Below are 127,723 nucleotides of genomic sequence, written 5' to 3'. Positions count from 1 at the left end.
GTGCCTGAGCGTGCCTGAGCGTGCGCAAGCATGAATTCGTGGCTTAGTTTCTGTGGCTTATTGCCGGCTGTGCAGGTGAAAGCTCTGTGCCGCCTAATTGGCTGATTAGCCGCTGTGTCAGATTCTCGCAGAAAAGCTCAGCCGGGGCGTTCGGGCGACTCCCCGCCGCAGGCCGGGGGGCAGGGGGGCGGGGTGGGTGGGGGAGGAGGAGCAGTGCCGTTCCGTTTGCCACCAAAATAACAAACGGGCGGAATTCTGAGCGTTCAATTTAAATGTTTAATGACTCGCCGCGATAAGGGGCGCTCTCTCACACCCCCCCCCCCGGCCCCCGCCCCCCTCCCCAGCCGGGCCGGGGCAGATAAGCCCCCCTCCCAGCCAGGCGGGGGCGATGGAGCGAGCGCTCTGCGCTCCGCTCAGACGGACGGGGGCTCTGGAGCGGAAATGTGTCTCTCATTAGCAGGAGCTCCTCCACCTGCACGCCACATTGAGCACCCAGCAACTCCACCATAAATCAGCCCCCCCCTACTGCTGCCTCTAACCCCCCCCCCCCCCCCCCCCCCCCTACTGCTGCCTCTAACCACCGCCATCCCCACCGCTACCACCCCCCCCCCCCACTGCTGCCTCTCCCACCGCCACCCCCGCCACCGCCATCCCCGCCGCTGCCATCCCCGCCGCTGCCACCTCCCCTTAACCCACTGCCGCCACACCCCCCAAACTACTGCCACCCCCCCCTACCGCTGCCACCCCCCCTCCCTCCCCCCTACTGCTGCCTCTCCCACCGCCACCCCCGCCACCGCCACCCCCGCCACCGCCACCCCCGCCGCTGCCACCCCCCCTCCCTCCCTCCCCCAGTCCACCCGCCCTTACTGGGCGTGCTAGTGGGCCAGCACTTTGCCATCTCCTGCCACTCCGCAGCTTTGAATCAACATCCCGCTGTGGGTGTGTGTGGGTGTGTGTGTGTGTGTGTGTGTGTGTGTGTGTGTGTGTGTGTGAGCGTGCGTGCGGGGTGCGCGTGTGTGTGTGTGTGTGTGTGTGTGTGTGTGTGTGTATGTGTGTATGTGTGCGTGCGTGCGTGCGTTTGTATGCGTGTGTGTGTGTGTGTGTGCATGTGTGTGCGTGTGTGTGTGTGTGTGTGGGAGGGTGTTGGCAAAGAAAGGAGAGCTGCTCACTTCCCTCAAATGGGATTGCTCACTTCCTTTAAATTGGATCCTGGGAATTCAGTGTGGGCCCTGGGTACCCAGTTTTACCCTGCACTAATAACCCCTTCCCAGAATCCCTTTGTCCAGTCTGGGGGGTGTGGGTTTTGCGGGGGGGGGGGGGGGGGTTCCTGAGAACACTTTCAGTTCGTATTTCAGCTTAAGAGTCTGTGTCAGACGTGAAGGGCACTCACCGTCCCCCAGGGAGAATTATTCCAAAATGGCGAGTGTCGCAAAATAAGCTCTCAATACTTGCTGATAGTCGGTATCTTAAAAAAATATACATTCTGCATATTGCAATACATCATAACACGGCCATAATTCACGTATCAGCTCCCCTGTGCTCTGAAGTGCTGATGGTATATTTCTGCTGATAATATATGTCTGATGTTGAGGTATATTGTATCCCAGCAGTGGGTAACGTCTGATATGGTAGAGGAACGGAGAGGGTGGTGTGGAGGTGTCATTCTGCATTATCGTGGAAAAACAGGGCAGGTTGGGGGGGGGGTTGCAGGCACGGACCTCAGAGTCTTTTCGGGAAGCGAAGCCGTGTTCCTGGGGGAACGTGGTTATTTGTTTCACTTTGACACGCCCCCCCCCCCAACACCCTCCCACCACCCACCCACCCGCCCCTCGCCCTCTGCCAGGTCATCACCGCCGCGCCCCCCCCCCCCCAGCCCCGCTCTCTCTCTCTCTCTCTGTGCTGTCACGGTAAATCGATGGGCCTCCGTGAGCCGCAGGAAATGCTCACTACCGGGAGAAGATGACACAAACTAATTAAGCTAACTGAAGGAGGCAGGAAGGCATCGGGGAGGACAGGACAGGGCTGGGGTGGGGGGGCGGGGGGGGGCAGGGGGGGGCGGGCGGGCGGGCTGGCGTGGGGAAGGCTTCCAAATTGTTGTCTCTCTCTCTCTGTGTCTGAATGCAATCGCACAGGTCATGAATATAACTCAGCGTCTGGCTGGGTGAAGACGAATGAACTGGGGTACAGTGATTTTTAAAAGGGTCGCCATGTCCTGGGGTGCAGGCAGAATTTATACATTTCCCCCCCCCCCCCCCCCCCCCCCCCCCCCCCCCCCCCCCCCCCTCCATGTTTCATTCAAGTTGGGCAGGAGCGTGTGTGTGTGTGTGTTTGTGTGTGTGTATGTGTATATGGGTGTGTGTGTTTGTGAGTTTTTCTGCGTAAGCGTGTGTGTGAGAGAGAGAGAGAGAGAGAGAGAGAGAGAGAGAGAGAGAGAGAGAGAGAGAGAGAGAGAGGGAGAGAGAGGGAGAGAGAGGGAGAGAGAGAGAGAGAGAGAGAGAGAGAGAGAGAGAGAGAGAGAGAGAGAGAGAGAGAGAGAGAGAGAGAGGGCTAACTGATAGGCTCCAGGCCTCTCTTCCTGCTTTCTAAGGCCTCCCAGTGCTGTTTACACTCAGGCCGGCTCATCAGAAAATGTGGCGCCTCTGCGCAGTATCTCAGCGGCGAGCGTGAAGACGGCTCGACTCAAAGGCGGTAAACATTTGCTCCGGCGGAGGACTGTGTTTGTTGAAGAGCGGCGGACGGACGGAGGGGATGGAGGGATGGAGGGATGGAGGGAGGGGAGAGAAAAAAAGAAAGCAAAGGAACTGAAAGCCGAACAACGCCCGGTCGCGGCCGTCTCCGCCGGTGACTGGAAGGGGCCGGCGGTTTGACGTCTGATGTCCCCCCCCCCACCCCACCCCCCCCCCCCACGTCCCCCCCCCCCCTTACCCCCCACACACTCTAAAATCCCCTCCTCTGGACTTCGCGTGTCGCCAGACTACGCCGCGCTGCGATCCCCTCGCCAGCGAGAGCGAGGGAGGTGCGTCGCTCTTCCCGGAACGGCTGAGTGCTCCTCTTTTAATCCTTACGCCCCCGGGTTCCTTTCAACACTCAAAGGATCTGTTGTGTGTACCCCCCCCCCCCACCATCATCTCATTACCCCCCCCCCCCCTCTCTGGCTCATTCTCCTGATGTAAAGCGAAGTGGAATATGAGACTAAATAAATGTCCCCGATATCTCTCTGCTCCCAGAGGGCTGTTCTCACCCAGGTGCACCCTGGGTATTACGCAGAGGGCGCCAGGTGAACAGGTGACTGTACGGTCACTAAGAGATCCTCGGTGTGGTCGTGACTGCGTGCACATCCCCAGGATTTAATGCACTTGCTCGGGGGGGGGGGTGTGGCCTAAAAAACAGGGCCCCCCCCACCGCACCCTTAAGACTGTTTTATATGAGGCCGGGACACCTCCGGGGGGGGGGGGGGTCTCACCCGCCCGCCAGAGTCTCTGCTCCGGTCTTTGCTGTAACCAGTGACATCATAACACAACGTCATCGGTAGTACTCCCCCTCCCGCTGACCTGCAGCCATTCTTACCGAATTTACCCATCGCGAAACTTCATTGGCTACGAACAAATATTGTCTCAGAAGAAATCAAGAACCCAGCGAGCAACATGAACCCGCTGTCGGCGCTTCCATCTCGATCAGACTTCGCGGAGTCTCGAAAAAAACACACAAACCCAGGCTCCGAGGGGCCTTCGGAACGTTCGCGGTGTTTGAAAAGAAACCGCTGATGCCGCAGCTCCAAGATGAGTTTTATTATTTTTTCCGTTTCTCGACGCTCGCATGCGGCAGATCAGGGGGCCCGCAGCGTTCAGCAGCGACGCCGCCGCACGCCCGGCGCGCGAGCAGGTGTGAGAATTTCTTTATCTCCGCGTCGAAAAACTCATCTGTAGCACAGTGTGAGGGAGCGCTGCGGTTACGTGTGGTTTTGTGGGGGGGGTGGGGGGGTGGGGGGGTGGGGTGGTTTGTTGTGGGGGGGAATGGAAAAATGAAAAGAAAGACAAAAACAAACTAAAACCACAGGAACAATAACAAGAAACCCGACGAGCAGCAAGGATCATTGGCCGCTCACAAACGGACCAATGGCAGCGCAGGGAGCTGGTATACGGCGGGACCCGCGGTTACGGTTGCCGGGGCCCAGCTCCATCGCCACGGCGCCCGGGGGGGGGCTGACTGACTGAGTCACAGATGCGTAGCGGCGAAGGCGCCCCAGAAAAGTGTTTTCGGTTTTTTTTTAAATTATTTCTCTTATAGCCGCTTACGTTTCCTGCGGAAGGCCGCGTGCGGTTCGGAGACTTGCTGACTGCGCCGCCCGCGGCTCCGGGTCCCGGGCCCTGCCCTACTTAGCGGCCCAGGAGGGCAGGGGGGACGCTGTCAGCGGCGGCGGCTAGGTGCGGGCGCTAGCTGCTCGCTGCCAGATAAACCTTGAAGGATTACTGGCCTAGTTTAAGTTGGGCAAAGAGGATTAGCCTCCCCCCCCCATGAGGTGAGATTCCCTGTGTCCTTCAGCAGTGAGATCCCAGAGGCGGGGTGAGGGGGGGGGGGGGTAATTTAGAGGTGCAGCTGGGGGCGGGGGGCAACTGCTAAACGCACCACAGCAAGGGGTCCTTAAGCCCCGCAGCAATTATGCAACCCCCCCCCCCCCCCCCGTTAAGTCACCTCTCCATCACCACCAATCAGTGATTGGGGCGAGGGGGGCGGGGGGAGAGGGTGGGAAATGTAGTGATCAGCAGAACAAGGGAAATGGCGGAGGTGTTGCCGTGCCGATTACATTTGAATTTCTGTGTGGTAACTGCCCTGATGCCACGAGGCCACAGGAGGGCGACAAACCTCTGAAGCTCGCACAGGGCTTCACACTGCTCCATTATACCCTGACAAATACAGCACTTAGAACAGCACCTTTCATGACACGTACCACTATTTACAATTCATTAATAAAACAAGCGTGTTACTTATTAGAGGACATTTTAGGACAGATTTAGGCAATGGGTCATTTAATAAATATATATTTTTGCAATTTTTCATTCTGCTTTAACGCCACAGAGAGGATAGAGTACAGAGGATAACCAGCAGGTCCGTAGATCTCTGTATTCACCTGGTGGTCAAAATTGGCATTGCAATACAAAACCAATGTAATTACAGATTTTGATCAAGCATGAGGTACATGAATTGAACATGCACAACTATTACTAAAACTACTTTTGGTACAAGGCTGAAACAAATAATAATAATTAAAAATTAACATAAATCATAAATTGACAGAACTCAAGAAAAGAAACATGATGGACACTGTATTCATAAAAACTTTTTTCATTTCCAGTAGAAACTGTACAAAACAATATTGTATAAAATACAGCATTTAATTTACATAAACCGAACACAATTCACTATCCAATAGGAAAACAGAAGAACCAACAACAAGCTCATGTTTGAAGATGGTTTTTGGATAGTGATCAAATCAACCTTTTCCAACTCCGGTCCTGTACATAATAAATACCCAACTTTAAAAATGACAGTTTAGGGACCATGACTATTTTTGAGCCATTTTTAAAAAATAAAAAGTAATAGTTTGGCCTAATTTAAAAAATCAATAGTTGCAGCAAATGCGGCTTAAGATAGTTTAGGATCCCGTGGCTCGAATCTCGTTGCTGTGATCAGTGACGTTGACTATCTTTGCTGTGATCAGTGACATCACAAAACAACGTCATCGATAGGACCTCACCTCCCACCAACCTTACCCATTGCGAAACTTTGTTGGCTACAAACAAATGCTGTATCAAAAGAAATCAGGAACCTAGCGAACAATATGAACCCGTTGTTGGCGCTTCCACGTCGATTAGACTTCACGTGGTCTCGAAAAAACAGTTTTACGTCGATATCAACAAACAACTTACGAAGTAAGTAATATTTCTCTTTTTAGTTTCTCTAATCGAGCTAATCGGTTGCCACAACCCGGAGAACTGCTCTTAATCCTGCCCCGGATGTGGTTAGCCTTGATGATCTGATTTAAAAATTTTTAAAAAAAGACTCTTTAGTGTTGCCAAATGTGCAGGAAGAGCAACGCTGTGCGTTTGTAACTCAGCACCCTGTGTAGCCATAACCTTAGCTTCCCAGTGGAAATACATAAATAATTACACAAGCATAGGGCAGGTGTAATACGCACAGTTGATTCGGCAGGGAACAACGCGCGGGAGTGCGGTGTATTGGTCTGCCATTTTCTTATTGTACATCCCGTCTGTTTATGCCTGAGTGTTCTCCCAAGTGTTTTACATCTACTAGTACAATGGTTTTCCTTATGCACAAATTATAATACATGTTACGATGTTTATTTCTGGCATGTCCAGATGGGCAGCAATAAGCACTTCTGCCATAAAGCAAGGGGTTAAAATGTTTCATCATTTTCCCCCTTTGGGAAAATATATTCATAAATGCCTTTTAGAAGTTTGATTTATGAAAGTTAAATTGCCTTTTCTCTTTAATCCTATTGTGCTGTTTTTAAAGTTATAAAGCCTGTTTGATCTAACCTACTTTACAATGGCATAAAGACAATCATACTGACAGTTGTAATGCGGTACAAGACGTAACGGAAACGTAACGGCTTCGTCGAAGGAACTGCTTTTCTAACGGCAGGTCTCAGCTCAGAACCGTTCTGTGCTCAGTGCTATTACCAGAACAGAACCTCAACACATCCGGACAGGAGCCTGAACGTAACCAATACCGTCACTTTTCTTATTAGGCAGTAATTCATCTCCATTGGCTCTCAATATGAAAATGAATGGAATTTTCAATATTTTAAGTATCCAGTACTACCCAAACAATAACAATAATAATAATAATAAACTTTACTATATATAAAAAAATGTGTTATCTGCTAATATACAGTAGCTCATCAAATCTAATTAACAAGATTAATTCATTGCTATGTGAAAATCTTATGTTATGCAAGCGGCTAATTCTCAGCTGTAATTATTCAATTAAATATGCAATATATAATGCTATGTCTGCTATGCCTATTGTTTAAATTTAATTTTGCGCAAGAACAGACCTGGGTCAAATACGTATTTGTTTTGGATTCAAAGACTTTTCTGTGCTTTATTGATCTTGCCTGGTGTAATTGACCCTGCCAATATGACCAGAAGGCGGGGTTGGCACTTTTTGAGAGTATTTCATTGGTTCCAATACACCAGACAAGATCAGTAAAGCGTAGAAAAGTATTTGAATCCAAAACAAATACATATTTGACCTAGGTCTGCGCAAGAACATAGACAGTTAAAAACATGGAAAATACATAAACAAAATAGGTGCTTCCTCTGGCAAGATTGTTGGTCCTTATTGATTACTTGATTACAACCCTAGAGCAGGCACTGTCTCGTAAACAAAAGGCAGATCATCCGCTCTCCAGTGGCACAAACTCTACTGTCCTCACCTAATTTACTTGCTAATCTTGGAGATACATGAACTAATCACTGCACTTTTTATAAAAAGCAAAAGCAAAAAGGTCACTGACCTCTACAGTGCTTGACTACAATTCATATTTATTATGGCGATGGCAGTGTGGACTGGTTCGTATATTTCTTAGTATATTTCTTTTTAAAAGATCTATAATCTAGATTTTACCAATTAGTCGCCCATATTGGAACTAAAACGGCAGGGAATGAATGTGTCACCATGGCATATTCATAGAATAAGCCAGTAAAGCTATGACAGATCGGACCAAGCTGAAGAAAATGTGACTTAAATGTTGGCTAAGATTGGCATTAAATTTACTGACCAAAAGACAGATGAGGCGCTGCCGTCAGGAAGCAGTTTTCCTCCTACAGTCGTTAGTCCGCTAGCAGCTTAATCTCAGACACGGTGTATCTGGTCCTGAAATATCTCCAGTTTTTTTTTTCATGCTGACGTTTTAAAAAACTAAATAAATAAAATCAGCCCTATGTTAACATACAGGGTAAAAAAGTCTCATTTTCTCAAATGGTCTACGTCAGTGGTCTCCAACCCTGGTCCTGGAGAGCTACAGGGTCTGCTGGTTTTCATAGTGACTCTGCACTTCATGAATCAATTAGAGCAGTTGATTACACAGTTAACTCAACTCGCCTGGTGTCTTGGGTCTCAATTGCTGATTTTAAGGTGAAAACAAAAACCAGCAGACCCTGTAGCTCTCCAGGACCAGGGTTGGAGACCACTGGTCTACGTGTCTCAGCCATCCCAGGATCTAGTTGGTGTCTAACTGCTGTACGGTCAGAACATTTGACGGGTTTTCCGAAACGTCGGCCATGTTACGTGCCAGTCTACCGAGGCCTGAGCTCTCTTTGTCTTCTCTGAAAGTCCCTGAGCAAACCTTACAAAAACACAGACACGCATGACACACACACACACATAAACAGATCTCTGGTTAAGTGACGTTTCCTCTCAAAACGTCTTCATAAACGTTCTGCCTCTCCATTCCCGAAAAAAGCAGCGGGCCGTTTGGATGTGCAGCACGTCGGGCGGGGCGGCGGACTCCCCCAGGCCGCCCCCCCCCTGGGTGTCTCTGGCGTCCAAAAGATCAGGTTGAGGGGCGAGCTTCACCTCAGGCCGTCCTGGTGGGGTACCCAGAGGCCCCAGAGGCCCTCAGCGTTTGCACCAGTGTCCTTCAGCAGAGTCCATGATAACCGTGGCACCAGAGCAGTGCCCCGGCCATCAGCCAACACATTCATCGTACATATTATATTCCTTAATGGAGAAACTAAAAGCTTAGGCTTAATGACAAAAATATATCCTATATATGTAGTATATGCACCAACTAGTTTGATTCAAGTTCACTTTGGCATGAAGTTGTATTTGGCTATTTTTTAATTTGGGGGGGGGGGGGGGAAAGTTTTGTCCCTTGTCCCTTTTCTTTGGAAACATACAGCATCTTCGCGTATCCTAAAAACTCAAAATGTACAAAAAGTAAGTCTGTGTGGGCGGAGTCGGTGTCCTGTCCAATCGCGTGTCAGTCCCTGGTGGATCGCGGCCCCTCATTGGCTCGGCTGCCTCAGTGCTGGCCCAAGCTGTTGGGCCGTTCCCTGTGTCCCGGGTGCAGGGGCTCCATCTCCACCACCATGTCCCCCGGGGGGGGGCTCTTATTCAGCTCCACCACCCGCGGGACCACCGTGGACCAGCGGTCTGCAGGAGAGAGAGAGAGAGAGAGAGCCAGGCTCTGTAAGTACAGCTCTGTCAGAGGTACGCGCGAGCAGCGGGGCAACGTCGGAAGCGTCCCCCACCTCTCCTCAGCCCCCGCGCGGTCTGCTGGATGCCCTGCTGGTACGTCTCGTTCTTGCCCGGGTCCTCGTTTATGATGCCCAGGTTCTGGTTCCAGTGGGACCAGTTGACCTCATCCACCCTGTGAGGGGAACACATAAAGGGGTTTCAACACGGACCGAACCGCCAAATCACAGACCCGCCAAATCACCGACCCGCCAAACCGCCCACGGCTTGTTCCCGCCGCTCAACCCCTTTAGCGCGTGAGGTCGCCAGTGTGCGGTTAGAATGTTCTTAACCGAACATTCTAATGCTGATGTCACAATCGCTACTGGTAATGGAATGCAACGGAAAGTTCTAGAACGCTAACTCAGGACTTACTATTAAACCTGCTATTCAAAGGATTCATGGAAGTTGTTACATCGTTACATTAAATAGCCCGAACCTGAAGCACCACCTGCGATCAGGTGTCCCATCCCAGTTCTTGCCCACCGTGACCATCTCTCCCGCTCGGAAAGACTTGCGCAGACACACGGGGAAGGAGCGCTCGATGTCCAAGATGGTTGTAGCCCACTGATGGAGATAGATGGGACATGTAACGTTAACTTGGGGGGGGGGGGGGGGGTGAGAGGGTAAATACTGTCGCCACAGTTCAAAGGTCCACACACGTAGAAGCTGACAGCACATACAGGAAGCACAGGCATAGGCCGCCGCGGTCAAAGGGCATGAAGACTTTTTAGTTTCCTCCTGTTGTTTCTGGAAAAACAACAGCGGGGCCAGCCCTACAAACACGAATGTCTGTGACTGACTGAGTGAGTTATGAAGTTACACCATTGGTCGGCCGAGCTATGAAGTCACACCGTTGGTCGGCCGGTCCAGCCATATACTAGGCTTTGACCTGGTCTTGTTTTATTTATTTTTTCATATTATAAATTCCAAAGCCCCCCCCCCCCCCTCACCTGCAGCTTCCAGATCTTCTTGCTCTCCTTGGAGACCTGGTCCACCGTCTCCCCCATCAGGGCGATCAGCATGTTGAGCAGCAGCACGAAGGTGAGGATGATGTAGGTGACCTGCAGGATGAGGAAGACCACGGGGTACCGGGTGTTCTCCACCATGTCCAGGTCGCCCATGCCGATGGTCAGCTTGAACAGGTTCAGCAGGAAGCGGCTGAAGGTCTGCGTGTCGCGGCACTCCGGGTAGGTGGGGCAGCCCGCGGGGGGGCACGGTTCACCTGGCCCGGGACAGGCGGGCAGGAGGGACGCCAGAGCTGGGGAGGAAGGGGGGGGGGGGTGGTTTACTAAACATCCCAAATCAGAGCACCTGAGGACAAGCTGTGACGGACGGGCGGTACGCACCTGAGGCGTACCCGATCATGAAGAGCACGTAGACCAGCAGGAACCGGAACAGGTCCTTGAACAGAATCTGAAACCCAAACGTTTTTTTGTTTTGTTTTTTTTTTAAAAACAGCGTGAGCGCGGACTCGCGGATGAGAGGCAGAGGCGGGCTCCGCGAGCTCTTCAGGGCCACGCCGTGTCACTCGATGAATGGGGCCCTAAATGACATAAACACCGCTCCCTGTCAGGCAATCAGCGCAATACAGGGCCTAAATGCACCCGGCAGCTGGGATTCCTTTACATTTAAGAGAGGGAGGAAGGGGGGAAAAAAAAAAGGTCAAAACATTGGCAGAGTACGCAATTTAGTTCCCATTCAAGCTCTGGATAAAGAATCCATACTAACCATTGAGCCACAGATCCTGTTCGGAACCTAATTACACGATTGTCTAGTACAGGATGTTCTTTATTTATTTTTATTTAAAGGATGTTGTTCTTTATTTTTTTACCCGCACCGAGTGGCACTCAAACCATCTACTGAGGGATGGAGAGTTTGGGGTCCTGCTCGCCCCCGCCCCCACCCCGCCCCACCCCACCCCCCCCATCTCAGCTCACCTTCTGAATCATGATGCTGTAGGTTCCCGTCAGCTTCAGGCCCCTGGTGAAGTAGAGGGTGTTCATCCAGCCCAGCACCAGGGCGAACACCATCACGCACAGGTAGGCCTCGATCCCGGACAGGTACAGCGCCGCGGTGACCAGCACCAGCACCGAGTACACGAAGCTGTGGCGGGAAACGGTTAAGCGGGTTAGCAGGTTAGCGTCAGGCCTTCAAGCGGTTGTCACGGCAACCCGCACCCGCGCGGCGTGCAGGCGCAGCGCAATTAGCAGCTTACGTTTTTCCGAAACGCGCGATAAAATAAAAAATAAAAAAACGCTAATATAATGACGCTCGTCTGTATCGACTGGCCTCGACACCTCTGCTTCTCTCCGAATGATCGGTTTAATTAAAGGTGATGTTAATTAGAAAATACAGCATTGGGGGGGGTTGGAGTTGGGGTGGGGGTGGGTGGGTGGGGGGTTGTGGCTCAGCTAAAACAATGAGGAGGGGCTGAAAAAGGGGGGGTTGGGGGGGGTTGGGGGTGGTTGGGGGGTGGGGGGGGGGTTGGATAAGGAAGGTCCTGAGTCTTACTAGAGCAGTTGAAAGGAGCCGTCGATGAATAAAGAGTTCACTCCCGGACATTTCTTCAGGAAAAGATCCTTAATCTAAAGAGGAGGAGAGAGAGAGACAAAGAGGGAGAGATAGGCAGACAGAGAGAGAGAGAGATAGGCAGACAGACAGAGAGAGAGAGAGAGAGACTCTTGGTTATGACAACAGAGACATTAAGGAAGTAAAACAGCGAGCAGACACACAAATGAAGAGAGATGGAGAGAGATTTCTTTTATTTTTAAAAAGATACTTTCAATCAATTCACACAATTATCAATAAATGATTTTAAGTGCCTTGGAGTATTCCAGAGAAGAGTCCATGAATAGAAATATTAAAAACAACTTTACTACAACAAAGTAAACATGTTTAAACAATTAGAAAATTTTTAAATCTTATCTAAAAAAAAGATCAAATTTTTTACATTAATCATTTACTATGCTTTGGCAAAACAAGATTATTTGTCACGCCAATAAAGCTCAATTTGAATTGAATCAAATTGAGAGAGAGAGAGAGAGAGAGCTGAGGTGGGAAGGTAAGAGAGAGAGATGGAGTGGGAGAGTGTGTGTGAGAGAGAGAGAGATGGAGTGGGAGAGTGAGTGAGAGAGAGATGGAGTGGGAGAGTGTGTGTGTGAGAGAGAGAGAGATGGAGTGGGAGAGTGAGTGAGAGAGAGATGGAGTGGGAGAGTGCGTGAGAGAGAGAGAGAGAGAGAGATGGAGTGGGAGAGAGTGTGAGTGAGAGAGAGAGAGATGGAGTGGGAGAGAGAGAGAGAAATAAAAGCCCTTGTAAATCAACAGTGACTGAATCTGAAGCTCCTAACATGTAGCACCCCAGCCTGAGGCCGGCACTGCTGACCACACATCAACCAGACAAGGCCGCGGAGCAATAAAATGAAATAATAAAACGCGAGAGTATCAGAGAGAGAACAAAACACAGATTAATCACAGAAAGAAAAAAGAAAAGAAAAAAAAACAGCACAGTGCTGCTTCCTGTTTCTAAGCGGAGCGTCAGTGCTCACTTCCTGTCGCACGGTATTCTAAACACGGACAGGTCGAGCGACCACCCGCCTGACCGCTGAACATTAAAATATCCAGTTCCCACGTCCCACACGCGAATACCGTGCAGCAATCAATCTCGGGGTGGGGGAGGGACACGCGGTCCTGTGCTGGAGCTGTGACTTAGCCTAGGGGACGCTGGAAAGAGCAGGCGACCAATGGAAGCCAGGCAGCCTCCGTCCAACAAGGCCCGTGCATTGGGGATGAGGGAAAACGCAATATGAAACTGAATTATTAATAAATTAGTCCTGAAATTGATAAATATTTAATTGGCTAATTACCTCTGCCCGAGCTTACTGCATTCGGCTTCCACTTGATTGTCTGAATTTGCAACGATGTTTTATTACACACAAAACAAAAAAAAAAAAAAAAGAGTCCGTGATCTCTTATCCAAAGAAAATTACAGGGTTTTACATGGGGAGATACGGGGAGATACATTAATTGCACAGGAGCAAGAAAAACTACATTATAATTATAATATAATCTGACATATGTACAGAATAGCATGTAATTCAGAAAATAAGCATAAAAACGGTTTTAGGCTCGTCAAAAACACCCGAAGATTTTTCCTCACGAGCAGCACACCTACGCTATACCGCTAACATGTACGTGTCGCCTGAGCGATGATCTATATCACGAGCGATTTCATTTTTCAAATCTCGGTGATTGATGGGAGGGACGGGGGTCCGGGTGCGAGGCACGAGACATAAATTTTAGGGGGAGGGTTGGAGACCGGCGGCACGCCAGCGCCCCCGCCGGAGCGCGTGCATCGCGGTAATTACGGGTTATCGTTTGTCATTTCGCTCCGGCAATACGGCAACCTAACAAGGTTCTGCCCCCCGGGGTATCTCTTAAATTGAATACGAGACTCGGGCCTTTCCAATAATGGAGCTTCAGAAGGTGGAACCCAGGGCAGGGTTGAGAGAGAGAGAGAGGCGGAATGAGAGAGAGGCAGAGAGGGAGATGGAGAGAGGGAGAGAGAGAGGGGGAGAGGGAGTGGGGAGAGGAGAGAGAGTGGGAGAGAGTGGCGTGAGGGGGGGAGAGTGGGAGGGAGAGAGAGAGATAGAGAGAGAGAAGATCTTTGGCAAAGGCAGGAAAATGAACAGGGAGGAGGGGATACTGAGTTGTGAAGAGAACCTGAAGAAAAATATCAAAGGACAAAACACAAATCGTTATCTCCTCTCTGGTAACGCTGGCAACAGTAGCAGTGAAACATTCAAAGGAATTTTTCTTAAGCTATAAAGAGCTTTGGGAATTCTACCGGGGGGGGGGGAATACCCACATTGGTGATGAAGAAGAAAATTCCTGAGAACAGCGTCACAACTTCTCCAGTCAAGCGCAGGTAGTCCGTGGAGGTGATGTAGGTGTAGGGCAGCTAAGGGGGGGGGGGGGAGGGGGGGGGGTAGAGCACACAGGGAACAAAGGGTTAGTCCCCAGAACAGATAGATACGATCCCGCCCCCACCCCTCCCCCTCCACCCCACCTCCCCGCAAGTTAAGTTTATTTGACATGGACATCAGCAATTACATTGGAGAAACCAGATGCATTGCTTACATGCTAATTCTCAACACTTGTCCACAGGAGGCTTTGGAAAAAAACAAAACAAAAGAAAAAAACAATAGAGTAAAATGTACAATTAAAATACAGGGGGAAAGAAAAAGCATTATAGTGAGAATTAACAACAATCCCCCTCAGCCAATCAGCACGTCGCACCTTTCCCCCGGAGGGCCGGTAGTAGGCCACCAGGGTGAAGATGATCATGGTGGCCAGGTAAGACACCACGCTGATGTAGAAGGTGGCCGCCGCAAACTTCTGCCACTTGGCCCGCAGGAGCTCGTTGATTGGCTCCACCGCCAGCATCTCGTGTCGATTCTGTCGAGAGACGGACGGACGGACGGACAGACGGGGGGTCAGTACGAATATCGTTTTCGAGGTCACGTAGAACACTCGCAGTCACGCGGAGGCGAGATCGGAAAAGCCGAACGCTCTTCTTCTCCACGTTTGAAATTCAAAGTGCATTTTTTTTTTTTTTGCGCAAAACAAGGGAATGCAGCACCAGACAGGAAAACAAGTGCTGATGGGGCTCTTACGTGCAGTAAACCATCAGAGAAACACACACGCCTTTAAGCTAGCACCGATACCACCGCAAGGTGTCTGTACGCTAACGGATGAATCGAACCCGCGATGTTTAAGTTACAGGACCAACACCTTAGCCGTTATGCTACACTGCCGCCCCCACACACACCTCGATGCGGCTGTTGTACACCAGGATCTCCAGCACGGACACCTCCTCCCCACAGGTGTCCACGGAGGAGAGGTCATACAGAGAGGAGTAGACCGGTCCGTACGCCCAGTCCTTAAACTTGCGGGACAGGTGACGGGTGTCCTCGTCCTTGATCTCCCGGCGAATGATGTGCTGGAACACCTGCAGGGAACAGGATGTGCTCGACAGGGTCAAAGGTCACGAAGCCAGGGATGTAATCTGAACTGACGGTTCCGCACAGCAAAATGCTCAGTGTCAAAACAATTCTGACGGAGTAGATTTTATCTGCATAAGTATAAAGGACTGAGTTCATCTTACTGTGAACGCATATGACTGTATGTCCACACGTAACTTCATAGAGTCACAAGTTATATGATTTATCCAGGTCTGACACACAGATACACACACATGCGCACGCACATACACTTGAACACATACACACGCACGTACACTCAAACACACATGCACATGTGCACACGCACATATACTCACACACACACAAGCACACACACTCACATGCACGCACTCGCACATACACACACACACTCCCCCCCACACACACAAGCACTCACACTTACACCCACTCACACACACCCGTGCATTCTGGGACACATACACATACACACTCACATACACACCCGTGCATTCTGGGACACATACACACACCCCCCCCCCCCACGCACACACACACACACGCACTCATACACGCCCCCCCCCCCACACACACACACACACCCTCCACAGACGCCGAACCTCCCCCTTCGCGCCCGGGCGGCACGCTCACCCCGATCTTGCCCAGCTTGGCGGCCATCATGAGCGGGGACATGCCGTCGCTGTCGAGCACGTCCTCCAGGCTGCAGTCGGGGTGCAGCCGGGCGCACTTGACCAGCAGCAGGTCGTACATCTTGGTGAGGAAGCGCGTGTTCTCGCGCGTGTTGTCAGCGATGTGCACCAGCGCGTGCAGCGCCGTGTTGCCCCGCGAGTCCTGCCGCCGCAGGTCCGCCGCCTTGTGCCCGTTCTCCGTCAGGTAGTGCACCATGTCTGGCTGGTTGGTGCAGGCCGCCAGCGACAGCGGCAGCTCGCCTGGTTCGGAGACGAGCGGACAGGGGTCACTCGGGCCTACTTATCCTCCAGGACACTTTATTATTATTATTATTATTATTATTATTAATAATAATAATAATAATAATAATAATCACTTTATTTATACAGCACTTTTCATGCAATGATTTGCAGCCCAAAGTGCTTCACAGAAGAGCATTCGCAATTAAAAGAATTGGAAAACAGAAAAAATTGGGCAATGGAAAATATACACAATAAAAATAAAACGATTATACAGGAGAATAATAAGATGCATTATTATCCTTTACTTCAGAGGTAACCAACCCTATTCCTGTAGATCTACAGTCTCCTTTAGATTTTCATTCCAAACCTAACAAAGCAAACCTCAATCAACAGCTAGAACAGGGCTGCCCAACCCTGTTCCTGGTACAGTACAGTAGCTCTCCAGGAACAGGGTTGGTTACCTCTGAAGTAAAGGATAATAATGCATCTTATTATTCTCCCATTTTATGTACAAGGCTTTGTATAATTGTATTATTTTTATTGTATATATTTTCCATTGCCCTATTTTTTCTGTTTTCCACTGGTTACCACTGGTTTACTCTGAGGATGCTGTTAACTGATCCGAACATCACCACACTTCCAACCCCACCATTTTTCTACCTGTAGTGCTATATGCAGAAAATCAGCTCTTGCTCATGCAACTGTTACCGCTAATTAATTAGATGACCCAATAATGTAGTTCATTTGCTTTGCTGTAAAATCGGAATTATTCCTGTGTAGCTGAAACCCAGCTGGGAACGCTGAACCTCTATTTTATAAAGAGGTGAAGCTAATTATAATACACAAGCGGGGGTAGCTATAATGAGCGATCGCGCGCGCTCTGACGCTACGGTGCGGTAAACCGGAGGTGGTCTGGCACGGAGCCAGCCAGGCTAGTCCGAATCGAGAGCTCGCGCGAATGCGCTTCAACTGTCACTCTGGGGGCCGTTGGGACAAAAGAAGCCGTTGATCTAGTTTCTTTAGCCCCCCCCCCCCGTTCTCCCCTCCGTGAAAGCCGCTTTAGACGGATATTTGAGAAAACGGTTCGTCCAAACCGCGGTGCTCCCGGCTATCCCTGTGACAGAGCGCGGAGGGAAGGCTGAGACTGAGCTGTTGCCACGGGTGACAGATTACTTCGCGCTGTCACCTCGCATAGAAACGCTCCTCTTCATCAATTTGCACGGGTCCTCGGTGTGTTTTTGCGTGATTACTAAATCATATTAGCTGTCAGCGCCGCCAGCTTCTCAATTCAGTTGCACCACGAAGCCTCCACAACAAATTACTCATACCCATAGTCATGTTGTGCAGCACAGGGATTTCGAGATCGACAGCAGCTGTAGCTTAACCCTAATATAAAATCATTACCGGCAAGTTAAGGATGTAAACATTAGGCCACAATGAAATCATCAGGCCAAAAAAAATGGGGAATTTTTGGGGAAAATGATAACGACTATCCGGATTGTGCGTCCAGCGAAATGAGTTGTTGAAGAAGTGGGTGATTACACCTGAGGGCTGATGGCTTTAACGTCAGCAGCCCTGTCCGCTGTGACAGACGCAGGGCATCCTCTCTCTCTGTGGTGGGGAGGAGATGAACTTTAACTCCGAACCACGTGCATTATGGCCTCTTGCCAGCAGAGGGCAGTGCATAGCCAGGAGCCAACGGCCTTTCAGCCACAGACCTCTATGTGTTCTGTGGCAGGAACTATGAGGTTTTTTTTTTGTTTTTTTTTCCACATTAAAGACAGAGGCACCTTTCAGAAAATGGGCGTATGCACTTTCTTGTCCTATTTATAGAAATTAATTTCTTATTCATTAATAAGCACTGAATTCAATTTATTTCTACCTCAGTCTTCAGGTCTTCCTACTCATTACCTCCTGCTGCCGATGTAGGGTTTGTTTTCCGGTTTTTTGGGTAGGAAATGACGCACATGTGGCACTGCAGGCGTCAGTACTCTCTCCTAACTACGCACAACAATGTTCAGAACTCTTACAGAGTACATAGGGTCTGTACTGGACTCACAGAGTCCAAATACATCTGTTAGAATTGAATTAACACTGGACATCTTACAGTGGTAGGATCTTGGCGTTCTGTACCCCTGTACAGAACAAACTGACATAGCAAGTCTTATACAGCTGTTCTACACTTTATTTTGAAGCACACATCTTTTAAAGAGTAGCACTTAATTCCAAATGATTGGAGCCATATGGCTGTTTTAAAAAAAAACGAGCCAACATCGAGTGACACTCACGAAGTTGCAAAATCGTAAAATAGTATTTTTTGTAAAAAAATTACCTCATTACATCTGGAAAAAAAGCAGCACAACAAAAATATGGGAAATTATGAAAGACTAGGGAGTGGAAACCGTTCATTTTGAACATCAGAGACCCGTGCGGTGAGACAACACTAGCCAACAGAACGGCGAAGGGCCTATAAATAGCCATGTGAACGTGTCTGTTGATCCAGATGCAGCGGACCTCAATGGCGGCGTCACTGTGAAATCCACTTTATTTGGCGGTTTATGCAAATTTCCGCGTCGTGGGGGCTGGCCAAACCGTCCGGGGGCCTCCGACCAAAACCCTACGTCTACACGGTTTATTTGGGTGCTTGAGTGCCAGGTGGGTGGGGACGTATTCTCCAGGGGGGGCAGGCCCACACCCCCTAACCCACATGCAGAGGTTGGCCAAGCAGAGCGGTGAATTGTGGGTGACCTGGGGAGAGCGAGAGGGAGAGGGAGAGAGGGCGGATCCGCTCACCGAAGTAGAAGTAGCCGCCCTCGTCTTTGGGCTGGAAGAAGCGCCCTCGAGCCTGAGCGTGAACGTCGGCCCCCTTCTCCACCAGGAGCTCCACGTAGTGCTTACAGCGCCTCTCTATGGCTATGTGCAGCGCTGTCTGACCTGGGGGGTGGTGGGGGGGGGGAGGGGGGGTAGAGAGAGGGGAAGAGGAGGAGGGAGAGAGGGAGAGGAGGAGGACAGCAACAAGGGGGTAGAAAGAAAGATGGAGATAGCGAGCCAGAGAGGAGAGTGAAAAAAGGGAGAGGGAGAATATTTATTTAATGAAAAAAATCTGAAAAAATAATCTATACTACATGTATAATACATGTATAACGCGAATACACATTTCAAATACACGCATTTTAAATTATACCCATCTCTGCCGATGGTGTCTTGTCACAGTGAAGGTAACAAGAACAACATCATTCAGAGAGTGAGTATTATCGCCTTCTTTTAAAAAATAAATAAATAAATAAAAACATCTCACCTAGGAGAGTTTTTTGTTCTGTGAATTTCAGCACCCCAGTCAACGCAGTTGCACTTAACAACCAAGCTTGGTGCCAAACATTTGTGTTCAAAACAAAGGTAACTCCACTAATGCCTCGTCACAGCAGTTAAAATAAAATAAAAAACTGCTATTAAAGCATTTCCTGACACCATTAACAGAACAGGTGGAATAGTGTCAGAACTTATTACTTTAATTTCTCCTTGTTCTTGCTGGAAAATTAGCATATTGGACTTTTTACGCTTCCCAGTCTAATATTCCCAGGATTGTCTTGGAAGAAAGGGAGAGTTAATTACCCGCATTATAAATTTCTCCATTATTAATTATTAAGTGAATCTCATTATAAATTCAATTCTAATTGCAGTTCAAATAAAATGCCTACCTATAGAAAAATTAAACTAAAATTTAAAGTCAAAGTAAAAAAAACAATGTACAACAAAATACACCACTACTTAAATATACAATAAAATATATCACTAAATTGGGGGAAAAAAAGTTAAATTGGGTAGGAGAGGGTGTGGAGGTGTGGGTGGGGCAGGGGTAACTCATCAAAGTGGGAGTGGTTATCTCATCAAAAAAAACATAGGCAGTCTCCAGCGTCTAAGTCCCAAAGTTGCCACCAGAAATGCATTAGGGCTGGGGTTGAAGTTGATACTGCCGCACATAGCGATATTTGAAAATGACAAGCAATGACGCAGTATCATATTTAATGTTTTTTTTCCATCCAAGTTTTTAAAATCCTTCGAATGCTGTCAAGCCCGATACGATACACATTAATAAACCTTCCTGGAGTCTGGACGGCAGCCAACCCAAACACATTTATGTAAGCACTTTTCAGAGTGCTTATATTCATCAGGACGGTGTCTTGGCTGTTCCATACAGACCCCTGACCCAACTGCTCCTTTAACGGCTTGCATAGGAACGGATGTTGATGTTCTGAGATCGAACGCGTACTCGTGTAACAGGTGCAAAGCAAACGAAACAAAACAAAAAAAAAGAGATGCGTGTGTCAGAAGGTAGTCACCGGGCCTGCCAGAAATAACAGAACGAGCGAACGCTCACCAAAATTCAAAGCCGAAAAATCTCCCGAGGCACTCTTCATAGAAGGCCTACCCTGAGCCTGCTTCACACCACTGGAATGGAGCAGGAATTCCCCGTCCTTAATCCGGTTTATTTAGGCGAAATCGTAAGGTTACCGTGTTACAAAGGCTCCCACAGAATGAAGAGATTAAGGGGGGCTGCGGGGGAGAAAATTCCCCCCCCCCCCGCCCAAACGAAAAAGAGAATGAGACAACAAAACGTCCCCCCCCCCCCAGCCTCAGTCATCGACTTCAAAAGAACGCTCAAAAAAACAAACCGTGACTCGATAGATATCGAACCTTTCTCTTCTAAAACAGGCGGAAGCCCCCGGCAGCTATCTGTAGACGAAAATGACAGCTGTGCCGATTTATAAGGATGAGAACCTTATTAAAAAAGATCGCAACATTTTGTCAACGGAAAGAAAAATGCCTTCAGTCCGATTTTCAATATCTTCCACGTGAAGCAACAAAGATGTCACCAGCAACTATACAATATTAAAATTATTATATGTTATATTAACGGTATCCTCACTCCTCATGTTTTTTATTTTGTTTGTTTTTTTTTACATCACACAGCATCCCATTCCTAAAACTAAAATAAAATGTGTGTTATATATTTGATGAGTGAAGCTCAGGATGATGATTGATCAATCAAAAAAAATTTTAAATCTCAAGCTGAAAACTAAAAAATGTAGTGAAGCAAGTTGCCTTGAAATATTGAGTATTCTAAACTGGTTTTTTTTTTTTACAGTGGGGCCACACATCCCAGCCTGTTGGAGAAGTGAGCGATGTGTAATTTTAATCAGAGGTATGTTGAGATTGGGAGGCGCCATTTTAACTTCCACACGCTCAGAGGTGAACAGAAATGGAACACCGACCGTACTTGGCCATCCACTTTCGAGAGGAACTGCATTTAATGTGGCTCTGTGTTTGTTTGTGAGCATAAAAATAGAAAAAAAAACACTTTGACGGGTGGCTAAAAGTAGGTACTGGAGCAACTGGGTTAGGACTCCACAGGAAAGCCAAAAATAATTAAATCCGAGACATTAAATCCAAAAACCAGGCTAAGGAATGAAAAGCATGTTTGAATTGGTGTGTGTCAAATTTGCCGGTCTCATTTACAAATCATAAATAGAAGCAGCATTGAGTAATAAATTAAAGAATCCACGGTTCTGGGTGGTCAATTTTCCTCTTGCCTTGACTCTGTTGCATGTCAAGGTTAATGTCAAGTTACAGGCTTATAGGTGCCACTAGATAGACTACATAACTACCGATATTTAGCATGCCTTCTGGTGCTATCATCTGTGGAAGTTATTACATATATCTGAATATTATCATCTAAAATCAGCAGAACGTGGGTATGTCATTTGCAACACTTGCCAGGGCAAAGTGTAAGGTACTTCTGTCTCAAAAAAAAAAAACTGTGCTGTAACAATTTTTCTGATAACATAACAGTTACATAAGGCGAAAAAAAAAATAATAATTTCAATATCAGCACTCATATTACTGATAAAAGATCTGAAAATAACAGTTATTCGGAATGGCGAAAGAAGACAAAGTGAAATCATAATATTCCTGATGTCATCGCTGACAGTTGTCATAGCGGAGACTTAGCGAGTCGAATGGGGGTAATGTAAGATCTGTGGGGTCAATCTAGGCATTACGAATTTTAACGGACACCCCTGTCCGGTGGTGTTCTGAAGGAGCCAATGAGAAGGCTTCGGTCTGGGCGAGGTCAGGCTTGCTGGACTGACGGGGCGGCCACGGACCGGCAGGGGCGGGGCACGCTCGGCTCGCCCCCCCCCCCCCCACCGTTTCCAGGAAGGGCCCCGCCCACGGAAGAACGAATGAGGCTGACGTGCGGGGTGCGTTGCCCGGCAACAGGGGGTCAGGGGTCAGGGGTCAGGGGTTAAAGGTTGGAACAGTGCACATGTGGGGGGGGGGGAGAACGCAGGAAACAGGAAACAGGGAGCCTCACCCCGGTAGTAGACGTCCCGGAAGGGCGTGTTGACAAACTCCCGCAGGTTGCCCGTCCGCTCGGCTACGTCGATCAGGAAGGGGATGGTGTCGTTCCGACCGCCGAACAGGTTGAGCAGCGCTTTGGGCAGGCAGGTCTTCCCCGTGGAGGGCTCTGGACGGAAGAGGGGAGGGAGCGAGGGAGGGGAGAGGAGAGGACATGGAGATAGAGAGAGGAAAGGATAGGGTTATTAACACAACACTACATAATGACGAGAACTGGCCATTCAGCCCAACAATGCTCGCCATTTTTCCTGACTGAATTAGTGCTCTGATTACCTACAGACTAGATAGTTTCTAACAGCATATCAAGCCTGGTCTTGAAAATCCCCAGGGTTTCTGACTCTGCTACCTGACCTGGCAGGCTATTCCACACATTGACTACTCTCTGCGTGAAAAAATTCTTCCTAATATTGGTTAGCATAGTTAACTTGCGCTAGCACTTTGCTGATGCAGAATCTTTTCTCACTGGTCTGGGTATGCTGTGAGACAGGTCTGGAACTACAGCTCCCAGAAGGCACTTCAGTTTCTCCTATATTGTAGCTTGGCCTGATTATCCGCTAAGTGACTGTAACGTAATGAAAGTGCGCTGTGTGGAGTCTCTGGGTTTTGGCGAACAGTGAAATCTTCACCTCAAAAATCCTTCTGCTCATTTATATCAAAATGTGAGAACAAGCACGTAGAGCAGGAAGGCCTGGTTCTTGCGATTTGTGTTAAAGTGGTAAAGCTTTCTACTCTCTTTTCAGTCACTCTTCAGTGCGGACAGACAGTTTGCCGTGACTTCTGGCTGCTACTTGTCAGATGCGGTCAAAGCCCCCGTCACCAGAGGTCACAGGAAACGATCCCTGGGCCCCACCCCTCCCTCCCCTCCCCCCCCCCCCCCCACTCACAATAGCTCTGAAATAGCTTCTCTTCCACCGGCCTCCCTCAAACAAAGCCTAAAAATAACAGCCGCGAGGGAGAAATACTTTAGGTTAATGTTTTGGCGGGAAGGGGAGAGAGTTTAAACAACTCTCTGCGATTAACAAGCTCCTTGTCCGCTGGCTTTCCGTAGAAGCGCCACACAGCGCTGAACAGACGGTGAGAAAAGGGTCCCCTAACCCAGCACGTTCTGCGACTTTGATGGTGTTGTAACTTGTGGACAAATAACATGTGGTCCGACCAAAGGTCCTCTCCAATTCGACCGTTCCTATAACAGTAGGCTGAGAACCCTGAATCCGCTTGTGAGGGGGATTTTCAGGCATTTGGCACCTAAGTGCACGAGGCGTGGTTTGAGAACTTTTGCCAGTATTCTTTAAGTATTCCGAGTAGGTATTTGATAGTATTCCTGCTCAGTCCAAGAGATGGGGGTTTTCGGGGGAAGGCAATTTTAATTTCTCTCGTTTAGTAATTGTTTTATTGAATAATTTTAATTTTAGCGATGTCCCTTGCCATAAAAAAAACATAAAAATGGGTCCTTGCCCAAACATAATGTATTTAAATCTTGATGGCAGATCAGGCTCCCACTTCCTGCTGTAAATCACCCCGCCTCCACCTCTTTCTGATTGGGCGCCACATTGACAGCACCAATCACATGCAATGCTGCTCACAGAAGGCATTTCAATGCATAAAAGTCCTGCGTGTGTAAAAAAACACATATTGCACCTACTAACATAAATGTCTTATGTACTGAATAAATAGTGTTTTCCCTCAGATATGATTTATAAAAACAACTCGATTCAAAGCTCTGTAGCTCAGGATTGGACACGTTTCTAAGTGTCATTATCTTAAATCTTATTTTTTATTTTTAAAAATTTATTTTGTACTGTTTGAATCGTCCTGTTTTGTCTGATTTAATTGTATTTCCTGGAACTGAAAAATAGATTTTAATCTCAATGGGACTCTCCTGGTGAAACAAAGGATAAATGAATAAATAAATGACTAAATAAACACAACCAGGTTGCCGTCTTTCCTTCTGTTGGGATCTGACCTTTGAACTCCTCGTCCGTCAGCCTCTTGTCCGTGCCCAGGAGGTACTCGAGCAGCCCCTCCAGGGCCCGGGCGTCGCCCCGGGACACCGCGCTGAAGAGGATGGCGCGATTAAACACCTTCAGCACCTTCGGGGGGTCGGGGGTCACGCTCCTATCCGGCTCGACCTCCGTCTTACTGCGGGAGAGAGACCAAAAACGCGCACGGAGTCGGTTAGGAGAAGAGAGAGTCACTACTGATACCCATCGCCAGGTGAGCAGCTCAAGTTGCAATTCTTTCATCTTTTTTTTTTTTTTCATGTTTATTCTTCCAGCGAGAACATTTCTTCTGCATACAGAACAGAGCCAGGCAATAGAAGTATTGGCAGTCTTGATGCCCAGGAAGAAAAGGTTTTTTTTTTTTTCTTCTTCTTTCATCGGCTGGCTTTGAGTTCAACATCTTGAGCACCTGGTTCGAATAGCAAAGAAATTCCGGGAAGCTACTGGTCGGTTAATCGAAAAGTGTTTTGCAGCTGTGCGTGGTCTCTCAGTTCGTTGATGACATACCCACACAGCGGATGATCAGACACGTCACATTCCTGAAGGAAAATCCAGAGATTAATTAAACGAATTAATTTTTCACCAAATTAATTTTCAGATCAGAATAACTGAATTTCAGATTGGACCTTCCCGATCTTTCTTTAGGACCCAATACCTGGTGGAAAGATATGAAGTCTCGTTGCATACAGATGTTACAAAAAACATTTGCGTGCTACAAAAAACGTAGTTCAGAGCACCTTGTTCTCGCACCCCCGCCCCGCCCAGCCCAGCCCCAGCCCCGCCCCACCCCGCCGCGGCAGGCCCCTGTTGGTGAGGCATCGTTTGGCGGCACTGTTGACGCGAGCGGCTGTGCCAAAAACTACGAACCCAAACTCACTCGCTCCCTCCGCCCTCCTCCACCGCGCCGTAAACAGAGCTCTCTGTGTTCGGGGGGGGGGGGGGGGGACGGCCGGCACCGGAGTCGGCAACAGGGCGTGACTCAAACCTTACTTCACCGGCACCTCAGACGACAACGCGGCTCTCTGTGGCCCTCCCGAACACACCTACGCCAGCGTGGCTTTGGGTACGAACGCCCGGCCCGGCTGCACAGCTGAGCAAGCAGCCCCGCGACAAGAGCTTACTCAGAAAGGTAAGGGTCACCAAGAGACCACGGACACACACACAAATACACACACACACACGAACAAACACAAACACACATACACACACACACACAAACAAACACACACACACGCACACGCACACACACAAAAACACGCGCACACACATCAAAGATTTGAAGGCCAGAACCTTCTCATATTCGGCCGTCTACAACGTCTGTAAATAAAATAAACGCTGCATTAATCTACACAGTAAACACTTTAAAACAGCAGCAGTGCACATCCATGGCTGCTTAATTAGACTCAGATGAGCACCCCCCACAGAGACATCCAGATGCAGATCCATGCGTGAATGAGCTCCACGGCACCAGCTTCAAACTCACCCCAGGGGTTGCCAGATGCCCGTCATTATCCCCTCCCATATTTTTATAAAAATCCCCCACCTTTAATTCACGCCTTACACATTTCCAAAAGCTTTTCCCTAAGCCACCTTTTTTTTTAGTTTTTTTTTTTTTTAAAAGAGTAATTGACTCCAATACATTTTTTTTTTCCACTGAAGTGTACCAAAAGTTTACTTCATACATTTTGGGTTTTTAAAAAAAAAAAAATTTTAATTATTATTTGTGACCCAAAGCTCACCCCCGAGGCAGCATCTTCCTCTTGCGCTTCTGATTGGCCGGCTGGCGGTAGGTGCCGTAGTCGAAGAGCGAGTCCATGGGCGCCTTCTTGGGGCCGATCACCACGGGCGACTCGTAGCTGGAGGACTCCAGGGGGTCCGTCGAGTTCGACGGCCCCTTCTTGAAGGCCCCCTGGAACTTCATGCGGAGGTTCTGCCGGTTCTCCCCGGGCCTGGGGGGGGGCTGGGGGGCGGCGGCGGCGGCGGACGGGGGAGTCTCCTCGCTCTCGAAGAGGTTGGCGAGCGAGGACAGCGGGAAGGAGGCGTCGTTCTCCGCCGGGACCTCGCCCCCCCCCCCGGCCACGCCGGTGGGGGGCACGTCCGGCTCTGTCATGGCGAGACGGTACCGTCCCGGGATGCTCGAGGTGGAGGGAACCTGCAGGGGCGAGGGGTGAGGGGTGAGCGAGGGGGCACATGCAATCACCCAATCAGATTCCAAGAACACAACACAGCAGACAGTCCCCCTCCTGTTTCACTGATCACCTGAGATCAGTCACCTGAACACACCTACGGGGCCATTTGAACAAGAAAATTAAACTCAACTAAACTAAATTAAGTTAAACTAAAATCAGCAATTACTGTAAGAGTCATTTATGATGGAACGGAACATGTCGGTCACTGGATACGATGCTATGTAACTGGTCAACGGACTCTTTGTACTTTGAGCTGGCCCCATGTGACCACTCCTATGGGCAGAGTTATGGTCTACTGACCCTGTGGTGTGGTGTGCTGTGATGACCACAGGGCATCAGACTGCCCAGTCCTGACCTTTGGAGCGGTGGAATTTTTCCGAAATTTGTTTTAGACCAGGAAGTTTCTTTCAGTTTTCTCAACGGCGTGACGGAAGTCTGCTTCATGATTGCAAGATTGCACTGCCCTCCAGCAACTCCTTGTTGAGCTTTGCTGTTGCACAAGGTTTGCTGTTGCATAAGGTTTAGTGCTAAGTCAATACTAACAGAGTTCACATTAGTCCAAGTGTACTTTTAATTGAACATCTTGCAGTGTAAGCACTCACTGCATTACAAAATTGGCAAAACATTTTTAATAGCCTATTTACGTTACGATTGCCAAAACAGTTTTGACGATTTTAAAACACGACATCAGCTTTATCCAAGCTGCAATCGAATGCTGTTGCTCTCTCTCTCTCTCTGTCTCTCTCTCTCTTCATCCAGACATACTTAGGACACAAGAAAACAGCTGGGTTACCACAGACAGCGGCGCATGGTGAGACAAAGCACTAATGAACGCGATACTCATTTGGCCACGCTGTTTGCAAGAAGCCGTCGCTGACAGACGACCAGGTTTCACTCAGCGATGCCGCGTGCGTCGCCATCATCGCGGTAACAAATTCCACTCATTAGCCTCGCAGTCCAATTTAGCGGGAAAAGACACTGACAGCTCCAGCTGATCCCCGCTATTTCCATCTTACTTCATTAACTCGGGAATGAAAACGCCGTCCGTTTCCCTGCGATCGAATTGAATAATCGACAAATACATTTTTTTTTAAAAATCCAATATTATTTGCGGTGAAAGCATTAGATTCTCTCAGGAGAGGCTATTGGTGTCTGCTCAAAGTATGGGAAGAACTACATGTGCTGAAAAAAAGGACCCAGTGTTACTCTACGAGTCAGACAGAGCTTCAAATCTCTTCCTGCTTCTCCAAAGTTATCTATTACTATCACAAACATTTTATCGCTGTCCCCTAGCAGGACCCCTTTGGTGTCCCAGAGAACTACTAGCCATGGTGGGCATTGTTCCCATCGTAATGAGGGCCTACATTTTTCAAAAATACAGTCCAGTAAGTGCACACAAATCTGCATAGTTAAATAAACAGAAAGACACTATATTAGATTCATTATTCATTATTATTTCCCAGCATGCACACACGCCCACGCATATTTACATATTTGTATATTTGTTTGTCTTCTGTTGCCTATACATTGTGGATGTTCTTCTTAATAACCCGTATAATGTTGACAGGTTTTTGTCTTAAATGTATAAGCTGCTGCTCCACCTCAGTGTTTAAGATGCCAAACTGTAATGGATGCCTGGCATTATTTCATGACCAGGAAAAGCATAAATATCAGCAATTGGTGACTCAACATGGCCTTATCAGTCACTTGAACAACCACACCTGTCCCAGAATAGATAAGACGCAGATACACAGCAATTTTGGGATATCAGGGACACTCGTACAAAAGGCATTATCTCTTTTTATTTATAAATGGCTTGATTCAGACAGGAGATTGCTGCCAGGGAACTGACTGCTTCCGTTATGTATATTTAGACCCCGCGTAGAGTACACATCTTCAGATACGCTTATCACCATTGTTACTCCATTTCCCCAGTTTTTTTTACTTTAGGGAAGTTTGCCCCTGTCCATGCACATTAATTTAAATGGAATGACAATTGTGCCCAGTGTTACGGAACAAGGTCTTTCCAGCAAAAACAAAGACAGTTGCAGCTCTTTTGGCCGGCATGCAGTTCAAACCATTTGTTTTTAGCAGCTCCAGGTTTTTTAAATTTTTTTAATGAACTTAAAAACTATTTGCAACTGACTAAATGCTGTAGTATCCCAGCAGGCAGTGGTACAGTCATTACCGCTTTTGGGCCTGAGAAAAAATGCTCATTAACAAAGAATCCCAGCTAGTAGGCATGCAGTAGCCCACTAGCGTCACATCTGTCGGTCCGTTAGTGTTTAGAAACGCGTCACCAAATTGTTCTATTAACGAGCCGTACTGGCAGGTCAGCCCACGTGAGAATCAGCTGTTCAGAGAATGCGAATGAGTTGATGAACGGTGTAATGCAGACCCGGGTCAAATACGCATTTGTTTTGGATTCAAATACTTTTTCTGTGCTCTATTGATCTTGCCTGGTGTAATTTTGGCCTGCCAATATGACCAGAAGTTTGGGGTTTGCACTGTTTGAAGGTATTTCATTGGTTCCAATACACCAGACAAGATCACCAAAGTGTGGAAAAGTATTTGGATCCAAAACAAATACGTATTTGACCCAGGTCTGGTGTAATGCCCATTTGCAAAAACGCTGGCACTGTGGTTGTCCACGCAAGTTCGGTAGGTGCTTGCTGGTCTTTATCGAGGTTCCCGCCAACGTGGCTAGCTCCTACTATGATCACAGTTAGATTCCCTGGGCCTATGAATATCCACAGCCTGTTCTTCCAGAATGTTTTGCTCAGTTATCTTGAGCAGCCTCCCTCCGCCATATTGTACACAGCTCCTGTGATTTTAACAATAACACTTAAAGTTTAAAAACACAATACCCCAGCATTCCACCTCCACCAGATTTATAATATACCCTCTCTCTGTAGATGTTTGGCATTCCTTCAATACTTATTCTAAGGCACAATACGTTCAGCGACTGGCTTCATTTTATTACCAACATAACTCTCATACATCTTCGGTTACGGGCCTTGCTTATAATCAGAAAAGCCTGTTACATAAGAAAGTGTATTTGGCTGAGTTCCTTCCGTATACTTTTACTGCAGTCGTTCGATGTAAATGGGATACAGGCGTCACCGTTATCTACTTGCTCATCGATACCGATGGCAGAATTAATTTCTCACTGGTGAACATTCAATCTCCGGCATCTGAGCGTCACGGCAACACAAGACTTTGGGCAGAAAGCGGCACCGTCCTGTCACAGGAGGAAAAAACAAACAAATAAATCCTGCTTATTTATCCGGAAACTCTCTGTGGTGTTGCAGGAAGTGAGTGCGAGAGGGAATGATGTGTCTCAGCTGGAGGAGTCCCACGTTCAGGTTTTGGGTTTGGGCGACTTTTCCCACGCGCACACACACACACACACACACACACACGCACACACACGCATGCACACACACACGCACGCACACGCACACACCCAGACCCACACACGCACACACGCACACACGCACACACGCACATACACACACACACACACACACACACAGGTACAACAAAGTTGGAGACTTTTTTTAGCCACTGGAGTCAACCGCACGGTTTGACGCTGGGCATCGTCCCCAGCCCATACTGTACACACAGTGTGTGCGGAGAACAGAGCGATAATTCACCAGCGTGGCGTGAGGTCACGGTACAAGAGCTCCACTGAGATGACGTAAGCCCCCCCCCCCCCCCCCCCCACTTCCCACAACCGTTTCCTGCTGGGGCCCCCCATCCCAGACGCCCGTCTGCACACAGAAGCATACGCCCCAAGTTCTCACACCACTGGCCTGTTTTGTTTATCATGGGGGGGGGGGGGGGGGGCGGGGGGCTCAGGGGCGGGCGGGGGGGGGGTTGGTGGGTCCAGTGAGAAGATCATGAGCTGGAGTCAGCCGAAGTGGAATACAAACAAAGTCACCGGGTGTGGGCGGCGGGGGGGTGGGGGGGGGGGGAGACTGGCCAGGGGAAACGGACTCTCTTCCCGAGAGAGTGCAGGGCTTCTTTACAGTCTCAGCAGAAACAAAAAAAACCAGGGGCTTAATTTTCTCAGGCAATCAAAACACGACGTGTGAGTCATCCCAGAGGTGTCCGGGAAAGCAGGTTTTGCGTCGAACGGAGACAGCGGACAAGCGACAAATGGCCTCGGCCACGAGAATACCGCCAGCCAACAATCATCGCCGTCACCACCAATTCCTCGTCTGAGACTTTCTGACACTGAACCGCAAGACAAACAAAACAAAAGGTTTGGATAAGATACGACTGGGAAAGAATAAGATTGTGTATGTGTACATACTCCCCCACCCCGCCCACCCCCTTACAAAGATATACAGTACCAAGACTTCCTCTCTTGGAACACTGCAGCTCTGACACAACACAGAATCTCCCGAGAGCGTCGTGTGTTCAAGGGGTTGTGGGATACGGAAGTCATCCACATAAGTCCCGCTGTTCTAGAAGCTGCCGTTCTGACAAGTCAAAACCTGTCGTTAAAATTTTTACCGCCAGCCCGCCAGACTCGCCAGTTCACTGTTCAACCGTACAAAAGGGCCATGTTGTTCTCATGTAGCAAGCCCTGTGCCTTACGATATAGGCCTTGAGATAGCGCTCATATATTTAACTGATTTCCCTTTTATTTCCACTTGCAGGTCTAACATGCGGATCTCGATCATGCCACACAAATGTGGGAAAATAAAAATAGTAAAAGCGACCGACAATAAAGTTACATTCATGGAGACTGTTTTGCCTATCATTCTCAAACTTTGACCTCATGATTGTTCCTATCTTATGTATTTTGCAGTTTTTCCACTGAAACAGATTTATTTTTTGTCATAAATGTGTTCAAACACAAATTCATTCACTTCACTGTGGTTCTTGAATGAACATGATTTCACATCTATCTGAATCACAAAATGACATTGTTAGAATTTTTATTTATTTATTTATTTTTACATTTTTTCACTTATTAGACATAAGACAATCAGATTGAGCTGAATGAAAATAACCCAAGATTTCTCTTTAACACGGTAAACAAACTAACAAACTAAAATTAAATCTCCGGCATCTGCGAGTCACACTCTCAATTACAGCAGTAATGGCTTCACAACCTTTATTTAATGAGAAATTAGAGACTATCAGAGGCCGGATCTGCCAGACGTCTTCTTCTCCGAGCATCACTTTCCCGAAAAGCCTGTGAAAAGGCTGGCAATGACATACTGCAGAATAAAGCTCCGATTGAAACGCTACACCGTTTAATTCCTACTGGAGCAGATGAGCTGACCAAACTGGTTATACTTTCAATACCAGCTACATGCCCACTTGATCCAACGCCAACAGCAATGGTTAAAGAAAACTTCCGCCTCTGCTGGGCCAACACAAACTTAAAATCATTAAGACATCCCAGTGAACAGGATGCGGGTTGCAGTTCCTGAAGATGGCTGCTGTTAGACCAATATTTATAAGATAAGGTACAATTTATTAAACCCCCGTGGGGTAATCTGTCCTCTGCTTTTAACCCGTCCTAGTTGCTTAGGAGCAGTGGGCAGCTACAGTGCACAGCGCCCGGGGACTGACTCCAGTTCTGAGGCCAGTGCCTTAGTCGAGGGCAATGGCAGGAGTGCACCTAACCTGACATAATGGTAAATGGTAAATGGACTGCATTTATATAGCGCTTTTATCCAAAGCGCTTTACAATTGATGCCTCTCATTCGCCAGAGCAGCTATGGGTTAGGGGTTAGGTGTCTTGCTCAAGGACACTTCGACATGCCCAGGGCGGGGTTTGAACCGGCAACCCTCCGACTGCCAGACAATCGGTCTTACCTCCTGAGCTATGTCGCCCCATCATGCATGTCTTTTGGTGTGGGAGGAGAACGGAGTTCCCGGAGGAAACCCACGCGAACACGGGGAGAGCATGCGAGCCCCACACAGAGAAGATCCGGTTGGCTGGGACTCAAACCCGTAACCTCCTTCTTGTGCTAACAGTGATAACCGCTGTGCCACCTTGCCACCCAAACCTCATCCTAAGAAACCTCATCGGTAACAAATCTCATCTCGAGCCCTGATGATCTAATAAAAACTACAGACCTTTCCTCAAAAGTCTGTTTCCTCTCTAAGATACTAGCGACCGCCGTTGTTACACAACTCAGTGCGAACAATATCCTTGAAACTTTCCAGGGAGGATTTAGGTCTAACCACAGTTCTTAACCGCACTTGTCGAGGCTGTACATGATTTACTACTGCCATCACACTGCAATTCTCTATCTACACAAATGCTTCTCTTTCAAAGTGTTCCATGGACTAGCACAAATATATTTATCAGACATGCTTCAACCTCACAAGCTCATTCTCAAGATGCAGGTTTTCTAGTAGTCCCAAGAATTTCCAAAAGGTTTGACAGGTGTCTTTCAGTGTAAAAACAGCAAAATACTTAAGACTAAAGTATTTTGTCCAAAAGCTTGAAAAAAAGAGGAAAAATGTAATTTTATTATTCAGATGGATATGTTTTGGAAGGTTATTCTGCAGTAGGGAAGCTCTGTAAGAAGACTATACCACCTGTTCAATTTTTGGAAATTCTTGATTGACAGCGTCCGTCAAAAATATAATAACATAGGATTCATACTTTTATTATTTGTCAGTTATTGAAACTGACATCAACAGAATATTCTATTTTAACGCGGCCCAAAATCCCTGGCGGCGCCCCCTGTGCGCGTGGGTCCGTTAAGAGTCAGCCTGTGTCATCTCTATTAGACAGCTTCTTTTCCTTCTCATCTTTCTCAGGATGGTAGATTGGCATGGTTCTGCATCTATTAGTCACATGATCAAAACACAACTTTAAACTGGATTTTACGTAAAGTGTCCCATATATTTCCCATCGGCTTGTATGGTGCCACGTGATTTCCAGAGTTGTTTTATTTATATTTATTTTTTTGTCTTCCAAATACACACAAACTCAAGAAAACTATTGAATGACAATAAAGAGTATGTTCTTACTCCTTGACCACACTGAAATACACTCAATTGTTCACCTTTTTACTTAAACTTCACTGAGAATTAGCACAGTTAACCAAGCCTCAGTTTCTGTTTCAGAACATTGTGTTTTTGTAACAAAACTTTTTCACCTCTTGAAAGCAGTGGAAACATTTAAGGCTGAAAATAACTACGTAGAAAGACATAATCTCTTCAAAGTAAATCTATTTGAGTTTGTCAGGTTCTGAATAATTGCATTTCCAATAGGAAAAAATGACGCAACTCATACCAAATCGCACCCAAAAAGAAACGCGTCTGCCTACCTTGGGCGTCAATAAATTATTTGTGCAGATGCCAACTCGAATGTCGTTACCTGACTTGAACTTCACGTTGACAAAGACAAGACTTTAAAACAATCTGTTCGTAGGTTATATGTTTTCCTTAGTGTTCACTCAGGGGGAAATCCTTGTCTTCTGTGTTTCACGTAAGTTATCCTTTCTCCCAGTTTTCGTATACACTTCGCGCGTCAGTGCTTGGCGCACGGAGGTGCCTTCCTTAGTTCCCCCCTCCTAGAAAACAAACTGCACTCTTTGTACCAATCCAGGTACGCTTTTCAAGACTTTACATGTTTAGCTTTGTTTGTGTTCACCGCCCCCGTGACATCCCGATACTTTCGGGCAGGGAATGGGTGGGGACACAGACCAACGCGGTAATTGACCGACACCGTCACGTTCTGCTTACGTTAAACGAACACCGGGTACCGCCTAAGGAACTGCAATTCAATACCTCAGTTTCTCATTGAACTGATTTTGGGCCAATAAGTTGGCGTGAGTCTTTATTTTATTATTTTTTTGGTACAAATTAGTCTCACTTAACTGCCACGACTTACTTTCATGCCGCTTGAATGAACAGACGCTTGAATAAATTGGGTTGCCCAGACTGTCCACACCAAATGGGGATTTGTACCCCGCTAGTCCCGATATGTAGTGAAACTTGCCGTGGAAAACGTTTTTCAGCATTTTGCAGTTCACGTCAGAGTTGGTATACATAAGTGCGAAGAGGGAACAGCAAGCTCTTGACGTGGTCTAATGTAAAACATAGCGGGTTTATATTAACTGTATATTATATCAAGTTATTTTCAGTTATTTATACTTCCTTTAGTGGTCATCGTCGTGTATGACCTTTTTGAAACCAATATACAAAGTAATTCATAAGTGTATTGAACTGCACATGAGTGTGCATTGAACTGCACAGGTCTTTAGAGTAAAACCTTAGAGAACATCGCCCTCTAGTGGCTAGCTGGCATACTGTAACTAAAACGTTTGGGCACTGCATTGTGAACAATGGAGAGATGCTATTAAAGATGAAGATACTTGTCCCTTTTTGTACTGCCATCTCTAAAGCCACAGAAGAGGCAATTATGAAACATTAATAGGCTACTTTACATATATAAATCCATATATTTTTATTGATCAGATGAGGTTAACGACATACAAATATATGAATATAGAGTTTTTTTTTTTAATAGTTATTCCCAATCTGTTAACATTTCACAAATAAAGTGACTATTGGAGTTGCAAGCGTGCACCTCCCCTTCCCATTACATTTTGTGACTGATATTCTGGCATTGAAAATGCATTCACATACAAACATGTACATAACACACACACACCACATTGCTATCTATGCTCCATTACATCACATGGCTTTGATTAGTTCATAAACATGAACAACACAGTCAAGTAGCCCTTTTGTTGTTTGTTTGTTTTATTCATAAAATATTAGAATAAGCATGTTTAAGATTCATGTTCACCAAAATCAACCCCAATAAGCTCATGGTCATATTCATAATAAATGTGTGGACAATTAATAAATTAAGAAATATTACAATTGTTCATTAATTACTTGAGATCAACAGGAAAGGATGAGACAAAGTTCAAAAATAATCAGGCAAAGTAAGAAACAGAAGCAAATATCAGTATAACAAACGCACCCAGAACCCAGCCACACTCAGTGCATTGAAGTAGGTAGTAAAAGCTGAACTATTCGATTAATTTAATTTAGCTACACGTCCAGCTTACAGGCAAGCGCACACAACGGAATGCTGCAAGAAAACTCCCATGAGCCACCCTGATAAGGTACACGGTACACCTGCGTAACAGGCAAGGCATGCGGTGGGACATTTTATTAATTTTTCGTGTAGCTGCTGTACGTGTGTATTCCAGAACATTCGGCATTCCTCATATTACTGGAATAATCTGATTCCCGAACATTTAGCCACCTTAAAAATACACTTATTGGAAGAGAAGAAAAAAAAAAAACAACAACAAAAAAATAAAAATACAGATTATTTTTGTCCATACAGTGGATATACAGTAGCCCTGCATAATTCAGCCAGAGGTAAAATCTTACATTCAACACTAAACATATTATTTATCATTATTGTAACTGTTCAAGAGGTGAACGTCATGTAAACTCTCCACTGGTGTATGAAGAAGGCATAAATCTGCACTTTGGTGTCGGAGGCAAAAGGCATTGTGAGCATCACCTGCAGAGGGGGCACTGAAAATATTTACCTGAAATTACCTGAAAATAAGAGATCAGGTTTGCAGGACCATTTATTTTATCATTTTGAAGGTGATTTGAAATCTTCAGCGAGGGAAAATAAAATTCATAACTGTGGTTAAAAAAAGCTGATCACATTTTTTTTTGAAAGAGGCTGAAATCTTGTGATCCCACTAACACTAAGTCTTTGTATCCAGGCTAAGAATTAAGCCAAATAAATATCTCATGGAAAAAATATATATCATCAGGAGTCCATTTCACATAATCCATTCATTTCCTGAAATCCTCAACGAACACAAACGATTATTAACATCGCTTTAAAATGTGGATTTGAGTTGATGGCAAAAGCACCAAAGTCCACCAATCCCACCTTTTTTAGCTGAACTTTCCCAAAACATCTTTTCTTTAAAAAAAAAAAATTAGGATTGAAGGCAGGTCAAACACAAAGCACTGTGCATAATTAAGAGAGGAATGGCGGTCCTTCCACTGACTGCTAGTACGTGACAGTATTTTGTAAAAGACAGTAAATACAACGTAGTACCACTTCAGTACTTTGCATGATTTAACCTCACCGAACATCGTAAGAGTCTGACCATTTACCCATTTGGACGTCAGTATAATTTCACAAATCATAAGACAACTGAAACATTTCAGTCATATTATATCCACCAGACCTGGGTCAAATACGTATTTCTTTAGGATTCAATTACTTTACTGTGCTCTATTGCTCTTGCCTGGTGTAACTGAGCCTGCCAATATGACCAGAAGGCGAGGTTTGCACTTCTTGAGAGCAGTTCATTGGTTCCAATGCACCAGACAAGATCAGTAAAGCGTGGAGAAGTATTTGAATCCAAAACAAATACGTATTGGACCCAGGTCTGTCACATACAGTATATATAGCAAGTCCATAAGGTATATTGATATTCCTCAATCAGTCAGACATAGACACACCTTCCAACACAAAACGCAGTTGATCTGAATACAGTATTTTTGCAAGTGTGTGAAAGTAGCTTCAAGTAAGTTTCTGGTCAGCGTGCTGGGGTTTAAATTAACGGTCACAAAGCTTAAGGAACTAATAAATAAAACATTGCTGATGGCAAAACCGGTTTAACAAGCTCTTGAACTGGGGGGGGGGGGCTGGCTGGCTGGCAGGCATTAAGTTACAGTTTGGTGTTCAAATACTTTGGTTTTAGTTTTCCTAAAAACAGCCTCAAAAAAGGCTGGTTGGTGTTAATAGGGATTTTTTTTTTTTTTTTTTTAATGGATGAATATTCCCAGTTGCTGCGTCTTCCAGCCAGGTCAGGTTAAAATATAAAATATAATAATATATAATATATAATATAAAAAAGCACTGGGCTGGGGGCCTACAGCGCGGATGTGGGGGGGCGGCAGTGTAGTAAGGAACTGGTCTTGTAACCTGCAGGTCACAGGTTCGATTCCCGGGTAGGACACTGCCGTTGTACCCTTGAGCAAGGTACTTAACCTGCATTGCTTCAGTATTTATCCAGCAGTATAAATGGATGTAACGTAACTGCGATGTAGAATGTTGTGTGAGGCGCTCTGGATCAGAGCGTCTGCTAAATGCCTGTAATGTAATGTAATGCCTGTAATGTAATGTAATGTAATGCCTGTAATGTAATGTAATGTAATGCCTGTAATGTAATGTAATGCCTGTAATGTAATGTAATGTAATGCCTGTAATGTAATGTAATGTAATGTCTGTAATGTAATGTAATGTAATGCCTGTAATGTAATGTAATGTAATGCAATGCCTGTAATGTAATGTAATGTAATGCCTGTAATATAATGTAATGTAGTGTCTGTAATGTAATGTAATGTAATGCCTGTAATGTAATGTAATGTAATGCCTGTAATGTAATGTGTGCGTCAGTGAGGACAGCCTACAGTAGGCCATGTGCAGCCACAGAGCATTGAGGACACCTACCCGCCTCTTCAGAAGATTTCAAGCCAAAGGCACTCCAGTAAAAAAGTTAAAGAGGAACACAGAGGGGTGTGGCCATCTGTTCGGCTGAACCAGGTCACGAACCGCGCCCACGAAAGTGCAAAAAGGCACACAGCCCGAGGCAAGCCGCAGGACGAAAGATAAAAGCAAATAGGGCGGGGCGGGGCGGGGCGGGGCGGGGCGGGGCGGGGCGGGGCGGGGCAGGGCAGGGCAGGGCAGGACGGGCTGGGGCAGGGAGGGGCAGGACGGGGTAGGAGGTGGTAGGACGGGGGCTAAAGGCTTTGGTCAGACAGTGAAACAGGTCGTGAGGACCGGGACGGGGCGGGGCGGGACGGGACGGGTGGGGTCACACTTTGTAGTCCAGCTCAGCGTTCATTTTGTTGTACATTTCATAGATGGCGTCCACCGTGACCGTGTAATTGACCAGAAACTGCCGGACCTTCTCCAAGCAGTCCTCCTCCTTCACTTCCCGCCCTTTGGCCAGAGCCTTGATAAAGTCCGACCGGTAGGGGGCCGCGTACAGCGCCGCCTGCAGGACAGAGAGAGCAGGTGCATGCGTTTCTTTCAAAACGTGTTTCTTCACAAAAAAAAAAACAAAAAAAAAAACAACAACAAAGCAATCGAACGCAAAATTACACAGCTAGCCATCCATCAACGTTCTAGCACACGCGTGTTACCTTGAAGAGCTGCTGGACCAGCCACCCGTGGTACTTCTTCAGCGCCAGCTCGTACGCCTTGGTGATGTTGACGCGGATGAGATTGGGGTTGCTGTCGTCCCTCTCGCCGTCCACGAGGCTCTGCAGCAGGACCTGGATGAACCGGAGACCCCTGGTGGACAGAAGAGAGCGGCGGCTGGCGGTCAGGTCAGGCCCACAGCCACCCACGCAAAGCCTCATGGGAAATGTAGTCCCACGCCAGCCTGCCCCACCTTTTGAGCCACATAAGCGCCAGGGTGGCTCCTACTTTGGGCCAATCAGAGCCGTACATCTCCTTCTCCGCCTCCAGGATCTGCTGCAGGGTCTTAAACCTGGACGGGTTACTGTCGTACACTGCTTTGATTTTCTGAAGAGAAAGACAGATTTTTTTTTTTTTCCAATGTTTTTTTCTCTCTCAGAAATGGACATCACTAAACAAAAAAATCTAAATTGCATACATTTATATGGCAGATTTACAAAGAATTTGTCACAGTACACTTCACAAAGCAAGCCACTAATGATTACCCACTCAATTTTCTGTCCATCATGTCTAAATGGCACTTTGTACAGCGTGTTGTCAAAAAAATAAATTATCAGCAGTTTATCTTTCTACTGCCTTGACACAAACCATTTCAAAAAGGGTTGAGAAATTGATGTATCTACGTATCTGAAAACAAAGTCCAATGACAGATTTTAACCGCACGTACCAAGGACCTCCAGGGCAAATAAATCCACAGGTTACCGATGTCCAATCAAAGCGTTTCCCTGAGTTTTAGTCTCTCACAGAACAGCCCTAGGTGACTTGCAGTATTAGTTTCAGACAGAGCCGGGGGGGGGGGGGCTTACCGTGATGTTTCCAGCAATGTCCGCTTTGACCGGAGCGAAGACCGTGGAGCCCAGGCAGTCTGTGGGGGGGAGGGGGGTGGGGGCAAGAGAATCAGAGGTACTGCAGTGGCCGGATCACCAAAATCACAACACAAAAAACATGGGCCTGAATAAACATGGGTCTGGGTAATGTACATGGCAACACAAACAACATAGGGCCAAATTTGCTAAGAGCTTCAGCACATACAAAACTAATAACACATCCCGTGATTGGTGCAAAACAAATACCATGACCAATCATTGGGCATGGTACTGGTTTTTGCATGTGCTAAAATGCACATGCTAAAGGGTCTTAGTGTATATCTTAGTATAGGCCCATAGTGTATAGGGCTACAGAATGGTTAGAGCAGACGGCACTTGACATGATTTACATCTTTACTTTTGTACCAAGGTTTCTTTGAGCCTTTAGTGCCATTTAAAATACTGCACCCCCTCCACCCCCCCCCATTCCCACCCCACCCCACCCCACCCAGTCTCTCTTAAAACAGCTGATCAATAATTCAGGCCGTCCGAGAGAGAGCCGGACAGATTTCTGAAAGCGGCTCTCACAGCCTCATCCATTTTTCAGCGGCCTCTCCAGGTGCGGCATTCAGCCGGAGCAGCACCGTAAAACACCGGACCGGCACCGCGCCACCCTCCCCCCCGCCAAAATCCCCCCCCCCCCCCCCGCCCACCGACCCCCCCGGCTGCTTCAGGGTCCATTCATAGCCCGGCTGAGGGAATAACATCAATGAGATTGCCTCAGTTCCGCGTTCGGTCCCAAAACGTAATAGCATTCTAAAGATCACAGACGGAACTGCATTGTCGGGTCATTTATTTTGTAGAATACAATGTTTTTCAAAATAAAAAATAAAATAAAAAACTAATCCAAAGCGGCGACATAAATTGTGATTATCTGAACACAATTTGAGGCCGACACATTACCTCCAGTGTCAGTAGCCTACAGGCCCGTTATATTCGAGGTACTTCAATAAGGGAATTACTCCAACCCTGGGTACATTTGTCTAGGCCAGTGCAGCTTGGGATAGTGGAGGACTGGATACATGCAGTACACCGAGACGGCCACTAGGGGGAGCGTGTGTTGACAGCCCTCAGCGCCCCCGGTCGACTACAGTATCTCGTTCATGACAGACTGTGAGACATTGTGTCGCTCGCCCAGGGGCATCTCTGGTTACAGAGAATTCCTCCACACCCCCCCACCCCCCCCCCGCCCTCCCTATAGCGACTTTTCCTGAATGTGCTCATTATCTGACGCCGTTGCCTCTCTCTGTTCAGCCCTGCCACACAATGCAGGCCCTGTTTCTGCTGTCTCGTTTCGGTTTGCATTTTGCCACTGCTTTGTACGCATTGCAGTGACGTTGCGCCCCCCCCACCCACCCCCCTCCCCCCCCACCCCAAGGCCCTGCACTGAGGGCACCGTTCAGACCATCGGGCTCACGACCCACTGCCAGCCATTTCACACAACAAAACAAAGAACATCAGCATCTGACTAAATGATTACTTTACTGCACCAATGACCAATATAGTCTACATTTGTACTAATATACTGATATTTAACCGTCTTATTAAAAACATGGGACGGGTCCATATTTATGGGCGACTTTCCGTTCCCTTGAATTCAAGGTCGTCACCTAATTATTTTCCATGCTTTTGAAAGAAGGGTGCACACCACATAAATTAACCATAGCGTCCAATGTTACGCTTTATAATGTGCTCAAATAAATCCACTCATTTCACGAAACAAAAAGGCCAGCACACACACACACACACACACAAAAATGTATTTGATTTGCATTGAGAGATGGGCGGGTAAAGTTTCCGGCATTGTTGAAAGGTAAAAGGGAGGCAGTTTTGTGATTAGCAGACTCAACACAAAACAATGAAATGGAAAGAAAGCCAGCCAACATCCACAACTGAGACCTGGAACTCTTTGGGTGTTTCAGATTCGCAAATTCAATAGGAAAAGGTTTCGCATACGAATCGCACAATGACACATCACAATGATATCTGGGCACGCTGTACTCCCTTCTGAATGGGCAGGGCAACTCAACACCGGCCTAATCAATTTCTCGTCCTAAATTCAGGACAGGAGATTAAATTATGTATGCAAAAAGGTTTGTTACTCGCTTTGCAAAGAAACGCGATCCAAAAAGATAATCCCTCATGACATATAATTGCTCGAGCTGGAAGGAAGTGTTTTAATAGATGGTGTATCGCGTTGCACAACTTTCTCAGGCAAGCGTTTGGGGGGGGTAACAGTCCCAAACGCCAGAGATCAGTAGAAATCAGTTTCAAGATGAGAAACCGGTTTGGGAAATTTAGTGAGATTCTGGAAATGGGTCTCACTCTTCTACAGAGGCTGCACTCTAGCTAAAAGCAAAACAGAAAGATTGCCCAGTGCCCGAACGTAGCAGGCGGTGGAAAATTAATTTTCATAAAATATTATTTTCACATTAGCGCTAACGACCACGCAACAAGGTCTAGGACGTCAGTACGCAGTTCCAAACACGCCAGCCCTCCCCCCCCCTTCCTCCACACAGCCAAGCGTGCTACAGCCTCAGGCAACCGTCTTGGACTTCTTCAGCCGCAGTGTCCCAAAGACTCCCCCATTCACCGGTGTTTCCATCGCCCCTGCTTTTGTCCTACGGAACCATGGCAACGGAAACACCGCAAACAGTAGCTTCGGGGGCTACGCGCGCGTTCAGCAGCCCCTCACAGGTAGGCTACACCAAACGCACAGGTGTGTTAAATAGGCCGGTCAGGTATCGTGTAAAAACAAGAACATCAAACCGCGCCACCCAAGTCAAACGCTGACTATGAACGTCCATGAATCAGCCTCTGTGTAGCCGACACATTTGGCATATCACTGTAAAAGCATCCTTGGGGATGCCACGCCTACAGGCCATCTCTGTCTGAACACATACACCCTCGGAGTTTTACAAGGTTTTATTTTGCTAGCTGTAAGCAGAGCAGGGAAAGAGCAGGGAATTCGATAAGATGCAGACTAACCCACTGTCTTTTTTTTTTTTTTTTTCTTTCCTCAAACAAAAATCAGTCGGATTCATTAGCAGGTTATATTCCACTCTTGTATGCCTTAGGTGCAGGTGTAACATACACATACATTTCAATCTTTAATACCATAATATATGGGAAATTAGTGATTTGGGCAGAAAGACTACACTGTATATCTAACACAAATATAAAAGAAAATGTGGCAGAACAGGCTTTTGAACCCAAGCACAATCATAATGTCCTCGTTAATAATATTGCAACAGATATCTATAGACAGTATATATAGAGTGGGAGGGACCTCTTGCATAAATAAAAGTATAAAGTATACAGAAATTCAAATACAAATATACAAAAGACTATATTTTGTAAGGATGAGACAGGCCATAACTAGACTTTGTTTGTGTGTCGGTTCATTTAATAACAATTATTTTAATCCCAAACATTGATCCCACGCAAAATAACTGATAGCGAGTAAAAAGTCACACGCTTTATCTGTCGTGTTTGTGAAGGGATCAGGAGGGTTTGCTTACTAAACAAGTTGCCGAATGCCCACCCTTACCGGTTATAGTAAACACAGGAGACGTATTGAGAGAAGCTGTTGCCAACACGACTGTCACAAACACATTGTAGCTATAAACCTCATCACCAGTAAGTGCTAATTAATAATCCTTTACATCCCAGCACTAAAAGAATTGCCCTCATAGTTCATACCAATGCACTAGCTACCAAGATAAAATGTATAGACTAATTAATTAGTGATTAATTGGGTATTATATCGAAAGGGGAAAAAACTGAGTGCTTGCGAATAGGATCTTAGAAATGACATGTTTGATTACTACTGCTGGATAGCTACACGATAAAAGCAAGAGTATTCAAAGTAAACTTGTAATCCATTCTCAAATACAATCCCTGTTTTACAGTTCGCTTGTGTTAGCTACTTAGATTAACTGTTGCAGTTAGTTATCAAATCCGTTGCGAACTCGACCCAACAAAATGACTGTAGGTAACTGATTTAGTTAGCTAACTAACTTAGCCATTTTGCTCCACGTAAACGTACACGTTAGACTGATAGCTGTATTTTCAACAATAATTCAGCGAACACTAGTCATTCCTCAATACACGAGTCTCCGTTAACTTAAAGCGGCATAAACTCGCTCGACGAGCTAGTACGGCTTTAACTAGGTACGACTGCAGGTTAGCTACCTGGCTGAGCGAGTGAAAACTTACCAAAGAATGGCGGAAGGTACGACACCGACTCCAGAAAGGGCCTGGTCTCCACTTGCTTATCGGCGGGGAGCTGTCTGAATTGGTGCTCCATGAGAAGCGCCATTGTTTAAAGAATCCGGAGAAGGACGCCCCAACTACCGTTAAAATTTAGCGAGCTCACTTCTTAAAATATAGCCAGCTGAAGGTTTGGAGAGAACCCGGAACTGCTCACGAAGTCAGACTCTCCAACTCACCCAATGCAAATCTACTGATGTTCGACAAACACTGACAGTCCTAAAGGCCACACACGGACTGGTCATTTTCAACAGGTGGGCAAAACGTAACCAATCCAGAACAAGTGGGAGGGACGAAGCCCGCCCAGACGTGAAAAAAACGAAGAGCGCGCCCCGCTTCCGAGATTTACTGTACGGGTTGGTCACATAGAAAATTTGTGGTTCATGCAGATATTATCTATTGTAACGCAACGAACTACTTAATTTTATAGCATTGGCATTTAAGTTGCGTGGCCGAAGCTTTGCATTTGACAGATTAATATTTAATGGCAGTAACATGCTGTTTGGACGCTTTTTCCATTAATTTCCACACGGGAACGTCAACCCCAGTGTGTTCAAACAACTATAAATAAAAATGTGTTGCTAGTTAAGAGTCGGACTTGCACAGACGACGATATAATCAATGAACCGCACGATAAACTGTAGGTTCTTTATTTGGAAGTTGTGTGACCGTTTAGGTTCATAGCTGTGTCTTGCTCACTGTGCCCTGTCACTGACATTACCCGCAAACAGCGAGACATTCGGGCTACAATTAGAGAAGACTATCTAGCCCACATTAAACATTTAACGCTACGTGATGAATAATTTAATGGCGGACAGTCGAATACGCCTATTTAGATGAAGTGTCACTGCTTTGCACCTTCAGTCAAAACTGTCTGTTCTGCGTACCCAAGCGGAATAAAATACAGGTACGAGCAGGTTCTCAGGTGGAGTGCAAATGTCATGTCTGTGCAGCTCTTCGCATGTTAGATGCAATTTCAAAACTTTATGCGCGCGTGTCTATCTTATCAATCACTGCCTCAACAGATAGTATCACGAGAGATCCGTCTACATATCAGCATTTTATAATAAATTTAGTGACACTCGTCCATAACCTTGACATCAATCCCGCTGTTAATCATCTACATTCAGATCTTGCAACAGGACTGGGGATTAGTGGTTGCCCAATACAGGGAAGATTTAACGGGAGCAAGATCGATACGGCTTTAATATATTTAGTTGCCCATGTGTCCATATTTGCCATACGTGCATAAATTAGTTATATGTTATGGATAGCAAAATAAACGTGTCTGTATGTTCAAATAATTTTATTTGACAACATATATTGCTTTATAACAACATTCACTGGGTTAAACATAAATGTAATCAGTACTGGCACTAGCTGTGGTACTGGCGGAAATGTTTTGATCATTTCATGTCTTGAATAAATAATTGAAACATCCAGCAAACGCAAGGCTAGCTAATCTAGCTAGGCAAAGTTACAGAATGTCAAACTGACGTACTGCGAGCAGCGTGGATGAGACAGAGCGCGTGCACAGTCTATGCTCGCAAAGCTTTTTGACCCTTACCGTGGCCCATAGCGTAACCAGGAAATCACATAGAGTAACCAAGAGAAACAGGAAGTTGTATGTGCAGAGAGGCAAACGGTTTGCTTCCAAGCTAACTTCCAACTGAAATTTGAAAATACAGCACGGCAACACACGACATATTATCTCCCAACAATCACCGAATACGGTGATGTGTGCGGGTAACAAAAAACGACATATTGAGGTAGCTACCAGTATGTTAAAATCTGTGCTGCTAAGAGTTTTCTATCTTGCAAGTTGAAGGTAACGTTCGTTGTAGTTGCAATAATATAGTAAGCAATATATCTAGCTTTTCAGGTTTTTTTTATTTATTTGACGCCGTTCGCCATACATTGTTAGAATATTGTCAGCTTTTTTCCCCCGAATAGCTATACTTGAGATCAATGGCTCTCCCGACGATGTCTACACAATGGTCAAATCGTACTCGAACGCTGGAGAAGCGGATAGTGCGGCAGCGGGAGCAGGAGGCACGTTGGCGGCAACAATGGGAGTTGCACTCGGTGTACTTCAGAGAACAGAACGTCCGGAGCAGCAAACAGGCCCAGTGGAGCTCGCGTCAATCTTATCAACAAAGGTAACACTAACCCATTGATTGTTTGGATAGCCGTTACAATAGGCCCATCTCTACTATTGTTCGCACGCAGTAATGCATCTGTTCGCTAAGATCACCAAATTGTGGGGAGGCGGTGGTCTTGTTACAGCTAATTTGAATGATGGTGAGAAAAAAAATATATTGAAGAACAGGATAAGCACACCCATGTATTATTTATGTTTATTTGGATCCCCAGCGCGTTTCGGCGTGCAGAACGTGCTGTTCTTGCGGTCCACGCCAAATATAGAAACGTGTGGCATAATACAGTAAAGTAATATGTGCAAAAGTCAAGGCAAAAAACTACATAAACTTAAGTGTATGACTACACATTTAACCTAGGGGACCCTAACACGTCGATGCCAGCTGACACAAAACATTCCCACTATGTTGCTGCCATGTCGTGGCAATGTTGTAGCATTGACAAAGCCGTCCAGTAAGTTATCATTGTGAGAACATTTCATGTTGGCTGTGACGACGGTTGATTTTCTTGTTGTTTCCCCCTATTCTTGGCAGTATGATGGCCTATCATCGAGAGAGGCTTAAGGAGGAGAAGAAGCGAAATCTCGAACAGCGCAGGGAACGGCTGCGCGTGCTGCTGCAGGAGGAGCGCGATCAGATGGAGGCCGAACTCCGGGGGTTGATCCCCGACAGGAAGGCGCAGCTGATGGAGCGCGTGGACGACCTGAAGTCGGCCAGAGAACAGCGCAGGAAAAAGGCGCGTGTGATAAACGGACCACGCGACACACTGCGCGTCACACCAACGTCCATTGTGACAGGCGGTAAACCGAGAGTAAACGTCCTTTATCGTCTTTTTTTTTTTCTTCCTGCAGCTGGCCGAGGAGCTGATGCTTGAACACTGGAAAAAAAACGACCCAGACCTGCGAAAGGTCAGTGAAGGGGCTGCCTCTGCCAGCCTGATTGCCTTAACGTGGTGCTTTGGTGGAAGAGCCTCAGTTTCACCTTAAAGAAAAGCGGAGTAAACTGTCGATTTTACTTCCTTTTCATGCAACTAAGTGTTGCACCTGATGCCACAGCTGTGTTAAGGCGCTAGTACAATTGCGTGTTGAAAGAAAACCGTACAACCGAAGAGACACAGATGAAGGGAGAACTTGAGAGGTTGCGCGTAAGGAAGGCGGACCTGATCCGGAAATCAATAGGGGCTTGTGATGTAGTTGTTCCATGACATAATCTTGAGAACCCAGTCTTCAGATTGAGTTTCGGACCAACGCATTTAGTTTTTTTCTTTGAATCTCGGCCTTGCTTGTGTCCCGCCAGGTTGAGTCGGCGCTGCACAAAGACCACGTCGTGAGCCAGTGGCAGACGCAGCGGTCCGAGAAACGAGAGGTACGGTCATCCTCTGGGGGGAGCCGTGATGTCAAAGTATTTTTCACTGGGGGGGGGGGGGGGGGCAAGTTTGGTATCCTGGGGGGGTTCCCAAGTCTGGTATCCTGGGGGGGGGGGTTCCAAGTTCAGTATCCTGGGTGGTTTCCCAAGTCTGGTATCCTGGGGGAGCTCCTTTCAGTTGTGTGTTTTTTTTGCTCATTAGCATTTAGTCGGATAAATTGACCTCCACACGAAGGCACACATGTTGTACACAAAGACTTGATTAAAAGAAAGATTATGGACACTCACTGTATTTCAAGGCCATTGATGAGCTTATGCAGTCTGGGCCGGTAAACCTTGAAAGAGGGCTGTTGTAATGTTATCCTTGAAATCCAGACCCGGTTGTTGTACCACAGGTTTAAGAATTAATTTCCTGATGCCAGAGGTCTTGGGGCAGTATTCGCTGGGTCTGGTACTCTATCCAGTCTCAGACTCTTATCTGGAGTATCGAGTCCTGGTTTCACCTTTTCCCTCCAGTTAAACACCTGCCTGAGCCTGGGTAAAGGTAGTAGCAGTAGTCAGACTTTATTTATTTCTCATAATAAAATTAGAAATGCCCGTGTACTTACTCATGACATGAATTTTAAAACTGGGCACTGCACTGGGGTCCTTTCTCTTAACGGTCTTAACTGACCAAAAAAAACCCATCTTTGAAACGTTCAGCAAGACGAGGCGGACCAGGAAGAGAAGAAGCGCTTTGAGAACGAGTATGAGAGGACGCGCAAGGAAGCGATGGAGAGGATGAAGCAGGCGGAGGAGAAGAAGAAAGCGGAGGAGAAGGAGTGGGCGGAGGCCCTCCGGCAGCAGATGGAGGAGCTCAAAGTCCGGGAGGAAGAAGTAAGGTTTTTTTTTTTTGTTTCCTTTGTCGTTTTTTTATTTTTCTTGGAAAAAGGGGGTTTGTTGTGGGACGGGTGGCGACGTAGGCTTTTTAGCGGGATCTCAAAATGGCGCCTCCGGGGTGCGGCTGGTTGGTTTGCTTCAGGCGGGCCGGCTGAAGAGGGAGCAGGAGGCCCTGCTGACCCAGCACTGGGAGCTGGAGAGGCTGGAGGAGGAGAGGAGGCGACTGGAGGAGAGCCGGAGGAAGACCGAACTGGGGTACGGCGCGGCCGCGGACGTGGACGAGGGGAGATGTGGGGTTCGGGTGTTCGGGGTGCGGGGGTGTTCTGCGACGTCAGGTCCCCCGGGCACAGTATTTGAAAGCTTTCCCCTTCGGTTTGGCCCCCGACAGGCGCTTCCTGACTCGGCAGTACCGCGCTCAGCTGAAGAGACGGGCCCAGCAGGTGCAGGAGGAGCTGGTGAGTTCACAGGGGGGAGGGGCCTGTTGAGGGGAGGGGCCTGTTGGAGAAGGAGGGAGGGGCCCTTTCTTCTTTCCACTGACCATGCAAACCGAGCGGCTTCATCTGCCCCCCCGTGATTGGTGGGATCCCCTGTGTTCCGTGCCCCAGGAGGCGGACCGTAGGGTCCTGGCCGCTCTGTTGGCGGGGGAGCAGGAGGGCCGCGGGCTGGAGAGCGCCCGGAGGGAGCGGGCGGTGGCCGACGCGGCCTGGATGAAGCGCGTCATCGAGGAGCAGCTGCAGGTGGAGCGGCAGAGGGAGGCCGAGTTCGACATCCTCTACAGGTGGGGGGCGGGGGCGGGGGAGGTGACCGTCGGGGCCCGGAATCTTCCGGTGGGTTGTGCGGGCGTGGCGTTCTTGAACGTTGTCGTTGTTGTGTCTCTCTAGGGAGGACGCCCAGCGCATGTGGGAGAAGCGCGAGATGGAGTGGCAGAAGGAGAGGAAGGCCAGGGAGCGGCTGATGCAGGAGGTGAGCGCCGGCGCCCCCCGGTGGCGGTTGGAGGGAACGCGGGCAGGGGTGGGTGTGGGGGGGGGAGGGGAGGCAGTAGCAGCTGAATGGATCTCCGGTTCTGTCCAGGTGCTGACGGGCCGGCAGCAGCAGCTGGAGTTCAAGATGCAGGAGAACCGGCAGGCCCAGGAGGAGTCCCTGAGGAGGCGCGAGGAGCTGATCCAGGAGCTGGAGAGGGAGAGGGAGACCAGGCGCCAGGAGAAGGAGGCGCAGGAGGGGCAGAGGACGGCTCGCCTGCAGGAGATCAAACAGCAGGTACCCCAAAGTCTGAGAGGCACAGCCTGTACCCGACTTCTAAATTGGCTGGGTGGGGGAGGGGGGGGGTTTGCTGTATAATTGTGGGGTGAACCCCACTGATTTGGGGCGTGGGCTGGGTGTCCCGTCCGCCTCACAGATAGAGGAGCAGCGCCGGCAGCAGTGGGAGGAGGAGCGCAAGAGGGAGGACGAGGAGGAGGAGGCGCGGGAGGCCCAGAATCGCTATGACGACCTGGTACAGCAGGAAACCCAGAGGATGACCCAGCGGGGTCATCAGGACAAGGTAGCGCAAGAGAGAGGTCTGGTCCTCAACCCTTCAGACATAATGGGCCGCACGTCCCAACCAAACTGTGTGTGTAAAAAATAATTTAAAAAAATGTTCTGTGGTGCTGTGAGGTTTGATCACATTTTAGCTGTATTCACTTGTGTTAAGTATAAAATGCCATTTTTAAAAAAATGCCTATCGAAATTATTTTATTACTGAGAAGCACCATTATGCAGACCAGGCAGTGGATTGAGAAACGCTGTACTAAAGGCTAAAGGTCTCCAAATCTTCCAAACCAAGTCCCTTCCTCTCTTTCAGATCCACGGGCGTCCCAGAACAGCCTGGACATGATGACCGGGCCGATGACCAAGATGCTGAGACAGTACAACTGTCAATTGCTCATTTTTAAAATGGCTGTTCACAAAATGAGGTCCAAATGTTGTATGACGGACAATATAATTAGCCTGCATTTTTTGTACAATAATCGCAACTCATGATTTTGATTCAAAGTCACAGGGACTGGTCAAGCCTATTTATCAATATGAAGTGTTTATACAAGCATAGTTTTATAGTGCCAATTTATATTTTTGTAATATGCTTTCTTTCAAAATAGATATTTAAATATGATTTTAAAATAAACATTTAACAAAAAAGAACAAAACCCTTTGCGATCTTTGTCTTCAAAATTCTTTCAGACACTTGCTTAACAGGATGAGTAATTAATTCAAGTGAGGATTATATATGTACGTGTCATAAACAAGTTGGTAAAAATATTTCATTTGAAGCCTGCTTTATTGTATAATTATCAGGCAAAAAAAAAACACATGAAGGCAAATAAAATAATCTTACAACAGGTTTGTACATTAAAGGTCAAAAACAAACATGTTCAGGTTACAATTATAAATTAAGTTTATTAAAAAATAAAAGGCAAGTTTTCCCACTGCAGCCATGACAACGGCTTGACTGACATCCCTGCGTGAAGACCACACCCATTTAGAATCAGAGACTTGATGGACAGACGGACGTTTCCTTGATCGTGAGTTTCAAGTATAACACTGAGCTCTAAAACCTTGTGCAGATGAAGACCCTCGGAGGGAAGAATAACAAAAAAGGATATCTTAAGATCCCATCCCATTAGTTGCACACAAATTAGAAAAACCTAGCAGCACAAGTAAAAAAAAAAAAAAAACACATTAGAAGCTTTAACCAGATTTGCGACTGACTAACTGCACAAATACAATCCTAGGCATAAAACTGAAAGTTCAAAGAATATGGCACCATATCTAGTACTATGATAGCTTTTCTACTTGAAAGCACCACCAATACACAGACATGTATACAAGTACTACAGGTTGCTGGTGGCTTCTGGGATACGTAGTTCTTTTTTTTCCCACACGTCGCCTGCTCGAGGCCTTTTGTGTTCTGATATATCCATGATAGGAAGCATAAGTAGAGAGTGCATTTGAAATGGAAGATGCAGTGTTTGTCGAAGCACGACCAATGACACTGGAAGGAACAAAGGCAAAGAAATAAAATAAAAATGTGTTTGGACACACAGGATTGAACTTTGTGCATCTGAATAAATCTCTCCCATCAGCACCCCCTTAAAATGGAACTAAATGCAGAGACAGGAAGATTTTTTTGAAAAAACGGCTCCCAAATAGTCTTCCTCTTTTCACATATAACAACCTAAAATGGAAATTTTAGGCCAAGTTTTTTTTTTTGTTGTTTTGTCAATGTTGTGCAGGGGTGACATGAACAATACTGTAAAAAGCATGAGGTATATTAGCACTTGAGATATAACACTACTTATGGCTTTAAGGGGGTGGGGGGGGGGGTGGCAGGAGGAAAAGACGGGGCACGGTCTGGTAACGATGCTGTGCAGGATCCCATTATAAGATGACTGGTCTCCAAAGGAGCTGCCGCTTCCCACTATCCGAATTTGAAGGACACTCCAAAAAGAATTCCCCTCAAAAGTCTTCAAAGCGTCCTCCTCTGTAGGCTGTTCTGCCTGCCGTCCTGTCCGAAGTGGCCAAGCATGCTGTCCTTTTGTGTACTCGGGGGAGGGGGGGGGGGGGGGGGGCAGGGGGAAGCGTATCCATTCGAAAACAAACGCCAATGCCCTTTACAGTTCTGCTTTTCCGTGAGCGTGAACTGCACGTAACACTGCTGCAGTGTGGGCTTCGCACCCTGGCGTTCAGCTATACCTTTTTAAATTTTTTTTATTTTCTTTTAAATAAAAAAATAACATGCAAATAAGTAATAATACTGATAGAAAATAGAAAACAAAAAAAAAAGACAACGAAAATTGTTAATGTCTCCAATTGTTACATATTAAAAAAATAAAATAAAGCAAAATAAAATATATGTTAAACCTAGCACAGCGGTAACCAACCCTGTTCCTGGAGATCTACCGTCCTGTAGGTTTTCACTCCAACCCTAACAAAGCCCACACCTCATTCAACAGCTTGAGATCTTTGTGGGGCTGATCTTTGTTGAGTCAGGTGCGCCACATTAGGGTTGAACTGAAAAGGCTGGCGGATCTCCAGACACAGGGCTGGTTACCCTGGTGACCGAGCGGAAACGTCAGGCCTTCGGGTCAGGGGGAGGGGCCCTCCCTGGCCGGGCACGCGCGGGCGGGTCAGTTGTTGTTCTCTTTGGTGGTGATGGTGACCAGCTGCTTGGCGGCCTTGGCGATGTCGTAGGCGCACTGGATGACCTGCTGGGTGACCAGCTGCATGTCGGGGCCGGGGGCGGGGCTGCTGTCCGGGGGGGCCGCCTTCCGACACTCCCCCTGCAGCCGGTGCGCGCTGGAGGTGAGCAAGCGCAGCGAGCCGCGCACCGTCTCCGACCGCGGCTTCTGAGAGGGGGAGGGAGAGAGGGAGAGAGAGGGGAGGGGGGGGAGAGAGAGGGGAGGGGGGGGAGAGAGAGAGGGGGGAGGGAGGGGCGGAGGGAGGGAGAGAGAGGGAGGGAGAAAGGGAGGGGAGTGAGGGAGAGGGAGGGGGGGGGGGGAGAGAGGGAGGGAGAGGGAGGGAGGGAGAGGGAGCGGGGGGGAGGGAGAGGGAGCGGGGGGAGAGAGAGGGAGAGGGAGGGAGGAGGGACAGAGAGAGAGGGAGGGGGGAGGGAGAGAGAGAGGGAGGAAGGGAGGGAGAGAGAGAGAGGGAGGGAGGAGGGACAGAGAGACAGAGAGAGAGGGAGGAGGGACAGAGAGAGGGAGGGAGGGAGAGAGAGAGGGAGGAAGGGAGAGAGAGAGAAGGAGGGAGGGAGAGAGAGAGAAGGAGGGAGAGAGAGAGAGAGGGAGGGAGGGGGAGAGAGAGAGAGAAAGCGAGTGGGAGGGGGGTAGAGAGAGAGACAGGGAGGAGAGAGGGAGAGAGAGGGGAGAGGTAGGGGCGGAGGGAGAGAGGGGGAGAGAGAGGGAAAGGGAGAGAGAGAGAGAGACGGGCATTATAATCACACATGCACGCGCACACACACACACAGGGACACGCATAGATACACAGAGACACACAAAAACACACACGCGCACACAAACACAGACACATCACTCAGAAAGCTGACAAAGAAAGCATTCATGGATGTTCTAATCAGATGCTGATTACTGCTGGTTTGATTATTACTGCTTTTCAACTCAGACCAAGATTTATAGCTACAAAGCAAGGGTGGCTACGCTCCTGTGTGAAGACGCACGTCTTCGTGAGTCTCTGTAATTAAGAATACTCTTCCAGTCAACAATAAAGGATTTAAATGGTTGCAGTTGGTGTATACTCATAACATTAGGCTTTTATCTCAGAGGGGTGTGTGTGTGTGCATGCGTGCATGTGTTCAAGCAAATGTATTCTTCGAAAAGTATAATGTTTCGCCTTTGTTTTCATTCCTACATGTAGTTTTAGACAGAAAGTCCAAAGGATATGCCCGTGATATTCTGTACAGTTCGTCCTAGCTTCGTAGAATGAGAAAAACGTCCAATAGCACCGTGTCTTTAAACTGTACAGTCCGTAACCTCTGCGCAACCTTCTACAAATCAGCGGTTCTCACTGCGCATGCAAAGCTATGCGCAAAAACCTGATCAAAATCTTATTACGCCACTGCCTAAAAATACCTTTCTGTTTCAACGAATATGCAAATACACCCCAAGCACCTCTGGAGCAACTACCATCTCAATAGTGGAGGATGGGCTCCCCCTCTATAGTAGGGTTCCTCTCGAGATTTCTTCCCATTGGGGAGATTTTTCTAGCCACTGTTTGAGGATTTTCTCCCCACAGGGAGTTTTTTTACCTTATGTACCTGCTATTTGGGGGGTTCAGGCCAGGGGGTTACCCTGTTTGCTCAGTTGTCTCTTGCCTTGCTACTCTAGTGTAAAGTGTCTTTGCGCCAGTTCTCTGTTAAAAATCGCTACGCTAATAAAACTTGAAACTGAATTAGAAAGCCTCTCTGCGTTTACAGCCTGAATCTGAACACTCCTCGGGTTTCAGCCAATGAGAACGCAGCATCTCCCCCCCCCCCCCCCACAAGTGTACTTGCCTTGGGAAACAAGGCCGCCATTTCCGTCACAGCAACATGTATTCTTTCTGAACACGGTATAAAGCTGCAGGAGAGGGGGAAAAAAGGGAGGAAAAAAGTTGAAACATGGCAACCGGACTGAACTCACTCCCGGGGGGTTTAGTACTGTACACAAACTCAACACCTAGGGGATTAGTGATCTGTTAGCGAGCAACCCTTTCACCCTGAAACCTGCCACCGTCACTAGAAATCTAATCTAACCCATCTGAAATGTGTGCTGAAGTGAAGACCTAAATCCTAAATAAATTCACGGCTATGGCAAATTTCAAATGGAATCATTAAAAAAGAACATTTCATCAGTGGACTGCCAAATACACTTATATTCACTACACCACTTCAATTCCAGACACATAATTACATTTTTTTAAAATAATACGAAGGTAATTACTGATTTGCTAAGAAACAAAGTGCTATTTCTCCTAAAGGATTGCTATTCTAAGGTAGTTCAGAACAAGCTAAATACTGACAGTAAAATACCTGTGGTATTACAACCCATCAGTTGTAACAACTTGATTTGCCGTTTGACGGTTTGGACTGATTTGTTTGCATGAAGAAACAGAAGATAAATGACTATAAACATGGGCTGTCGGGGGGGGGGGGGGGGGGGGGGGGGGGGTGTGTGTAGACAATGACAAATAATCTGGAGCCTGTACATGAAAGGCAGTGGCCAAGATTACATTTCAATTGCCCCAGTGCTCCCTCAACCCTTTCAGCTGTGACATCACAAATACGCGATTAGAACGTTCTCAACTGAACATTCTGATGCTGATGTCACAATCACTACTGGTAACTGAAAGTGACAGAGTTCTAGAATACCAACTTAGAATTTTGAAAAAACATTCCAAAAAATCTGCTCATCAGAGGGTTGATGCATAGAACTACACTCCCCAAATCCCCAAATATTTTCCCAAATTTAGCATTTCAGCGCTAAGCGAGCCGATGTAATCATAGTTTTCGAGACAAGGAGCCCACACAGTCTCACAGGACAGCGCAGTGTCTGAAGGGGTCCTGTTGTAGTCTCTCGCCCGCACTCAATGCCATGTAAGAGCGGTCCCGATGACTCAGACCCCCCCGCCCCCCACCCCACGTCTCAGAGGCCCTTTTGTCACGAGGCCCACTGCCTTTCAGCCCAGGCCCCAGCAGTAGAGCGAAGGAGCGAGAGAGGAGGAGGAGGAGGAGGAGGAGGAGGAGACTGTGCCTGGGAGGCAGGGACACAGGCCGGAGTACCAGGAGGCCGGGTCGGGCCGGCGGAGGCCCGGCGGCGGCGGCGGCGGCGGCGGCGGCTGCAGGGCAGGGCCCTTCTCGGCCCAGGGCACCAGTGTGCTGAAGCAGCCCAGGCTGTGCCTGAGCCTACGCACCCCCTCCCGCTCTGAGGGCCTGCTCCGAGCCGGGGGGGGGGCGCGGCGGGGGGGGCGGGAGAGAGGAGGAGGAGGAGGGAGGGGAGGAGGAGGGAGGGGAGGAGGAGGAGGGAGGGGAGGAGGAGGGAGGAGGAGGGGGAGGAGGAGGAGGGAGGAGGAGGAAGGAGGAAGGGGAGGAGGAGGAGGAAGGGGTGGAGGAGGAGGAGAGGGAGGAAGAGGGGAGGAAGGAGGGAGACAGAGAAACAGAAAAGGTGAAATCATAGGGGGAGGCGGAAAACTGAAAAAAGGCTCACTTCAAATTCAAAAGGGACAAACAGAGAGAAAGCAAACAGAACAGACCGCTATGCTAAGGGAAACAAAGAGAAATGACAGGACGTTAGCAACGCGTTTATGGAAACATGAAGAGAACAGAATATGCTGGATGGTGTAAATCATAGGAGGGGCTGAATAGAGGGGGAGGGGGGAGGGGGCCAGCAGGGCGGAAAGGAAATTCAGCAGATGGTGTGGGCGGGGCGGGGCGGGGCAGAGTGGCGGGCACGCTGGGCAGGGACGCGCTGTGATTGGTGGACGGGCTTCCGACACCCGTCCGGGTTCCTGTGTGGGCGAGTGAGCATGGTCTCTCCTGAACCCCCCCCCCCCGTCCCGTCCCGGCCCGTCCCGGCCAGGCCCCCCCCCCCCCTCACCTCTCGTGCTTGTTCTCCTGCGCCGCGCGCAGAAGCTCCTGGATGTTCTTGGTGATCTGCTCCGTCTTCCGGATGACGTCCTCCGTGCTGGGCAGGGCGGGGTCCGGCTCCACCTCCAGGTCGTCCAGCTCCGGGATGGAGCCCTCCCCCTGCCAGCCGCTGGTCCTCAGCTTGCTCTTCCGTCCCAGGCTGGGCGGGGGGGGGGGGGGGGGGGAGGGGGGGGAGACCGTCAAACACCACACCCAGGGACTGGAGAGCCAGTCCCACTCACTCCCACACACAGAGCCCTGAATCTGAATTCCATTCCTGCTCCATGAACCAAAATCTCAGACATCAAGCGACACATCTTAACACGCAGCGTTCTGACACATTAGGGGAATTCAGACAGCTTTAGAACTCATCTAAAACTGCATGAAATATCAAACGCCTTTGAACGTCTTTGGTTTTCCCACATGTACTCTTAACTTAAGCAAGAAAGCTGCAGGGTAAACCGAAATAGCATTTTCATACTTTTTTTTTTGTTGCCATACTGGCCCTGATTAATTAAGGTGAGCCTGACAGTACGGGAGAATTCATTACAGAAGTATTAAAATGGTAAATGGACTGCATTTATATAGCGCTTTTATCCAAAGCGCTTTACAATTGATACCTCTCATTCACCAGAGCAGTTAGGGGTTAGGTGTCTTGCTCAGGGACACTTCGACACGCCCAGGGTGGGGCTCGAACCGGCAACCCTCCGACTGCCAGACAACCGCTTTTACCTCCTGAGCTAAGTCGTCCATTTATATAAATGCAGTTCATTTACCAGAAGTATTATGCTTTGTATTTAAGGGGTTCACACTGAGGACAGTATCACAGTGACAATGCTCTGAACAGCACAGGTGGAAGACAGACAGGAGGGGGGTTTTGGGTTTGAATCCCATGTTGTATATTAGAACGGGGTTTTTGTTTTATTTTTTTTTTTTTAAAGCCCTACCCCGAATCGTCCAGCTCAGCGTCGTTGGTCGTGTTGTCATAGTCGCTGTCCGGCATGCTGCTCTGCTTCTCCAGTTTGGACGCCTAAAACGTGGAGAAAAAGAAAGTAATAGGGCACTGCCAGAATTTAGGCGAAAGGTTTCAAATCACAGACCAACTGAACGCAGGAAAAATTGCTGCAGATCTTGGGCATGTTTAGCTGTTTTTATGCAAAGTCATGTCACTTGAACACAAACAGAACTGTCCCTAACTGATACAGCAAAAATGTAAAATCTATGGAATACAGCATCTATGAACATCCTGCTCCAATAAAAAACCTAGAAATACTTCTGGCAAAAAATTGAAGAAAAAAAAAATAAGGACCAATTTTGTAGTGCACGATATATGTTAGCATTAAATTTAGGCCGTTTCAACTTTCTGCTGAGTTACACCCATGATTAATTAAGCCCTGTGTGGCATGGCAATGACCAAAGTAAGGATGAGGACTGAAAAGAGAAGAACACAAGTAACTTTGCATGAAACAAGCAAACAGAACCTCAAAAGCAAGGCGTGAAACTCAGTGTCGTCATGGTGAAGCAGTTATGATTTTACACTGCCAGAGTTAGTCAGAGAAAGGGTTATCCAGGGGGTTCAAAATGGTTTAGGGGGGTTTTATTTTTTGTTTGTTTGTTTTTTTCCCCCCCCTCTCTGAAAGAAAATAACTCAGGGTTCAGACCCGAGTTGTGTTATTTAGGAACAAAAATCACAGAGAATGGTGAATGGCCAAAGGTCAAAGGTCAAAGGTCAGAATCAGCAACATGGAGACTTCAGAGTGCTTCGCCCTCCATCCACACAGTTTGAACTCCTGATAATAACAGAGGCTTGCGCGTGGCACAGGGCAGAACCTCGGCACGGGGCAGCGGACAGAAGACACGCACACGCAGGAGTCCCAGGGAAGCCAGGACGGGCGCGGTCCAGTTTAAAACCCAGCGCCGCGCGGCGGCTAACCCTCACCGCCCGCACGACATCACGACTTCGACTCGACTCCGTTTTCAAATCCCCGGTCTGCAGACTCCGCCGACGTCAGACAGACAGCTCATCAGCTACGTTTAAAAAAAAAATTTTAAAAATGTTTTAAGTACAAAAATGAGTCGAAGACCTTCGGCTAGACCGAATTAGCCGCCGGCCGAGTCGAAGCCGTGATGCAATCCCGCTCGAAGCCCACACGCGATAGCGCACCGAGGGACGGGCGTGCCTCGGATGTCGCGTCGAACTCATATTTTTGCGCCATTACCTAATAGATTAAGGGGGGGGGGGGTCACATGGTTTGCCCAATGTGGCAAGTATGATTCATGGGGGGGGGGGGGTAATGAAACCCCCCCCTCCCCAGATTTCAGTGCGTCGCTCTGCACCGTCGCATTCATGCAAATCCCCTTTCCCCCGCGGGGAAACGGGGAGTGGCATTTCGCAGGGAGCACGTCAAGCAGGAAGCACACACGCATACATACCCGTATCTCCTCTCCCGAGTGCGAACACACACACACACACACAAACACAAAACACACTCCTCCTTCTGCTGTGCTGGGGACAGGGTGCAACGCAGCACCCTGCAGTACAAGCAGAGAAAACGTGATGGTGGTGGGGTCACGTTATTGGTTGTCCGTCCAGGATAGATGAGCAAGGGGGCAGGGATTAGTCCCCCCCCCCCCGCCTGGGTCAGAGAGGAAGACTCCTGGATAACCAGAGAGGAAGACTCCTGGATCACCAGAGAGGAAGACTCCTGGATCACCAGAGAGGAAGACTCCTGGATCACCAGAGAGGAAGACTCCTGGTTCACCAGAGAGGAAGACTCCTGGATCACCAGAGAGGAAGACTCCTGGATAACCAGAGAGGAAGACTCCTGGTTCACCAGAGAGGCGCTTTGTGTTACTGTGGCGGGCGAACATGCTGGGTCAAGCCGTTGGGTTGCGGCTGTGCTTTCAGGCTGGCGCAGCGCATAACCCAGCACTGCAGCGGGCTGTGGGGGGGTGGGACGGGGATGGGGGGGGGGGGGGGTCTACACACTCACTGAGTTTGAAAAGTAATAAAACAACTGACAGGAGGAAAAACAGTCAAATAAGAAACATGGACAATTAAATGACAGTGCTGAAAACCGTAGGGCATACACATTACTGCAATCTTTTTTTTTTTAAAAACAGAATAGAAAAAAAATGTGACAAAATTTTGATGCCTGATGAAAACTGTGATGCTCCAAAAAGTCTAAACCAGCTGACAGTTCAACAGTTCTTCATTGTTCATCAAACTCTCAAAACATTCAGGATCGCGTGCTGCCACCTCATATACGCACAATAACTTTTCCAGCAAACCAGTGGCTAATCTAATATCATACACATATAACACTCGTACAAACGAGTACAATCACAGGTCTCGTTAATCGCCGCTCGTTAATTTGGATTATCGAACCCGCTCCGAGTCACCTGAGGACAGACACGGCCCGCAGCCGTCGGTTCAGACAGAGAAGCGCTGCATTCTGGGAAGGGACGAGTGAGCTCTGGCAGAGGTGAGCAATGGGGGTTACTGGAAAAGGTATGGAGTGACGAGGACAGAGACGGAGGGGTGGAGGCAGCCCAGGAGGTGACAGAGTGGTGACTCATGCAAAGGGAGCGGGGGGGAGGGTTTGAGGGGCGAAGGAGGAGGTCGCCAGCAGGGGGGGGGACGGGGGGACGTCACGTCCCGCCAGGAACCAGGCCAGAATGGAGGAGGTACTTAACCCTTTGCGTGCTCTCGTCCCGTGACCAGGACAGGGTGGTGGGGAAGGAGGGGAGGGATGAAGAGGTGGTCACAAAAGCCCCTCTCCCGATCTAGAAAGGGTCCAAACCAAATTAAAACAAAACAAAAAAAAAAAGAAACCCAGCCACCCCCCCCCCCCAAAAAAAAATAAATAAATAAACCAATGGGGAAAGTAGATGAAGGTGCTCCCAAGTACTGATGGACCAGTTGAATCCCCAGGGCTGCCCAGCCCTGCTCCAGGAGACCAGCTGCCTGTAGGTTTTCACTCCAACCCTAACAAAGCCACACCTCATTCAACAGCTAGAGATCTTGAACAGCTGCTAATTAGTAGAGTCAGGTGTGCCAATTTAGGGTTGAAATGAACACCTACAGGAGGGTAGATCTCCAGGAACGGAGCTGGGCGTCGCTAGGCTAGCCCTAATGGCCATTCTGAACAGCTGGATTAGCGCTCGGGGGCAACCATCTACATCAGAACTGTTTGGAACAGAGGAAGGAAATCAACACAAAAACAAACACAAATATAAACAAACAAATATAATAAAACGTACAGTACACCACAGACAATACATGAATGAGATGCACAATGCCAGGGAAACGTGGGTATGAAGATGGCAGGGCGGCTAAATATATTTTATGCATTTTATCTTTAAAAAATATATATATATATACCTTCATTCAAAGTCTCTCGATATTTCAAGATGTACCTGCATTCAGTTTTATGTGACAAATACAGTGTCTGTGATGCACTAATTTCCACTCATTTAGAAAGACTAACACTTCATAAATGTGAAAATCCTAGTTTCCATAACACCTCCTAAAACACAATCAGAAAATAATTTCACTCCTTTTCACTCCAACAGTAGTGAAAAAATGGGCGGTTCATTACATAAACACAAACAGAGATGCGGTCTTATTTCTTATGACAAAAATAAAGGACAAAAGCAATGAAATACTTGTAAAAACAATGTTTAATACTAATTTGAAATGGGTGTACAAACCTTCACAATACTTCAGAAATGTTCAAAACGCTCTGTTTACACCAGAATCACTCACATTTGTATTTCACCCCTTTTGGGATTTAAAAATGATAAATTTTTTTTGTTCCTTTTTTCAGGCAACTGCGACCGAATAGCACTCAGGCAAAGCGCTGGTAATCGCGGAATGTGCCGGAAATATTGTGAAAGTAGAGACGCCGGGGTGCCCCGGTCCCACGTGGAGGGAGAGGGGGTGTGCCCCCCCCCCCGCGCCCCGCCCCGCCCCTCACGTCTCTCCCTTCCCCCCTCGAGCGGGCGGGGGCGGGACTAAGCTGCACGTTTGATTGACAAGCCTGGCATTGTCCTCATAGGGGCTGACGCCTGACCGCGAACATCTCGCGGCGCTAGCGAGGACGCTAGCGGGCGGGCTACGCGGCCGCCTAAACGAGCGCTCGTCATTGGTTCGTTCGCGCGTCTATTAAAAAGGAACAGGAAACCACCAGGGTTGAGAAAAAAAAAAAAAAAAAAAACAGCTGGCAAAAGGAAGGTGAAAAAAAAAACGAAAAAAGAAAAAAAAAAAAGGGCGGGAAAATTAAAAAAAAAAAAAAAAAAACGTAGAGAATTGAGAAGTAGAAAAAGAATGGCAAAAAAAAAAAAGGGCTAGTTTGCAGGTGTTACTTACATGAGGCGGGAAGGGCTGCAGGCTGGGGGTGCCCTCCTCGGGGTACGGGGCCTCTCCCTTGGGGAGATAGGGCTTCAGGCCCGAGCCGGTCTCATACATTGACATGGGCCGGCTGCCCCGCCCGGACGGCCGGCGCTTGAGGGGGGCGGGGCCGCAGGGGTCGGGGTAGTCCGCCCCGCCGGGGGCCTGACACATACCGGCCGCGACCTGACGCCGCAGAGAGAAGTTCTCGCTTTGCAGAGAGTGCAGCTGGAAGAGACGGTCAGCAGATACGCTAAGGGAGTGCTTTTCGGGGGCAGGGGGGAGCCGGGTGCCCCCCCTCTCTGCCCTGCCCTGCCCTGCCTTGCCCTGCCCTGCCCTGCCCTGCCCTGTCCCGTCCCGACCTGACCCAATCTGCCCTGCCCTGCCCTGTCCTTTCCTTCCCCGCCCCACTCTACTCTGTCTTGCCCTCTCCTGCCCTGCCCTGCCCTGCCCTGCCGTGATCTGGCCTGGTCTTTAAAAAAGCAAATTTTCGTGTGTGATTTGTGCAAAACTTTGTGGTGCTCAATTTCAAACTGAAAGCAGGTGTTTGACTGGTGAACCAATGGAATCAAATCTTATTACCACTCCCCCCCCCCCCCCCCCCCCCCCCCCCCCCCCCCCCCCCCCCCCCCCAACCCCCCACCCCCCCCTCCTTCACCCCACCCCGATTTATACTGTAGCGATGTGTCCAAGACGTAACAAAGTTAATTGGTACTTTTGTGTAAAAAAACAACATCCTCTCTTCTAGCGTTACACATGCTGAGCGTCAAAAATAAATAAATTCAAGCACAGAGAAACGTCAAGCAAGCAAGCAAGCAAGCAAAGGGTGCAAGCAAGCAAGCAAGCAAGCAAAGGGTGCAAGCAAGCAAGCAAGCAAGCAAAGGGTGCAAGCAAGCAAGGCCTCACATTCAGCCAAAGGTTACCAAGGGGGACAAGGGACAGACACCACACCAGCAAAGCCGGGCGCAGGCAGTAAGAGGAAGGAGGGCATTCACGAGACAGAGAAACTCGGTCCCAGAAGGACCGGACGTTCAGGAGGGAAGCTGGGAAAGTCATCACCATCATCAGCAGCGGTTAAGTATTACTGCGACGACGGATCGACGGGATGAGACGAGGCGGTCGATTGGACCGCGGCTGCACACAGAACTGGAAGGGAGACGGATTCTGATTCGCTCACAAGGGGCGACCTCCTCGCAGGCCAATTCAGACGGGAGCATTTTCGGCCAGACACACAGAGCGTTCGACACACACAACGCCAGCCCACACCGCTAAGACGACACGGACGCTTCCACGGCCGAGGAATGCCCATGTGACCTCGTGGGGGAATATTTCAGGGCTTTTCGGTAACAACTAGCTCAATTCTCCGAAATTCTCCTCTAGATTGAGGAACTTTTCTTTTTTTTTTTTTTTTTTTTTTTTTTGCGAGACTGACTCGACACAGCGGAGAGATACGGCCATTTAAGTCACAAACTGCCATTGTTCCAGGCGCAGCCTAAAAAGATTTGTTTGCGCCTGTAACGTGATCCGCAGGAGAACACAGCAGTACTCTCTCCGGTCGTACGGACATTAACTTCTTCCCACTGCGCAGAAATACCGAAGTTACCCTAAATTAACGTTCGCAGCAAATACGTGTAACTCTAACTGACGCGCTCGCAAAAACCCAAAATGCACTTCTGTGGAGAGCTGTCCAGTGGCCACAACACAGATTCAATACCAGCTCCGGTTTCAGCGAGGACTAAACAAAATGGCGGATCCGATTTCCGCTCTTCGCTTGGGTTCCGAGCCGCCCGGTTAACGGTCCATGCAGGCGTGCACGCGCGCGTTTAGAACTCATTAATTTTTCAACGTCTCTGGAGCTGCTCACGCCTCCCGTTACACATCAAAAGCTTTTACTTTTTGTTTCTTATTAAACCTGAGAGCCTGTCATAAATCAGAAGCTTGGACTTCCCTTTCTCAGATAGCACTGACGCACACGTGCCCACTTTGGAAAGTCCCAAATAATTCACTATCACACACTCCTCACTCCAACAAGGCAGTTCTGTACCAAGAAATGTATTAAAGTTAACGAGGCATGTAATATGAGGTACGACCCCTGCGACACTACTAAGATGGTTCGGCATCCACTGATGCCCATTCCCAGAACTCAAATCTCCGAAATTAAAAACAACAATTAAAAAAAATAATAATAAAATAAGAAAAACATGTTGAACATTCACTTTGTGACTAACACTTTGCGTTGTGAAGGCAAAGCGATGATGTAACAGTCTCTTTCTGCAAACACTGCTGGTTCTGGCATCAATGTGTAACAGCTACTCGAGCTTGCTGGGCCAAGTCTATCCCACCCAAACGGTTATATTATACTACAGCAGTATTTGTAGTGATGTTACTGTAAAACAAACAAAAAAAAAAACAAAAAAAACAGTTGAAACAAAACTTGAAAGAAGCACTTGTTCTAGAAACAAACCTCTAAAGAAAAAAAAAAAAGGGTTAATGTTGCATTTTTTTTTAAACAGTGAATTTTTTTTTTTTTTTTTTAATCCAAGGACTCTTTCTATCGGTTCTTGCCCCATAATGCATTGCACAACTTTGTCTGACATACAGAATGAGTGGAGCGGGGGGCGCTAACCCGGAACACAGTTCTGTCTGTTAACTCCCCAGTGTGTGGCTGTCCAGACGGAGGGGGGGGGGGCGGGGCGGGGTCAGAGGCGGGGCCCTCCCCCCGGCGTGTGATTGGCCCCCCGGGGGTTAGGTGTCTGTGTTAGTGTCCCGGGGGCGGAGTTCCGGCGGTACCTTTTTCTGCATGAATCGCAGCTCGTCGCTCAGGTTGCTGTTGACCTTCATCAGCTGCTGGATCTTGGCCTCCGAGGCGCTCAGGGCGTTCTTCACCTCCAGGAACTCCTGTGCCGTGATTGGTCCGTCCGACTGGTCCGAGTCCACGCTCTGCGGAGGACACCGGGGTCGGGGGGTCGGGGGGGGGTCGGGAGAACGGAGGTTTTTTTACTTCAGGGAACTGAGGAGCGCGATGGTTCGGGACCTGAGCTTGCGACGCAAAGGTTGCGGGTTCGACTCCCAGCTGGAGCGCTGGAATATTCTTAAATGAACTACTGGTAATTGAAAACAATGGAGTTCTAGAACACCGACTTAGAATTTTGGGGAGGGGAGGGAAAAAACACTTTTGTTTTTTTTTGTTTTTTTTTTTACAGACTTTCCAGTCTGCATAACTGGAAAGTCTTCAAAAGGGTCCACTGGGACGTTACCTTGGTCCGGTCCCCTTTGCCAGAAGGCGGCTCTTGATCTGTGTCTTCGTCCGACGCCACGCTGTCGTAGTCGGGCTGGTCGACCTCCTGTCCTTCGCTTCCATGGCGACTGCTGATGCCCTTCAGGATTAGCTCCACGTTTTCTAGAAAGGCAGGCAGCCCGGGTAAGTCCTAGTCAACACACCCGAGCTTTTTCGGTTTCGCGGGAATGAAGGAACACAGCTCGGCGAGCGGTGCCAGTACCTTTCGGGCTCGCAACAGAATTTCCCAGCTGCCGACGCTTTGCGTCACTTAAAATATCGATGACGAGCGTGGCAAACTCGTGTGCATTGAACCGCGCAAGCTTCTGCCGTCCCTGGGAAAAAAAGAAACAGAATAAGAAATAGGATTACACCAATAAAGTTAATTCACTTTACTATCACTATTCACTATGGATACAATCTAAATAATATTTTCTTTCTATCAGAAAACAACCAAAACATTTCCGATCTAAATTTGATACCACTCGAACTTGATATTCTTTATCAAGCAGTCTATGCAAACTCATAAGACATTTCCTGTATTTCTGCAGTACATGTGAGATAAAACACGTTCCTCATTGGCTGATTTAACACCCTTTGAAGTGCAGGTTGTTTTTTTTTTCTTTCTTTTTTTAGAATGTTTTCTCAAAATCAAATGTCAGTGTTCTAGAACTCAACTGCGTTCAATTATTACCAGTGGTGATTGTGACATCAGCATCGGAATGTTCAGACAGGAACATTCTAATCTCCCATTTGTGACCTCACACATTAGAGGGGTTAAAATACTCGCCTGGTTTCTTGTCGATGAATATTCAGGGTTCACAGGGAGGAAAGGCACGACTGTCGTTTCTGTCACCAGCGTGCTGTGGTTCTGAGTCGCTAGCCATACTGCAAATAATAGAACAGACACAGACTCACTCTACAGACAGACTAATTTTACTCCTAGATACACACTATATGTACATATCTAACATTTAATCTCTTCGCTGTCCTTGCAATGTTTTCCGTTTTTAAAGCCTACATCCTACGGGTTTGTCCTATTTTAATGCTGCATGAAAATGTCCCTTTTGGGGGGGGGGGGGGGGGGGAAGGGGTCAAAGGTCAAAACTGAACTGAAGGGAGATCATTCAAACCCAACATGACGCAGCGAGCAGGACTGGCAAAACAAGCCCTTCTTTTGAGCCGGAACATAATAAGTATCGATTTTTGCTTCTCCTTTCATGTCGTTCCCCGTGGCATTCGGCTCCAGCCAATTAGACGCCGCATGAATGACTCCACTGTACCATTTAATGCTTTTACAGTCCTGCGGCTCCCTTCGGAAACAGGAATTTTCCGGAAAACACTAAAACTGTCTTATTGACTTATAGAGAATGCTCTCCGCACGGTAGACCCTGACCACGGCGTTCAGAGGTCTAGGTCCAGCTTAATGCCGCAGACCAGCGACCATCAACTCCGGCCCTCGAATCCAAATCCAAATCCAGTCCCCCCCCCCCCGGGTCAAGGCGTCCCGTTTGGACCCACCAGCGTCGGTCTCCCGTCTGTCCACCTCGTCGTACACGTCCATCGCCAGCTCTTCAAACAGGTGGTTGCTGAGCTGAAATGAAAACGATTCGAGAATGTGAAAGTTGACAGCATCCTGTGCTGTGCTTGTGTTTGTGTGTGAATGTGTGTGTGTGTGTGTGTGTGAATGTGTGTGTGAGAATGTGTGTGTGTTTGTGTGTGTGTGTGGTCAGTGGCTTTACCCGCAGAGCAAAAGTAGGCATTTCACACAAGGAACGGGCTTTCACTTTCTCAGGCTAGAACTTTTCAAATTTTCCATCCAGAAGTTTCTTTATTAGTTCAAAATGTATTTCCCTTCAGAAAAAACTGCTGTGATTCATTTCACTGTGTGAGCGTGTTGATATAATGAGCTTTCCACACCACTCGTTTTTCACTTCTGAGAGAATCAGACCTTGACTTTTTATTCTGCAGACTATTAGAAGTTTGCAGCTGGTAATTTGTTTCCTCTGTTAAAATCCCCTTATTGGCCGTCTTACAATCCAAAAACCCCTTTCCCTCTAAAGGATCGCTGGCTTATCTCGCCTTGCACAGATTATCCGACCGCACGGCATTATGGTCTTGAAAATGGCCTTCGACAAAATACTTACAGATTGGAGCTTTTTCTTCGCTGCTTTGGCCAGTTCTGATAAATCCAGACTGCTAGAAGTAAAAAAAAAAAAAAAGAAATTTAAAAAAAAGAAAAACGTTTCACTTCTAAAACAAAAACAGGAAGAGACATCTTAAGCCTATACTTCGGGGCATACTTACATGTTCCTTATCCGTTAAAAGGGGTGCGACAAAAAACAAGAGAGATGTCAGGGATTAAAGAGGATAAGATATGAAAGCAGGATTTACAGCGAGCCCAAAAATAAACAGCGCAGATTAGGGCGGTCACAGTGTGTGAAGAGCGCGTCCTTTGACCTGAGCATGTGCGAGATTAGAAGGGAATGTTTCCCGGGGGGGGGGGGGTGAAGACAGGTATGTCAGCTGACCCAGAAACGCGTCCGGACAGGTAAGGGGGAAACTGGGCTGTCTGTCGCCTCCTGCCCAAACCAGGCGTTCGGCCCGGCGAGAAAGAATGTGGCGGCCTCCTCAGAACACGGGGAACGTCCAATCACCCGCTGCTCTGAACCCGGCCTGGTTTTTTTGTTTTGTTCTGTTTTTTTTTTTTTTTTTAAATGGGAGGAGCAGTATTACACCCCCTGCGGCCACCCTTCCCACCTTGCGTTTGATGTTCCGGGGGACAGGCCATAAACCGCACCCTGAACCGCACCCTGAACCGTGCCCCAAACCGCGAAGCCGCTAAACTTATAAGAGCACACCTTACCTGTCGGCCATCTGGGGGATTATGAAGTGTTGTCCGCTTTTATGATCTGAAAGGGAGGGAGGGAGGGAGGGAGGGAGGGAGGGACAGAGGAGGTCCGTTACAACCAGAGCCACAGCTCAGACGCGCTTGGACTGGCCAGCGTCCGTGCGTGCGCCCGCCCCACCCCCCCTCACCTGGCTTCCTCCCGCACAGGTAGAATGCTAGCCTGTCGGTGAGCTCGTACTGAATCTCCACCAGTCTGTCGGCGAGGTCGGGGTGCCCGGCTTGCCTGGAAGAGATGGGGGGGGGGGGGGGGGCAGGGGGGGTCAACGAGGGACACGCTTACGAATTAGACAGAGCACTTCCTCCCGACGCCTCATTCGTTTTTGTTGTTGGTCAGCACTTTACAGATTAATTAAAGCAGTCTCTTGATTATTTTTTTTTTTTGCATCTGAATCGGTTGCTGACATTAAGACCAGGAGACCCTGCGACTCTCCAGGACAAAGACTGAAGGTCCCCATGCACAGGAGCCTCCCGAGCAGTTAGGACTCGATTCAGAAAAACGGGCGTAGCTCCCCGGGCCGTTTGGTACGGGGTGGGGGGCGACTCTGCGGGACGTCCGGTACGAGGCAGGCGGGCCGGGGGTGGGGGGGCGGGGGGGTGACTCTGCGGGACGTCCGGTGCGAGGCAGGCGGGGGCTGTACCTTGCATAGTCGATGGGGGTCTTGCCGCTGGAGTCGGGGGCCCCCGGGTCGGCCCCGTAAACAGTGAGCAGCTCCGCCTGGGACACCTGGCCCGCCTTGGCGGCCACATGCAGGGGGGAGTTCCCCTTCTCCTGGGACGGGACGGGGCGAGGGGCGAGGGGCGGGGGGGGGGGGGGGAGAGATAGAAGCACACAGTCTGAGCTGGGACACCCTCAGACGGGACGGGTGCGATTGCTGGGTGTGTGACGGGAGAAGGGGGGGGCGTTTCAGGGTCTTACCGGGTGGAAGAAGTTGGCCTGGGCCCCCAGGGACAGCAACCTCAGACACGTCTCTAGGTTACCCGTCCGCACGCTCGAGTGGAGTTGCTGGGGGGGGGGGGGGGGATGACGAAATGGAAACAGCTCAGTTCTACTTTTTCGTTTGTGTGCAAAAACACGTACACAAAAGGCTGAACAAAACAAATGAGAAAAAAATTTATATGCAAAGTGGTAGTAAAAAAAAAAATAAAAAAAACCCAAAATGGCTTATGTGTTCAACGCCTTGAAACCTTCCGAAAAAAACTAAAAAAAACTATACAATCAATTACAATCAAAAACCTAAGAAAACAAAAATACTTACTAAAAGAAATAAAGGAAGAAAACAAAATGAGTAAATGCTGATTAGTACACACTTCAGACGATGAGTGATCACAGAGTGCATTTCAGGAGGCTCAGTCAAACCAGCTCTGAAGTCTAAACAAAGCAGTCCCACAGTCAAGCGGCTGCGGTTTGGCACAAATTAACATACGATATTTTTATAAACGTTTAAGTTTAGACGCTCTGCCCCTCGCGCTCGCCTCAGGTGCAATCTAACCCACACTCAGAAACCCGGCCATACAGATACGAGCAGCACCGCAGGACGAGGGACGCTAGAGACGCCGCCACTAGACCAGAGCAGAGGGAATTCTGGGAGCCCTCTCACCTTGCTCAGGTCCTTCGCCGTCAGGCTGTCGTCGTCCCGACAGGGCATCCGGTGGACGAACGCCAGCATCTGATATTTGGCCTTGATGAACTCCGTCTTGTTTGGGCTGAGGAGGACACAGAGGGGGGCGGGGGGGGGGGGGGGAGGTGCGTCGGTCAGACAGGACCCAAAAAAGGGGGGGAGGCTTCTCTCATCCCGTCTGCACCAAACGCCCGTCCCACTGTGCTGGGGGTGGGGGGGGGTTTGGGGGGGGGGGGGGCTGGACACTCACTGCACTTTGTCCTGCGGGTTGGCCTTCCTCTTGCCGCTCATGATGGAGGCGGGGTCCAGCAGGGAGTGCTCCCATATGGCGTTGGCGCCGTTGTTGTACAGCGTCTGCACCATCTGAGGGAGACAAAGCCGACCGTCACGGACGCGAACCCGAGGGTCCGAATGACGCAGACCAGCGCACAGAACGCCCTGGTGCAGGTCAGAACGCCCTGGTGCAGACCAGCACACAAAACACACTCTACCAGCAGGTCTGCATGAGATCTCATTCATATAAAGGTCCCTTCCAGAATGATTTGCAGCCTGGGCTTTTCTTGTATAAAGGCCATTCCTTTGTAGGCTCCTGAAAAATGGCCAGCTCTCAATAAAAAGCCTGCCATTCGTAATGAAGCGCTTGCTATTTGGGGACACGCTGATCCATAGCGCTGTTCGAGCGGAGCGCCGGGGCGCGTCGCCCTAAACGGATCGGATGACTCCGTGCCCGGAAGCCCCGCCTCGACGGCGAGCACTAATCCCAGACCGCGGATGCTCTGATTCTCCGAACCGCAGACACAGTGAGAGCCTTATCTCTGAGCGACACAAGGACTGCACTGTGAGCGGCCGCCCCAGCGGCAGCCTGCTGAACCCGCTCAGCTGTGACATCACAAATATGCGGTGAGAGCGTTCTTAACTGAGCGTTCTAATGCTGATGTCACAATCACTACTGGTTAACTGAAGGCGAAGGAGTTCTAGAACACTGACTTAGAATTCTGAAGAAAAAAAAAAACATTCCAAAAAACCTACTCTTCAGCAGTGTGCTGTAATACAGTATTGATATGAAAGGATTAGCCCAGCACTCTGGCAGAAAGGAGAGTGTGTGTGTAAGTGTAAGTGTGTGTGTGTGTGTGTACAGGGGTGGGTGCGGGAGGCGTACCTGCAGCTGGGTGGGAGGCCAGGGCGTGTGGGTCAGGTGGCGCACCTGGGAGCTGTGGCGCCCGAGGCTGCGGTGGACGCTGCAGCACTCGTCACAGACGAGCACCCCCCTGTTCACCGAGGCCCAGCGAGGCTCTGCAGGGACAGAGGCACAGCGGAGCGGTCAGAGCCTGAGGCGCTAACGCACAGCAGCGCGGTCAGAGCCCGAGGTGTTAGCGCACAGCGCTGTCAGAGCCCGAGGCGCTAACGCCCAGCACAGTCAGAGCCCGAGGCGCTAACGCACAGCGCGGTCAGAGCCCGAGGCGCTAACGTACAGCGCTGTCAGAGCCCGAGGCGCTAACGCACAGCGCTGTCAGAGCCCGAGGCGCTAACGCACAGCAGCACAATGAGAGCCCGAGGCGCTAACGCACAGCAGCGCGGTCAGAGCCCGAGGCGCTAACGCACAGCAGCGCGGTCAGAGCCCGAGGCGCTAACGCACAGCACAATCAGAGCCCGAGGCGCTAACGCACAGCAGCACAATCAGAGCCCGAGGCGCTAACGCACAGCAGCACAATCAGAGCCCGAGGCGCTAACGCACAGCGCGGTCAGAGCCCGAGGCGCTAACGCACAGCAGCACAATCAGAGCCCGAGGCGCTAACGCACAGCAGCACAATCAGAGCCCGAGGCGCTAACGCACAGCAGCGCAATCAGAGCCCGAGGCGCTAACGCACAGCAGCACAATCAGAGCCCGAGGCGCTAACGCACAGCGCTGTCAGAGCCCGAGGCGCTAACGCACAGCAGCACAATCAGAGCCCGAGGCGCTAACGCACAGCAGCACAATCAGAGCCCGAGGCGCTAACGCACAGCAGCGCAATCAGAGCCCGAGGCGCTAACGCACAGCAGCGCAATCAGAGCCCGAGGCGCTAACGCACAGCAGCGCTGTCAGAGCCCGAGGCGCTAACGCACAGCGCGGTCAGAGCCCGAGGCGCTAACGCACAGCGCTGTCAGAGCCCGAGGCGCTAACGCACAGCGCGGTCAGAGCCCGAGGCGCTAACGCACAGCAGCACAATCAGAGCCCGAGGCGCTAACGCACAGCAGCGCAATCAGAGCCCGAGGTGCTAACGCACAGCAGCACGGTCAGAGCCCGAGGTGCTAGCGTCCTGCGTCCGCGCCGTTAGCGATCGATGATCACTCCGGGGGCACTCAGGCTACAGGCCCGCTCCCCGGCTCTGGAGCTTCTCAAGGGCAGAGAATCAATGAGCCGCCGCACGCGCTCACTGCAGTCCTGCGCAATCGATCCTGCAGGAGCCGTCCTCCTCCTTCCTTACTCTTCAGCTGAGGCCCAGTCACAGGGACACAGAAGACACAGAACCAGGCAGCGGAACAGCAGAACCGAGCATCGGAACTGAACAGTGGAACCGAGCAGCAGAACCAAGCAGCGGAACAGAGCAGCAGAACCGAGCAGCAGAACAGAGCAGCAGAACCGAGCAGCAGGACCGAGCAGCAGAACAGAGCAGCAGAAGCGAGCAGCAGGACCGAGCAGCCGAACCGAGCAGCAGAAGCGAGCAGCAGGACCAAGCAGCAGAACAGAGCAGCAGAACCGAGCAGCAGGACCGAGCAGCAGAACAGAGCAGCAGAACCGAGCAGCAGAACCGAGCAGCCGAACTGAGCAGTGGAGCCAAGCTGGAGAACCCAACAGGACAACCCAGCAGCAGAAGACAGGGCTTCATGTGAAAAAAACGCTGGCGAAATGGAACGTGGCGCGAGAGCGCACTTCCTTCCTGTGAAAGGGGGGGATTCTGGGATGCGAGTCAGATCGGAGAGCATCTGTCTGAGATTAGGCAGCGCTGGCGCTACAACCCACGGCCTCGCAGAAAGAAAAACACGGTCAGCGCGACCCCCCCCCCCCCCGACTTTCCCTCTACAAATAACTAAAAGGGGGCCTCCTCTCCGAAGGCTCGGTTTCGCCTGCTTTAAAAGGCACATTGTGTTACAGTAGATACTGTTACAGCACCCCCGCTGTCCCCAAATGGGCTTGGCCCCTGCTAAGAGACTGCCCACCCCCAGTGTTTCATTTCTGCTAATGTCCCTCAAGAGCTTTCTGTCCCGCCATGGTGAAAACTCACGGGTGTTTGTGGACTGACACCTGAACTTGGTCCCCTAGCCGCGAGCCTCAATGGCTAACCCGTCACAGGAATGCTGCGGTTTTGGCGGCTGCGTTGGGGGCCGCCGTTTCCACAGAACCACCACAACAAACATCACCTTCGCACCAGCCCACGTCTTAACTGGCCGCCATCTTCAAACACAGCTCTGAACTTGAGGAGAACGGCACCGAGACTTTCCGAGTTGTTTTTTTTTTGTTTTTTTTCGCGCTGTCGTAGCGGCTTCCGGAACCTTCCGCGCAATCGAGGGCGCTCAGTTTCCCCCCCATCCATTATTCAGAGGCCGGCTGGCTGGCTTTGGCAGGCCGCTCGGCTTCAAATGTAGGCCAATCGCACGGCTCTTTCTAACACGCTCCAGAAGGAACTCCTTTTCCCAGCATGCCTCACATACTTAATCTACATCTCCAGTCAAACTCACTATTTTTTTTTTTTTTTTTTTGCTTCAGGTCCAATTGTCACAGGCTAATGTAATCTGTGCACAACAAAAAAGATTGTTTTAAGTGAATGCTTAGAAATTAATAATGCTTTTTAACCCCCGTTTTAAAATTACCCAGAATGTACCTTTTAACAAAACATGCATGCGCTTGAAGGCGCAAAAAAATAAAACCGCGAAACACTGCCAAACGCTCCAAGGCCTTCTATTTCTAAACCTGCGAGCTTCAGCGGTACAGAGTGCAAAGAGGAAGTGGAACCACACATCGCCATATATGGACAGCGTGAAAGGGCTGCTTCTGAACCCCGTGTCGTCCAGCCCAGCGACTTCCTCTTTTGCTCCGAGGCGTGGCTCGAAGACGAGGCAAAGCGCAAAGCGCCTTCCACAGGAGAGACGAAGATACCGCGACGGAGCGATAAAAGGCGGGAAAAACTGGAAGTTCGGATGCTGGCGGTTCTTAATTACCACATGCCTGCAGTACAGCAGATTCTGAAACCCTCTCCTTTTGTGGGGTGAGGGTGTAGGATAATGGGGGGGGGGGGGGGGGGGCGTTTGCCTTGGACGGGACACGGTCGCTCACACAAATCACGGCGCAGATGGCCGAAGGGTCTTCGGGAGCCAGAAGGCACCGCGGGTTCCAACACGCACGGGGCAATTTGAGAGCGCCAGGGAAAAGCGCGGGGGAAGGGGGGGGGGGGCGGAGCTGTCGAAAAAAACGCGAAGAAACTGTTCGCTATCATCCGTCAGCGCGTGTCCAACACGTACAGAAACATAAAACCGCGATATTCACGCGCTGCTTAATATCCTTCAAAGAGCCTCGTAGCTCAGCTGTTCCCGCAGACTTTCACGAGCGTGCGTTGCCTGTGGCCAACATGACACAAGCAGCAGCTCACAGAGAGGGGATGGGGGGGGGGGGGGGCTGGTTAACGTTTTGCTGATCTGCGTCGGAGTTTTAAGACGCCCCCTTAGGCAGCCCTGCTCGAAATTAAAATTAAACAAAGGGCCCAGCTTCCCCGAGACGCCTTTATTTTTAGGTCACAGCGTGCGCACATTCACCAGATTCTGGGTGACTTTGGGGCCGTCAGTTCCTCATTTCCAGTGAGAAGGGACAGCCAACCGTCCTCACGCGCCGACCAGCCGCAAAATCACCCGCCACTGTAACCGGACGCACACCCCTTAGAGAGGGTCTGGCCATCAAGCGCAGCTCCACTGCTCTCCGTCAACAACACACGATGCAGGTCTCTCCACAAAGGCATCGCAGCCATTTACTACCCCTCCATACAGACTACAGAACACACATCATGGGGCTGCGAGCTTTGTGGCAGTCAGGGGCCTGGGAGATCACACCACCTGCTCATTTTCTGAAAGATCCGCAGTACTGCATCCAACACTGTCAACTGCAATCTAAGCAGCTCTGCGTCGCTTGCAGGTGCTCTTCTGTTGCGTTTTGTCATTGCTACACATTGAACTCCGTGTGATGGATAAAAAATGGTCCATAAATAAAGTGTGAGTGAATGACTGATTGACAGATTGGCTGACTGACCCCCAAGAGGCAGGCAGTGTGGAAATGGCCCACACGCCGCCCTGCATTCGCATGTTTCTGCACAGCTGCGGTGGGGGACTTGCCACCTGGCGCGCAGATCGGTCTGTCTTCCTTCCTGCCCGCCCGCGACACGAGAGCGAGAGCCGCTAAAATAAACCCATCCTGTCTCAGTGCCACCGCGCGCTCTGCTCGGGCTGCCTGCACGCTACTCTAACAGAATCGCTACGTAGAACCGCAACAAACCTGCCAACAGCCCACCCCCATTCACCGTCCTCACTCTCTACACCGTTGCACACCAATCAAGACGCGTCACGCAGAAACAGCGATAGCGACAGCGAAGACAGAGCCAGGCCGTTACTCTAACGGCGCGCTAATCACCCGCGGCAAACTCCGAAACCAGCAGCGCCAGCTGAACGAAAGCGATCTTTCCTCCTTACATTCCTGAACGGTCCCCTTTTTTTTACCGCGTTTCTGCGAGCGTGTTCGTACAGCGCTCAGGCGGGAGGGCTAACGGTGGGGGCTCGGCGAAGCTAAGATACAGCCTCTGGGGCCTGCGCGTGCATGACGAAAACTCTGGCAAAGCCCAACAAGATACGCCGCACGTCACGGTCGGCATTCCTTTACCGTCACTAAAACTGCACACGGAGTGTAAGGCAAGCCCTGAACAGGGAACGTCTCCGATTTTGATCACGTAGGCCAACAGCGTTACACCATATTAATAAATTTAAAAAAAGTGCAACACAACAGCACAACCCCGCTCATTCTCTGGGCATCCTGTTATTTTTCCTGGCTTGCAGGACAACAATCAGCTCCGTTCCTGTAACCAGATGGCCACACAGCATGCAGGACTGGAGCCAGTCGTCCAGCACGTGCAAAAGCAATGAGCAGTGACATCAGCAACACTGCAGATCTCAAATTATTTGAGGATTAAAAAAAAAAAAAAACATTCAACACTTAAGAATAGTTTAGACCCAAGTAAAAAGGTGCACAACTACTGTCAGCCAAACAGATCAGAAAGTGGAATTTGGCAATGGGACAGCCCCATTCTGCAGTGTGAAGAGAGATAAATTACTTCTTGTCTGCCAGATAATGTACAGCCCATCCCCTTGCTTTGTGTAAAAACAAGACCAGGTCAAAACCTAGTATATGGCTGGACCTCTCCGGCCGACCAATGGTGTAACTTCATCACTCACTCAGTCACAGACATTCGCGTTTGTAGGGCTGGCCCTGGTGTTGCGGTCCAGCCAAAAATTCCAAGCAGCATTTGGAACTTCATAAACACAAGCAAAGCAGCACAGTGAATACCATTGGTGTCAGTTGGGATATTATTTTGTGACAAAACTCCAGGTCCTAGAAAGAGGACCTTGCCCATGCAGGCATTCCTCATACTCTTGAGTTTGGTTCTGCACCGTCCCAGGTCTGTCATAAAGTAATTACAGGGGTCAGGCAAGGTACATCTTGAGCAGCAGTCAAATTCTGGACTGTACACACCATCAATCACAAACCATGTGCACAGCCCCGGTCACACAATCCTGCCCCCCCCCCCCCCCCCCCCCCACCCCCACCACCCCCACCCCCCGGGGCACTAACTTTACACACCACACATATAATTCCACTGTGCAGGTGTGCAAACAGAGACAGTACACATCACTGAGCAGTCGCAGCGTTCAGACACTGCTCGTGTCCCGTCGGCCAAGACAGTGGACAGCGGGGAGTCTCGTGCGTAATAGGCTCAACAATCCAGACACTTCAACTTAAGCCTACCACTCCCTAGATGTGTGACATTTGCCTAGCCCGGGGCAAGGGTTTTCCTCGGGTGACGATGACTTTTAAGCACATTCCGACTACACAAGACTTAAACGCACTATAAGACTCCGGGACCCAACCCTACCCCCTGTCATTTAGCTAGCCAGCTACAACCCATCTGTTATTAATTCTTTTAGATCCAGGCATACCAAGAATACTGTACTCGTAACACGAGTGTGCCCCTCCAAATACTGCTCAAGCTAGTTGGTACAATTCAGATACCTAGCAACCATCACGTTTTAGCACAGCTCACTTAAGGTAAGATACATGCTGTAAAATTACAAACTACTGCATTGGGCGTCCTGCATCATGACATCACCATGCATAAACTTGAGCCCGTGGTAGCCAATTTGATAGCTACCATAAATCAGAAGTGAACACAAAACATAGCCAGATAGTGAAGCAAGCAGAACACAAGCATTCTGTAATATGTAACCAGCTGGTCATTTATATAGCTTAATGTGCCTCAGTATTGCCGTTGTTACGGTCGCTGGCTAAGAAATCGCTAACTAGCTGTAGCCAGCTAACTATAACTAGCAGGCTAAAATGAACGTAGCTTTGGCATAGCAAATCACTTGGCCAAATGACTGGATAGCCATCGACCACTAGCCAGCTATTTAGCCCCACATTGCATATAAAAAACATTTTACAAATAAAAATCTCTCCACAAAACAATTTTCGTAGTTGGTTAGCTCATAAAACCAGTTAAAACTGTAAACTAGAAAACATTTACATTGTTAGCCTGCTAAATATGTTGCCATGTGTTGAAAAGACTATTAAGCGAACGAAATATTCACGCAGCCGGGCATTTCAGCAGAAAACACTTTTAGTTGTGGTGGCAAGTCAAATTAATAGCAGACTAGCAAATTAGTCAGTATTTCTGTGTAACTGTACAGAATGGTGGACGATTGGCAAGTCTTTTAGCATACTTTAACGTGTTTATGTCTAGCTAGCCATGATAGCGAACAAAACTGCTAGCTTGGGCTAGCTATCTTTTCACTTACCTGGAACGCTACAATCAGCGCAAACCTCGCTGTTCCGCAACCGCTTCGACATCCTTTTCCCCGATAAAGGGCCTTCAAAAAGGTCAAAAATATGTTTTGCTTAATTTATATATTCATATGACAGATAGAAAACGGACGTATAAAACTATCCCGATACAATTCCAACTGAGGGGGGAAAGGACAACAAAATAACTGGCTAGCACCACCAGTCTTTTTTTCCTCTTCGTTTTTATTCTACAACAGAGACGGGAAGCCAGCGGCTGCAGTTCTCATGACGGAAACTCTAACCAGCATGAATGCGTATTGTTGCGGAGGCCGTGTTTATTCAGGAAATAAATATACGGGGAAAGTCTAGCGCAGAACGAAGACTGCAGTTGAAACACAGCGTAAAAAATAGCTTACGTAAAATTAAGTATTATCCCTTCAATAGACAGGAGACACAACGACGTCCGCCTGTCAAGAGGTCTGGGTCACGCACGTCAAAAGTCTTATTCTTCAATAAGATACGACTGTTGCTTTTGCGCTTGATCTGGAACCGGTAAACGGAAGCTGTCTCAATCTCATTGCGCTTGTTACTGTTGGATGCGTAACTTAGATAAATTACGTAGCTTGCTTCCTCTCCATCTTACAGGATGACATCAACTCGATAACTGAAGAGTAGTGTTCGCTGGTTGGGCAACGACTTTGAAATGGCAGGGCGCAGCATAACGCCCGACGATTTACGCAATTTTATGTTTATTATTCGAATTTTTTAAAAACATTACATTAATAGAAATATGTAAAACGTCCAGAGTCGAGTAACTAATTGTTAACGGTAATTGCAATTCCCCCGAAGTGAAATAATGGTCACGTCTGTGTTTTGGAACTAATCATTTTTCACGGCAGGATATTTCTTTTTTACACATTTAATATTTTAAATGTGTACGTTAAATTGAAACTGAATATGTCACTATATAAAATGACTAAGTATATAAAACTGTGTCAACATTAAAAGGGAGTCATCGTAACTAAAACGGAGCCACAACAATTTACCATACATTGACCATATATATTTTACACACCCCCACCGGAAAGGTAGACTCAACCTGTCACTTCCTTGTTTTTCAAAAGTTTTATTTTGAGAAGTTAGCACCATATTTTACATGTATCTCGTTTCATTTCCATCTTTATGTTGGGCCAACAGACGCTTCTTCCAGTGTTATTTTAGATTTGCTGTCTGCACTGTAACTTACAACGCAGACTTGTGGTACAACGTTGTTTCATGCCACTGTGCTGCTGAACTAGCTGGCTAGTAGCTTATTAACGTTAGTTCAACGAGGGAGAATGTGTTCCGCCGAAAACGAAGATTTCAGGGTTAAGTTTCCTCTACATTACTTTGTCTGGGAGAATGATTACAGGAATCTCGAAAAGGAGTTGAAAAAGGTATGTAAAATGTGTCTTAGGAAGTTTTACTTCGTTGCACGTTCGGCCAATTAATAGCTAGTTTATTGCTGCATTTTCTTTATTGAAGCTAGTTAGCATGCTACCTTATTTGCGATCTTGGTAGTAGTACTACTGTGAGCAGATAGCTAGTTAGCAGCCAATGTCTAGATCTTACTAAGACTTGGTTTCCAATTTATTTAATATTTTTTGGAGTAATTTAGTTCTGGATCAACGTTCACTGACATTACTCACTAATTCATGATTTTCAAAAAAATATGTTACGCTGGAGTTCTGCTATCTTGTTTGGTCGTAGCTGTGGTAGGGTAGCAGCTGTGTTATTGATTGATGCAGCATCCCGCATCAAAGTGCCCAGTCCCGTTCTTCCAGAAAGCGCAAAATATGTTTTTTAAAAGCATTTGAGCATGGCCACTCAGACCTAATTTCAGTCCAGTTTTGACCTTTAAAGCGTGTATTTACTCTGGTGAACCATGTGGTACAATTGTGTACCTGATTGTACGTCATGTGTCTGTTACGCGTCTAATAGGCGGACCACCATCACATTGAAAGTAAAGGTCACGTTTATAAAACGTCCTATCTAAAATGAAACCATAACGTTAATGATACATTGCCGGTAGCAGGTCGTATGGCTTTGTAAGTTTATCCATGTAAGAATATAAAAGTTTGGTGTTGCTTCACAAGGCTACCATTAATTGTGCTGAACTGTTGCGGACTCTTTCCGTTTGAAAGAACAACGTAGAGCTGGTTGACCCCAGAGGACGGACACCGCTCCACCTGGCAGTCTCCCTGGGACACCTGGAGTCAGTGAGAGTCTTACTGAGACACAATGCGGAAGTAACCAAAGAGAATGCAAAGGGATGGACAGGTGAGGCCAGCATCTGATTACATCAGTAGGTCATGGAGTGATTTACGATGTTGTACGAGTCACAGCTCTCAGACTAGCATGTGGCATTTGAGGTGGCTTTGCTGGTGGTTGAACCGTATTATTGGAGTCACTCACTCCCCATAGCTCCCGGTACTGAGAGGTTTATCATTAATAGATCCTGAGTTTTTGGCTGAAATCATGCGGGATAACCGGATATGTGACATGTAGCTTTGTATAAATTATACAAATAAGTGCTTTGGTTCTCTCTCTCTCTCTGCATGAATGAAATTTGAGCTGGAAGTTTCTGTGGTACTTAGCATCTGATCACTGTTTTCTGTAATGGCATGTGGGTGTTTGTGTGTGTGTGTGTGTGTATGCATGTGTGCTCATGCATTCGTGTGTGCTGGTGTGCGTGCGTGGGTGAATGTGTTTGTGTGTGCGTGTGCGGCGCACGTGTGTGTATGGGGCGCATGTCTGTGTGTGTGTGTGTGGGACGTGTGTGTGTGTGTGTGTGTGTGTGTGTGTGTTCGTACAGCATTGCAGGAGGCGGTCAGCACTGGAGACCCAGAGATGGTACAGCTGGTACTGCAGAGACGGGACTACCTCAAAGCCTCCACAGCCCTGGGAGGGGTGCCTGAGCTGCTGTCCAAAATCCGTGAGGTGCTGCTCTGCCGCTCTCTCTCTCTCTCTCTGCCTTCGCGTACTGTAAATCCCTTTTATTACTGTGCCACTGGAACCAGGCTGAATGGCTTAGCTCATTTCCCGGGTGATTTAGTGTTCTGCGCCTTGTCACTCTTAAACCGTGTTCGCGCGGTCTGCTAGCGAGCCTCCTTACGAGCAGGCTGTGGACGGAATCTGTAAATTACCTAATTATGTCGCTCGCTGTTGTACGTGTGCCAAAAACTGGAGGAGATTAATGGAGAATGGGGAAAGGAGAATGCCAGCATCGCAGCTAGCAGCCTGAGGTAGATGCAAACAGTACGCTCTCTGTGCTCTCCTGGAAAAACCTTGTTGCAGTTGTCCCTCTCTGAGCGGCCACAAGCATTCGGTTGTGTTCTGGTCCGGGATGCTGTAATGGAGAAAATAAGTTGTGCTGCACATATTCAGTCAGGTGTTGAGACTAAATAGAGAGCACTGACTAATTAATTTCTCTTTTTTTTCCCCTCACTACTAGTCTCCAGATTTTTACATGGAAATGAAGTGGGAGTTCACAAGTTGGAGTAAGTGTCGCCTGATGGATTTGGTAGCTTCACACCTAACTGATGTCTTGTGACTAATTCTGGAGCAGTCTCAGTCATTTCGGTTGTATAATAAAGCTGGCGTAAACAAATGAGCCAATGGCTGGCTGGCGTAGAAGTGTATCCAGGTGAAAACAAACACAGACAAGCCAAGACTTAATTTTTTTGTGCTTCAGATTGTAGTATTGATTTACTTTAGATGTTAACCTTGAGCTTGTCAGCCAGTCTGCATTTACTGGCCCCCGTGCGCTTGTGTGAACCATCCCATGTCCCGCATCTTTCCCAGTACCCCTGGTGTCACGGGTGTGCCCCAGTGACGTGTGTCGAATTTGGAAGAGCGGTGCCAACATTCGCGTGGACGCCACACTGCTGGGGTTCGAGAACATGACCTGGATCAGAGGTCGAAGGAGTTACATCTTCAGAGGAGACGGTGAGACTCAGGGGTGAAGTTGGGAGATCCAGAGTAGATTGAGGACCTGCTAGACTTCCCAGTCTTGACAGCTTTGTCCGTCCACACCTAGAAATTGAGGCACACATTTCCAGAAGTCCCATAACCCTGATTTGAATGTGCAGCCGGACTTGCCTCCTCTGTGTTAATTTTATTGCCATTGACTGTGATGCGTTGTCTTGTCTGTCAGTTGAATACAGTGCCTGTAAGTCGCTCTGTATGAGAGCATCTGCCGAATGGCTGGCTAAACTGTAGGTGTGTTTGCCCGTGTTGTGACGCACGCGCAGACAGCTGCACGGAGCTGATGGAGGTGAACCACGACGAAGAGGTGGTCGACACGGAGCGCTTCGACATCTCGCGGGAGATCGAGGACGTCACGCTGGACTCCATGCAGCCGGCCGAGCACGAGGTCGCCAAGCGACTGACCACGCCCATCGTCAACACCTACCTGGACACCCGCCACATCGCCTTTGAGAGGTACGGCTGGCTCCTCCCTCAGCTTAAAGTACCAGGGTGGCAGCCATATTGGCGGTGAGGTTATACAACATAGGCATGGAGGACTAATGTCCTCTGACTGAAATTTAATAATAGGTTATTAGAAGGAGGCTGAAGAAGAAAGGGGTAGGAGATAATGGCAGCAGTGTAGTCTAACCCTTTGAAGAGCAGGTTTTGTTGGAATTTTTTTAAATCTAGTTAAAAAAAAAAAGTCAGTGTTCTAGAACCCTGTTGCTTTCAATTCCCAGTAGTGACTGTGACATCAGCATCAGAATGCTCAGTGAAGAACATTCTGAACACATATTTGTGATCTCATGCCTTAAAGGGCTAATGGTTGAGGAAGTGCCCTTTGTAGCTGAGCAGTTGTAGATTACGTTGCCAGGTGGGGCACTGCTGTTGCGCCCTTGAGCAACATGCTTTGCATTACTGAACATTGAGCTGTAAGAATGGATAGCACCTAAAAATCTAATTGTGTAAGTTGCCCTGGATAAGAGCATCTGTTAAATGTTTATGATGTAAAAATGCTTTATAAGGTTTGCTGAAAGATGGTCAAATACAAAGTTTTACAAAGTTTTGTTGGCTTGACTACATCAGGAAGTAAATGCAACCTCTTTGACAGGATCCAGTTCACCCGGCAAAAGGCAAACTCCAGAATTCATGTATCGTGTTGCATTTGTCGTGCCAGCTGACGGCTTGGGCTGTGTTTGTTCGAGTGACCTTGGCCAGAGGCCTGCATAGTTTTTGCATGGAGGACACGACCTTGCCCTTCATTTATCGGGGGGAAAAAAAAAAAACAGAGCGGGTGCTTTCGTCTCCGCAGGAATAAATCTGGGATTTGGGGCTGGAGGACGGAAAAGACAGAGGTCGTCAACGGATTCGAAGCAAAGGTGAGCCATACGTGTGCAAGACCAGACAGGACAGGACTTAGCCTAGCTGCTGCTGGGATGATGCAGTGTGTGCACGCCTGGACCCCCAAGAGGTGACGGCACTACGCCGGTGTACCAATGCTGAGCAGATGGACACGCTATTTGTCCGCTCGTCTGCCAACGTTGCGTCCTCATTTGAGACCCCGCTGAGTCACTCGGGAGCCAGCGTCTGCCAACAGAAGCTTGCATATGTTTGATGTATTTGCAAACGTATTTGCATACCAATATTTGCGATGTGTATGAAGCTTCTTGCGTTGATGGAAATGCTCATCCAGGTTTGAGGTTCTTGTTTGTTACTTGTTTCCTTTTCCATCAGAATGATGTGTAATGTGTAATGATTATAAGCTCAGGTGTATTTTAGGACTGCTCTTCATTAGTACACTCCTTAGTGAGTGTTAGTGATTGCGCTGCCTCTGGTTACTTGGGGACTGTTGTTGACGTTGGGACGTTTTTCATTGGCAGGTTTTCACTGTGAACAACGTCAACGTGGTGATCCGGACGCGGACAGAGCATCTCACGGACGAGGAGAAGGCCCGAATAAAAGGTAAGGAGCCGGCACGCCTGTGCTCATTTACAGCCTCAGAATCATAGAATGCTAGTAGAAGCATAGAATGCTTAGAGCATTCTACGCAGCAGAAAAGCATAGAATGGTCATAAGGGGTGGATATGTCACAGGCTTCTGATGAGATGACTGAGGTCCTCCCACTGTTGTCAATAAGATCCCGGGGCGTACAAAGAGTGAGGGGGGGTTCCTCCTGACCTGGCCACCAGATCATCCATCCTCAGTTTAATTTCCGTACTCACTCCATCCTTCTCCACCTCATTTGGTTGATGGTGAGCGTACTGGCGCAAAATGGCTGCCATGCATCCTGAGACTGGAATAATTTCTTCACTTACTCTTACCTGCCATTTTGTTTTTTTGGGAACGATGAGGCAGACGGCACATAGTCCAGGGACCCTTCCCATATAAGTGCAATAACAGTACTGAATAGTATTATGCCCCCAGGATGAGGAGATTTTCTTTAGAGGAACTAACACACCAACAATCTCTTCTTGTGTCGCGTAGATGAGCGGAATGTTCTGGAATCTCTCCTCGGAACAGTGGAGCAGCACTTCAGCGCCCAAGGGGTAAAGAATTCCATAATTTCTTTCGGGAATGATATTTATAACGTGTCAATACTGTAGCTTTGAAACTTACACCTTATACCATAACCACATTTAAAAAGATTCTTAGCATATTGATATCTTTTTACTGAATCCAGTGTTTTGTCCACTGGAGCTTAAAGAAGAAGCGTAAAGAATCTTAAAGCTAAAGATAACAGCATTCTTGGTCCATGTTTGGAATGTATGTAAATGTTGAACAGGTTAAATTGCACCCAGTGGCCTCTGTCCCATCCAGAAATGGAATATGCTACACTATTTTGTAATTATGAGGAGTTTTTGTATAATATACTGATTTCTATTTCACTGCAATGTATATATTTTTTGAAAATGTATTGGGTCTTAAGCGCATGCTAAGTATAAGCGCATATATGAAGGTTCAGTCAAAGTCATCACTTTCACAACCGACAGTAGCAGTTAATACAAACCTACACAGAAGTTAAGATCAAGTTAAGATATGGGGGAACTTAAGCATAAGCATGTTTCACAGTCGGACATTTCCCGTAAGAGGTGACTTTCGGTTGGCTTTCGAAAACAGGACCTCACCCTGGAGTACGCCACTGCCACAAACCCCACGGCCATCACGCCTGAGGAGTACTTCGACCCAGACTTTGACCTGAAGGACCGAGACATCGGCCGGCCCATCGAGCTCACCATCCGAACCCAGAAGTGGGTCCCGTTCCAAGGCCTTTGGGCGTCAGAAAACGGGGCGTGCTGCAGTGCCGTGGGAAAAAAATGGCTGTCGTGACACTTTCCTTTCCAGTACCACAGATGAATCTGTGAAGAGCTTTATGGAAAATGCAGCAGGGATGATTCTTAAAATATGAAAGATTATGTAGGCATTCTAGACCTTTACCACATGCAAAAACCAATAACGGGACCAGTGACTGGTCATGTCAATTTGTTTTGCACCAGTCCGCGGTTGTGATACTGGTTTTGCGTGTGCTAAAAGGTTTTTGCTCACGCTGAAGGTCTTGGTAAATCAGGCAGTTTATAGCTTTCAGGACGTTGTTATCTGATTAACTTGACGATACCTGAGAGAATGCCGAAGCCTAATGTTACCTGGCTAAAGATTAGCAGGGTTCCTGTTTTAGCCCATATTCATGGTCCAAATCATGTTGTCCTGGTGTAAGATGACAAGTTGTGATGTATTTATTTTTGGGGGGGTACACTATGTGCTCTGTGATACGTGCAGGTTCAAGGCCACCCTGTGGATGAGCGAGGAGCACCCCCTCTCCCTGGTGGAGCAGGTGACCCCCATCATCGACCTCATGGCCCGCACGAGCACGCACTTCGCCCGGCTGAGGGACTTCGTCACCCTGCAGTTCCCCCCGGGATTCCCAGTCAAGATCGGTACGGTCCTATAGCATTGACAAATCCGCCCGAACTCGCCTGTCGCTGCTCAGGTTTGGGGCTGGGATTGTTACTGACCCCATCCTTTGACCATCTGAAGCTCTAAAGCAGTGGTTCCCAACCCTGTTCCTGGTGATCTATCAGCCTGCAGGTTTTCATTTCAGCCCTAACTTGGTGCAGCTGATTCTAGTAATTAGGAGCTCGACAAAGATCTCTAGCTGTTGAATGAGGTGCGGCTTTGTTAGGGCTGGCGCGAAACCCTACAGGACGGTAGATCTCCAGGAACAAGGTTGGACAGCCCTGCCCTAGAATATCTTTTAGTGCCCACATTTGCTTATGGCAAACAGACTTAGATTCTTGCTGGAAGCACCCGCTGATTAATTTTTAACATACTAAACACAGACACCTTAGCTGCTGTCCTTTTTAATGCTTAAATAAGTGACAGACTTATTGAATCATTATTGGTGTAATATTCGTACTGAAATGCAAGTACCGAATGTTTTGATATAAAAAAAATTTTTGTTATAGAATATTGCAGCCCTAGTGTTTAAGTATATGAAAGTGTTTCAGTTTGATTTGTATACAGTGGGCTTTAATAAAACCCAGAAATTGAATAAAACCTCAATCATCCTCTGATCCTCCTTTGATTATAAAAATAAGAATAGATAAAGCAGCATTTAATGCGATGCGGTGAGCTGAAATATCAAAATATCACTTTGGACAGGCAGACAATGAAAAATATGACTTAATTACATATCAGTGTTTGTTGCTTTTTGTCTTTGTTTCCCAGGAAAAGTCTGTGAGACATAATTCAATTTTACGCTTTTTTTTTCCATTGTAAGTGCCAGCCATTCAATAGTGTTATGGGGTATAAAAAAGATACATGTTTATGATTGCAAGGATTTTATGTATTGTGGGCCGGGGTGATTTGGGTTACATTACTGGCCCGATCAAATTTCTAGGACTTCGTCTCTAAAGTCCTTTGCTGCCTCCTTATGGCAGTACTAGTCTGTCACAGCTCTGCAGCAAATGGAACAGCGGTGTGCTCCATTAGTAAATTGTTACAGACAGACAGACAGGGTGTGCTGGTCGGTGTGTCAGACCCACTCTGCGCTCCATTAGCTGACCCGTGACCCTCGTTTCCTCTCTCGCAGAGATCCCGCTCTTCCACGTGCTGAACGCTAGGATCACCTTCGGGAACGTCAACAGGTGCAGCACCGGAGAGCCCCTGGACACGAACCCGCCGTCTGCAGCCGCGACGCCCACGGACGAGGAGGAGGGCGTGGGTAAGGCCGCCATTTTGTTTCCAGGGTCCCACGGCTCTGCTATTATAAAGTGCTTGAGTGAGTGTACTATGCGCAATAGACGCGCAACAGGACCACAAGTCAGTCAAAACGGCTACTGGAATGCACTGGAATTTCAAGTACTGGAATCTTTACTAAAGAAATTTACTAAAAAAAAGTCCGTATTTCTTTCAACAAAACAAAATGACATTTTAGTGTTAAGTACTTATATTTATGGTTCCATTCACTGAATGCCCATTACTGTCCACGGGACATTTGCCAACTGTTCCTTTGAAACATCACTCAGAACGGTTGGCAGATTTCCCATGGACAGTAGTGGACATCCAGTGAATGGAACCATACGTATAAATACTAAACACTAAAATGCCATTTTGTTTTGTTGAAAGCGATATCGACCTTTTTTTTTGTTGTTGTAAATTTCAGGCGCACATTATCAACAAAGACATGTCTTTCACTGCAAGTGGCGTCCTCGTAGAGGCTGTTCCTTGGTCACCGTTGATGCCAGTATACGCATCTCTTTCTATTCTCCCCCCCTTAATCCTCTTACCCCAACCAACCCCCCCCCCCTCCCCCAGCCCTTGCTCCATTCCAGGTGTGCCCCACGGTGTTTGAGGTGCCCCCCCACTACCGCCACCGCGGGGGCAGCCGAGCCACGCCCGTGTCCAACCACGACGAGGAGCTGCTGCAGTACGCCATCCACCAGAGCCTACTGGAGGCTAACGGAGGCCTGCGGGTGAGCCTGCTCACTTTACACTGCGAGCGTTAGCGTAGCCGCTTACATTTACACTGCGACTGTTAGCGTAGCCGCTTACATTTACACTGCGACTGTTAGCGTAGCTGCTTACATTTACACTGTGACCGTTAGCGTAGCAACTTACATTTACACTGCGACCGTTAGCGTAGCCGCTTACATTTACACTGCGACCGTTAGCATAGCCGCTTACATTTACACTGCGACCGTTAGCATAGCCGCTTACATTTACACTGCGACCGTTAGCATAGCCGCTTACATTTACACTGCGACCGTTAGCATAGCCGCTTACATTTACACTGCGACCGTTAGCATAGCCGCTTACATTTACACTGCGACCGTTAGCATAGCCGCTTACATTTACACTGCGACCGTTAGCGTAGCCGCTTACATTTACACTGCGACCGTTAGCGTAGCTGCTTACATTTACACTGCGACCGTTAGCGTAGCTGCTTACATTTACACTGCGACCGTTAGCATAGGTGCTTACACACATCACATCCTATCCTCACACATCAAATCCTTTACTTACTTTACACTGCGACCATTAGCACCTTGCTCAAGGGTTCAACGGCAGCTTCCTGTGGGTGTGGCACACCCCTGTGTCTGTCTGTAGATGTTTGTTCTCTGGCCTCAATCAGCATCCTTTGCATGTTATTTGCATTTTTAAACGTCCCATAGATCCATGTCCTGTTGTTTGTGCTACAGTCAGCCCTGTCAGATGTGCTGTATGTGTTTCCTGAAACGAACAGGAAACCCATACACTTGTGAACTAATCACTTTTATCGTTTCAATAATCTGCCTATTGATTTTGCTTTTCAAGGAGACATCTTGGGCTGACAGCAACGGGAGGGTCAGCGAATCAACGCTCAACAGCCCTGGTGAAAGGTATGTCGAAATTGAGGCATTGGGGGGGGGGTGGTGATGAAAACAAAATTGCTTCTGTCTGTCTATCTAATGCGTCTCTTCCTGGTGCTGCCATCTTTCCTGGGGATGCAATTCCAGGTCTGTCCCCGAGGGGGTGCTGGTGGACCTGGGAAACTCGGTCGGCCCTGTCAGCAGCGGATCCACCGTCAGCCCAGACTCTGACCTCCAGCTCGCCATCTCCCTCTCCGCCCGGGCGCAGGAGGAAGAGGAGCAGAGACGGAGGGAGGAAGAGGAGGAGCTGGAGAGGATTTTGAGGCTCTCGCTCACTGAGAAATAAACTAGTGAGGGGAGCAAAAATAATAATAATAATTACTTTTTTTCCTGTAAAGGAAGTGAGTCGACCTTTGCCATAGCTACGCTAACTTTCTAACTCCAGAGGCGGCCATTTTGAGCCCTGCCACACCGGAAAGCCCGTTAACCTGCAGGCGTCAGTCTTAACATGCAGCGGGTGGGGCCCACACCACCACAAGCAACTATTGTCAATGTGTGGTACACATTGTTTCTTACTATTTTATATGCATAAACATTTATTATATATATATATATACACGTATATATATTTGTATCCCTTCATAATTTTATACGCGCACTCGTTTCTTGAGCAACGTCTCTGTGTGGCAAGTTCTGCGCGCCGTTGGCCAGGTTTTTGAACACTACCTTAGAAGAGGCTGGAGTGGAGGCAAAGTCAGGCCTGACGGACTGCATTGTTTTAGGAAATTTTGAGTATTCCACTGTGAAGGGAAAAGGAGGTAGATATGATCCAATGGCGCACGTAATATGATCGTTGACTGGACGTGTTGGTGAGAGTCGAGTCTGCGGGTAGAGTTTTAGAAAAAGGCTTTAGCGTTTCAATTAAAAGATATCTCAGGGTTTCGTACTAGTTCCTCTGACCTTTTTTTTAAGAGGGTGTGAAAGTAAGGCAGAGGGGGCACGTTGAAAAGGAGAGAATGTTCGTTAAGGTATGGCGGTCGAGTCAACAATAAATTTAGGCCGCACTGTAGCAAGTTCAATAGCGTAAATCCGGGCCTGTTGCCGAGCTTTCACGTTTTTCATATCCGGGTCAAACAAGGGTCAGTAACTACATCACGTTAGCAACCGTCAGCAGGCATATTGGGACAAACGGGTACGCAAAACAATCGAAGCAATAGCAATGCCAGTGTGCCTGCGGAAAAGATATACACGGCCCAGAGCTGGCTACACGCGGTGTCAATCTCCAGTGGAAGACTTGAGTGTAATGTTCAGGTTTGCAGTGTAGGCCTTTAATTGTAAGTTTCTGTTATGTATAAATGTTAATAGTTGAGTAACGGAATCGGTAATGTGCCAGAGCTGCAATGCAAAAGTATTAAAAGGGCTGAACCCCCCCCCCCCCCCCCCAGACGCAGACTGCCACAACCGTCGTTTTACTGGTCCGCACGTGAATTCCTGGGAAGTTGTACGCTCTATATGTGAACGCGGACGCCAGCTGAATGTAGCATCACAGAACCGCGTTGGCCTCTCTCTGTCTGTGGAGAGAGCCTTGCGGTGCTTCGGTTTGCCCTGCTAGTTAGCAACTTGCTATGCGATTCAAGACCAAAATTATTTTATTTTATTTTTTTTTAAAGAAAGAAATAAAATGGTTGGAGATGTGTAGCATTTCGTTGCGTGCTCAGACGAAGGGGGATTTCGTATTTTATACTTTGAAAGTCTTGAAACTTTTGCTCAAAAAAATTAATTGAGGCATTTAAACAACACTGGGAACTGATATAAGTGCATATAAAGTATTTCCAAACAGTGACGTAATATTTTTTTCTTATGGCTGGTACTGCAAACCTCGAGGATCGTATAAACAGACAAGAGATCTCTATCATCCAAAATAATTTTGCATTAATAATATTAGTTTTGAAAGGGGAAGGGACTTCGTATGCTGTATTAATTTTGCTGGAGAGCTCTTGTCTTAACATGTTGAAGAATTTGCTTCTTAAAAGACATTTGTCAGTTTCAGAATGTTCGTTTTTGTCTTTAAAAAAAAATAAAAGCACTTTATTTCCAGTGAGATTTAAGAGACTTATTGTATTTAGAGTTGTAAAAACTGAGATTAGTATCATGATACTCACAATTTGCTGTTTAATTCACTAAATGAGTAATTATTTTGAGTTCCCTTTTGGAAAAAAGTGACATTTATTGCACTTCCTAAATCAAACAGGTGATGGCAGTGTTCTTTGATATTTTATTGTAGTTCTCCATTTTATTGTAGTTCCCCTTCCTGACAGACCAAAAAAGGATTGTCTATGTCTTATTTGTCTCTTAATAAACTTGGTCCTCATCTGTTTGTTGTAGAAAATACTCATTTTAATTTTAGTTTGTTCTGTTGGGCCTGGGATGGCAAGAATTGATCTTCTTCATTTGGTTTCGTTTGCTAAAACCAGCTACCACCCACGCTCATTGATGACATCTCCGCATCTGTGCTGTTTGTATACTATATTCCGCAATTAGAGGATCTGAACTGTTTATGCTAATTAACTTTGCGTCCATAAGAATATTACTGTGGATGTAAACGGGGCTTATCCATGTTGTGTAGGAGGAATTTTCTGTGTAACTGGCCTTGTAAATTAAATTGCAAAAGATTGCCCTTCCATGCAACAGACTCACCAACACAACGAAGAGTGATTATTCACAGTCAGAACTGAACAACCTATGTCTTCTGATGTCATTGTGGAAATGCATAATCTGTAGCACTGAATTAAGCAGATTCTCTTATAAATACAATATCTGTCACTTTGAACACCGATTCGCCCACTGCAAGCATTAATATGGGTTAGAAAAGCCTTATTTCACTTTGTGTACACGTATATTACTGGTTATGTAATGTGTTTAATGCCATTTGACATTTCAGTCCTGAGAGTCTTGGATTTATGCAAATTGTAGTTTAAATTTAAATGGTAATGGTCAAGCCTTGGGTAACCTTGGAGTTTATTGACAGTTTCTAATCTTGACAGACATTTGAGTGCCATTTGTAGGGGTCTTTGAAGTCTGGGGTCTTATTTCATGATTTGGGAAGTGTTTGAGGACTGTTGCAGCCCCAGTCCTACCTTGAATACTTAAAATTGCCTTTTAAGTGGAAAGATCAGGATCCAGTCTCCATAACCGCTTTCTGTGTGACACAATTAAAATTTGCCCGAGTTCCTTGTGATCGAGGCTCAGCTGGATATCGCACTCGTTTTAAATTTGTAAGACCCTGAAAAGGCCTGTGTACTTTCAGCATTCTGTTGTTTTCTCTTGTAAAACACTTCCTGCTGAGCTCAGTTGAATGGTCAGTTATTTTGAATGGTGATGGATGATGCAGAGACAATGAAAATATAATGTTTTTCTCAAATTATTCTAGGGCAGTGTAATTCAAACAAAAACATTTTAGCTATTCATTCATTAACTGTCTAATGTAGACAGGGTAGTTAGTGCTGAGAAAAGCACAAATTCGTTCAGAATTCAAAATATATAGTCAATCGTCGTGGATCAAATTCAAGAACAAAACTAGTGCAAGGAATCTCCAGAGGTAATTGTTGTAAATGTTATTTGATGGTTAATATAGGTCAAAACCACACCAAGATCTCCACACTCCAGTTTTTCATTAACATCTCATCTTGACCTAAATTATAGCACTTTTTCTCAGTGTTGTAGTTTGTGTTTGTGTGCCCTGTTTTCTTCCCGATTTGCAGACCTCTAATGTAAGCCATTCAGGCCACTCAAATATCATTATTGTGGGAAGGGGGAGATTGTTAAGTAGATTTTTTCAGACAGGTAGGTAAATAAATTAGGCGTCTGGAAAGGTGCTCCAGGTTTTTTTTTCCCTCTCACGAGAACATGAAGGAAGGAGAGAGACCCAGCAGAGCACTCTGTTTCCAAGGCTTTGTGTGATGCCCGCTCTCCTCCTTCATGTTTTTGTTTATCCGTTAATGAATGGAGCGAAGGCTGCGCTTGGCGCGGGGCGCTAAAGGATGCTGTTAATGCCCGCGTGACACGCGCCGAGGGCGCGCGTTGAAAGCTCGGAGCCATCAACGGCGCACTTCTGAGTCCTCCGCTTGTTCCATCCCAGTTACCGCGCAGTCACCAATGAGACATACAGGCTTTCTTGCCGATTTTGTAGTGCATGGACACATTCAATAGCCCGCTATATAGTGGGGGGGGTTTTTTCACTAGTAATATTTGCATTCTGTTTTCATGCTTTATGACCATTACTATTTACAGCTCCGTGAACAGAACTTAACCCTAGCCAGAAAACACGATAGAATGCAGTATTTGCAAAATCATAATTACATAATTAGTGATATTTTCGGATGCCCTGCTCCTACAACGAGTGCTCTGCTTCAGCCACAAATGTAATCGGTATAGGGAACTGTAATTGAGTCCGAGAGAGTGCGTTTTAACCCTTATGGGCACAGGAGTTAAATGAAAACTGCATTTTATTGTGTTAGGCTCCAAGTGAGAGTCACGGAAAAGTTTGCTGGATAACTATAAAGATTATAAAAATCACTTCTCATAACAAAGTACAGTGTAACTAAAATAAATCAGACCACAGAACTCCAAATTTACTGTGAGATGTGATTTCATGTCGTTTATTTTCAACAGATGATACTGTAACACATCCAAAGAAAGATAATCAATAAATAATATACACCATTATGTTAAAATAAATACTTCAATCGTTGCCCCAAATATTAAGTAAATAAAATAGGGAAATAAATAGCATACAAAAATATATAAATAATTCAAATCATTGAATGAGTGAAATATTGCATTAGGAGTTTCAGTGTCAGGCAAACAGTAGCTTTGATCAAGTTAAAAACAAGAAGAAGAAAAAACTAAGGCCCCTAACCAATTTACAATAATACATTTTCCAGTACAGTAGATCAATAATAGAAAATAAAAAGTACAACAAAATTAGACGTACAACCGCTTTAGGTACCACACAATCATGGCAGTTTCACTGCGTTATATTTTAGTCATTTAGCAGGTGCTCCAATCCAGAGCGAATTTTTTAAAATCGTTTCTTTACACTGAACCAATTTCCCACCATATCCAGGCCTACCATAGCAAATGGCTTTGCTACCGTGCCATGTCTTCAATCTGTCTTTCTGGCTTGTTACGGCGAGCCTACTGGTATGCTCTGGCCTTCTGACAACTTAAACACTGTGCTTTAAGTATTAACACATGCTTTGTAGCCTATGTCATATTATTGTCCTTTAGCCTAAAGAAAAGGATCAGAATATGGCCTAGCCACACAGTGTCAAAAATATTAATCAAACGCAATTAAAGGAATAATAACATAACACGTCGATGTATTCAAATAAAGTAGGCTATATATACAATAGCCAGGCGGATACTTTTCGTACACATTGGTCACGTGTAACGCGTGGGGAAAGTTTATTGTTTGTGTCTTGTCCAAATCCACGGCGATGGCATCTGGAGTGTCGGTGATTGTCTTCACTGAAGAGGGTTTTGCAATCCTCCGGCACTGGATTCCATGACTGCTCACTGAATCCGCGTCGCTGCATGGCTTACCGGTGTCGCAAAGGTTTGTAGACGAACACTGCCATGACGATCATCACGAACAAAAGCACCGAGAGCACGCTCAGTAGCAGGGCTGCGAGAGGGAAACCGGACATTTGGGCATTACGCAAGTAGGCGATACAAACGGGCTGTAAGTTCGTTTGTCTGTCTCCCAACCAACACGAACGTTAAAGCCCTGTGAATTGTCGTAAATCGTCACTGACAAATCAGCTGTCCTGTAATAATGAATTTTTTTTAACATGAAAATGTAGGCCCGTACAGTTTACTATTCGAGACAACGATATCGCGAAACGTCAACATTTACCTTTGCGAAATTAAAATATGCATTTTTTTTGTAAACTACTCCGTTGTAATCGCTGTCCAACATTTAACTACGCCAATATTATGGAATCCCAACTCCGAAGCCCTAGCTAGACAGTCGGGCCTCCGTGTTCGTATGCTCTGTTCGATGCGAAAAATATATCCTTCTTACCTAAGTTCTGGTTTTGCAGGACCATGAACGGCCTGTCGTTCCACCTGGATTCATGCTGTCCGTTAGCAAACGAACAAAGTAGAATTAAGTGCAGAACAAAACAGGAGTGACCGTAATTCATGATTGTAAACATGGGTTGATTCCCGTTGGTGATGGTGCACGGGAGGAAGAAGAAGAGATAAGCCCCGTATTGATGTCTTGCTGGGTCCTAAAGCCTCCATGTTAGAGCAACGTCCAAAAACCGTGAACAGGAAAAGCGTTTTAAAAAGTCTCGATACTGCCAACAGAAGTCTGAGCTACTCTTTACTGGTCTTGGGACATTTAATCCAAATGTGAAACCGAATACGAAATGCTTGGATGCTGTCCTTGACTCTGATTTGGGATTTGATTGACACATTATGAGAAATCACCTGGCGTGCAACTTGTAACTATTGGATATCAAGAACCAGCTCATTTTTTTTTATCATTTAAGGATACAGAGAATCCATCCATGCTTTCGTTTCTTCTTGATTGGGATTAGTGTAATGCCCAGTGTTCAAATGTAAATAGTCAGTTTGTAAATCAGATTTAATATGTTAATATGTTTTAAAGTTCTGCGGGAAGGAATCTAATTAAAATGTTCAGGAGTTCGTATATTACCCCAGTCCCAGCCTCCATGCCACCTGTACCTTTTTTAGAATACATTTTTTTTAATGTGAACGATCCGTCTTAAAGCACTACCTGGTTTAGATTAAAAAGGATGCCCCAGCTTATTATAAATGTATTACAGCGGTGTTTTGACATGATCTGTAACACAATAATAGAATTTTGCGCAAGGTTATTCAGCCATATTATCCTAGCAATGTATTACATACACAGTGAAATCGATATAGCGTGAAAAATGTCCAATTTGTGCCCCTGTGGATGTCCAAAATGTTTGTTATGACTTGCTTACGGCATTGTAATGTACAAAAATACACGAAAGTCTTGATTCAGAAGACAAACAAAAAAGACATCCAAAATGTTTTTCTGTTCCAAAATGTTTGTTGAACACTAAGGTCTCGGCTTATGCTTCGTGATAAACATAACGCGCGGGGGGGCTTCTTTGATTTCCTGTTAATCAGTTCGCAGGAAACGCATAAAGAAATTGCTGCCGTGATATCTATGGCGGTGTCATATTCTCAGATGCTCTGCGATATCATCGCCTGAACCGCAGTCCCCGTGAAACGGTCGTTTCATTGTGCTCTCATCAGCGAGATAGAAGGGAGGAGGGGGACACATTCATTACTTCTCATACGAGGCAGCCGGTTGCTGCATATAACTGCTGATTTATTCCCAGGTGAATCTAATAATAAAAAAGCACGCGCAAGTATTATAGGCCAAGCATCGTATGTTCTGAAAGGCACCTATAGTTGTCAGCGGTGAACACATAATTGAGCAATACAGGTCGAATGCCTCTATAAATAAACCTTGTACGGGTAATTTATTTGCTGTGTGCTTAGTATATCCAGCAAAATACTTTACCTGAGGTTTAAATCAGAAGTCCTCCGATTTTTTTTGTCTTAAAACCATCCATTTATTTCAATGAAATTCAATTTGATGTAAGCAATAGTGTGTTAAATTATGGCCATAATGCAAACTACTGTTTCAGGGTCTTACCCTTGCTGTTCATTAAAGGCATAGGAGTTGTTTTAAAATATTATTGAACCTTTTGTGTATTTATGTGTTTTTATTGGCCCAGACAGTTTGTATGTTTGCATGTGTGCGGGTCTGTGTGTGTGTGTGTTTATTGACTGGGTTTTTGCCTGTATTTTTGCATAGTTGGAATGCAATATTGAAGAAAGAGAACCCGAGTAAACACAAAACACATTTTAAAAAATGATTATTTCATTTATTTAATGGGAAAAAAAGTTATCAAACACCCAATATCACCCATGTGAAAAAGTAATTGCCCCGTCAAACTTAATAACTGGCCACACCACCTTTAGCTGCAATAACTATAGCCAAACGCTTCCTATAATTTAATATCAGTCTTACACATCACCGTGGATGAAGTTTAGCCCACTCTTTGTCTTTTCCCTCAGACTTGAGATCTCAAAATTTGTGATTGCCCACATTGGATTTTCATCCATTGTCAAATGAATGTAGCATGCCCAGCCATGTATGGACATCATGACGACACTAAGCAGTCCGTGGGAAACATCAATCCCCGCGGAGGGCCGATGACAGGACGCCGGCTACAGCGTTCATTTTCTTAGAAGTTACGACGTACTTTAATGGCGCCCGTTGTGTTCCCCCCCCCCCCCCCCCCCCCCGGCCTTTCTAATGATGGTCTTCGAGCGCGTGGAGCCCTGCGAGTCTGGAGTGTGTCTCTCTCTGCCTCGTAAGATTGGAAATGAGATTCCCTCAACGGGTTGAGGAGTCTTCCTGTACCCGTAAATCACTCCAGCGAGGAGCGCGTACATAATGCGATTGGAGCATCGTGGCTCTCCCGTCTTCGCTGGCTTAAGAGACAGCGTCCCTTCATGCGTCTTTCTGTTCTTTTCTCTCTCACTCTCTCCCTCTATATCTCCATCTGTCCATCGACCCCTCTCTCTCCCTCTATATCTCCATCTGTCCATCGACCCCTCTCTCTCTCTCTCGGTCCCTGTGCACCTGTGCGTGCGTTTATTGCGCGCGCTAATCGCAGCTGTATGTGAAAATCCGTGCCATTGTTTTTTTCTATTTTTATAAACGCTTTTATCACTGTCACCGATCAGCTGTTTTGAACCTGCTCGTTTTGATGGTTTTGCAGTGTTCAGCCAGCAGCAGGTTGTAAGACCCGCCGAAGAGAAGGGCCAGTGGCGAGTCCCCGCAAACAAAATATGGTCTAAAAACAATCATCGTAATCAGATCTGCGCAATGGACACAATCGATTTCCAGCGGTGGTTCTGTCATTAATGCGATTATTTTTCTATAAGTGGAACTTGCACGTAGTTAAGGGGGCAGTAGATCAGGAGGTTGGATAGCATATCTGCCATTCTCAGTTCGGCAAGTGTTCCGTCTCATTCGCTTTGCATCAGGTCGCGAGGCTGCGTCTTCGGTGAGAATACTAGTAATTTGTCAAGCAGGTCTGTGTCCTATTTCACTGCTTGCTTCCGACGAGGACTCCTGTGTTGGTCGCAGTTCCTGCTCCAAGCTGTTCGGCATCCCTGCCATTCATCTTCTGTATACAATTATACAGCGTCTATTGAGCCTTTCATTCCCCCCTTGTGTTGGTTCACTTTTCATAAACCTTCTGCCATAACAGCATGCACAAAAGGCTTTGATCTGGGTTTTTTTTTCTCCCTCCCTTGCAGAGGTGCCTGAATGAGGAATAATGATATTCGTCTTTATTTGTGCTGACCCTCGCGCTATTCTTTTGCGTGCGCTCGCGCTCGTATACCAGGGGGCTAGAGCCGCGTCTGTAATTTCGGGGCACTCTTTAATAAAACATTTAATTAAAAACATTTGAAGCTCGGCGGTCCCTGTTTTTTTTTTTTTTTTTTTTTTATGTCCGTGGTTTCTGAATGCTGCAGCTCGATGCAAATCAACATGTTAATTAAAAGCTTTTCATGAAAGTGTTCCAATGACAACCTGATGGTGAAGCGGCAACAAACGCCATCAATAGCGCGTAAGTTGGGGGGACGATGAGATGCCTAGATTCTATGTTATTGTGCCACGGAGACGTCCACCGCAGAGACAATTATTCAGCCCAACATCACCATGGTTATTGCGGTGTCTCGTTGAGGACCATTATTGTACACTCATCAGATATTTGTCCTGTTTTTTTTTTTTTTGTTTTTTGTTTTTTTAAGACAAACCAAGCAATGACACATTGATTCCAATACATGTTTATTCATTCTTATATTTTAATAATAGAGAGAGATTTGCAGTCACATTTGTACTAAACCCACCTCTGCATTTCCCACATGCTGAGAGGGTGACTCACTGGGCAATTATTTCCAAATATATTTATGTTCTGAGGTCTTTATCCAATTGACTTCAGCATAATGGGAAATAAATTCACAAACAAGGTAGACAGTTTTTTTGTTGTTGTTTGTTTTGTTTTTTCAAGTACTAACCAAAGGAATTCTATATAGCCTTTCACATATTTAATTATTTGGATTATTTTGAGTAAATTCTTATTATTTTATAATTATTTTGATATTATTATTTGTTATTTTTTTACAAAAAAGAAACTGCTTAGTTTTCCAGTTGCACAGACACAGTTGTTACAGAAACCACAAATCTTTGACGTGGCAACCAGGCCTGAAGTTAAGGCAAAAAACAAAATGGAAATCTTTGATTTACATGGTATACCATTTTGAAGAAAAAAATAAATAATCTTTAGCAGCATATTTGGTCTCTTGTCTGCTAACTTCATCTGTGAGGTAATCTTAATGACTTGCATGTTGGTCAAAAAGTATTATCTTTTTTCATAGTCACAAAATATGATTTGCTACACATCCACCATTCAGCAACCACACGTCAAACGAGTGTACCTCTAACATATTACATCAACCACGATCTTACAGTTATATATGGAATTTAGTCATTTTAAAATGTGTGTTAACACTATTATTATTCTGAACATTAATTTCACACCGGACATACTGTTTTCAACGCATGATGAATTATTTACGTGTTTAACTAGGCATGCTCAATCTTAAACGTCCTTCCTGAACCCATTCCGTTTAGAGAGATCGCGTCTCAATTAAATGTCGCCTATATTCATTTTTTTTCTGTTAAAATGAAAAACTGGGTTTAAAATCAAGCACTTGTCAGCCTCCGGACAGACGGGGCACTCTTATCTTTGCCTCTGTCACCTATGATTTATGAGTTTGCTTATTATGGAAATTATAGCCGGGTGTTGCTTGTTATGGGATGCCTCAATGGAAATGACACACACATTCTTTGGTCCCGGGCAGGGTTCGTCAGTGATGTCACAGAACAGAGAAGGGCAAGCTGATTGGCCACAGCTAATGTCAGTCATTGCGAAATGAAAGACAGACCCTACCTTGGGGGAATATTGAGGGAATTAAGGGATCTAGATTCTGGTATAGGCGGGATTAATGAACAATACCACTCTAGCAATTCATTTGTATGTAAATAAAAATGCACATTTTGACACAGGTATCCAGTTTTATAGAAATCCCTCTGAAATTCTATTTTATATGTGCATTCACATTGGTCTTGAGCAATCCCTAAACCCCGCCCCCTTGCAGGATTGTGGAACAGGCAGCAAGTAAGCTATGTAAATGGCTGCAAAACTTTGTAAAAATAATGAATAAATAAACAGTGCATTTTGTCCCTTCAAAGCAATGGCACAAACTTCAGTGAGTAATCCTAACGCAAGTCTGTTTCAAAATGGCAGTAAAAAAGCAAAGCTTTTTTTAAAAGTTATCTTCCTGCCAACGGAGTGACACGTGAGCCAGGCCAGTGAGTGATTCGATCAAGTAATAAAAACAAAAACAAACAAAAAAAAAAGACCCCATGTAGATAGTCAGTTAAGTGACACCGCTACACCATCGAGAGGTTATAAGCAAAGGAAGCAAATCAAGACACGCAGGGCTTTAGTTCTGTCGATGAGTTTTCTCTTAAGGCCCATTTCCTCGCCCAGTTTGAGGGCAGAGATTAGGAAAGCACGAACGGTCATGGCAGTGGCCTGCTCTCTCTACGGGAAAACTCACCCTGACTCAGATGGCACCGGCCATACACATGCTACAGCAGGGCACGGATGTTGGGTGGATGCACGCTCACAGCATCCCCTAGTTGAAACACTTTGGAGCAGTTTTATTGTAATTTCGTTCCCACAGACACACACACACACACATACACACAAGCGCGCGCGCACACACACACACACACACATATATTTTCACTTTCTCAGCACAGCAGAAACCACAGTCCCTCCCAGCATCCCTGTTACTGAATAGGCGTTTATTCATCTTAATATTAGTCTCCCCCCTTTTATTCCTCCTACCTTCGCCGTCAACCAGGCTCAGAGCTGAAGGGAGAGAGCTTCAACACAGCGCTTCTCTCTCGTCGGTTGAAAAAAATAAAAACAAAACAAAAATGAACGCTGCACTTGTAGTTTTCCTTTGTTTTTAAATCAATTTCTTTTTTTTGTCTCAAGTCTGTGAAAAAATGAATGGACGCTCTTGTTTCGTTTTGTTTCGTTTTGCTTCGTTTTGCTTCGTCTTGTTTCGTCTTGTTTCGTTTCGTTTTTAGGCAGTTCGTTGGTCGCAGGTGGTTCGCCCCCGTTGGTGGTGCACGCGGGCGGCGTACCCCCCCGATTCGGTCCCCGTTTCTCGGGGTGCTCTCTAGGGGACGGGGGTCATGCTGAGGGAGTCCGTCTGGAGGTCCGGCACGGTCCTCTCGGGCCGCAGACAAACGGCCAGGCGCTGTGAACGATGGGGGGGGGGGCATGGGGGGGGGCATCGTTATACGAGAACACAACCGCGTGCTACGCTACTTAAGAAAGCAGTAGGTTATCTGTTCAGCAGGACAGATGGGATGAACTGAGACAGGAAAAGGGGTGGCAGTCAGCAACGCTGGAAAAGGGGGGGTTCAGGTGGGGGGGGGTACGGACATCATTCACCGATATAACAGGTAATTAAGTGCAGCTCTGTAAACCAAACACACTGTTGCACTGCAACACTGTAGTACCACAGGGTCAAGCCTCTTGGCACTAGTGGCCCAGTTTCACAGACGCAGATTAAGCTTAGTCCTGGACTAAATCGAGTTTTCTATGGAGAATCTCCATTCAAAATTGAATTTAGCCTAGGTCTGGGCTTAATCTGTGTCTGTGAAACTGGCTCTAGATGTATGTTTAAATCCCCTTGAGGATTAAAAAACCAAAAAAAAAACCTTTATAGTGCAAATGAGCACTGGTTGCCATGGTAATAGGTCAACCGTAAGCGCGTAAAGATGCTCCCAGATAGGCATAACCGGTGAGCAAGTACGTGTGACCGGCCAATCAGAAGTCCTTTCTCTAACGGTGCAGCCCTCAAGCTCAGCTCTTGTATGGTAATTTTTGGTAGTGGAGTAACTGATTGATTGACTGATTGATTGAAATTCTTTAGTGATCATCAAAATAAAAGTAAGTGGCCCCTCTTAGCCAGAGATGCCCCAGATACAGAAATCATCTAAAGGATAAAGACCACAATAAGGCCCAAAGGGATTATCTCCACTGTGGTCCTAATTAACTGACCTGCTTGAGGGACCCAGGCGTCCACACCAGCTTGTAGACCATGTATATGGGGATCCACATGAAGGACGAGGCGCCGATGAAGTAGCCCACGGTGAGGCTCCAGTCCGGGTACCGGTAGTCAAACAGAGTGAGGGGGGCCTGGTACAGCAGGGAGCTGACGATGATGTACTGGGGAGAGACACGGACAGATTAGAGGAACGTGGAGAGGCGCCTCCTGCTTTTTAACCCGATATTAAAGCGACATTTCACTTTCGGTATTTTTGTGGAGCCTACCCCATTGTAATTTGCATAGCGTGAATACTAGCACCATCAGCTGTCCCTGCTAACTGTTAATGGCATCATCGTTTATCTATCTATTATACTCTGTAGTCAGTTTGTGCTTTAAAACTATTTGTTTTGGGGAGGTCCTAAAAATGAATGGGAGTGAATTGGGAGCCTGACAACCGGGAGTAACAGCGATGCCGTTAACGGTCAGCAGGGACGGCTGTTGTCGCTAGTATTCATGCAATGCAAATACAATGGGGTAAGCTCCACAGAAGTACTTGCATTATATACCAAAGCGAAATATCCCTTTAATTCATAAGATCACAAATGACCTCATTGGAACGTTCTTAACTGAGCATTCTGATGCTGATGTAACAATCCGGTACTGGCAATTGCATGCAGTGGAGTTCTAGAACACTGACTTATAATGAAATTCCAAAAATCACTCTTCAAAAGGTTAAGGCAAAATAAAATGCAATCCAACCCTCCTTTGCTTTCCAAACCATGGTCCTTTATTGGCCAGGATGCCCTTAGAAACAAGGAGGTGGGGAGGTACTATCTGCACCCTCGTGTTACTGATGACAGACTGATCAAATTATCCGTGACCTCACGGGGGAACCCTGAGTGACTCACTGTGATTTTAAATAACCATCCTCTCCAGTGCTCTCCAGGTTTGGCTTACTCTCAGTACACACGGCTTTCCTCCTTGGAAAGTCAGCAGGCACAAAAGCCGCAAAGAAGGTCCTCAAATTCAAATTCTCTACCCCAAGACATAAACATGTAAGAAATATATATATATTTATATTTTGCTTCTGAAGACGATCTTTGTGGCACAACGATGACTGTTTGCCACCCCGTGTACACTTTTTAAACTACCTTAAAGGGTCTAAAACGGGGGTAGAAGAGAATGACGGCACTTTATCTCCGTGAAGAGAAAGAGGGCGAGTGGAAGATTGGTAAATGTCAGCGCTTAGAGGAGGGAGAGACGAGGGAGATTAGCGCGGATGTATGTGGAGTGGGGGGCAGCCATATTAAGTTATGCAGGTGAATGGAATTGACATTTGCGGTGGGGATTTATAGGGTGGAGATGAGAACTAAGAGCAATTGGGGGGGGGGGGGGGCATGGGGGGGTGGGGGGAGTTGTGTATCAATCACCAGGGTTGGAAGGGGTGGGGGGTGGGGGGGCAGGAGGGTCTGTTGTCATCTTAGTGCTGGGCTAAAACAAAAACCTGCAGCCACACTGGCCCTTTTCTGCTAAGTTTGGGCACGCCTGATTTAAACTGTCCAAAGCAAGAGGAGCACATTTTGGGACTGTAGTGGCCCACATACAATTAACAACCTATTTACTCCAGCGACAACAATGCGTGATGACTTCCTGTCCGAGTGGTAACTTCAGTTACACATCCAAGTATGACAAAAAAACGCCCGATCCAGCAGCCTTCGAGGAGAATCCCTCCTTCACCACAAGCAAAATGACTTTGGAGCAACGAGAGAAGTTGATCTAAATGACACATTGACGTTGCATTGCAATATTACTTCAGCGCAGATGAGCCCCGTTCTCCCATCAGCATAACAAAAGCTTATGAAGGAAAGGTTTACCCCAGCATTCATACAGGAAGTGACATATAAGACGGGTCGTGGCACTCAGTGAATGCAAAGCCTTTGGTGACCGAGCCACACGGGAAGCACACTTGCTGCCCTGGCAATTGAACCAAAGTGCATTTGCACCTGGACCCTGCAGATCGACGCACATCAACACTGACCTGCGCCCTGTTTCATGAAGCAGGATTACTGCGTTAGCTGGATAACTGCACTGAGCAAAACCCAGAACCCTCCCAAATCTGGAATGCGGACTTAAGTAAAAAAAAATAAATAAAAATTAAAAAAAAGAGCTGTTCCAGGTGGTACTCAGCGCAGTTATCCAGCTAACTCAGTAATCCTGCCTCGTGAAACACCCCCCTGGTCAGCATAGGGTCCTTTGATCCACAGATAATCAGATGGCCGTAAGTGGACGGCGGGGGGGGGGGATTTGCTGAACTCTACGCTGACGGACAGTCGGTTGTTTTCAGTAATACCCTCGGACACGCTGTGCATAAATTGGGGTGAGGCTGATATCTAAGTCCCCACAGATGGATAATACTGCTGAAGAAAATAGTTATTCCTCCCCCCCCTCCTTCCCCTTATGTGGGATAGATTGGCAGTATCGGCTGTGCTGATTTGATGTGAAGACTCATGCGCTGCTGCGTTGCATTAAATGAACAAACAAACAAAGAAGTACCAAACGATCTCTTCACTTACAGCTAGAAACGCAGGGCTGATGGCCACCCAACAGACTTTCCAGAAGATTCCTGGAGTGTAGCCCAGCATGGATTTGATATCGTTGGTGAATCTCTGGATGCCTGTGTGAGAAACAAGCGAAAAACAATGAGAATAAACACCAGTCGTGATGCAACGATTCAGATTCCTATTCACTCACAGGCTGAGATTCTACCGGAATACAACTCTATGGTTAATACGGAGTGTTCTGAGTGACATACCATAGAACCAGGAAACGGCAATGGCCTCCAGGAAGCCAACGGCGATTATGGAACAGCTCACGCCAAACTCTTCCAAGAGCTTCACCACATAGGCTCCACCCTGTGAAGGATAGCAAGTAGCTGATAAATTCTTCCACGGCCTCATATTTGTACAAAGGAGAGATGTTAGTGTGCACATCCAGCTCAAGTTGGTTCCGGTGCAGGATTAAAAAAAAAAAAAAAAGTAAATAATAATATCTGCACACTGAAAGTAAAAGCTGCCAAGAATTTATTGAGTTAATGCACCATTTCAGTCGCAAAGACCTTCATCAGGCATCTTCATCTTTGCGACTGATACGTTGCGTTAACTCAATACAGTCTTGGGAGCTGTGTGGATATTTGTTTTCCTTTTCCTTTCTCATATTTCCATTCGTTAATGGCCGACGTTGCGATGAGATGGCAAGGCAGTCAGCTCGAGCTTTGGACTCTTATCGCCTCTTGAGATAAATCCTTAACTCGCACCAGGGGCTCTGAGATAAATGACCCTGATGCTTCGAAATTAGCTTGAGGGACTTTTCCAGTCGCCTGTGCTGCCGGGCTTTCGAGCCTACCGGCAACGCTGTCGAACCATCGCATCGCCGGACGTCCTGTGAAATAGTCCTCAAAGTGACTCACGTATGTGAGGGTGCTGAGGGACCCCAGGAAGCAGACGGAGACCAGGCCCAGGACGAACAGCTCCCGGCGGTGGGCCAGATATTCGGGGTACTCGTCCATCACCGCGGTGATGATGGCCTCCAGACCTCCGAACTGCAGAGACAGGAGGTGCTGACCTTCCCACAATCCCGCGTAACACAACGCAGTGGTGACCGACCCTGTTCCTGGAGATCTGTGGTGCTGTCCTGCAGGTTGACCTTCCCACAATCCCACATAGCATTACACAGCCAACCCTGTTCCTGGAGATCTATGGTACCGTCCTGCAGGTTGACCTTCCCACAATCCCGCATAACATAACACAGTGGTGGCCGACCCTGTTCCTGGAGATCTGTGGTGCTGTCCTGCAGGTTGACCTTCCCACAATCCCACATAGCATTACACAGCCAACCCTGTTCCTGGAGATCTATGGTACCGTCCTGTGGGTTTTCACTCAAACCCTAATAAAAGCACACCTCATTCAACAGCTGGAGATCTTTGTTGAGTTGCCAATTAGTAGATTCAGGTGTGCCAAACCAGGGTTGAAATGAAAACCTGCTGGATAGTAGATCTCCAGGAACAGGGTTGGGTACCACTGACATAACATAACAACCCAGTATTCACAGCCAACCAAGAGGAGGTAAATTTGCTCAGTGACTCAACACTGATGGGGACAATGTCTCCTGGCGGACGCTACTTCCATACCGTACTGTCCAGGCCGAGCGTGATCATCATCACGAAGAAGATGATGGCAAAAAAGGTGGAGCCCACCATATTTGCAATGGCTTCTGGGTAGGTGATGAAAAGCAGACTGGGTCCTAGCAACAACAAAAAACAACAAAAAAACAACAGGTCAGGGCCACCAAATCGGCATTTCACACATTGTGTGAAGAAATGTATTCTGGGAAAATGCTGCACCACAGTTGCAATCGGCTGTTGCTACACCATCAAAATCGATGATTTAGAGATTACTCTGTGTAATGCCTTGTGAAATGATGTTTCTGTTCAATGAGAATAGAACCAAAAAAAAATGCACATTCATGCCTTCTTGTCTTGACTTACATGAACTACACAGTAGAATGACCAGTGTTCCAGAGTGGGACCAAATGTTATCGGTTAAGAGTTGAATTAACACTGTTTGAGTTGAATTAACACCGGACATGTTACTGTGTAGAGCCTGGAGCCTGAACATTCTGGATGAGGACAGGAGCACATTCGCGAGGGAACTTCACACCGATATGGGGCGATATAGCTCAGGAGGTAAGACCGATTGTCTGGCAGTCGGAGGGTTGCCGGTTCAAACCCCGCCCTGGGCATGTCGAAGTGTCCTTGAGCAAGACACCTAACCCCTAACCTCTAACTGCTCTGGTGAATGAGAGGCATCAATTGTAAAGCGCTTTGGATAAAAGTGCTATATAAATGCAGTCCATTTACCCTAAAAGACACGCACCTTTATCTTTGGCCACATCCTCCACATCCACATTCCTCTTCTCAGCCATGTACCCCAGCACGGTGAAAATGACAAATCCGGACACGAAACTGGTCAGGCAGTTCACCAGACTGGTCACGATGGCATCGCTGTCTCACGGACATGGGGGACGCACAGACAGGGCGAGATCATTTATCATAAACGACAACGATCATTTATCATAAATGACCACACGATCAGTCAATCATAAACCGCACATGTATGTATTTATTAGCATTTTTATTGCAGTGTTTGCATTTTGGAGGATATGGGGGGTTTCTTTTTTAGTCAGTGTTCTAGAACTGCGTCGCTTTCGATCGCCAGCGTTAGAATGTTCAGTTTAGAACATTCTAATGACGTATTTTTGGATCTCACACCTTAGAGGGTTAACGGAAAAGGTGACAGAATCACGCTACGCTCCCCCCTGTGAGCTGTCACTCCAAGCGTCAGGTCATGAAGGTGAACACGGAGGTCTGAGGGTACTCGGCAGGCATGACCTGGGCGAAGACATTATCGGAAAACACCCCCATCCTGGAGGGGGCTAATTCATTAGCTCCTTCCTTAGCCTTTACCATTCGATAAGCCTCTCCGTGCCTCCTGACCCAGCACCAATCGCATTAGCTGGATACGCGTGTATACGTGCACACACACACACGCACGCACACACATAATCTTGCAGGGGCTTACAATTCAATTTATCCCTCCGAAGACCCTGCCGTACATTTGTTTCCAGCTAGACTGGGCGCCTTGCTCAAGTTTTAATTGCATTTTCCACAGAGTTTCAATGCAGCCGGTCAACGTGCTGCACAAGCTTCGGACGGCATTTCCGCCCTCTGACTGAATACGGAACAGCGATTCAGTTTTCTAACTGAAACTGGGGGCGGCGGTGTAGTATAATGGGTAAGGAGGTAGTCTGAAGGTCACAGGTTCATTTCCCAGGTAGAACGCTGCTGTTGTACCCTTGAGCCGAGGTACTTAACCTGCATTGCTTCAGCATACATCCAGCAGTATGAATGGATGCAATGTAAACGCTATGTAAAAAAAAAAAAAAGTTGTGTAAGTCGCTCTGGATAAGAGCGTCTGCTAAATGCCTGTAATGTAATGTAATGAATACTGTGGGCGGTGTTTCCGCCTTCTAACTGAATACCATCCAAACCACAGACACAAGGCTCGGCGCGGATTCGACCGGCGTCCTGAGAAACGGGAACTCCGCTTTCGCGAAACGCGATTGGACGTTAAGGGGCGAGGCGCCTGCGCCGATTGGACGGTTGGGTTTCCGGAGCAGAGCGGCAACCTCTCACCGGTAGCAGTTGTTGGTGAAGGGGTTGTAGCTGGCGAGGGCGAGGAGAACGCCGAACCCGGGCCCCAGCGAGAAGAAGATCTGAGCGGCGGCGTCCACCCACACCTGAAAGGGGGAGGTCAAAGGTCAAGTTTATCATTTATTAACCTTTATTTACACAAGGTGTGCTCCTGTGCTCTTCTGCATCGGCGCCCTGTGACACCAGAGAACCCCGGAGGAAACCCCCACGCAGACACAGGGAGAACATGCAAACTCCACACAGAAAGGCCCCACACAGGATTCAAACCCAGAGCCTTCTTGCCAGTGCTAATCCACCACACCGTCCCATGGCCTCTTAATGATATTTGCCGTTAACTGCCAACTGCTGCTTTTTTTCACTGTGGGTAAGGACTGATGGTGGACAGACCTCAAGTGCATACAACTGACATTTTCGGTCATAAAGAGGGTGAAGAAAACCCCTTAATCACCCAGAATCCCGTTCTCCAACCGTACCTGTACATGTGGCGGCAGGCCGTAAAAAAACGGGTTTCTCGACGATTTTTTTCCCCCAGAGTTCCAACTGTGTGCTAAATCTTCAACGGGGCACTTGAAGATTGTTTATTTATTTTCATTTTTTTGTTACAGCCAAATGAGAGAAAAAAAAATGCTTTTCAGGTTTTTTTTTTCCTCTGAACAAACTTCTCCTAAATAAAATATTGTGTAAACAGCGGCTGTTATGATGAATGAAGGGATGGGGGGTGGGGGGGTGGGGGGGGGGGCGGTGCTCTTCCTTTCTGAAAATGAAATCCAAGGGCTCTCACGGTGCTGTACTCAGGCTGAGATCTGAAGAGCTGATTATTCCACAACCGAGCAAAAGGGTGGGGGGGGGGGGGGGGTTGTTGGGGAGCAGGGGGAGCAGCTTTTGTTCATGGAAAATTCTAACCAAATTAAGCATCTCATTATCATCCTGGGCTTTAGTTACGCATTTCGTCCTCAGAACTGCAGGGACCTGAGGCTCGGCTGTCCTCCTGACCAGCCTTTCCAGGGTGGAAATGACCACTGTTAGGTAAACAGGTAACAGGTAAACAACCAAATCCATTTTAAACTGCCCCCCCCCCCCCCTTTAAACACAGTGCGACGAAATTACATCAGCCGGTTTTGTCCAAACAAAAGCCCCTAATCTCTCCCCGACTGGCCAAGTAAACAAAGCGTTCGGATGCGTATGGCCTGGTAAGCACAGATTTCACGTTTTTCTCTTTTGCGTTTTTTGATTTATTTTGAGTCACTACCGATTCACATTTTTTGTATTCTATCTGCAATTCGAGTGCGTCACCTCTGAAGCGACCAAACTCCTCCACCATTTTGATTGTAGTTTTTAGATACGGACATTTTTTACTGGTATTTTACATTTTATGAGAAGATACATTTTCCTGTGTCCATTGCCCGTCCCTGAGGGTGGACAGAGACGGAACTCCTGCAGGTCCTAAACGTACGCATACGTAGGGGGAAGGGGTGTAAAGGGTGACGACTCACACTGGTCTCCAGAAGCTTCTCCCATTTCGGCTTCAGGTAGAAGGCCACGCCCCTCCAGGCGCCCGGGAGGGTGGCACCGCGGATGAGCAGGATGAAGAGGACCACGTATGGCAGGGTGGCGGTAACCCAAACCACCTGTGGGGAGGGGGAAAACGGAAACGTTATTTACCGCCATTTAGCAGACGCTCGTATCCAAGGGCAACATGAACAAACTTTCCGCATTTGTTCAGTAGAAGTGCCCCGTAGGTTACCATCTCATGAGGATTTGGGGAAAAAAAAGCACCATTAACCGACTTTTTTTGACAAAGCATGACATCTATTTCTATAAAAGTTAGCTGTTGGGATTTATTCGCGTATTTATTTTACACCATCCTCATCATTGTTACAAGGCCACTGTGCGCTATAATAGCACCGCCTAAAACAACAAAATCACCAAAGGGGGACACCGAAGTGCCCGTTTTTGGCCCCTGACGCCAGCCCGTGACTCACCGGAATAAAAGCCGAGGGGGGGCGGTGGGCAGTTGTTATTTGTTCTTGAAAAATCCGACCGCGACACCCCCCACGCCACATCGATCATTAACGCGATAACAGAAGCGGGAAGAGGCCCTGGGTGTAGTCAGACGTTGTTCCATTCCCAGGGAGATAACTCTGCTTGTGGTTTTCCTTCAGTCTGGAGAACAAGTCCGGTGCTACCGCACCACTATCCGTGGCGCTCGGATGATTTTACCCAGGATGCTTTGAGGACTCCGAAAAAACACCGACAGAGTTTTTTTACCCAGGTTACGCACGCTCAACCGAAGTCTGGGAACGTCACGAACCGACCGTGTCCTCCAAGCTCAAGAGGAGCTGAATGGCGCCCAAAGGTAAGCACGCACATTTCGAAAATGTCATCTTTAAAAACGTCAGCTGGGAATAAGTGCTTTAAGACTGGCACAAAGTGTAGGTCACTAATATTTGAGTCATTATTAACATCTATGACTCGCCAAATGTAAACCGGATTTTATTTCCTGTTTGGTGTGCCTCTAAGCCACTTCGACAGTGATAATCGAAAAGGGTGATGCCTCTCTAAAATATAGAGGTGTAGGTCAGTGTTCTGTAGAGTGAAAGTAATACGGTGTGTGACGCCTGTACCAAATGGACAACGGACCGGTGCGTTCACAGTCAAATGAAAGGAAGAAACGATACCGTAAATAGGCCGGTTAAACAGACCAGACTGTATGAATGCCACAAGGGGCTGATGTAACGCGCTGTTGTATTGAACCGTTTCAAGGCATGGGCATTTGCACAAAGCTTTCAGGATATTTACAAGAGGTGAAAATGTAAGCACTCCGGCAGGGGGAATCAATAGAACTGCAAGGCGGTCTGGCTCCAATAAAAATGAGCTTCCCCCCCCCCCCCCGCCCTCTGTAAACCTTTTTTTTTGTTTGTTTTTTTTTTCATTTTTTCATCAGCATGAAAGGACATCTTTTGGTCCTAAGATTAAATCACTTATTGGCCTAATATGCTAAGGATTTGGAGCAGTTGAGTAAATTAAAACATTTTGACTTTCCCCATATTTACACGGTTTATCTGAAGTCACAACAGGACTTTTGATCGACAGGTATCTCACTCCAGGAGTCAGATCGTGGAGCCAGCCTTTTTTTGTTTTTCTTATCGGGGAAGTTTTCGGTGAGGAGCCGTACCTTCCCAGAAGTCTTCACTCCCTTCCAGAGGCTGAAGTAGACGATGGTGAAGATGAGGAAGAGGCAGAGCAGGAGCTGCCAGCGGATCCCGCCGACGTTACGGAGCCCCGAGGACCTGTGGATCTCCAGAACGTTCCGCCTGGGGGGGGGGGGGCCAAGAGACGAAGGGGGGGGGGGCAACACCTTTGTTTCTCATGACCGTTTACCCGCAGAGCTAAGGCTCCTGCCGAGCTCGTTTTTGCAGAAACCAGGAGGCGCGCACAGAATCTCAGGTCCTCATGCCCCCCCCCCCCCCAAAACCCCCCATCCCTCTCCCTCTCCCCCTCCCCCTCCCCCCATCAACCACTTACATCCACTTACGTGTAAAACTCTTCGGCGGGCGACCTGGAGAAGTTGGTCCAGGTGACGTTGCTCTTGCCGAAGTAGTTGGTGCAGTTGGGCGTGTTCCAGGGGTTGTCGCAGTGGGTCCACGGCAGCGTGCTGGCGAAGGAGGAGTAGAAGTAGTACAGGGCCCAGGCGATGATGGTGTTGTAGTAGAAGGACACGTACAGCGCGATGATGCAGATGGCGAATCCTATCCCTGGAGCAAAAAAAAAACCCAGGCAGACAGACAGACGGACAGCTAGCTTTGAGACTGGCTCAGCCCTTATTTTGGGGTGCAGGGGGCGGGAGTAGGGGGGGTAGTCCTGTGGGGGGGCATCGGAAACCCGCCTGCCTATCCCTGGAGCAAAATGACAGAAAATGACAGACAGACAGCCTTTGAGACTGGGTTATGTGGAGCTTCTTAGCCCTTGGGGTTGGGGGTGGCGGGGGGGGGGGTGTAGTTGCATGGGGAAACACAACAGCCTCAGCCGGACAAATCCAGCGGATGAGTGTGGGGGGGGGGGGGGTTGGGGCAGGAGACTGCGGGTTATCGGGGGGGGGGGCGCACCTTTGAAGATGGGGCAGATGTGCTTCCAGATGGAGATGGCCCCCGTCCTGTGGAACTGCCCCAGCGCCAGCTCCATGTAGAAGAGTGGCACCCCGCCAAAAATGGCCATCAGAATGTAGGGAATGAGGAACGCCCCTGCAGAGAGGGACGAGTGGAGAGAGAGAGAGAGAGAGAGAGAGAGAAAAAAAAACATCACTCTGTGTGTGTGGGGGGGGGGGGGACAACAGGTGCGCCAGGTTTGAATTAACATTCTGAAACCTTCCGCGGGCGGAACTTTCAAAGGGAAGCCGTGGCCGAGCGACAGGTGTGATCGCAAATTGCGCGTGGCACTTACACACGGCACTGCTGGTTACACAACCTTTACTTCCCTGAAGCTCTGTGAGGAGTTCACGGCACTTGCAAAGGACGAACGTGCGCTTTTTTTTTTCTGAGTCGATATAAATGGCACCACCGAGCTGGAAACTATGACTCTGTTTTGTAAACCGATGAGAAAAGGCTTTCAGCATTTGGCAAATCCTTCACTTTTTTTTTTCTTTTTCTCGACAGTGAGGGGTCAGGCGTGAGGCGGAGGACATCACGTGTCCCTGAAGAGTGTTTATACTTTTCGATGATGTCAGAGGAAAAGCAAAAGAGACGTACATATACACATGTGGAGGATGTTGAACATTGGCCATATTTTCATAAACATCACGCAGTGTACACATTTTCCTAATCGGAAAAAGAAAGGTTGTTTGCGTGGTGCTCAAGGTCTTTTGAAATATGAATATCATGTTGAAGTGAATCACTTTCAGGTGGAGTACTGGGTCATTCTGCCAATTTCCCACGGTAAAATCTGTCATATTTTGTCATTATCCAACACATAAAAATGTATGTTTTTGTTATAGTCATTCTTCCACCTGACATTATATGAAGTGGATTATGAAAGTTCTTTAAAAAATGATTCTACACAAGGATAAATATATCACTTGTCTATTTAACAAATGGATGCTCTTTAGTTCCAGAACCAATAACTCATTACAGACATGACACTGTTTATATTGTAAATGTGTGCATTTTACACTGTTTCCATTCGAATGGAACGGCGTATTCGTTGTTAAGGTAACAGTTGTTTCATATTTCAGTTCAAGCCAATGAACTTGCAGTTAATTTCCGTTTCTAAACCATCGCGTGACCCATATTAATTCTGACAAGGTTTGGCCACTCTTGCAACCTGCATAAAAAAAACAGAACAAGACAAAAACATCTGCAAAAAGGCGTATGTGGATGACTTCAGTTGTTCAAGGAGATGTGGGGTGAAGAAATAATAACCTAATTTAAATTATGGCAAGGGGGTTTAAAAGATACATCAATTAACCTCCTTTCTAATAATTTTGCACGTATTTTAACTTTTCTGGTTGAGCTCAATTGCCCGCATTTCATAAATGTATCAATTGCATTTTGTTGATGAATTTGTGTTGCCTTTTTTAAATTTGCTTCAGCGTGAAATAAGATCTCTTGGCGGTTAGGTTATATTGCTTATTGTTCTAATATGCAAATTGTTCGTGTAGCTTAGGAAATTAAAACATTTTCACTTCCACTTTGCCTATATTTACATGGATATGTAAGGTAACAACATCACCGTGATCAACAGGCATCTCACTTCAGATATCAGATATTTTCTTATCAGGGAAGTTTTGGAGAGGAGCCATACCTTTCCAGATGTCTTCCAAAGGCTAAAGTACACAATGGTGAAGATGAGGAAGGGACGGACTTTTTTAAAAACATAAATTATGTCAAGGAGATTAAAAGACACATCAATAAACCTCCTTTGAAATAGTTTTCTATGTACCTTTCGTTTTCGTGTCAAAAACTCAATTCACTCAATTCACTCAAACTCAATTGCCTACATATTTTTCTATGTGTTTATAGCATTTTGTTGATGAATTTATTTCTATTGTTTATATTTTATAGAGGCTATTGTGGATTTACTCAACATTACACCATGTCGTAGATGTTCGCCCATTTAGATTTTTTCTTTCAGTTATCTCAAAGTTAGCACGCGCCCAGGAATGGAAACTACGTTTAACCAATTAAACCAATCTGAACAAAATCTTGAGCCTCCAGTCCGGAGTCCCTAAGAGCGTAAGATTTGTGATAACTGTCTCACAAAATCAGAAACGTGCCCACATATGGACCAATAAAACATAACTAAATAATTATAGTCAATTATAATGTCATTTTATTTTGCCACACATGGAATAATAATAATATTAATAATAATAATAATAATAATAATAATAACTATTATTAATCTTGACTGATGTGACCGGTTTATAACGCTACTTTGAAGCAGTTAAAGCATATTTAATGAATGTATTTAGAACTATTTTTATAAAGACTTATGTCATTGTACGATTAGACGCAACATGCACCCTTTATTCTTTATGTGTGAATCCCAAATTAATATTTGGCGTAATTCCATTCTGTTTTTCCACATATTAAACACCCCACGATACTATATCAAGCAGTTTCTCTCGTATTCTGTTTTTCTTTTGTAATTACATGTACATTTCACCGGACAAACAGCCTATTCCTTGGTTTTTAAGAAGTGCTTTAAGTGTAGTTGGATTTGTTCCCCACGGTAGGCTACTTCTAGTAAGATATTATACCATACACATCGCTAATGTACATGTAATGAACATTTGGGAATCATTATAGAAGACGTCGAATGCAAACATTTTGCATATGGATGTAAAAAAAAAACAAAAAAAAACAAATCAATACTATTAATCAATTTTCAGTGGTTATGCTTTGAGTTTGTTGCGCGTTGTCAGGTTCCATTCATTACCATGGACAGCTCTGTGTGCGCGAAAACTACACCTTACTAAAACTTACGGACCCGAATGAACGGAAACGCTGGCATGGAAAACTATAAAATATTACGGAAGGTACGGAAGCGATTTCATTTTTTTTTTGATTGCCCACGAAACAATACATTGTCAGTGCGCATTATTATGATGTTGAAAATAGATAACACATTGACCAACGCGAATTAATATGAAAGTTAAACAAACTATCTTTCTTTCTGGATGAATACGCTACTCACCTCCTCCGTTTTGGTAGCAAATATATGGGAATCTCCAGACGTTTCCAAGATCCACGGCAAAGCCAATGACAGACAACAGAAAATCTATTTTTTTGCTCCATTTGTCCCTGGAATCCGTCTGAGTGATGACAGGTGCGGGATTGGTGTTGTAGCCGGAGTTTGGGGGGGCTTGGGCGGCGAGGCTTTCCGTGGGAGCCGGCTGGTCTTGGTGGGACATGGTTGGCTCACTCATTAAAAAAGTGAGTCCCGCGTCGGTGGAAGTGAGTTTGAAGAAATTGACGGGGGGTGGTGGTTTGGAGGTGGAAAGTATTTTCTTATTACGGGTGATGACAGGTCGAGTAGGAGGAGAAACAGTATCGGCTACTCCTTAACGAGCCTGTCAGAGCAAAGTAGATCATCACTCTCGCTCTGTGAGCATCGGTGATAGTAGGCTACGCAGCGAACAGAGCGGTGCTGCACGTGAACGTTGACCGTTGCCGTGATTTATCGCGAATTAAAATACTGAAGAAACGTCTCCGTTTAGACATAGTCTGTGGAGACCGAGACGTCTTAAACTGGCTTTCCTGACCAAGGAGTTTGCACGTTTTCGGAGTTAACTGGAGTTTTGTGCCATCTGAAATACTAAAAGCCATCGCGCAATTCATTGGAGATACGGTCATACAAACATATTTTACTTCCATAAATAGAGGACCAAAAGTCTGGCCTGGATTTAAGCAATCATCCTTTGACTGGTTCAGATGTTTCTTTTTAAATGTAAACACAGATAGGCGAGTTTGGTCCTAGCCAAATCGTATTTGTTTTGAAAAACAAACATATGTGCATTAAATTGTGAATCAAATGTAACAGCAAGTGTTGCTTGAATCCAGCCAACTACCTGTTAAATCAATAATTAATTAGGAATCACTGACTACATGAATTTATTGAATACATAAACGAACAGCCGAAAAAAATAGCGCCTCGACACGTTGCGTTGCGTTTACAGTTTCAATATTTCTATCTATAGCAATCCTAAAACGCTCCAATTAGATGCATGGCCAAAAACAAAACGTTTTGAAACAACGAGTAAATAGGTGTTTCAAAAGGGTATGCGGTATGCAAACGGTTTTAATGCAATGGATACACCTGGATGCACCAACTGCATACATGGTGAGCTGTGTGTGTACGCTGTACAACGTTCTCCCAGTCACTTCCAAAAACAGGAAAACGCCCAGATATTCTCCGAAACCATAGGCTTCATTCTATGCATTTAAACCCATTGTGACCGTTGATCAGCTAGGGTTAAAGGTCACTCACTATTCGATACAGAGGGAAACGCCTGAATGATTTCTGTCGGCAACTACCAGCCCTGCTAAAAAGTCCAGGTAAGACCAGCTGGGTTCTAAGATGGTTTAAGGTGTGTTAAATAACACTTCTAGCTGGTCTGTGGCTGGTCAAAGCTGGTCTCAATCTGGACAAAGGTGGTCAAAGTTGGTTAAGATGGTAGAGTGAGCTGGTGGTAAAACTGGCGGACTGACTGACTATATCGGCTGGTCAGCTGTATGAATGGATGCAATGTAAAATGCCATGTATAAAAGATGTGAAAGTCTCGAGTGTCTGCTAAATGCCTGTAATGTAATGTAATGTTTTTCGTCGTTTCGAGTTTGTTAAAAACTCTTTTTTTTTTCGAGAGCCCTTGGTCTTCCAGAACCCCGTGTAATGCTATTTGCGAGAAGGAAGCCCAGACTAGCGATGCTTAGGTCTAATTGCGATCATCGAGAAATGTAATAAAAACGAGTCGGTAATCCAATCCACCGCTTTTAGCGCAGACCGGCTCGAAAGACGTTAACTGGATACGCGGCAACTGCAGTAATCAAACAGGTCAAAGAGCGGAGAGCGGAGAGAGCAGGGAATGAGGTCAAAGGTGAAAGTGGACGTGACAACTGAACGAAGGGCAGACGTGAACTTGTCACCTAAAAGCTGAGCGACATTCAGTGAAGTCTGACGTCACTGAGGTGCTTCTTTCTTGGTTTTCAAGACGGGGCATTGCCGTGAAATTCGACGGTCATCGGCCATCGCAGGACACCAAAAAAAAAACGTTGCCCAAGCAGCAGACCTGGAGTGGCTATAAGTTCAGCCGTACTTTCTGCCAACATGTTACGCATACTGCCATATTTCGTACGTATTTATATGTGGCACAAAGAACTCCTTTTGAGGGGACGACAAAGTTGAAAGTTGAAGCACGGAAAGTCCAGACCTCAGCTTTTCACTCATTGCTGGGTTCAGGCCCAGCTCAGGGGACAGGTGAGCATACGAGCCAGTCAGGCGGGAACTGAGCGGCTGCTCAGGCGAGGGTGGGGCCCCCGGGGGGCCCCCGACGTGGATCGGGCCCCCCCCTTCCCCGCCGCCAACTCTACCGGTGCGGTTCACGTTGCGGAGATCTGCAGCCGTGTCAATCTTCGGTGGCGGCCGTGGGCAAAAGAACATCGGACTGACAGGTCTCCATCACGTGCGCGTAGAGTCCCATTAGGCCCTGTCGACTCCTATCACACACCAATGTGAGCAGGGGGGAGGGGCCTCAACCCGGGGGGCTTCCCGCCGACGATCTCAGGGCCTACCCTGTCAAATCAGAATGGCGCTATATATATATTTGCAACAAAAAATCTTTTAAAAATGTGGTATTGCTTTCTGTGCTGTCAGTTTATTTGACGGTAAGTTCCCGGATTTAGCTTCAAATATCTTTGCTGTTTTTTTTTTTTTTGTTTTTTTTTTTGAGGTGATCTTTTTTGGAGGGCTCTGTATTGACTGAAATTACAATTTGGCAAGTCGATTTCCATGCGGGTTGACCGTGGTTGTTTGAGATGTGAATTCCAGAAGATCGGAGAAGAAAAGAAATGGTGTGGTGTTCTCTCAAAAACTATCTATGGCTCACAAGATATATGAGTCTATGTGATTTACATGACAAATCTTTCCATGTCTATAACCAGATGTTAGAGCGTCAGAACTCCTCAGAGACGTTCTAGGAAGGCATATAAAGATTGTAGTCTCCATTGTTGATGAATGATCTCTGGTTGGGCCTGGGACAGCAAGGCCATTAACACCCGTGAATTGGAAGAGGTGAAGAGTTCACTGAGGGCACAGAGAGAGATAGAGAGAGGGAGAAGCAAGCTGGGCGGGGGGGGGGGGGGGTGTGGTATCTGGTCTCCCGTCAATCAGTGAGCAGATGACTGCTGATGAGCCCGCTGGCGGAAATCCTAGAACGGCAACAAGCGAAGGTGAGACTATTTCGGGACGGGCATCTAGTGGGACGCCTGAATTATTCACGGTCGACTTATGGACCGGCTAAAAAGAAAATAAAACCTTCTGAGAGCTGTTTCCTGGGGAGAATGTGTCCATGTTGGACATCTTGTCACTTTTGACGAGTGTTTTCCTTAGATGCGACTTCGGAAGCTTCACTGTAAACAATTTGAATATCAACAGTGATTTCAGTTCAGCGTTTCACGCCTAGCGTGTGCACTGAGGTCCGTGCCCACCGATTGGTCGGTCTCCACCCTTTTGAGGTCACTGAGGTTGCCCCCATGTCAGCATTTTTAAGTGAGGTTCTGCTGAAAGCAAACACACAGGAAGGCATTTGATTCCCAGATTTTCATAAAATCTTCCATTTTCAAAATGTCCAAATTCCACTCAAAATCAGTTTTAAAAATAAACTGAATAACTGAGGGTTTCGGTTAAACTAGCTTCAGACCTAATGGCGCTGAAACCAAACGCAATTTCTTAAAACCAGAGACCAGAATGGACGGACCTATATCACTGATTGCACACGCTGATATACCCTACATGTTAATTAACGTTTCCTGTTTGCAAATGACTCATTTGACGTATAGCAGATAAGGAGGCATAGATGATTACCACATTTTAGTGGTCTGGAAGAGAAAGTAGATTTTTTTAAATTTTTTTTTTTTAAACATACTTCGCTTTTTACTAATGTTTTTTGGGGGAAAAACCTCTATGCCAGAACTTCTCCTGAATATCAATAAGCCATTAATCAGACGGAGAACCCTGTGTGGAGCCAGATTGTAATTTGTACCATCTACAGATTATCCAGTAGGTTCCCCGCAAATCAGTATCAATAAAACAAACATGAGCACAGCATGGCTCTGTAAGAGCATTAAATCCTGGAAAAGACATTGACTGGCCATGTATATAATGAATATTTGCCTTTAGGCTCATTCTAAAATGCGTAACTTTTTCTGCCAAAAAGAAAAGAAAATGCAGTATTACTTTCAGGCACCAACCACAGATAAAATTGAAACAACTGAAAGGTAAGGTTCTGATATTTCCCAAGGGGAACACCAGTGGTTACCCTTTTACAGAAAGGGTTATAAAAAATTTCAGTTTTTACATTCACTTTTGTGACCATGTTTACACTTAGCCTAAATCAGTGGTAACCAACCATGTTCCTGGAGATAGAGCATCCTATAGGTTTTCATTTCAACCCTAATTCGGCATACCTGACCCTACTAATTAGCAGCTCAACAAAATCTCTTAGCTGTTGAATGAGGTGCACATTGTTAAGGTTGGAATTAAAACCTACAGGACAGCCGATCTCTAGGAACAGGGTTGGTTACCACTGACCTACACAGAAAGTACTCAAAAATGCATCCTGTGTATGCCCCTCATCCACTGTAGGCGGGGAAGGTGCGGAGAAACTAAAACGCGCTAGGAGGTATTGCGAGCTGGGAAGTAAACCACATTGCATTCTGGGAAAGTAAACGCTGGATTTGTGGTTAGGGTCCTTCAAAGCAGTCCACGCGTGCGTAGAACTGAAGCGCGTAAGAGTCCCATCGACAAACACTGAAATAAAACATCGCTGTTGCCGTGAGTCGATTCTGAGCACTTTAAACACCTAGACATCGTAAGCTGTATGGTGTCAAGAAGAGCATGCTATTGCTAACTCAATAACGGCCGTTTTTACAAGACGAACCGCAGCGTGCAGCGGATGTGTGAAGTGCGGTTCTGAAAACATCAAGAGATTCCCCAGGTTGAGCTTTGTTCATGCAATGAAGGAGCATACATTCCGCACAGACATTGCGAAGTATTTTTTCCACACAGAGAATATCTAGTTTGTAGGTAAACCGAGCACTAGGTACACTTTAGTGGTGGGGAAATGTCGAGAATTGTTTGGCTGATTGGCCTGTTCTTGTCATTATGCTATGCTATGTTTTGTTATCTGAAACAAGAGTAGCTTCTCCAAGATGTCCCTCAAATATGTTTTAAACCACCTGTCCTCTGTAACCTGCAAGCCAGGACTGTGGTGGGGGGGGTGTCTGTCTCACCCATGGGGCAGATTGGCAGTGTAGGGCAGTGCATAGGCCCTGTACAGGTACACCCCTGACACTGTCATCCACTATTACCTGTGCATCCTTTCACCTGCCCGATCACCCGCCTGACAGCTCAATGCCTGAGGGGGGCTTCACTCCACTCCACCCCACTGCCCCCAAAATCCTGGAGGGGGGGGGGGGCAAACTCTTCAATCCAGTGCACCAGTAATACTGTGTACAGACCTATAGACTGTATAAAAATACAGACACGAGAATCTCCCTCTTACCTTTCTGACCTTTGACCCACAACTAGAATATCGCCATGAACTTTCTCACCTCTTCACTGCCCTCTAGTGGTGGAGTCATGTTACAGACTCCTGTATTCTCCAGCTTTCTGTCGATAGATTTGGCCTGAAGAACGCTAGTCGGAGGATGAGAATGCCAATCGAACCCGTCTGGTGTTCCTTCCTTTCAAACTTTCTCAGTGTTACTGGGTGGAATAGTTTTAATGCCACCGTTTTGTGGCATTTGTCATAAATATAATTTCTATATGAAAACACAGAAATAAAGAGGTCAATACCTACAACCTCCCACCATTTTATTTTATTACGGAGATGTTTACCCCTCTCCTTTTGTTAGCTCTGTCTATTCTGACCAACTAAATATTGCAGTTGACCCCATCCATGGCATTTAGCCGTATCTTTGTGACTAGCTGTGTGATACGGCCGGCTTGAAGGGCCGCAACAAACAAGTCCAAATGTATCAAAAGAAACAATCCAGAAACTGATCTAAAAACACAAACTCAGACATTTATTAATCTAAAACACTAACTAAGGCACAGACCAAATCAAACAAAAATACACAACGTTCACAAAACAAAAGCTCTCCACACAAACCACAAACCACAAACCACACCCACACCCACACCCACACCCACACCCACACCCACACCCACACCCACACCCACACCCACACCCACACCCACACCCACACCCACACCCCCAAAAGAAAATCTACCCTGCCTCATACTACTGGGCTTATATTGGGCCACAGGCAGCGGGAGGCAATCAGGCAATTAGGCAATTAAGCAACCACCTCCACCTGCACTACCCAGGCAAGCAGAGGCAGGGGATGTAACATATGTCACAACCTACATTTAAGATTTATACTCTCTAACATTCAAAGGCACTTCAAAGTATTAAATATTGTACATCATTGCTCTGTCTGTCTTCTCCACTCCTGTTTGCTGTTCAATGCAACTGTATATTTGACACCCGCCATCCAAGGATCCAAGTAGTTATTCTGCTTACCGGTCCACAATTCTTGAGTTTAAAGAAAGCTTCCCTCTGTCTGTTTAGCCTTTATTTCAAATGTAGCTTTCCTTTTTTTGCACATAATTGGACTGTATATCGTATAATATAAGCAGGTTACAGAGAATTGTTTTTTTTTTTTAACTCTCTCTGCGACCAACTGGGTCTTGGTTTAGAGTGAGTGAAACAATTAACTGCAGTTAAATTAATTATTCTTTTGAATTCAATACTTTGGGGGAATACTAGAGCCAGAATTGAGTCCAGGCTCTTTATGCGTCTCAGTGGTAATAAGTCATAAGACCCAAACTAGGGCAGGCCAACAGCACCACCTATTGATGAAAAATATTTTGTGAGGATTTTTTTAAAAAATTATAATTCTAATACACTACCCTGCAGTAGAATCAATATTACAAATCACTCTGTGGAATCTCAATAAATACACTATTAAGTAATATAGTATTTGCAAAACTTTCAATTTCACATCATTAGGCACGATACATAAAACTCAAATGGACTGGTATGTATGCAGGTATATATTTAGATATAAAACCATCAAGGTTGAAATAGGAGGGAATATCTAACTGAATCGTCTGACTTTTGACAGTACATGATAGAACAGGCCGAAGTACTAACCTCCGGCTTGGGTTCTGTTGTTTAGTGGGGTTCACATTGTGGCCACTAGGTGGCAGAAGATACACGTGCTAAACGCGATCAGCTCTAAACAGCTCAAAGCGTTAAATGATTGTCTTCTGTGTTTTGTTGCTGATATCTGTGAGGATAGAAAGGCTATAATTATTCTGTGAAGTAAAAACTAAATGTGGGAGTTGATGTTTTTCCAAGGCCAGTTAAATCACAATATTGGATTTCAAAAGCAGTACTGTCACTGACATGAATAAAAATAGGCATTCTGAATGAATGTGAAACAAATATATTACAGAAATGTCATTACTAAGAATAGATTCCTGACGTATCTCTTAAGCAAATGCTGTTCCCTTGTGTTCATAGCAGAATGCTGCCATACTTTTAAAAAATTGTACAGCCAGCCTTCCCAGTAATGAAGTGAAATCCTTCAATGCCACTCATGTTTCCTTGTGCTAATTTCTGACGTGTTGTCTGCAAATCACTATTAGAAATCACTTGTCACATGACAGTGTGAAATTTATCTAATCACGTGACAAAAATATGCCCTCGTTCTGGCTCCAGAAACCCATCTCTAGAGGATTTGAGTGCATATAAACAGACTATAAATACATTGAAAATACATGTGTACAGATTCATATGTCCTTGTTTGGCATAAGGTTATGGTTTTCCTCAAAATAGGCTGTCAGGCAAAAGAGGTTCTGTTTGCAATCTATAGAGCACTCTAAATCGCATTACCCCTCAAAGCTGTTCTGCTTAATATACTTGTTTGCTCTGACCATTTTAACACCCGGCGATGGCGAGAGGACTCCAAAATCCGCGTCTACTGGTTCTGCCCAATTAGCTAAACTAATAGGCCTCAGATGGTTGCTTAGCAACACATCTTCTTGGTGAGGAAATGGTTTTGTGTGTTTGCGACCAAATTTCCTCTGGGCCGAGCTCATGATGCGATTGTGGTGGGATAGGAATAAGGAAAGGGGTAACGTGAATCCGGAAAAACCTATACCAGTATAAAAAATAAAAATAAAAAATTCCCTGACAGGCGACCAGTGATTCATATTTTTAACATGATAATACATTATCTTCTGAGGCATCAAATGTGAAGGCCCTACTTTTTAAACTGACATTTGTTTATATCAGTTTATATCAGATATTGAGTGTGCAAAAAAAAATCATGTTAGTTTTGTTTTTCATCATCATAGATAGCTACCTGTTGCGCCATGTATATTTCATACAGTGCCCTGCAGTTCAATTGAATATGCTATGTACACTCTTTTGCATTTCATAAACACGCCAGACAATGTATTGCGAAATATATAACGATTAGGAACATTCTCATTGTGTTCATTTCCCTATTTTTAATAAAGGCTAAAACCCCTTGAACTGCTCATAAAATTTTAATGTATTCGTGGTCTTGTTTTTCTTACTCTTGTTTGGCGTAAAGTATTTCAAATTTACAGCAGGAGCTAATGAAATATAACGTGTTTACGGTCGGTATTTTGAGGATGGGCTATCCAAATGCCACGTGCCATACCGTTGGCTAAATGTATGTGCAGTGTCCATTGATTTTAATTAAATGTGCAGCGTGATTGAAGACGGTCATGTTTAATATTTTTTTTTAAACACGGTTGTATGTGTAATTGCAAGGTATTCCCGTCGAATTAACCCTAGTTCTTCATATGTTTCATTTTTTGGCCCGGGGAGAACACGGTGGCGCTTTAAAGGGCGTATTGAATGGGGAATGAGCGCTGAGCGCCGCGCGCCACGGTATCAGTAGAACAGTAGCTAGCTACAGTATCTTCAGTCCGTGGTAGCCGCGAGGAGCTGTACTCGGATCCTGACTCCATGGCAACCGCAATGGCAGGTGAGAGGAAAATAATATCTTCTCCCCCATTTTTTTCCAAAATATGCCTTTAGAAAATAAATAACGTGTCAAAGTGAAAATAAACATAAACGCTATCTGTGGAAACAACGATATGTTGTTGTTTTTGTTTTGTTTTAGAAACAGAGATACGTCAGAAACTGCTGCGCACCGTCAAGAAGGAGGTGGGTGCTTTTCCGCTTGAACAATAATGTCCGAAAACAAATATGGAACTAACATTAGCTGGTTATCTTACAAATCTAGCTAATCTACACGATACCTCCGACATGCGGGAGAAGGCGTGTCACGTTTCGTTTAATTGATTTGGCCTTCATATTTATTCTTTATGCAGTCAGTATCTGGATATTAGCTACGTATACTAGATGCATAAATGATGATTTGTCGCCTGTCCTCATGGAGAGGACAGTCATTGCTCGTCTTTATTAGGCAAGACGCTGTAGCTACGCGTGCCCTTTAACGTTGTCGTTTCAGCAACAAGAGACAATACGTTTATCAAAACAATATATTTTTTGGTGAAGACGTCCTTTGCGAATGCATTCAGATCGAATAATAAAATAGCCTATGGTCTGATATAGGATGATAAAATCATAAATTGTAGTCTAAATCACGTTACAGAAGATGCTATTTATGCACTGTCTGAAATTTTCAGCAAGCTCGCTCACTTATCCAGTCTGTTTTTTTTTTATTGTTTTTTTTTTTACGTGGATCCAAAGAACATACGGAATTGATAGCTCGACCATGGTGGCGCACGCGTTACTTATCTGATGATGCACCTCCCGGTTACAGTTGTTAATAACGTGCAGGAGACTTAATTAAAATGTCTGATTAAAAAAAAAAAAAAAAACGGCACGCCTGTGATTAGTGGGAAAAGGGGTTGGGCGCAGACGTATATGGGTAGCGAACGTTCGGGTGCCACACAAACACTCTTTGATGTTTTGTAGAAGACTCTCCGGTGGTAGTCAGATTGATTGCTGGTGGACGGATAACACTTTTTTTGTAATGAGGCGAATTTGATTTCCGCAACGTTAAACAGTAATGTGGCCTTTTACGTTGACAGTCGAGGGGAAAATGATGAAATACGTTCCCGCTCGTTATTGGTTACCCTATTGTCTCAGAAGTGTTCTATCGTCACTTGTGAGCCACAGCTGTTGTGTTTCATGAATTCCCCTTGGGCATGTGGAATCTGTGAAAAGCTTTTTGTGTTCTACCCCCAACTGCTTAAAAGTCAATGCACCTGCTCACACAGGCCATATATGTAGAAGATGCTGTATGGAGTCGTCTCCGGCTCGTATGTTGTGGTTGCTAATGGTGTTAACCGCAGCATTGCATTTCTTGCTGTTTTCTGTGTGTGCGGGCGTGTGTGTGTTTTATTTTATTTAATCAATCATTGTACTGTTGCATTTGCTAAGATGGGGGTGGGGTGGCAGGTTACCCATCCCCATTTGGGGAGTTGGGGGTGGGGTGGGGAGTTGAGTTGAATATGGTTTGCTAGCACCGCATTCAAGATTCAAGACCGCATTACCGCTCGGATTTCTCGATCTCTTAATGAGGTATCTGATGGCGGTTGTAAAAGGCTCTGCCACAGTGACGTTTCAGTTACTGCAGGATTGCATTTAACGGTGTTTAGCTCTCAGGCCTGTGCGCTATGGTAACTGCTAATTCAGGCGACTGGCTGGAGCTAAAGTTGGGAAAAACCACACTGTACCCCCGGCAACAGGTAATATTAGCGAATTAATTTAAATAAAAGTAAGATCATGAGTCGCTCTTTTTCCTCTCGAGCTGTATTAGGATACGATTTGGCCGTCAAATTTAAGTAAGGCACTGGAGACGAAGCACCACAAAGGATTATATTTCATCAAAACTACACTATTTTTAAAAATAAAAAAAAACAAAAACAAACACCAAACGCAAAAATAGAATTGGGGCTCCTGGATTTATTTCAGCCAAGCCGCTTGAGCTGGTTATGGACAACTCTGGCCTATGAAGGCCGCCATGTTCCTGGCATCACAGGTGTCTGTGCGTAAAGTGCGCTTGCGTTGCATTAAAATCACTGAGGCTGATGCTGTTCTCCAGAGCAGTGTGGCAGAAGTGGAAAACATCAGTGTTTGTCTCAGGAATACCAGAGTACAATATCCCCTGGGAGGAGAAGAAGGCCCATTTATAATCGATAAGCGTGATGTTATCCTAACAAACCGCAGTTTGTGTTTTGGCCAAAAACAAAAAACTGCTCGCTCCCGTAGACCTAGAACCACAGAACCACGACCAGGAAAGGCTTTTAGAAGGAGCAGTGCACATCTGCAGTGGAACAGAAGGACGTCATCTACACCCTTTTTGGACCCTCGGTGCCCACTTCAACTTCGAAGCCTTGGTCAAGGCCACCTTCTCTGTGGACCTCAGATTTCCCATTTTTTGCGTTTTTTGCATCCATGCTGTTCATGCTGTGCCGAGGGCAGGGTAGGATCCCCCGTTGTCGATCCCGGCTGTCGAATGGTTATCGCCAGGAAGGGACCAATCACAGAAGAGCTTTTGTCTGGCAAGATGCCATTGTGTCCCTTCGGCCATTGACCGTCTCATTGGTGCAAGGAACATCGTGTGCCAACCAATAGGCTGAGAGCACAGACTACTTAAGGTCTCCGGCTTCTTCCTAAGACCAAAAGGGCTTGTTTAGCCAGTATTCATTCAGAAGATGCTTTTACCATCTTGGAATGGTTTAGATGCATCTGTGGGTAATCTCAGATATATACATTAGGTGTATTTGGATACACAGTGTGTGTGTGTGTTTCCCATTTGGGTAGCTGTGCTCAAATTGTGCCTGCTTCAGCTGAAACACTGCAGCAGTTTATTCTGGGGTACTGAATGTATTTTCAACAAACGCATTCATAAATGTGTGTGTGCCTGCGCGTGTGTGTGTGTGTGTGTGTGTGTGTGTGTGTGTGTACAGTGTGGTGTCTCCTGTTGACATCGTGTACCATCTGTAGTGCATAAGGTACACCTAATTGAAAGGGTTTT

The 127,723-nt window shown here is 46.8% G+C and overlaps 7 protein-coding genes and 1 long non-coding RNA gene across 18 annotated transcripts in view; 3 read left to right on the top strand and 5 right to left on the bottom strand.

Moving 5' to 3' along the window:
- Positions 1-8,982: 8,982 nt before the first annotated feature.
- On the bottom strand, positions 8,983-34,464 carry trpv4 (transient receptor potential cation channel, subfamily V, member 4). 2 transcript variants are annotated; one of them, XM_035435509.1, is made up of 16 exons: positions 34,088-34,464; positions 26,331-26,743; positions 24,555-24,730; positions 22,548-22,700; positions 18,968-19,108; positions 15,894-16,192; positions 15,092-15,271; positions 14,560-14,718; positions 14,129-14,221; positions 11,776-11,849; positions 11,202-11,367; positions 10,611-10,677; positions 10,215-10,522; positions 9,701-9,828; positions 9,279-9,397; positions 8,983-9,180 (listed from the first exon to the last, which is right to left on the bottom strand). In XM_035435509.1, the coding sequence occupies exons 2-16, from the start codon at positions 26,699-26,701 to the stop codon at positions 9,050-9,052; spliced, it is 2,565 nt and encodes an 854-aa protein (XP_035291400.1). In that variant the 5' UTR covers positions 26,702-26,743; positions 34,088-34,464; the 3' UTR covers positions 8,983-9,049. The 2 variants fall into 2 exon arrangements, with proteins under 2 accessions (XP_035291400.1, XP_035291399.1); XM_035435508.1 differs by having other exon boundaries at positions 34,138-34,464.
- A 4,094-nt stretch (positions 34,465-38,558) lies between these two features.
- Positions 38,559-44,389, bottom strand: gltpa (glycolipid transfer protein a). Its single transcript, XM_035436031.1, has 5 exons — positions 44,112-44,389; positions 39,834-39,892; positions 39,221-39,354; positions 38,970-39,120; positions 38,559-38,821 (listed from the first exon to the last, which is right to left on the bottom strand). The coding sequence occupies exons 1-5, from the start codon at positions 44,212-44,214 to the stop codon at positions 38,639-38,641; spliced, it is 630 nt and encodes a 209-aa protein (XP_035291922.1). The 5' UTR covers positions 44,215-44,389; the 3' UTR covers positions 38,559-38,638.
- A 1,315-nt stretch (positions 44,390-45,704) lies between these two features.
- tchp (trichoplein, keratin filament binding) lies at positions 45,705-51,281 on the top strand. The gene is made up of 12 exons (XM_035380445.1): positions 45,705-46,324; positions 46,856-47,057; positions 47,173-47,229; positions 47,618-47,686; positions 48,389-48,562; positions 48,708-48,820; positions 48,954-49,020; positions 49,171-49,343; positions 49,447-49,528; positions 49,637-49,822; positions 49,962-50,105; positions 50,406-51,281. Exons 1-12 carry the CDS (start codon positions 46,134-46,136, stop codon positions 50,436-50,438), a joined length of 1,491 nt encoding a protein of 496 aa, XP_035236336.1. The 5' UTR covers positions 45,705-46,133; the 3' UTR covers positions 50,439-51,281.
- A 517-nt stretch (positions 51,282-51,798) lies between these two features.
- Positions 51,799-78,614, bottom strand: git2a (G protein-coupled receptor kinase interacting ArfGAP 2a). Of its 9 annotated transcripts, XM_035380433.1 has the most exons (22): positions 78,404-78,613; positions 78,002-78,073; positions 71,076-71,209; positions 70,167-70,279; positions 69,896-70,001; positions 69,214-69,300; positions 68,936-69,066; positions 68,426-68,520; positions 68,253-68,298; positions 67,694-67,699; positions 67,534-67,585; positions 66,908-66,980; positions 66,177-66,274; positions 65,610-65,721; positions 65,367-65,509; positions 64,900-65,049; positions 62,089-62,337; positions 60,414-60,503; positions 57,665-57,747; positions 56,689-56,877; positions 54,609-54,672; positions 51,799-52,947 (listed from the first exon to the last, which is right to left on the bottom strand). In XM_035380433.1, the coding sequence occupies exons 2-22, from the start codon at positions 78,051-78,053 to the stop codon at positions 52,729-52,731; spliced, it is 2,292 nt and encodes a 763-aa protein (XP_035236324.1). In that variant the 5' UTR covers positions 78,054-78,073; positions 78,404-78,613; the 3' UTR covers positions 51,799-52,728. The 9 variants fall into 9 exon arrangements, with proteins under 9 accessions (XP_035236324.1, XP_035236325.1, XP_035236323.1 ...); XM_035380434.1 differs by having other exon boundaries at positions 67,534-67,582; positions 78,002-78,614; XM_035380432.1 differs by having other exon boundaries at positions 78,002-78,612.
- A 471-nt stretch (positions 78,615-79,085) lies between these two features.
- ankrd13a (ankyrin repeat domain 13A) lies at positions 79,086-91,217 on the top strand. Of its 2 annotated transcripts, none has more exons than XM_035380442.1 (15): positions 79,086-79,423; positions 80,171-80,306; positions 80,842-80,966; positions 81,481-81,526; positions 81,831-81,974; positions 82,280-82,469; positions 83,308-83,374; positions 83,876-83,957; positions 84,480-84,541; positions 85,113-85,243; positions 85,770-85,927; positions 87,082-87,213; positions 87,807-87,964; positions 88,806-88,870; positions 88,982-91,217. In XM_035380442.1, the coding sequence occupies exons 1-15, from the start codon at positions 79,325-79,327 to the stop codon at positions 89,184-89,186; spliced, it is 1,800 nt and encodes a 599-aa protein (XP_035236333.1). In that variant the 5' UTR covers positions 79,086-79,324; the 3' UTR covers positions 89,187-91,217. The 2 variants fall into 2 exon arrangements, with proteins under 2 accessions (XP_035236333.1, XP_035236335.1); XM_035380444.1 differs by having other exon boundaries at positions 79,087-79,423; positions 88,988-91,217.
- Positions 91,218-93,470: 2,253 nt separating this feature from the next.
- LOC118237343 lies at positions 93,471-95,264 on the bottom strand. The gene is made up of 2 exons (XR_004767150.1): positions 94,926-95,264; positions 93,471-94,526 (listed from the first exon to the last, which is right to left on the bottom strand). It is a non-coding gene; the product is annotated as an uncharacterized LOC118237343 (long non-coding RNA).
- Positions 95,265-100,446: 5,182 nt separating this feature from the next.
- Positions 100,447-116,028, bottom strand: slc6a4b (solute carrier family 6 member 4b). Its single transcript, XM_035436175.1, has 13 exons — positions 115,587-116,028; positions 112,502-112,636; positions 111,931-112,150; positions 111,571-111,709; positions 109,889-110,023; positions 108,378-108,481; positions 107,059-107,186; positions 106,314-106,426; positions 105,594-105,725; positions 104,940-105,039; positions 104,701-104,801; positions 102,139-102,306; positions 100,447-101,329 (listed from the first exon to the last, which is right to left on the bottom strand). Exons 1-13 carry the CDS (start codon positions 115,816-115,818, stop codon positions 101,249-101,251), a joined length of 1,788 nt encoding a protein of 595 aa, XP_035292066.1. The 5' UTR covers positions 115,819-116,028; the 3' UTR covers positions 100,447-101,248.
- An 8,487-nt stretch (positions 116,029-124,515) lies between these two features.
- The window catches only part of sgsm1a (small G protein signaling modulator 1a), a 51,119-nt gene continuing 47,911 nt past the window's right edge, over positions 124,516-127,723 (top strand). Inside the window, exons 1-2 of the mRNA XM_035379519.1 lie at positions 124,516-124,696; positions 124,835-124,878. Of these exons, the coding sequence (XP_035235410.1) occupies positions 124,678-124,696; positions 124,835-124,878 (63 nt within the window). The 5' untranslated portion in view covers positions 124,516-124,677. The remainder of the gene's footprint in view (positions 124,697-124,834; positions 124,879-127,723) is intronic.

This window comes from Anguilla anguilla, chromosome 10, assembly GCF_013347855.1.
Source record: "Anguilla anguilla isolate fAngAng1 chromosome 10, fAngAng1.pri, whole genome shotgun sequence".
Classification (NCBI taxonomy): domain Eukaryota; kingdom Metazoa; phylum Chordata; class Actinopteri; order Anguilliformes; family Anguillidae; genus Anguilla; species Anguilla anguilla.
Note: the sequence above shows the minus strand (reverse complement) of the source record. Positions and strands in the feature narration are given on the sequence as shown.

Bases quoted from the DNA above. Each gene is read 5' to 3' on its own strand.
- gltpa (XM_035436031.1), bottom strand. From the start codon at position 44,214: ATGGCGCTTCTCATGGAGCACCAATTCAGACAGCTCCCCGCCGATAAG. The intron at 39,893-44,111 runs GTAAGTTTTCAC...TCCCCCCCACAG, and splicing joins GTACCTTCCGCCATTCTTTG to ACTGCCTGGGCTCCACGGTC. The intron at 39,121-39,220 runs GTGGGGCAGGCT...TCTGTCCACCAG, and splicing joins GCGCTTATGTGGCTCAAAAG to GGGTCTCCGGTTCATCCAGG.
- tchp (XM_035380445.1), top strand. From the start codon at position 46,134: ATGGCTCTCCCGACGATGTCTACACAATGGTCAAATCGTACTCGAACG. The intron at 47,230-47,617 runs GTCAGTGAAGGG...GTGTCCCGCCAG, and splicing joins ACGACCCAGACCTGCGAAAG to GTTGAGTCGGCGCTGCACAA. The intron at 49,823-49,961 runs GTACCCCAAAGT...TCCGCCTCACAG, and splicing joins TGCAGGAGATCAAACAGCAG to ATAGAGGAGCAGCGCCGGCA.
- ankrd13a (XM_035380442.1), top strand. From the start codon at position 79,325: ATGTGTTCCGCCGAAAACGAAGATTTCAGGGTTAAGTTTCCTCTACAT. The intron at 80,307-80,841 runs GTGAGGCCAGCA...GTGTTCGTACAG, and splicing joins GAATGCAAAGGGATGGACAG to CATTGCAGGAGGCGGTCAGC. The intron at 84,542-85,112 runs GTAAAGAATTCC...TTTCGAAAACAG, and splicing joins AGCACTTCAGCGCCCAAGGG to GACCTCACCCTGGAGTACGC.
- trpv4 (XM_035435509.1), bottom strand. From the start codon at position 26,701: ATGACAGAGCCGGACGTGCCCCCCACCGGCGTGGCCGGGGGGGGGGGC. The intron at 22,701-24,554 runs GTCAGATCCCAA...TCTTCCGTCCAG, and splicing joins GACGGACGAGGAGTTCAAAG to AGCCCTCCACGGGGAAGACC. The intron at 16,193-18,967 runs GTGAGCGGATCC...TCTCCGAACCAG, and splicing joins GGGCGGCTACTTCTACTTCG to GCGAGCTGCCGCTGTCGCTG.
- git2a (XM_035380433.1), bottom strand. From the start codon at position 78,053: ATGTCGAAGCGGTTGCGGAACAGCGAGGTTTGCGCTGATTGTAGCGTT. The intron at 68,521-68,935 runs GTACAGCCCCCG...CATCTCTTCCAG, and splicing joins ACCCCCATCGACTATGCAAG to GCAAGCCGGGCACCCCGACC. The intron at 68,299-68,425 runs GTGAGGGGGGGT...CCTCCCTTTCAG, and splicing joins CCTGTGCGGGAGGAAGCCAG to ATCATAAAAGCGGACAACAC.
- slc6a4b (XM_035436175.1), bottom strand. From the start codon at position 115,818: ATGAGTGAGCCAACCATGTCCCACCAAGACCAGCCGGCTCCCACGGAA. The intron at 108,482-109,888 runs GTGAGTCGTCAC...TCCCCCTTTCAG, and splicing joins AGAAGCTTCTGGAGACCAGT to GTGTGGGTGGACGCCGCCGC. The intron at 102,307-104,700 runs GTAAGTGAAGAG...GTCTCTCCCCAG, and splicing joins TCAGCCCTGCGTTTCTAGCT to TACATCATCGTCAGCTCCCT.